This window comes from Eleutherodactylus coqui, chromosome 8 (genome assembly GCF_035609145.1).
Source record: "Eleutherodactylus coqui strain aEleCoq1 chromosome 8, aEleCoq1.hap1, whole genome shotgun sequence".
In the NCBI taxonomy this organism is placed as follows: domain Eukaryota; kingdom Metazoa; phylum Chordata; class Amphibia; order Anura; family Eleutherodactylidae; genus Eleutherodactylus; species Eleutherodactylus coqui.
In genome coordinates, this window is record NC_089844.1 from 22,708,155 (window position 1) to 22,852,333 (window position 144,179).

At 46.2% G+C, this 144,179-nt stretch overlaps 1 protein-coding gene across 1 annotated transcript; it reads left to right on the forward strand.

The window, feature by feature from the left end:
- The first annotated feature begins 23,967 nt into the window (after positions 1-23,967).
- On the forward strand, positions 23,968-114,312 carry LOC136576199 (protein mono-ADP-ribosyltransferase PARP14-like). Its single transcript, XM_066575287.1, has 19 exons — positions 23,968-24,157; positions 33,767-33,888; positions 36,518-36,551; positions 36,954-37,124; positions 40,940-41,176; positions 43,392-45,673; positions 49,117-49,310; positions 49,838-49,839; positions 52,768-52,808; positions 63,589-63,810; positions 65,146-65,257; positions 66,584-66,733; positions 67,249-67,311; positions 87,597-87,773; positions 88,144-88,365; positions 96,461-97,066; positions 105,817-105,953; positions 111,119-111,296; positions 111,500-114,312. Exons 1-19 carry the CDS (start codon positions 23,968-23,970, stop codon positions 111,787-111,789), a joined length of 5,430 nt encoding a protein of 1,809 aa, XP_066431384.1. The 3' UTR covers positions 111,790-114,312.
- The last annotated feature ends 29,867 nt before the right edge of the window (positions 114,313-144,179 follow it).

The window sequence follows — 144,179 nt, forward strand, 5'->3', positions numbered from 1 at the left end:
TTGAGCGGCCAAAACGACAGAGAACCCCCACAAATGACCCCATTTTGAAAACTAGACCCCTTAACGAATTCATCTAGGGGTGTACTGTGTATTTTTACCATACAATTTTTGAATAAATCTAAGCAAAGCAGTAGGAAATAAATTACAATTTTCATTTTTTTGGCAGTTGTATCAATTTAAAAACAGGTTTTTTTTGTACAGCACACATAGGAATGAAGACTTTCACCCCAAAATGGATACCCCTGTTTGTCCCGTGTTCAGAACCATACCCCTTGTGGCCCTAATCTACTTAAAGGACACATGGCTAGGCCTATAATGGAAGGAACACCCGTTGGATTGCAGGGCACAACTGAATAAATTCCAGGCCGCATTGCCCACTAATAGAGCCACTGAGCGTCTAAAACGATAAAGAACCCCCACAAATGACCCCATTTTAAAAACTAGACCCCTTAACGAATTTATCTAGTGGTGTACTGCGTATTTTGACCCCACGGTATTTGAATGAATCTAAGCAGAGCAGAAGGAAAAAATAACGTTTTTCATTTTTTTGGCAATTTTGTCAATTTAAAAACAGTTTTTTTTGTACAGTGTACATAGGAATGCAGACCTTCACCCCAAAATGGATCCCCCCGTTTTTCCCGTGTTCAAAATCATACCCCTTGTGGCCCTAATCTACTTAAAGGACACATGGCAAGGCCTGTAATGCAGGGAACACCCATTGGATTGCAGGGCACAACTGAATAAATCTCAGGCCCTATTGTTCATTTGTACGGAATAAAAATTGACTCCCTAAAAATATCCCCCCCCCCCCTCCGCGCCCTTTTCGGCATTCCCCAAATCTTAGATAAAAGTAATAATGTGAACTGTGTGGTATTTCCGAAGACAGGGGTAATTACGGAGGCTGGTTGGGATGGGTACATGGGGCAATAAAACCGTGTATCCCCCTCCTCTCATGCTTTTTGGGGGTATTTCGTGACCTCAGTAGCGGGTATGGGGTGTAAAAAATGGCGCACTGCGAGTCTCCGTAAGCTTGATGAGGTGCGGCGGTCTCGCACAGAAGATGCTCAACAAGGTGCTCCTGGAACTGCAGGAAGGCGAAAGTTCCCGGGGCTTCTTGTATATTGCGTATTACAGGTAGCGGTCTGAATAACGCCGGGCTCACGCAGCCGTAGGTGGAATCCGCTTGCGGAGGCCCGCAGCGGATCCCAGCTGTGAGCCGGCCGTGACCCTGCGTATGGCAGCGTAATGTACTGCGCATAACTGCCTACTCACACAGGCGGTCATGCGCAGTACTTTTTTTTTTTTTGCATTTTCCTGCACCGTCGCTTAGCGAAGACACGGGTACCCGCAGCCCGTATGCAAGGTAGTTGTGTATGGGCTGCGGGTATATCCGCGACCATGGAGCACAATGGGCTGTATGTTGCGGATATCCGCAGTAAAATAGAACCTGCTGCGTTCTCTTTTCTGCAAATGGATTACGCAATTCTGACCCACTAATGTGAGCGGAATTGTGTAATCCAATGCGATTGATCTGCGCATTACCGAGGATCAGACGCATGCGGAATCCGTAATTCCTATCCGGTCATGTGAGGCCGGCCAAAGGTAGATCGCTACCTTTTTTTCACGTGACCGGGGACCGCTCAACGAGGCCACCCGTCACGGCTCCAGGCTCTTGGCGACCGTTGGTCACTGGGAGCAAGGAGTTTATAAATTTCCTGGCCTCCCTGTCTCCTGCGCATGTGTCCGGTGTTTTGCCGGCGGTCGCATGCGCAGAATCCGGGAAAGTTCACGGAGGAAGATCGCGTTGGGGTGCAAATACGGCCTCCGATAAAAAGTTTCATCTCCTCTCACCGATCGCATTGGTGAGGGGAGATGAACCTTCACCTTTTTTTTACTTTTACGTGATCGCCATTATCAATTGGATAACGGCGAACACGTGATCAGGAACCGCTCACCGCGGCCCCCTGTGAAATCTCCAAGCTCTCGGCTAAGTTTTGCAGCCAGGAGCAGGGAGATTTTAAATTATCCTGGCAACCCACAGCTTTTGCGCATGCGATTGCCATTTTTGTGACGGCCGCGTGCGCAGAAGCTGGGGTAAGGTCCGTGGATAAATCCGCGGGCCTTAGGTACGTCATTTCATCTTTTACACTTTTTTTTTTTTACTTTTTACACTTTTTTTTTACTTATAATCTCTCTGCTCCTCGCTACACATGGCAGCCAGGAGCAGAGGGATTTTAAATTTCCCGGGGCTCGAGCTCAAGCGCAGATGGGGACTTCGGGTCCCGGGACATCGGGGACGACTTAGGTGAGTATTTTCACCTCCCCTCATGGATCCGATCCATGATTGGAGGTGAAACTGACTTTTTTAAAAACTTTTTTTAACTTTTTCGCGATCGCCGCTATCCAATGGATAGCGGTGATCGCTTGCCCGGGGACCGCTCACAGCGGTAACACCTCCTGGTTCCCAGCTACCTTCAGGAGCCGGGAGCCAGTAGATTTCAAATTTGCCGGGGGCTCCCGGGCTCCTGCGCATGCGCCTGACATAATCGTCTGGCGCGCATGCGCAGAAGGCCGGCGGCGGGTTCGGGAGGACCCGATCTTCAGGGGACATCGTGGACTAGCCGGGTGAGTATTTTCAGCTGCCCTGATGGATCCGATCCATCTGGGCAGCTGAATTACTACTTTTTTACACTGTTTTATCTACTTTTTTGCGATCGGCGCTATCCATTGGATAGCGCCGATCGCAATGCCGGGGGGAACTGCCCGCATCCTGGGATGACAGCTCCATGCTGTCGGCTAGCTGCGGGTACTGACAGCATGGAACTGTCCAGTCCTCAGGCAAGTGGGCATTAATCCTAAGAGGACGCATAAAACTACGTCCTCTAGGATTAAAGCCCACTTTTTGAGGACATAGTTTCCCGATGGGGCAGTCGTTAAGGGGTTAATGACTCCCTTTGCTCTTGTTAGATGGTGGGTATTGGTAGGGAAGTTAGAAATTCATTCATTGGGCCTACTCCTCCCCCTTTGTGTTCCCTGTACAGGGAGGTGTAGAAGCTAGCAAATGCATCATATATTTTATTCGGGTTGGTTGTTGTAGTGTTGTGGGGGGTGTATAATTTTTATACTGATAGGGGCCAAGAGGGGCTGAAGGAGTTAATATATTTTGCTTAATAATCTATTTGAATCAATAAGGTTGAATACTGCAAATATTCTATTCTGCTCTGAAGGACTCGTGACTATTGAGTAATAGGCCAAACGTCTGACCGAAATGGAATCAGGAAGTTCACCATAGCAGATGGCTTGACCACAGAGAGTCATCAGTTCTTTAAAAATTAATATGTTGTCTGAAAGTCATGTGAAATCAGCTATTTCTTAAAAGTCATATATCAAGCCTAAATGTCATAAGTTTATTGTCAGATATAGAAGTCATGAGTTTAAGATGTATGGAAATCACGAGGTTATTCCCTGTTTAGCCACACGTCCCGTCCTGCGAGAGGGGCTGGCTATAAAAGCCAAAAGATACAGACAATAAAATAGAGTTCATTACTTCACCATATACCGTGTATGGTCAGTACTTTGACTCTCAAAAGAGCGCTCCTCCTGCTTAGGTCAATTTGGAACCGACAACATAACTGACCAGTCTGTTTGAACAAATTAACCCTCGACAGTTCTTGGCGCCCAACGTGGGGCGGGGCTTACCTTTACGGGACATCGCAACCAGTAGACTGAAACAAACTCCTGGCCCGTTGACGTGGATACTGGATTCGGAGACCCCAGACTAAAACACCGGTGTACAGGTAAGAGCTTATCTTACTATTATACAGTCTGGATTCTTTTGATCTGTGTCTCTAACGGACTAGAGGTATGTTGTTGCCTGTTTCCTATATTTTCTGCCCCGTCCATATTTTAGAGTGAATAAGTTCATTTAACTGTCCTAGACGGAAGAACTCACTCATTGGGACTTAAAGAGTCATGTTGTCTGTATTGGAGATTGAAATAATTGTTATTGTTATAGTCTCATTTCTGGCAGTCATATTCTTACTCTGGATCTGTTATAATATTACTAAAAGTTCCCTAAGAGGCGAAGTCTGGTCTCCCCTGAATCCTAGTGTTTGAAGTTGACCACGTTTTAGTTCTGTAAATCTATTCCGGGACAGGGAACTGTGTGTTCCCAGATAGTCTCAGTGATTATCTTAGTTTACTGTGTGAAATGTACGTCCTGTATACTTAGTGAAGAATAGTCGGAAGTGGTCAAGATGGGGTCTGAACAATCTAAGATATATCAGACTCCTATTGAGATAATTAAAGATAGAGAAGGGGAGGACATTTGCAGACAAGCCTATAAAGTTTACAAACGTATAGGCCTTAAGAAGGCGGGAACATTCAATTATGAATTTTGGTCACAATATGAGGATAAGCATAGAAAGGAAATAAGAAATAAGGGTTTGGAAAAAGGCATGAAGGCTATTCTGGACTGCTCTAAAACAGCAGAAGACGATCACTGGGACTCCGAATCCCGAGGCGAGGGCATTTTAGTTTATTGTCCTATGCCCCGGCCACCAATAGACGTTCCCATGGAAACCCCTACGGTTCCATTAGTCTCTCCTGTCGTCCCGGCCGTTCCACCAATGTCTCCTAATAATCCCTTTAATTCTCTGTATCCCAATTTGCCACCCTTGCCTCCTACGTATCCACAGGCTACTGCCCAGATGGATACACCTCCATACAGCCCTCAATCAGGATCCCCGGGCCCTGAAGTAAATAGAGGTCCGGCTTGGGATTGTCCACGTTGTGGTCAACAGAATGCCTGTTTTAAAGAACTCTGTACAGTATGTGGGACTCCACGTCCCAGGGATCAGTGTAGACAACCGATTCCCTTATTCCCAGTTACAACCTCCACTACCCATTATAGAGAACCAAACAGACCGAGTCCACCATTGGGCACGGTCAGACAAGAGGACACTGACAGACCATCGTCTTCTAATGACAGACCTACGGACGCACATAGACCAACTCCCGGGTCTACAGTCACTACATGGCGACCCTGGAGCGCCACAGACCAGATGGCACTGTGTCAGCAACTGCCCGATCCCCAGACAGAGCCAGCAGCTTTCCATAGAAAGTTGGAAGTCATACAGAAAAACTACTCTGCCACTTGGACAGATATGGAATGTCTTATGAATGTAAAATGTCCTCTGGGCCTTTACAATAGTATTGCTCAATTTTGTGGTCTTGAAGATCGCCCAGATGACCCCCAGACATTACCTAGTGGTACTCAATATGTGGACAAGGTTAAAACCTGGTTTAAGGATAAAGCCCAAGAGAGACGTACAGCCCTAACCCAGTGTAGACAGAACAAGGGCGAGTCTATTGAATGTTACTTTGGCCGTTTAGAGGAAGTTGGCAGAGATCTGGGTTTATATGATTGTCCAAAAGCAATACGTAATGCTGCTTTTTGTGAAGCCTTTATGCAAGGAATAGATAAGCGCCTGTCTGAACGCGTTAAAGCATGTACCCCCGATTGGCGACAGGCCAGACCGCGTGATCTATATAAGAAAGCTGTAGGATTTGTCATGGATACAGAAGACCACGCAAAGTGTGTTATGATTAAACATTACACCATGGAGGGGGACACAGTCCGACTTAACGACCCCAGGCGGGAGACCCGTAAGTGTTATAACTGCGGGAAGACTGGACACTTGGCCCGTAATTGTAGAGCCCCTAAACGCCCTAGACAGAACACGTCAGACGAAAGGGGGCAACAGGGAAGTACGGCCAATACCACATCATCCCGCCCACAGGGAAATAACGGGTATACCAATTACCAATGAAGGTCTGGCACTCCTTCCCCCGTGTCCCTTATAGTTACTGACGCACGTGGGCCACAAATTTTTCAGCCTCTAAAAATCCAGGGGAAGGAGGTGCCCTTTTTAATTGACACAGGGGCTACTAAATCATGTGTCAGTACCTCACAAGTCAATGACCTTAGTATTCCCCTCTCAGACTCCATAGCCATAGCCGTTGGAGTGTCCGGTGAACCAACACCCATGCGTGAGACCGAGCCCATAGAAGTCTCCTTTCAAGGGTCACGAGTCCTCACTCGCTTCCTGGTGTCACCCGCTGGGGATTGCATCATGGGAACCGATGTGATGGGACCCCTGGGGTGCTGTATTCAGCTCCATCCTTCCGGTGAGGCTCATGTCAGTACCTCTGCGGCCGACCACCAAGTATTCTGTCTCATGGCAGCAGACTTGGTCACTCCGCCTCCTTCTTGTACTGTATATGTGTTGACCCCAGAAGATACACAGGTTCTCTCAGCAGTGCCAGAGACCCTATGGGCAAAAGGGAAGACAGACTTGGGCCATCTCCACGTACCCCCAGTCATGGTATATCTCAAAGATGGGGAAAAAGCCCCCATGATCCGCCAATATCCCCTAGCCATGGCACAGGAAGACGCAATAGCCTCCACTATTACAGAGTTATGTGCCTTGAATGCTTTAAAACCTTGCGTCTCACCCGCTAACACGCCACTCTTCCCGGTTAAAAAGAAAGGGAAGAAAGGCGAACCTGATACCTACCGGATGGTTCACGATCTAAGAGAAATCAATAAGGTGACCATCCTAGAAACACCTTTGGTCCCCAACCCTTACACTCTGTTGTCCACCATACCATCCGGAACCTGTTGGTACACTCTGATCGATCTCGCCAATGCATTTATGTCCGTCCCGCTCCACCCCGATTGCCAGTACCTGTTTGCCTTCACATTCCGAGGAAAACAGTACTGTTGGACTGTCCTACCACAAGGGGCACAAAACAGCCCAAATCAATTCACCCGATGTATGAGGCTTGTACTTGATGCATGGACGGTCCCACCAGGTGTGGCCCTGCTTCAGTATGTTGATGATCTCCTACTCTGTGCACCGGACAGACCCACCTGCGTTGCGGCCTCACTCAGCCTCCTTTGTTTTCTTGCAGACAGCGGGTGTAAAGCCAGTAAAGACAAATTACAGTTTTGCAAATCTCATGTTGTGTTTCTTGGTCACTGCCTAGGTCCTGGTACAAAACACCTCACGCCAGAACGTACCAAGGTGGTGGAGGACATGCCACTCCCTACCTCCCATGCTCAGTTGCGGACATTTCTGGGGTTAGTTTCATATTGTCGGCCGTGGATTCGCTCTGCCTCCATGACCATGCAGCCTCTGTACGACTGCCTGAGTTCTAAGCCATTTGCTTTGTCTCCGGAAGCCGAGTCAGCTTTCCATCAGCTGAAAATACAGATTACCAGTGCTCCAGCACTGGGTCTGCCAGACTATGATAAACCCTTCCAGATGTTCGTGACTGAGATGGCGGGACATGCTACTGCCGTCCTCACACAAGAGTATGGTGACAAAAAGCGCCCTGTAGCATACTACAGTGCACATCTTGATGCAGTAGCCAGGGGTTCACCCTCCTGTGTAAGAGCAGTTCTGGCTGTACAAGCACTACTTGAGAAAGCTTCTGAGGTGGTCCTAGACTACCCTCTTGTGGTCCTCACGCCCCATGACGTACATGGAATTCTGACACAGGTGAGCCGTAGACATCTTTCTCTTGCTAGACAGGTCAAAATGGAACTTGCAGTACACTCTTCATCCAATGTCTCATTTCAACGTTGCACAACTTTGAATCCGGCCACCTTACTGCCATTAGGTGACACTGATTCAAAAGGGGGAGTAAGCACAGGGGATCAACTTTTTGTCAATTCCCTAGGCGAAGAGGAAGCTTTTGACACCGAGCACCAGCATGACTGTGCTGCTCTGATGGAGCAGGAGACAGCTGGATTTGCTCATGTCACAGATAAGCCTCTCCTGAACCCCCACCTTGAAATGTTTGTGGATGGATCACGATACCAGAATGAGATGGGCAGATTTGTGACAGGGTTTGCTGTAGTATCAATGAATGAAGTACTGATAGGCCGCGCCATGCCCCCACATATGTCAGCACAGGAAGCGGAGCTGTGCGCTCTGACCGAGGCCTGCAAGTTAGCCCGGGGAGTCACTGCTAATATCTACACGGACTCCAGGTACGCGTTTGGCGTTGCGCATGACTATGGGCCGATTTGGCGCGCACGGAGCTTCCTAACAGCTCAAGGCAGACCGATAAAGAATGGTGAGGCAGTAAGTAGTTTAATGTCAGCTATCATGCTCCCGAAGCAGGTAGCCATAATAAAGGTAAAGGCACACACCCAAGGGGACTCCTTGGAAAGCAGAGGCAACGAGAAGGCAGACGGAGCAGCTAAGGCTGCAGCCCTGCTGGACTGGAGGGCACCCGTGTGCAGAGTTCAGACCAGGTCCTGCCCAGCGGAGGAGGATCCTGATCCCCCTGCCGAGGACCAGACCCTCTCTGTCCCACTACAGAAGGAGGTGGACCTACTCCCCTCAGGGCAAGAGCAGGAGCACTGGGCAAGTGCAGGGGCAGTAAAAGGAAATGAAGGTTGGATGATGGGTTCCCGTATGTGTTTACCTGCGGCTGCCTATCCTAGTATGGCCCTTTTGGCTCATGGAAAGGTGCACGCTTCTCGTAATGCCATGGTAGCCCTGGTGGAGAAAATGTGGTACGCTCCGGGATTTGACAGGATGGCAAAGGCATACGTCAAGGCTTGTGAAATCTGTGCACTACACAACCCCGGTCAAGTAGTAAAGACCCCTCGGAAGTGCACTCCGCGACCTTTGTACCCCTTCCAGAGACTACAGATAGATTACATCCAGCTGCCCAGATCAGGAAGGTATGAGTATGTCCTGGTATGCATTGACCTCTTTTCTGGGTGGGCTGAGGCCTACCCGGTCACGAAGGCCACTGCCCAGGCCACTGCAAAGAAACTTGTGTCAGAGTTAGTGTGCAGATTTGGGGTACCAGAGACCATTGAGAGCGACCGTGGTACTCACTTCACTGGTGAGGTGATGAAGGAAGTCATGTCCGCCTTAGGAGTAGAACAGGCCTTTCACACCCCCTATCATCCGCAGAGCTCCGGAAAAGTAGAAAGGCTCAATGGCACCCTCAAACTTAAGATACAGAAAGCCATGGTTGAAACAGGAAAACCTTGGCCCGAGTGCCTACCTCTGGCCCTCTACTCAGTACGAACCACGCCAAATAGGAAAACAGGACTGTCTCCTTATGAGATTCTCTTTGGCTCCGTGCCCAGGTTAGGACTGTATCACCCCCAAGCTCTATCCCTGGGTCATGATAACGTTACTTCCTTTGTGCAGGACTTATGCCAAAAGCTAAAAATAACGCACGACCTAGTCTTCTCTTCTATTTCAGACCCTGATAGTTTGGAAGGATCCCACTCTCTGAATCCCGGAGATTGGGTGGTGGTAAAGAGACACGTCAGAAAGACTTTGGAACCTCGCTTTGACGGACCATACCAAGTGCTGTTAACCACTCCCACCTCGGTCAAGCTAGAAGGCAAACCCACTTGGATCCATGCCTCACACTGCAAGAAAGTTCCAACGCCTCAGCACCACGAGGGGGGTGGAGAGTAAGCCCAACCCAGGGTGGGGGAGGAGGATGGCAACCTGGACACCAGCATTGATAGTCTGGATAGGTGTATTATTTACCCTTTGTTTTCTTGGACTACTCTCTTTTCGGGACAATTCCTCATCAACTGTCGATGTAAGAAGAAGATGGACTGTTTGGGCGGAAGGACACCCCAACATGTGGGAATACTTTGCAAAGGACGTACTGAACATTTCCCATATGTGCATGCCCAACCTTCGGAGTGGGGAAGATATTTTACGGACTTGCTTACTGATCCCCACCCCAGTAAAGACACTTCGCGATATATATTCAATAGTGCATAATGATAGTGATGTAGAGGAGAGCAATGTTTTCCAGGAGAATACCTTTCTTAATGTATATGAATATTGTTCCATTGTGATGCGGTCAAACATACACTTTATGTTTCACATAAATGATAAGAGATTTGTTTAGATTCATGAAAACAATAATACATTTTAAAAAGTCAGATGTCGGCTGTGATCTTGGGACTTGTTCCGATCGCCATATTTGGGGTCAGGAAGGAATTTTTCCCTTTTTATACAAGGATAATTGGCTTTTTCCTAAAAGGGTTTTCGCCTTCCTCTGGATCAACTCAGCCTCAAAATTCCCCATAATTGTCATTCCTGTGTGTGACTTCCTGATGTCCAAAATGGGGGAATGATAGGGGCCAAGAGGGGCTGAAGGAGTTAATATATTTTGCTTAATAATCTATTTGAATCAATAAGGTTGAATACTGCAAATATTCTATTCTGCTCTGAAGGACTCGTGACTATTGAGTAATAGGCCAAACGTCTGACCGAAATGGAATCAGGAAGTTCACCATAGCAGATGGCTTGACCACAGAGAGTCATCAGTTCTTTAAAAATTAATATGTTGTCTGAAAGTCATGTGAAATCAGCTATTTCTTAAAAGTCATATATCAAGCCTAAATGTCATAAGTTTATTGTCAGATATAGAAGTCATGAGTTTAAGATGTATGGAAATCACGAGGTTATTCCCTGTTTAGCCACACGTCCCGTCCTGCGAGAGGGGCTGGCTATAAAAGCCAAAAGATACAGACAATAAAATAGAGTTCATTACTTCACCATATACCGTGTATGGTCAGTACTTTGACTCTCAAAAGAGCGCTCCTCCTGCTTAGGTCAATTTGGAACCGACAACATAACTGACCAGTCTGTTTGAACAAATTAACCCTCGACAATACCGTATTGAGTCTTTGCGTGTCTCGTAGTTTCGCTGCTAACATTTTATCTGGTTTATTGGCGAATTTGTAGTATTTATATTTGGTCCATTGTATTGCCCGTTCTACTTTCCCTGATAATATAGTGTTAACCGCCGATGCAGTGAGCCACGTTTGCTCTGAGCTCCCGCCGGACCCGCCGATAGAACGGACCAGTGTGCCGCCGCGGATCCGACACTGACCTGGCATGACGAAGAGGAGGCTGGCTGAGACCCCCAAGCACCCGCGGAAGACATCTGGACCCGGAATGGAGCGCTTCCTCCGCTCCCCTGAAGAGAGCCCCGCACCGAGCGGGAGAGGCAAGATGGCGCCCCACAGACCGACCAAAGAAGTAAGAGGGGGGAGGGAGGAGGGAGCGCGGAGCGATGCTGCAGAAAGGTCTCCCACTGAGCACCCCAGGGAACCAGGCAGCCCAGAGGGGGAAGAGACGCCGGCAGCAGCAGTCCCCAGCACTGAACCAGCTCCACAGGGCAGACTCGTGGAAGATGGAGGGGGGAGGGGGAGAGCGCGCCAGGCAGCAGAGAAACAGAGGCTGCACCTCATACTCCTACCCATGCTGCAGGGGCTCACCCCTCCCAGAAGGAGAGCCAAAGCTACAGGGGACATAATGAGCCTCACATAAAGGCCATCCCAGAATACAGTTACCCACAAGGGGACCCTCAGATAACCCCTCAATACCCGAAGAAACAGGGGAGTAAGAAAGGGACCCCGGACCCCTGTACATCCACAGCAGGCACAACAGGGGTGAACAAAGCTGCTAATCCCCTTCCGCAGAGACCCCCCAGGGAATCAGGAGGGCAAACGCCACGCCATACTCCAGTACCACCCGGCGAAACAAGACCCCTCACAGAAAAGGGCCAGGACACTTCCCCCTCCAAACTTAGACAGAAAGAGCCAAGACCGGTGACTCGAAATCCTAACACAAAACAAGTTCCTATTCCCGGGCGACCCAAACCCTGCAGACAACCGATGAAGAATGGGACTGGAGGGCACACCTGAGGTCTATCCCCACAAAAGGGGAAATGAACGATCTGTTGTTGCCGCTGGATGCTGCACATAAACAAGACATCGCCGTATTACAAGAAGACATCAGAAGTATAGGACAGAGAGTAGTTGAAGTGGAAGAAACCCAAGACAAGTTCCAAAACACCCTAACTGAACACACGCATATCATGGAAATGCAAGCGCACCAAATTGTAGAGCTAACAAACCATATCGATGATATCGAAAATAGACATAGACGCAACAACCTCCGCATTAGAGATCTATCAGAAGAGATCGACAACAAACAACTGAAAGACTGGGTCACAGAGCTATTTAATTATCTACTGGACAGACCCCCAGACACACTTCTGGAGTTAGACAGAGTACACCGAGCCCTGGGCCCGAAACAGTTAGACCCTACTAAACCCAGGGACGTGGTATGTCGGGTCCATTTTTATAAAGAGAAAGAGCAAATTCTTCAACGCTCACGTACGATTGAGGACTTACATTTCAAGGGCCGCACGGTAGCCATATACCCGGATTTATCCAAATGCACCCTCCAGCTCTGCAGAGCCCTCAAGCCATTGCTGACGGCCCTGAGAGAGAAAGACATCCCGTTTAGATGGGGATTCCCTTTACAGCTACAAGCCAAAAAAGGAGGGAAACTTGCCACCTTCAGACACCTGGGCGAGCTCCCTAAATTCCTTGGAACTTTGGAACTACCACAAATTGCAATTCCAGACTGGCCCAAGATCAGAGGGATGCCGGTTCCCCCACCCAGAACAGACTGGAAAACTGTAGGCGCCCCAAGAAAAAGGAACAAGAACAGAATACCAAATGATCAAGGCGCCGACTAAGACTTGCAGAGTAACACAAACAACAAGTTGCTTTATCCCGGTTCGCATCTCTACGAAGACCATCCGGGACGGAGACCCTGGCGGGCCATCTCCCTCTTACCCGAACTTGAAATCGTGACTCTGACTCTGACTCCCTCTTACCTCGAAGATATTTAAGGGTCCTGCGGCGGACATGACTGTAGACTGCAGATAAGCAAATTCTCTCTCACCCCCCCTCTTCTTCATCCCCCTCTTCCCTCTCTGCTCTTACTTCTCTCCGCTCTCTCCCCCTTCGTTCTGTCTATCTCTTTCGCCCACTCACTAACTTTTTCCTCCCTCTCTCCGCTCCACCTTACCTCTTTCTCCCCAGGAGAATGTAAAAGATACATTTGCTCGGCAGTGAAGGCGGGGGCAGACCTCTGTTGTCGGTCTCCCCTCTCCTCCACCTAGACTAGGCAGCTCAAAGCTGCATTTACGGACAGCGTATTCCATTTTATTTTATTCCAGTTATTTTAGTAATTTTGACTTGAGAGGCCTAACTAAGGCCAATTAATGTTTTTGGTTTGTACCCTTCCCCACCAGGCCCTCCCCAGACACTATCCAACCCCCCTCTCTCCCACCCCTACCCAATTACGACCTCGCTTACGCCATATAAGAAACCTGCATAACATCTGGGCCTATGGCTAGCCTAACGGTGTGCTCCTATAATGCCAAGAGGTTGAACATTCCCTCTAAAAGGGGGCAAATCCTGTATCATATGCAGAAAAAAGGGAGAAAGGTACTCCTCCTTCAGGAAACACATTTTAAGACTGGGGAAATCCCGTCTTGCTCCACGAGAGTGTACCCCACATGGTTCCATAGTTCTAATCCAAACTGTAAAACAGGAGGAGTATCCATTGCTTTTCACAACTCCCTGCATATTCAACCCCTTGGCACGAAGAGTGATCCTGAGGGCAGATATCTCTTCATCAAAGCTGATGTCGCGGGCAGGATAATCACAATAGCTAACTTATATTTCCCAAACCAGGGACAGATCGCCTTTGGAATAGGTACCATGAGGGAACTATCGGAATTCGCGGACGGAACCGCTATTATTCTAGGAGGCGACTTCAATCTGGCGATGGACCCCGAATTAGACTCGTCTTCTGGTAAGTCCTCGGTCTCCCGCTTGGCAACACGGGCCCTGGTAAAGGAGCTGGGGAACATGCACCTGGTAGATCTGTGGCGCTTGCTTCATCCGGGCGCCAGGGACTACACATTTCACTCAGCAGCTCACAATAGCTATGGCAGGCTTGATTATATTTGGATCTCCCACGCTCTCCTAGACTTTAAACCGGCATGCACAATCGAACCTTTTATTTGGAAACCATGCTCCAGTATATGCAGACCTGGACGGCCCCCTTAGGGACCCCTGGGCACGAGGGTGGAGACTCAACGATAATATCCTAAAAGACCCCACATGTGTGCAAGAGATCAAATCAACCATAAATAACTTTCTAATTGACCACAATAACGACCCCACTTAAATGGGAAGTGCTAAAATGTGTCCTGAGAGGCACCCTAATCTCACAAGGGGCCAGGCTAAAAAAAGAACATGCAAAGGAACTAGGGAACCTACTTACCACAACAAATAGCAACTAAAAGGTCCCCAAGCGATACACTACAGGCAGACTTATCAACACTTAAAAAAATAATACACAAAAAATAATATCAATCCTAGATCAGAAGACATTATCGTTTAGAGATAGAATCCGGAGGGAAGTTTACGAGACCGGGGACAAATGTGGTCGCCGCCTTGCGCGAGTCCTCCACCCTAGAACACCTCAAACACATGTTCCTAAAATCCAGAGGGCCAAGAGCGGGGCGGCGATCTCCACTAAAGACATCCTTGAGGAATTTCGCATATACTATAAGAAACTATACGACATAGATAGGCCCACTCAGGCAGGAGAGGGGGAACAAAGTGAAGAGAGAGACTTTCTAGATAGATACGGACCAGGCCCCCTGGTAGCAGAAGAGTCTGAGGCTATGGAGGCGGACTTCACCTGCGAGGAGATAACCGACATAATCAAAAACCTAAAGATAGGGAAGAGCCCAGGCCTGGATGGCTTCTCAGCCAGGTTTTTCAAGCTCTTCGCGGAAGAACTATCCCCCTTCCTAACTCAAGTCTTCAACGATATTTCCAGGGGAAGTCCCCTACCCCCACTGGCCCTTCAAGCACATATAGTGATAATTCTAAAACCAGGCAAAGACCCCTCCTCATGCCAGCTATAGGCCTATTTCCTTGCTGAATTTGGACATAAAAATGATGGCGAAACTCCTAGCAAACAGGCTCAGCAGACACATCCCCGACTTAATACACAAAGATCAGGTAGGATTTGTCCCGGGCAGGGAAGCGCAAGATAACACCATCAAAGCCATCTCCTTGATCACTCGCGCAAGATCGACGGACAAACCACTATGCCTCTTAGCAGTAGATGCCGAAAAGGCGTTTGACAGGGTCAGGTGGAGCTTTTTGGAGGGGATTGGGATTGGGGCAAAGGATGAGAAAGTGGATTATGGCATTGTATAACGGCCCCTCCGCAAGGATACGAGTAAACGGTGCCTTGTCGGATGTGATAATGATAAAGAATGGGACACGCCAGGGTTGCCCTTTATCGCCCCTGCTATACGCCCTCACTATGGAATCCTTAGCCAATGCTATCAGCGAAAATGGATCGGTTAGAAGTCAGGCAGAGGGCCCCTCTGAACACAAGCTAGCAGTATTTGCGGATGACCTCCTCCTGTTCCTGTCAAACCCTAGAGTAGGGTTACCGGTAGTGATGAAGGAGTTTGAAAGATATGGCCAGGTCAGCAATTTTAAAGTGAATCTCCAGAAATCGGAAATTCTTAATGTAACCCTCTCTCGGGAGGAAGCCGAGGCACTCGCTGCTTCCTTCCCCTTCAAATGGAAAGACTCCTCCATAAAATACTTGGTGGTTCAATTATTGGTGGACCCGGCACGGATATATGAACTAAATTTCCTCCCCTATGCAGATAGGCTGAGGGCAGACCTAAACAGGTGGAGCCCACTGTATGTTTCGTGGACGGGGCGGATTACTCCATAAAGATGGACGCCCTTCCGAAGTTCCTGTATCTGTGTCAGACTATGCCGATACACCTAGGACGACAATACTTTCTCAATATCCGCTCCCTAATAATTAATTTTGTATGGGCAGGGCGTAGATCGAGGCTTAGCTACAGAGTGCTCACCCGAGTCAAGGAGGAGGGAGGGCTGGGGCTCCCAGACTTCGCGCTTTACTTTAAAGCAAGTATAGCCAATTTCGTCCTCACATTACTACAAGGGAGGGCGACAAAACTGTGGGTAGAAATAGAACATGAATCAGACGCTAGGGCGATACAGGGGGCCCCATGGATCCCAAGACAATACCTGGGAGACCTTACCTCCCTGTCACCCCTTGTCAAGGGGATTCTCAAGATCTGGGGGACATTCGCATCAAAGCTAGGTCTTGTAACGGTACGGGGCCCCCTCAAACCATTGCTGGCCAACCCTCAATTCCCAGCAGCTAGAAGCAATATATCGATACTATCCCTCCCTAGTCATCCAATACCGAGAGTCAGAGATGTACTGACCCAAAATGGAAGGAAGTCCCTGACGGAATTCCATCCCACACCCTGGAGCCTGGCTGAGATACCTTCAAGTTAGGGAGTTTGTGGGGTCCCTGGCGCCTGAGGGGTGTGGCAGTAAGCAGTTGATGCCGTTTGAACACCTGTGCATGTCCTCAGCTCCTACCGAGCACGGAATATCAACTATTTACAAGCTGCTGCTGACAAAGGAGATGGAGGATGAACCACCCAGTTACACAGCCCAGTGGGAATCAGAACTAGGCAGAAGCCCAACAAGGGCAGATTGGCAGAGAGCATTCCTTCTATGCCACAAAAGTTCCAGATTTGGTAGACTCCAGGAGCAAAACTATAAGGTCCTATCCAGGTGGTACTGGACACCATCGAGACTGCATCAACTCGATAAACAAATACCCCCAACCTGTTGGAGGTGCCAGAAAGGCTCTGGGACAATGTCGCACATTTGGTGGGACTGCCCCCCAGTTAGAGAACTGTGGTATAATATAGAAACATACAACGAAATGACTAGGTCGGCGGTGTCCTTGACAGCTGAAATGTCCCTGCTCCTGATGCTCCCTGGACCTATAGCCAAGGTCAAGGCGGACTTATTGAGGATGGTGATATTGGCGACAAGGATGTCTGTCCCTGGGTTGTGGAGATCCGCGACCCCTCCTTCTAAAATAGTATGGGCTGAGAAGTTGAACCTCCTTATGAGGTATGAAGAAGAGGGGGCTGAGTGCGAGCAGAAACGATTGTACTCCCACGATTTCTGGAGCCCTTGGATCGCGATGAGAGCCTCAGACCAATTCAAAAAATGGCTGGAAACAGGTTGTTAAGTTTGATAACAACCTTCAGGAACGGGTAAGCGAGGCCGATATTTTTCCCTTAACCCCCGCCTCACCTCTCCCATTATTCCCCCCCCCCCCCCCCCAGTTCTGTTCATGATTTGTTATAGTCTTACATTGCGTAGTTCTCAATTTCTGACACGATACATAAGAGATTAAGCCGTACAACCTAGTTCAGGCCATAAGCAATATGAAACCAAGATATGTTGATTGTTGTACTTATACGGTCACATGCTGATATCAACGATGTTGTGCAATGTCTATATAATACTTTTTTGAAAACCAATAAAAACCGATTGAACCTAATATAGTGTTAAGTTGCATTTTGGTGTCTCTAATTTCTTTAGCGGTTGCTCGCGTGGGGTTACGCTGGTTGAGATTTTCCAGGAGGAATAACCTTCTTTCCAGCGCTTGGCAGGCTTGTGATTTCTCCTTTTTTTTTGAGGAAAGTCGGATTATTTGGCCCCGGATGTATGCTTTGTGGGAAAGCCAGACCCACTGCGGTTTCGCGTCTGGCGCGTTGTTAAGCTCAAAGAATTCCGTGATTTGTCTCGAGATTTCATTCGAGCAGATTGGGTCCTTCACTAGAGCCTCGTTCAGCCTCCATCTAAAAATGTTTTTTATAGCTTTCTCCGCTTCTATCTCGCATAGTACTAAGTCGTGGTCTGACCACGCGCAGGGGTGGTGTCTAGTGGTTGTAAGTTGAGGTAGGAGCGATGTTGAGATCAATACGTAGTCTAGTCTTGAATATGTCTGGCTGGATGCTGAGAAGAATGTATACCCTCTATCTTTTCCTCGGATCTCTCTCCAGCAGTCAGCCAGTCTGTGTAGTGTTAATTTGTTTTCCCATTCTGCTCTCATCTTGGCCGAGAATCTATCTGGGGTGTCATTTGATCTATCGAGTGTCCCATGGAAAGGAAAATTAAAGTCCCCCGCCCACAATATTCTATACTGTGGGAATCGTGATAGTTGATTCGCTACCTTTCTCATCGTGGGCCAGGGGTTTTTCGATGGGGCATACATATTGATTATTAATGTTGCTTGATCGTGCAGTGTTCCCCATATAAGGCAGTATCTTAAGTCTTGGTCACTGACTGTATCTCCTGAAGAGGAAATGAGTTGTGCAATAGTGTCAGCACCCCTCTACGTTTTTTTCTAGCTGTGCAAGTGAAGCTTCTGGTGTAGTTGCGGCTGAAGTATTTGGGGGCGGAATTGTGGGAGAAATGTGTCTCCTGGATGCATATTATGTCTGCTTTGTGCTTATCGTACATCATATAGGCTTTTCTCCTTTTGCTCGGGGAATTAAATCCCCTCACATTGTGTGAGATTAGACATACCATTTGTTGGCCTGGTCTAGGCTTGCTAAAGTGTTTTCTCCAGGAGCCCTCAGTCCATATCCTTGTTGTCCTCCAGTTCGACCTCTTTTGTACATGACGACCTGTGATCTCAATTCAGAAAAATTAACTGACAAACTATCAAACAATGTGGTCATCCCCTCTTTAGTGTAAGGGGGCGACGCACCAACTATAAACCTTAGGTTAACTAAGGTCCTGGGACCATTAGGGTCAGAGAGTGGGTTGGTGTCTCCTATCGGAAACCCTCCCATCTCCGATTAACTCAGCAGCTATTAAGCCACCGATGAACTACGCACTATGTGCTAACCGCTTTAGCATGATCATTTTATCGTTTCCCCCATGAGGGGGCATCCCCCCAGGAATTAACCTCGGGGAGCATCCCCCCACCCCTCCGGTTTTGTAATCCTATCAGAACTTCGAAATTGAGACATTATCCCTCCCCAAATCCCCCCTATTCCTCTCCCGGGCCTCCCCCATGTCTCCTTCCTCCCTCACGCCTAGCCACAGGGGAGGATGGGGAGACGAGCCGAAAGCCTCAATCTAAGTCCATTTATACTCTGTGTTCAGGGTATATTGGGTTTGCTGTGTCTCGTGCTTCGGTCTAGAGGTCCGGATCTGGCCTGTGATGTGTGTGGTGTGAACCAGGAGCGTCTGGGTCGGGGACGAGCTTGTCTGGTCTCCTGTGGTCTCTCCACTTGTTTCTAAGCTCTTTCCAGGGCTTCGTAGGCCTCCTCCAGATTCTTCACAGCATAGGATCTGCCCTGGCTCTGAAAGAGGAGCGCGAAAGGGAATCCCCATTTATACCTGATGTTGGCCGAGATCAGGGCTTGTGTAATTGGTCTGAAGGATCTCCGCTTCGCTAATGTTGATGGGGCTATGTCCGCATATAGTTGAACTGCAGACGTCATGTCCGGTAGTGGGGAGAAGTTTCTAGCTGCTGTCAGGAGCTGGTCTCTCACTTCACTGTAGTGTAATTTGAGCACAATGTCCCTGGGCATTTCTGGATTTGGAGGTTTGACCAGTGCCCTATGGATTCGATCAATTCTCAGAGACGCTTGGTCAATCTGAGGTAGAAGTGCTAAGAAAAGGTTTGTGGCCGTTTCCTTTAGGGCTGTGAATGACTCTGGGAGACCCCGGATCCTGATGTTGGAGCGATGGGATGTGTTTTCCAAGTCTTCATATTTGGCCTCTAGTTGTTCGATTTTGGTCTCCAGTTCTGTTATGTAACTGCGATCTGTTTCTAAGGTGTGAATTATGTCCTCAGTTTTCCACTCTAGTTCTTCGTTCCTCTGCCCCAAATCTCGGATCTGGTCAGAGAAGTCACGCACTGCTGCGGAGAGTTCGGTTTTGAAATTTTTTTTCATCTGTTCTAATAGGCTAGAGTGATCTTTATTGTCACATCTGGAGTATGCCCTTTCTTCTTCTGCTTCAGGTTCTGAGGGGCTTCGGGATGCCGCGGGGGAGGGAGGATCCGTTTGTGACTGGGATGCAAACATATTTAATAAAGTACCTTTGGATTGGGTTTTAGATGTTTTACCTTTGGTCTTAGTCATACTGTTGAAAAGCTGCCTGAAATCGACAAAGGATGCTGATGATTTTCTGGTCAAATTATCTTATAACATAGTGCAAGTGTCCCGGTGGAGCAGGAGCTAGGGCCTCATTTTCCAATGTGTCTAGCTCTGCTTAAGCGCTGAGTGGGGGTTTATGTCCTAGCGGGGGGCCAGGTCCGACGTCGCTCTGTGGGTGAGAGGTTTTGGGGTGCTTGAGGTCCAGAGTGGCTTTAATTTGACTTGGTTGGATTGAGGTCACACATCCAGCCTTGTTTGATTGTGGAGCTGCTTCTTGTATGTTCTAATACAAGAAGCAGCTCCACAATCAAACAAGGCTGGATGTGTGACCTCAATCCAACCAAGTCAAATTAAAGCCACTCTGGACCTCAAGCACCCCAAAACCTCTCACCCACAGAGCGACGTCGGACCTGGCCCCCCGCTAGGACATAAACCCCCACTCAGCGCTTAAGCAGAGCTAGACACATTGGAAAATGAGGCCCTAGCTCCTGCTCCACCGGGACACTTGCACTATGTTATAAGATAATTTGACCAGAAAATCATCAGCATCCTTTGTCGATTTCAGGCAGCTTTTCAACAGTATGACTAAGACCAAAGGTAAAACATCTAGCTTTAGCTGTTGTAGCTCCTGTTCCTTTTTCTAGCTGCCGCTATGGGGGGGGGGGGCTCCTCTGTTGAGGTGTGCCGCTACTATCAATCTCCCCCTATTACCCTCAGTGGTGGTATTTTGGGGTTGCCTGGGTCCGGCTAGTGCGGCTCTGTTTATGCTGGGAGTTTGCAGTCTCTATGTCTCAAGGAGACTATAAGGGTATGTCTCTTGTTTTGAGGATGTTGGTGGTTGTGCTTAATTTGACTTAGGGCGTGCCTGTATGTCCCTGGGCCTATGCCCCCTTCTCCCCACCTCTCACCTCTCCTCTAGCTCTGCCTGCTTTGTAGCTGTGTTGCAGGCTTCCCCTGTAGTGTCGGGTAGGGGGAGGGGGGTCCTCTCACTTCTGTCGGGTGATTGAGAAGCCCCGGACCGACTCCCCTGGGCTTGTTGTGCACTCTGGCCTTGACGAGGGAGGGGGGTCCCCTTCCTGGCACCGCCGCTGTTGCCCTGCTCTCTCTGCTCCCACCACGAGGTTTACTCCTGCTTTCCCGGCCCGCCGGGTGGTATGGCTTAACCCGGTCTTTTCGCGCCTTCAGCTGCCGTTGCCGCTCGGATCTCTTTCTGCTTGGTCTTCTCCTCCCCGCGCGGTGAGAAGAGCCGGCCTTCCTCTGATCGCTGTCTTTGCTGATTGAGTGGAGGCTCCTTGCGACCTTGCCTCCGTACTTCCGGTCGCGGAGTTCCTCCGATTTTAGCCTGCGGCTTCGGGCCCGCCCGCAGGCCGCAATGCTTTTCTGGTCGGATCTGGACCTGGATGGACTCTAAATGTGCCCCTCGCTCCAGGGAGGCAATCCGCCAGGTTTTCGGGCACTTCAAGCTGGGATAGCGCCTCTAAATTGCTGCTTTAGTCGCCAGTTGTGAAGGAGCGCTGGGCCCTGCGTCTGCTCTCCTCTCCTGCCAAGCCACGCCCCCCCCCCGAAAGTGGCCTTTTTGACGGCCAAAACAACTGGTAGAAGAGTTAGTGAACTTCAGGCCCTGTCTTGTAGAGAACCTTATTTAAGAGTCTTGGATGACAGGAAAGAATAAGTCCCCTTTTCACGGGGTCCTGCCACATGCAAACTGAAAGCACAAATCATCCCCTGATTCGGCCTAACGCACTCCAGCACTCTACAATGCTGCTCACATACACACACTGCCACCACCAGCTGTTTAGGGAAGCTGGGACTCAGACTATGAATTATTGGAGTTTATGGTTCATTGTAAAATGGGCAAGGTTTGCAGGTTTATTCTAAAAAGCTATCAGTATGTGTATATGTGAGTGTGTATATATATATATATATATATATATATTACAAAGGATATACAAAAAGGTTGTTGCACAGGAGTATAAGGGTATATGGATATAAACAACAAGCCAGTATTTTAAAATAAAACAAAGAGAAAAATTAACGAAAGATACCAGATTTAGGATTCAAATTTGTGCGGAGCCACTGAAGTAATGGGAAAGTCCTTACGCTGAGCGTATCTCCGAAGGTCTGACAACAGTGGTCTGTGGAGCCCCGAATTATGAAGGACTCTCCAGAACACATCTTCCCCTGCCCCCTCTGATGTCATTCAGGAGAGTGGGGTGGGGGCATGCGTCCTTTGTGGAAAAATCGTAATTCCCCATTTTGGCCATATCTTGGCGGGAGGCTAAGTCGGGCCTATCTCTGGTCATAATTTTATCTATTCAGCAACATCAAGTATGACACGTAAATTATAATTAGGTACACAGATTTGCTGTTCAGGAGTGATACTGAGCATTTTATTCAGCTGGCCCACCCAATTCCAAAATGATAACTCAAATTGGGATAATACCTTCGCACAAGTAATAACCCTTAATAAAAGATTCTCCCATTAATCTGGCTTTTGGTGATAGTGAGTTTTCGGAAACTACTTGCGGTGTTAAGCCTCATTTGCAGAGGGGGTCTATTAACATCTACCTGTCACTTGATAATTTTATTGCCATCATGATCAAAAGAATTCCCAATGAGGCCCAATGCATATCTGAGGTCTCTCAGATGTGAGAAAGGAAAGGGAAATTGAAACATTGAATTCACCTTTCCCGGTATCCTGAGTGGCAAGTTGCTATGGATAGTTGGGGTACACTTTATCAATATCTCAATATAACAATCCCCTTAAAAGCACAGTGTACAATGATTCAACAGTTCATAAAAGTGCATATTAGTCATAATACAGTCCTGTATACAGTGGAACATAACGTAATATAATATGACATCCCATACAGTCCTGTTTTCTGAACAGCATAATATAACAGCACAATGTAACAGCATAATACAATATAGCATCACATACAGTCCTGTATAGAGTGAAACATGTCATAACAGCATAACAACATCACATAACTGAAGCAAACTGAAAGTATTTAGTTATTTTGAAAACCCACTGAAATAAATGGGGAAAAAACGATCAGTTTATTTCAGTTTAAGGCCGGGTTCACATCTGCATGGGAAGGTACAGTTGGAGGTTCCATCACAGAACTAGCACAAAATGCCATAAGAAAAAGCGCCGCTTGCAGTTCTTTTTCTTCCAGTAAGATACTGGGCAGCTGAGTAGAAACACGCTGTTATTGGCTCAACTACACTCAGCGGCTTGGAACGTAGGTGCGCCTGAACAAGGGAAATTTCTGGCAGTTCAAACTCCAAGCCAGAACTCAGGAGTTTGAAAAAAAAAAGCGGGAAAATAGGGCAGTCGTAGTGTTCACAACTGAAAAATTCCAGCTGTGAAAGGGAAGCCACCTAGCTCAGTCGTTTCGTTTTGTCCCCTTATACGGCCGTGATTATCACGGCTCTATAAGGGGTGAAAATGCATCCATGCGTTTTTGCCCTTAAATGGCTATTAAGCCAAAGTAGGAACCAGTGTGCGTGGGTTTGAGTATTGTGCATACTCGCACATATATATGTGTGCATTTACACACCTCCCATAGACTTCTATGGTGCGCACAAAATACAGCAGGTCCTATTTTTTTGCGCGCAAGAACCACTTGCACAAAAAAAATGAATGCAAATGAACTAACTGAAATCAATGGATTCTATTCTCGGCATGTTATGTGGATATACGGTCATGTGAAGAAGCCCTAACAGGTGTGAATCCTCTCTGAACAACATTACATAACTCTCTGCTATCAGTCATCTGCTATTTACAGCTCTGGGTCTCCAGGAGGCTGTGAGCACTGATTGGTCTATGAGCTCCGGCTGCCCACCACACAGGGGGGAGTCCTCAGGCTGAAATGAAAGTGAAACTTTGTAGCAGGATTATTCAGCAGATTCTGAGCTTTCTTGTTTCTGCTCTCGCTGCACCCCACATCCCTAGTGTCCCCCAAGACTGCAATCATCATGGGGGACAGCCCTTACCAGTACCCTGTGGCCATTAAGTGGAACGAAGGTCTCAGCAACCTGAGACAAGTGGAAAACAAACTTCTGCAGCATTTCCAGAGTAAGAGCAAGTCTAATGGAGGAGAATGCGATATCCAAGACCTGGACTGCAGCCGGGGGTATATCCTGGTACACTTCAGAGATGAGAGGGGTAAGTACTGGGGGCATATCCTGGTACACTTAAGAAAAGAGGGGGTTAAGTACTAGGGACACATCCTGGTACACTTCAGAAAAGAGGGGGGTTAAGGCCTGGGGGGTACATAGTAACACTTCAGAGAAGAGGGGTAAGTACTGGGTGAGGGGGTACATCCAATTCCAAAATGATAACTCAAATTGGGATAATACCTTCGCACAAGTAATAACCCTTAATAAAAGATTCTCCCATTAATCTGGCTTTTGGTGATAGGGAGTCTTCGGGAACTACTTGCGGTGTTAAGCCTCATTTGCAGAGGGGGTCTATTAACATCTACCTGTCACTTGATAATTTTATTGTAATCATGATCAAAAGAATTCCCAATGAGGCCCAATGCATATCAGAGGCCTCTCAGATGTGAGAAAGGAAAGGGAAATTGAAACATTGAATTCACCTTTCCCAGTATCCTGAGTGGCAAGTTGCTAAGGATAGTTGGGGGACACTTTATCAATATCGCAATATAACAATCACCTTAAAAGCACAGTGTACGATGATTCAACAGTTCACAAAAGTGCATATTAGTCATACTACAGTCCTGTATACAGTGGAACATAACATAATATAATATGACATCACATACAGTCCTGTTTTCTGAACAGCATAATATAACAGCACAATGTAACAGCATAATACACTATAGCATCACATACAGTCCTGTATGGAGTGCAACATGTCATAACAGCATAACAACATCACATAACTGAAGCAAACTGAAAGTATTTAGTTCTTTTAAAAACCCACTGAAATCAATGGGGAAAAAACGATCAGTTTATTTCAGTTTAAGGCCGGGTTCACATCTGCATGGGAAGGTACAGTTGGAGGTTCCATCACAGAACTGGCACAAAATGCCATAAGAAAAAGCTTCGCTTGCAGTGCTTTTTCTTCCAGTAAGATACTGGGCAGCTGAGTAGAAACACGCTGTTATAGGCTCAACTGCACTCAGCGGCTTGGAACGTAGGTGCGCCTGAACAAGGGAAATTTATTTTTCCTTGCTGGCAGTTCAAACCTCAAGCCAGAACTCAGGAGTTTGAAAAAGAAAGCGGAAAAATAGGGCAGGTACTATCTCTTCTCAGTCGTAGTGTTCACAACTGAAAAATCCCAGCTGTGAAAGGGAAGCCACCTAGCTCAGTCGTTTCGTTTTGTTCCCGTATACGGCCGTGATTATCACGGCTCTGTAAGGCCTCAGTCAGACGGGCGTTTTTTCGCGCGTTTTGCGCATGCGCATGCGTTTCGCGCATATATAGAACCAATAGTTCGCTATGATATCGGTCACATGTCCGCTTTTGCGAAAAATTATAGGACACGACGATTCGCAAATCGCGCCTATCTGCATTCGCCGTTTTATGTGCGCACCAAAATCATTTTTTTCGCCGGTCAGATGAAGTTTCATGCGCATTTTAATGCGCACGGCGATTTTTCTCCGGTCAGACGGGCGTTTTGCAGCGACGATAAACGCGGGTAGGTGCAGATTTTTCCCGCGATTTTTCGCCTCCGGTCACGCGATTTGCGCATGCGCATCCGACATGCGATGCGCAAAACGCGCGAAAAAACGCCCGTCTGACTGAGGCCTAAGGGGAGAAAATGCATCTATGTGTTTTTGCCCTTAAATGGCTATTAAGCCAAAGTAGGAACCAGTGTGCGCGGGTTTGAGTATTGTGCATACTCGCACATATATATGTGTGCATTTACACACCTCCCATAGACTTCTATGGTGCGCACAAAATACAGCAGGTCCTATTTTTTTTCGCGCAAGAACCACTTGCACAAAAAAAATGAATGCAAAAGAACTAACTGAAATCAATTGATTCTATTCTCGGCATGTTATGTGGATGTACGGTCATGTGAAGAAGCCCTAACAGGTGTGAATCCTCCCTGAACAACATGACATAACTCTCTGCTATCAGTCATCTGCTATTTACAGCTCTGGGTCTCCAGGAGGCTGTGAGCGCTGATTGGTCTATGAGCTCCGGCTGCCCACCACACAGGGGGGAGTCCTCAGGCTGAAATGAAAGTGAAACTTTGTAGCAGGATTATTCAGCAGATTCTGAGCTTTCTTGTTTCTGCTCTCGCTGCACCCCACATCCCTAGTGTCCCCCAAGACTGCAATCATCATGGGGGACAGCCCTTACCAGTATCCTGTGGCCATTAAAGGGGTTGTCCCGCGATAGCAAGTGGGGTTATGCACTTCTGTATGGCCATATTAATGCACTTTGTAATATACATCGTGCATTAAATATGAGCCATACAGAAGTTATTCACTTACCTGCTCCGTTGCTGGCGTCCCCGTCGCCATGGTGCTGTCTAGTTTCAGCGTCTAATCGCCGGATTAGACGCGCTTGCACAGATGGTTCTTTTACCTTTGGCTCCCTCCGCCATCATCGGCGTTCTGGCTCCGCCCCCTTGTACGCATCATCGCGTAGCTCCGCCCCGTCACATGTGCCTATTCCAGCCAATCAGGAGGCGGGACAACCCCTTTAAGTGGAACGAGGGTCTCAGCAACCTGAGACAAGTGGAAAACAAACTTCTGCAGCATTTCCAGAGTAAGAACAAGTCTAATGGAGGAGAATGCGAGATCCAAGAGCTGGACTGCAGCCGGGGATATATCCTGGTACACTTCAGAGATGAGAGGGGTAAGTACTGGGGGCATATCCTGGTACACTTCAGAAAAGAGGGGGTTAAGTACTAGGGACACATCCTGGTACACTTCAGAAAAGAGGGGGGTAAAGTCCTGGGGGGGTACATAGTAACACTTCAGAGAAGAGGGGTAAGTACTGGGTGAGGGGGGTACATCCTGGAACACTTCAGACATGATGGGGGTAAGTACTGACGGTGTAGGAGTACATCATGACAGACTTAAGAGAAGAGAGGGGCACATTTCAGAAAAGAGGGGGGTAAAGTCCTGGGGGGGTACATAGTAACACTTCAGAGAAGAGGGGTAAGTACTGGGTGAGGGGGGTACATCCTGGAACACTTCAGACATGATGGGGGTAAGTACTGATGGTGTAGGAGTACATCATGACAGACTTAAGAGAAGAGAGGGGCACATTATTATACACTTCAGAGATGAGGGGGTAAGTACTGGGGCTAAGGGTACATTGTGATACACTTCAGACGTGAGGGGGTAAGTACTAGGGAGGGAGCACATTGAGAAAGCAGGTGTCGAAATGCACGTTGGGGTGCAGGAACGCACTACTGGTATATTTGTAGTCCCTATTTTCTTTGCATATAGTGATTGAATTTTTACATATATAAGGACTGACAACTTTGAAGTGGCCTGTGGGTGCTTTCACATTGGAGAGCAACTATTGGAGGTCTCTATTACTTCTGGGGCTACTATTGTGAGTCACTATTACTGCTAGGGGAAACTAATGGGGGTCACTATTATTGCTGAGGCAACTATTGGGGAGCACTATTTCTGCTAGGGAAACTATTGGGGGTCACCATTTCTGCTGGGGCAACTTTTGGGGGTCACTATTATTGCTGGGGCTACTATTGGAGGTCACCATTACTACTGGAGTAACTATTAGGGGTCACTATTACTGCTAGGGGAAACGAATGGGGGTCACTATTTCTGCTGGGGCAACTATTGGGGGTCAATATTTCAGATGGGGCCATTATTACTAATGGAGCAACTATTGGGGTCACTATTACTACTGGGGAAACTATTGGAGGTCAGTATTACTGCTGGGGCAACAAATTGGGGGGTCACTATTACTGCTGTGGCAACTACTGGGGTCACTATTACTGCTGGGGCAACTATTGGGGGTCACTGTAACTCCTGGGGCAACTTTTGGGGGGGGTCACTGTTACTCCTGGGGCAACTATTGTGGTCACTATTACTAAAGGGGCAACTATTGGAGGTCTTTATTACTGCTTGGCAACTATTGGGGGTCACTATTTCTGCTAAGGCAACTATTGGGGGTTACTATTACTGCTGGGGCAACTATTGGGGGTAACTATTTCTGCTAAGGCAACTATTGGGGGTTACTATTACTGCTGGGGCAATTATTGGGGGTCACTATTTCTGCTGGAGAAACTATTGGTGGTCACTAATACTGCTGGGGGAACTATTGGTGGTCACTATTGATGTTGGGGCAGCTATTGGAGGTCACTATTACTGCTGGGGCTACTATTGGGGGTCACTATTACTCCATGGTAGACCACAATAGTAAATGTCCTGCATAGCAGTCCACAGTAGTAAATAGCCTCCATAGTAGCCCACAGTAGTAAATAGCCTCCATAGTAGCCCAGAGTAGTAAAAAGCCTCCATGATAGCCCACAGTAGTAAATGTCTTGCATAGTAGCCTACAGTAGTAAATAGCTTCCAAAGTAGCCCCCAGCAGTAAATAGCCTCCGTAGTAGCCCACAGTACTGAATTGCCTCCATGGTAGCCTACAGTAGTAAATAGCCTCCATGGTAGCCTACAGTAGTAAATAGCCTCCATGGTAGCCCACAGTAGTAAATAGCTGCCATAGTTGGCCACTGTAGTAAACAGCCTCCAAAGAAGCCCACAGTAGTAATAAGCCTCCAAAGTAGCCCCGGTATTAGGGGTTCCCTATAGTAGCCCTGACTATAAGTTTTGCCCATAGTTGCCCCGATTATAAATGCTACCGATAGTAGCAGGGGTAGTAATAGTTACCGCTAAACAGATGCCGGAACCTAAGGACATGGAGCAGTGCAGGCAGGATAAGTACCCTGGCCCGCTCCTCCTCCACTCGCTGTGCACAGCGTTACAGCGCTGTACAAGTATTCAGTGTAGGGGCTCACAGGCATCGCTTGAAGGACAGCTCCTACAGCATGCAGTCCCATAATGACGTCTGGCCTACAGTCATGTGACCAGCGTTGTCGGGAGCGCGCACACTGAGAAGTGAAGGAGGACAATTGCATCATGGTAACTGGATGGCAGTGCCATCTTTGAATCATTCAGGATGAAAGTTTTACCAGAAGATGATAAGGAAGGTAAAGGTAAGCAGGATAACTTTTTTTTATGTGTCATGCTGTATGTTATAATGCTTTTACTTTACAGGGCATTAGTGGAAAAATAAAATTACTATGGGCGGCCGTGTGGCAGGGATGCTGTAGTTGGCTGTTGACTATGATTACTACAGAACTTTTGGGCCCAATGCTCTAATTTATGACAGATGAAGCATGGCTACCCCAGACCAACAGATTTAGGTATAATTTACGCCAGAAAGTGGCGTAAATTAAACAAAAAATGTACGTCTGGTTAGACCCGGAATTCATTTCTGAAAAGGTGCACAGAGCCGCCAGGATGATGGAATATTGGAGAGGCATGTACCTTCGCTGGACCTTCGCTGGAGAAAATCATACTGGGCGTCCCAAATGTCAGGCTTACTAATTTCCACCACATGCGTTTTTTGGTTTTAATACGTTTATTTAACCGCATAGTTTGAATGAAGTCCGACTGACCAGCAGGCGCTCTAAGCTCCTCAGATTTATAATCTTGTTTCTCCTAAAGAGCTATTTACACAAGACGATTACGGCACAAAATTCTTTCAATCATATCATGTAAGGGAAGTATAAAGCACAATGCTACTGTATTCGCACATGTGACCCTTGACCTCAGCAGCCCACCGCTGCATGGTAGTTTCACTGTCACGGATGGGAGAGGGGGCCGCTGGCCCATCCCGTCTCTATCACTGATTTGTCACAGATCGACTGTACCAAGCACCTCGCCGCTATGTCCACATATCCTGACTGAGCCACGATCGATCATTCTAGTGAGATTGTGAGTGTGGAGTCGCCAGACTACAGGTGGATTTGTAACCAACTTTCATGTGGTTCTGTCACATGCAGACCAAAAGCACAAATCATCCCCTGATCCAGCCTAACGCACTCCAGCACTCTTTAATGCCGCTCACATACACACACCACCACCACCAGCCATTCAGGGAAGCTAGGACCCAGACTATGAATTATCAGAGTTTATGGTTGGTTTAAAAACAGACAAGGCTTGACTAATAAATTGTAGGTGTATTCTCAAAAAGCTAATATATATATATATATATGTATATATATATATATATATATATATATATATATATACATACACACACACAAAGGATACACAACAGGGTAAAGGTCATTGTATGGGAGTATAGGGGTATACAGGTATACGCAACAAGCTAGTATTTTAAATTAAACAAGGAGAAAAATAAACTTCCCCCACCCCCTCTGATGTCATTCAGGAGGTAGGGGTGGGAGCATGCGTCCTTTGTGAAAAAATCATAATTCCCGAATTTGGCCATATCTCGGCGGGAGGCCCTCCATTACGAAATATATGCCCCGCCTATTTCTGGTCACGATTTTATCTATTCAGCGACATCAAGCATGACACATAAATTATAATGAGGTACACGGATACGCCATTCAGGAGTAATACTGAGCTCATATCACAACATGGGTGGATGTGTTTTATTCGGCTAGCCTACTTGATTCCAAAAATATAACTCATATTGGGATAATACCTTCACACGAGTAATAACCCTTATTAAAAGATTCTCCCATTAATTTGGCTTTTGGTGACAGGGAGTCTGCAGGAACTACCTGAGGTGTTAAGCCTCATTTGCAGAGGGAGTTAATTAACATCTACTTGTCACTGGCTAATTTTATTGCCATCATGATCAAAAGACTTCCTGAGGCCCAGTGCATATCAGAGGCCTCTCAGATGTGAGAGCTGCCTGAACGAGGGACATTTTTTCTCCCTTGCCGGAAGTTCAAACTCCAAGCCAAAGCACAGGAGTTTGAAAAAAGGGTGCGGAAGATAGGGCAGGTACCATCTCTTCTCGGTTTTAGTGTTCACAACCGGAAAATCCCAGCAGTGAAAGCGAAGCCACTGCGCTCAGCGGTTTCGTTTTGTTGACTTATACGGCCATGATAAGAAAGACATGTCCATGTGTTTTTGCCCTTAGATCGCTATTAAGCCAAAGTAGGTGCCAGTGTGCGCAGGTTTGCGTATTGTGCATATCCGCACATACATATATGTGCATTTGCTCACCTCCCATAGACCTCTATAGTGCGCTTTTATGTGCAAATGCGCACAAAATAGAGCAGGTCCTATTTTTTTTGCGCAAGAACCAATGAGAAAAATGAATGAAAATTAACTGAAATCAATGGATTCTATTCTCAGCATGCTATGTGCATATACAGTCGTGTGAAGAAATCCTGAAGCAGGTGTGAATCTTCCCTGAACAGCATGACATAAAACCTGTTACACTGCCCAACGATGATTTTGTTTCGGGCTCAAAATTAGTCTATTCTTATGTATTTCCAAAATTCAAAAATCACCATAAAAATGACTTATTAGCTCTTCCTTTGGAGATACAGTGATATGTTGCCTTGACTGAGTTTCATATTGTTTCTGTTTTCCTTTTTTTCTGAATTTCTGGTTTTGAAGCTTTAAATTTGCTATATCAAAATGCTACGAAAATGTTTAAATATAGTGAATAATTTTTGTAACATTTGTGGTGAAATAACATTTTCGTCACAGAAACGCAATCTGACACCTCTTGTGAAGACTGCCTATTAGAGATGAGCGAACGTACTCGTTTAGGGCGATTTCGCAATCGAGCAGCGCTTTTTTCGAGTAACTGACTACTCGGGCGAAAAGATTCGGGGGGCGGCGTGGTGGAGCAGGGGGTAACAGTGGGGAACAGGGGGGAGCTCTCTCTCTCCCCCCCCCCCCCCCCCCCCCCACTCCCCTCTGCAACCCCCCGCTCACCCCCGGCGCCCCCGGAATCTTTTCGCCCGAGTAGTCAGTTACTCGAAAAAAGCGCTGCTCGATTGCGAAATCGCCCTAAACGAGTACGTTCGCTCATCTCTACTGCCTATCGTCATTATTTTGGTATGAAGGCAGGGGACCAGGATAAGTCATGGGCTCCACAAATATGTTGCAACTCTTGTTTAATTAAACTACGAGAATAACTGAAAAATAAAAAAATGATCTATGGCTTTTGCTGTGCCTTTAGTTTGTCGTGAGCCTACAAACCATGCAGATGACTGCTATTTCTGCTTGACTCCGCCTATAAAGGCAGGATTGTCAATGAAGAAAACAGGAACAGTTCACTACCCGACCTTCCGTCTGCTATATGACCTATTCCACATTCAGATAGTTTACTAATTCCTACTCCACCCCAACATTGTGAGCTTTTCCATGATCACCAGCGGGCGCGTTTTGTTTACCACCGCGGTACTTCCACAGCGTAAATCGGCGGGCGTATCCCGTGACGGTCGTGGTCATGAGTCCTTATGCTCCTGTGTCTTGTGTGTTGGACTTAATGGTTTGATGTGAATTAAAGTGACGGAAATACCCAACATGGATCTGACAGTTCAATGGCAGTTTGAAGTGGCCTTGGGGTGCTTTCACATGATCAAGTATGGGCCAATTCCATGTCCCTTAGGCTACCTACACATGGGAGAACGCAATATCGGTTTTGCCAAATTGTGTTTTCCCGCCAATGCAAGACGTTTTTTTCTGGCAAAAACGACTCCCATTACTTCTGTGAAGTAGATCTTATCTGGCGCAGCTTTCAGGCACATTAGAGGATCAGCAAGTGTTTCCCATTGTTCAATGTGCTTTACTGTCCCATTAAAAACATCGCTCATGTGTATGACTCCATTAAAAATAATGAGGTTCATATTCATGCAAGAGAGATTCTCGGCCATGTGAAACCAGCCTTAAATGTTGATTTTGACTTGGATTCTAAGGGCTTCTTTACACGACCATATGTGCAAAAACGCTGGCCGCAGGGCAACATATTTGTGCATGAACTAAGCTGGATAAGGTACATTTGCTTGTGCGTCTGTACATATTACTGTACTTCTTGCTCACACATATGCGACACACCCTTTCCGTGGATTAAAAGGCTCATAGCCTATTGAGGTCCAGATATGTTCTTTTTTTTTCATGGTTTTGAGCGGTGTTTCACATATCCCCTTGCACCTCCCATAGAGATCAATTGGGGCCTTTGCTGCGCAAAATGCAAAATGATCAAGCAGGTCCTACATTTTTCCACACAACCAAAATGTTCACACAAAATGCGCTTGCGAGAAAGAACCCACTGAAACCAATGGGATCTATTCCCTGTTTAGCTTACGTATATTTTACACACACAAATACAGTCAGTCGTGTGGATTGTGAAATGGATTTTAAAAGCTGAGTCATTACTGATTAGCTTTGCTTTTTATGCATTTCTATAGTATTTATATCAATTGGTATAATATATTGTCATTACTGCATTGTTATAGCATTATTAGCATTGGTATGTTATTATGGAATATTACTGTAGTATTATAGTACTATTAGCATTGTCATTACTGGAGTATTATAGTACTATTAGCAGTGGTATTACTGGAGTATTATAGTACTATTAGCATTGTCATTACTGGAGTATTATAGTACTATTAGCAGTGGTATTACTGGAGTATTATAGTACTATTAGCAGTGGTATTACTGTAGTGTTGTAGTACTATTAGCAGTGTCACTACTGGAGTATTATAGTACTATTAGCAGTGGTATATTATTGATGTAGCATTATATTATTTCAGTGCGGGATCAGGTTCTCCAGAAAAAGACTCATGAGCTACAACTACCCGGAGACATGAAGCTGAAGCTGGATGTGAGCTCGGTGGACGTGGTGACGGGCAGCAAGACGCAGGAAGCCTCGGCAGTAAGTGCAGCAGGGAGGGGGCATATCTATGAGATACAATGTTCACCTCTGTGCAGACCAATACTGATAGTAACAAGTAAGAGGGCAAACCGCACAATGGCTGCAGTTGAACCCCCGGACAGACCCCATAATAATGTAGGCTGGGGCTTTCCATGACCTGGGGCAAAGAATCAGTATTTGGCCAACATATGGAACTTACAGTCGGATGTGGTTATTTGCACACAGTATGAATGACAACATCCATATGAGGGGTTTAACATGAAATACTCACAGGGTACACACAACAGAGAGTTGGCTCTCTCAGCAGCATATATTTGTGGGAAACTAGGATTTGGCAGATTGTATGTAACTTTGCTCGATCCTTTGTTCTGTAGTGAGCTAAGCGGCTGACAGAGGGGTCTGGAAGGAAAAGGGAGGGAAAAGAGGGGTCTGGATGGAGAGTGCGGGGTTGGACAGAGGGCTCTGGAGGGAGAGTGGGGGGGTGCAGCGTGGTCTGGAGGGAAGAGGGGCGAACAGGGGTCTGGAGGGAAGGGGAGGCACAGACGGGTCAGGAGGGAGTGGGGGGCAGAGTGATCGGGAGAGGGGCGGCAGTGGGGGGGGGCGCAAAGGGGTCTTTAGGGAGTGGGGGTGCAGATAGGTCTGTAGGAAGAGGGAGAGGCCCCAGAGGTGGAGGGCACAGAAGGTTCTAGAGGGAGAGGGCGCAGAGAGGTCTGGAGGGAAACAGGGAGGGCACAGAAGGGTATAAAGGGAGAGGGCGCAGAGGGGTCTGGAGGGAAAGGTCGCAGAGAAGTCTGGAGAGAGAGGGGGAGGGCGCAGAGGGGTCTGGAGGGAGAGGTGGGGGACAGAGGGGTCTAGAGGGAGAGGGGGGGTGGAGGGGTCTGTAGGGGGAGGGGGAAACAGGGGTCTGCAGGGAGGGGGGCACAGATGGGTCTGAAGAGGGAGGTCAGGGGGCAGAGGGGTCTGGAGAATGAGGGGGGGAGGGGTCTGTAGGGAGAGGGGGGCAGAGGGGTCTGGAGGGATGAGGGGGGCAGAGGGGTCGAGAAGGAAGTGGGACAGAGGGGTGTGGAGGGAGAGGACTGGGACAGAGGGGTCTGGTGGGGTAGAGGGCTTGGACAGAGGGGTCTGGAGGGGGAGAGGGCTGGGATAGAGGGGTCTTAAGGGAGAGGGGGGAGACAGAGGAGTCTAGAAAGAGAGGGGGGCAGAGAGGTCTGGAGGGAGAGGGGGCAGTGGTGTCTGGAGGGAGGGGACAAAGGGCTCTGGAGGGGGAGGGGGAGGACAGAGGGGTCTGGAGGATAAGGGGGGCAGACGAGTGTGGAGGGAGTGCTCAGAGGCGTCTGGAGGGAGAGGGAGAGGGGGAGGGTGCAGAGGGGTCTAGAGAGGGAGAGGGCACAGAGGGGTATGGAGGGAGAGGGCGCAGAGGAGTCTGGAGGGAAAGGGTGCAGATAGGTCTGAAGGGAGAAAGGGAGGGCGCAGAGGGATCTGGAGGGAGAGGTGGGGAACAGAGGGGTCTGGAGGGAGAGGTAGGGGACAGAGGGGTCTGGAGGATGAGGGGGCAGAGGGGTCTAGAGGGAGAGGGGGTAAGAGGGGTCTGTAGGGGGAGGGGGACAGAGTGGTCTGTAGGAGGAGGGGGGGACAAAGGGGTCTGGAGGTATAGGGGGCAGAGGGTTCTGGAGGGGGAGGGGGCAGAGGGGTCTGTATGTAGCGGAGGGCAGAGGGGTCTGAAGGGGAGGTGGCGGACAGTGGGGTCTGGAGAAAGAGGGGGGGGTATCTGGAGGGAGAGGGGGCAGAGGGGTCTGGAGGGAGGGGGGATAGAAGGATGTGAAGGGAGAAGGCTGGGGACAGAGGGTTCTGGAGGGAGAAGGGGGGACAGAGGAGTCTGGAGAAAGAAGTGGTGCAGAGGTGTCTTGAGAAAGAGGGTGAGTGGGACAGAGGGGTCTGAAGGGAGTGGGGGGCAGAGTGGTCAGAAAAGGTGTGGCAGAGGGGTCTGGAGGGTGGATAGAAAGGTTAATAGGGGTGTCTGGGGATAGAGGAGGCTGGAGGAAGGGAGAGGGGGGCAGAGGAGGCTGGGGCAAGGGAGAGGGGGGCATAGGGGGCTGAAGGAAGGGAGAAAGGGGACAGAGGGGTCTGAAGAGAGAAGGGGAGCAGAGGAGGCTGAAGGAAGGTGGGGAACAGGGGAGGCTGGAGGAAGGTGGGGAACAGGGCAGGCTAGAGGAAGGAAGAGGGGGACAGATGGGCTCCATTTTCCACTGTCCAAAATGGCCACAGCAATTTTCTAGCTACCTAATGCACAATGTGCACTGCTCTGTGATTAGCCAATGCTGATCACATGAGTAGCTCAGGCCAATTAGAGAGCAGGCATAGTGCGCTGATAGTCTAACGCTAGTATTGCATTATGGGGATTGGATGGTTAGAAGACTGTGTCGGCCATCTTGGATGGTTGAAAACTGGACCTGGAAGCAAAAGTTCAGAAAGACAACAGAGAAGAACTGCTGTTAATATACCCCTCTGGTCCTGGAACAGAATTTTGCCCCGAAATCAGACAGTTGTTTTAACCCTTTACTGAGTCTAACAGAAAGTAGAACTGACACTGGAAGCAATCTGTTATCATTGCTCTTACTTTTTCTTGCAGAAACCAGTAAAGGATGAGCTGATGCAAAGTTCAGGTAACTCATCACCACTGCTGATAATAGTACGTGACATAGCTGTGGGGCCCTGGGATGGTGCAGCAGTGAAGTAAATCTGGAGTGTGGGAGGAGACTTACAAGTTTGGAGGATAATTTACAAACTCCCAGTAGATTTGGCCCCAGTAAGATTAGACCCAAGGTCTCTCGTGCTGCAGAACACCAGAGCTGACCACTTCAGCATTGCACTGTTGACTTCACAGGTTAAAGCTGACGTGTCATTTCTCTGTTCTCCTTGGGTTGGTTTCCGCCATTATATTCCTTCTTCCCACCATCGATCAAGTGTGTGCATCTCCTGCAGGACAAGGGCGGGAGTGTGGGGTAGATTGTGCATAAAGCTCAGTAACAGATGTCGTTGGTATATAATGTAATGTTTTCCAACAGCTGTAAAGATCTCCAATGTGGTTCTGATTGAGAACGTGCAGGACTCCTGCCCCTCTGAGATGTTGACCCTCCTTATAGAAAATATTAGTGACAACAATGATGACACCGACTTTTACTTGGAGAGAATCCATGAGATCCAATCGGCCGTCATCACCTTCACCAGCAACATTGGTAATATCAAACCTCTACGTATATAATATTCAGTGGTGCCATCATATGGTTAGTGCAGTAGATCCAGGAGGTCATCAACCATATCATATACATGGAGTTTATAGGGATCATCGTTGAGGTGACTATAGGACCGCCTGGTCACATGTAATCCAGTCCTGGTTATTAACACCTGGAATCGTATTATTCATTGCCCTTCGTTTGTCCTCATCGTGGGCTTCTTGAGGTGTTGTAATGAGTGCTGATGAGCAGGAGGTGACGGCAGGTAGATGTGAGCTGCTGTTTTGAATTGTAAAACAATTCCCAGATCTTGCCAATGTTGTCTGGACCTCTGAAAATGTCTAATCTTCTCCTGTATAGTTGAGGAGGACTGAGCACACTAACGGTGGGAAGCGCAGTAGCGCACCTTGGTATTTATAGGCCAGGAAAAGGCCTTCAACTCAGTAGAGTGAAAGTACCTGTGGGCAGTGATGCGGCAGTTTTGATTCGGCTAACCTTTACTAGGAGGATTGGGATCCTGTACGACTACCCAGTGGCCAATATTAAAACCAATATTCATGTTTCTGTCCAATATTCCCTGGGAAGGGGTATGAGGCAGGGCTGCCCTCTGTCCCTTGCCTTGCTTGCCCTTGCTATCCAGGTCTCTTGCGATCCAGGTCTGAACATCGCTGACAATAAAGGCGTTTAAATTGAGCAATTACGAAAAGTGCATTGCTCTTTATACAGATGACACTCTCCTCTTTCTCTAGGACCGGAGTCTTTTGTTGACTCTGCGTCGGCTATATTTGACGCATTTGGCCTGAACTCTGGCATCAAGGTTAATTGGGACAAAACCCACCATAATGGCACCAGGGGGCAGCCGGTACGCCATCACTAACCATATATTCAGCATTTATATCATTGATGCCTATACTGAAAACAAGGAGAAGGTTTTGAAAATATCACCTGTACTCTACAGTGTTCATGGACACATCTGGGACCGCCAAACATCTCCAGGTCTCAACCCAATCACACTTTACAGCCTTAACCCCTTGAGTGGCGGGTTTCCTACCACCCTGACGTGCCCACCAGGGCAGGTTTTTTAAAATGGTCTAATCATTGAATTTCAACTAATTTTGCAGTTGCATCTCAAGAGCCATAACTTCTTCATTTTTCCATTGACATGGCCATATAAGGGCTTGTTTTTTGCGGGACAAGCTGTGATTTTTTAAACAGGGGGGAGGAAAAAAAGAAATGGGGAAAAAAGAAAAAAAGGGGCCATGTCATTAAGGGGTTAAATAATGTATTAACTTCCTTCTCTGGGTGATTACGACGCATGGATACCACATGTGTGATTGTATTTTTGTTTTTTTACAAAGTAAAAAATGTGTTTTAATATTTTTTTTTTATAAGTTTTTTAACTTTTTTTTTAATTTTTTTTTTGTCCCTTTAGGGGACTTCCACAGGGATCCATCAGGACCCCTGATCACATTCCGGGGTCCGATGGTGACAGCCCTTTACATGCTGCAGTGACAGCCCTTTACATGCTGCAGTCACATAGACTGCAGCATGTAAAGGGTTAACACAGCAAAGATCGGAGGTTTTCTCTGATCTCTGCTGTAAGAGCTAGTACCTAGCTGTCCTCTGACAGCCAAGCACTAGCTCTCCCAGCCACAGAGACCATCGGCTTGCTTCTGACAAGCCGATGGTCTCTATGGCAACCTGTAAACAAAGCAGGAGATTGCCGGCAGATCGGCAATATCTTCTGCTGGTTTTTCAAAGCCCTTGCTTTGTTCTCTGTGGGACTGTGCAGGCAGAGCACACTGCCACAGCTTGTGGCATTGTGCTCTGCAGCTCCCATAGTGATACATATGTCGCTATGAGCAGTGGAGCTCGTCCCGGAAAATTTCCGGGCGTGCCACTCAAGGGGTTAATCCCCATCACCTTCCCCGTTATTTCCTAATTTACCTTGAGATAAAAAAAGGAAAAAAAAATTAAAACCCCACATATTTGGTATTGTCGCGTACAATAAGTTGCACATGCTTTTGACTGTGCATGGAAAAAAGTGTTAAAAAAACGCTAAAAAACTGAGGCAAAATGCAAATTTTTAGCATTTTGCCTCACTAAAAACGCAATAAAAGTGATCAAAAAAGCCGAATGTACCCCAATATGGTACCAATAAAAACTACAGCTCATCTTACAAAAAATAAGCCTTCATAGAGCTCCGTACATCAAAAAATAAAAAAGTTACAGGACTTTGAATGCAGCGATTTAGAAAAAAAAAGGGTTTTTATTGCAGAAAATTGGAAAAACCTAAAAAAATTTAAACCTAAAAGAATTTTGGTATCGTTTTAACCATACCGACCCGCAGAAAAAATGGATTGTCTTATTTATGCTGCATGATTAACACTGTAAAAAAAATGTATGGCAGAATTGATGCGTTTTCTCTCCCTGCTATCATAAAAAAAAAAGTTTTACAATATAGTCAATGTACCCAAAAATGACGCTGATAAAAACTACAGTGCGCCATGCAAAAAACAAGCCCTTATACGGCCGCGTCGACGGAAAAATAAAAAAATTATGACTTTTGATAAATGGAGAAGAAAATCTGCCAAAAATCCTTGCGTCCTTAAGCCCAAAATAGGCCGTATCATTAAGGGGTTAAAGCCCTTCCCTGAAATCCAATGACAAGGATGCAGGCAGCAAGATTCTCTACCACAGCTGTCGTGTGACAGCTGCAGTTGAGAATTGAAGAATTCCTCTGCTGCATCTGCCACAGATGTGGCAGATGTAGCAGCAGGGAATTCTTTTCACTAGCGGGGGTAAAGGAAACATCTGCCGCATGCAGCAGATGTGTTCTTCATGCCCGCGGGGCTCACGGCAGCGGTGGAGAGGTAAGTTTTTTTTCTCTTTTTTTTACACTAAAATGTAAGGGCTTTATATATAAGCCTTCCCTGAAAAAGAATGCAGGTGCCGTCAGACAATCGTTTTTAATGGAGCCGCCGGCAGCAGCCGCAGCTCCATTGAAAACAATGCGTGCATTCCCTGTGGTGCACGCATGTCCTATCTTTGCAGGCACGCACCTGCAAAGTACGGACATGTGCACACACCATAGGGAATGCATTGTTGTCAATAGAAGCATGTTTTTGTGCGTGCGTATGCATGCACAAAAGCACGCTCGTGTGACCCCACCCTGAACGTCGTTAAAGCAAACACTCCCCCCTAAAAAAATTGGTGAAAGTCCTTTTTTCTCATTTCTTCAAGCTTAGAAATTGCTTCTGCTACATTGAATGGTACCACAGAAAAATACAAAGCGTCCCGCAAAATACAAGCCCTTGTGTAGCAATGTCAACCAAGAAATAAAAGTTATGATTTTTTGAAAATGGGAGGGAAAAAAATGTCTAAATAAAAAAAAAAAAGGGCTGCAGCAGGAAGGGGCTAAGTCCCACATGGAATAAAATTTACGTTGTATTCAATAGGATGTAAACAGATTCCAATGTGAATTTCTGCTCTGAATCCGCATTGACAATACTCTGGGTGAACAGGGCTTATATATAAGGATGCCACGAGAAACGCTGCACTCGTTTGTCACCTTTCACCCCGCCTGCCTCAGTTCTCATTTGCACATTGCACTACCCATTATAATTTTACCTCGAGATGTGGCACAAAATGTATTATTTTGTTTCATGTAAGTGATGTTAGATCAAGCAGCCTGTAGGTGACTGATAACACAGGGCCTCGTGGTTGTCTTACTTTGCCGGTTTCCTCAGGTCTGCTCCTCGGTCGGTTCCTCCTCAGGATTCCTTTAATTTTTCAGATATTTGTTTTTTTTCAATCAGACGTCTTCAGTTTTATTGAAAAATTCAGCAAACACCGCTGGGCAAATCAGCAGAAGCTGACGGCGAAGTGTCTGGGGGAGACTAGGAGCATCAGGGCTGAAGGGTTACCCCCGAACACAGAAGAGGACCACCTCATGCTCTACTTTGAGAGCTCAAAGATCGGTGGTGGTCCAGTGCAAGAAGCCATAATGATCCCTGAGGAAGAGGCCGTGCTGGTCACCTTCTATGATGCGCAAAGTAAGTGATGTATCCGAGCCACCAATAACAACGTAGAGCATGGGATCTGATGATACATAGAGGTGGAATGGAGATGTTCTGATTGGCCTATATGGGTTTTCCATGGGTCTCCTTGTTGCAGTTGGACTCTATTACATGCATTTTAGTGAAGCTGTGGCTTGGAGTTGATTTCAAGATGTACTGGAAAATTGATTTTATGCCAATTACATTCCAGAAGGACATCAGGGGACAGCCGGTACGCCATCACTAACCATATTTTCAGCATTTATATCATTGATGCCTATACTGAAAACAAGGAGAAGGTTTTGAAAATATCACCTGTACTCTACAGTGTTCATGGACACATCTGGGACCGCCAAACATCTCCAGGTCTCACCCCAATCACACTATACAGCCTTAATCCCCCTCACCTTCCCCGTCATTTCCTAATTCACCTTAAGATTTTGAATTGGTTCCTCCACACTTGTTTTCATGTCCCTCACGATTGATTTAACATTCCTGGACTTAAAATAGGAAGTACAACCCCCATGCTGCCACTCTTTATGATTTCACATGATTATCTTGGGGGTTGGGGGGTCTCACTGTGCAGGTAGATTAAGAGATCTAGCACATCATTGTGGTAAACAATAACCGTCTTTACTTGGCAGATAAATCAGCGGTACAGTCACTTTAACAAAGATTCAGAATGTTGCACTGCAGTTTCAATACTTTGGCGATGCTGGTTTTGCTACTCTGCAACCTTGTTTCGCTGTGTCAGTCCATTCGGAATCAAGTCTCTTTATTTCGTCGCAGTCTCTGATCAGGCCTGGCGTATCCCCGTGGACACACTCAACAGTTCCCAATGTTTTGCACTCAGTCTCTATGTTGGACAACACAGCAGGTCCATGACTGGATCTCCCACCGCTATGACAGCCTGACTGACCAGGCACTCTCAACTACAACTAGGAAGCTCCAGGGATTTCTTAAGCTGAACCCACCATCTTCTACAGCAGGCTACAGAGTTTGTCTTGTAACTGACGACTCAGGTCACCGCCATCCTTGCACCGACCTCTCATACCAGCTACTCACTCACCACTGCACCAACACAACAATATCTTCTGTGCCACACCTCAACTTTTGTATTGCACACTGGCAGCACCCTGAGAGACGAGACATGCATTACGATTCGACCATCTGACCCACATGCCCCGCCTAGCATGGTGCCCAGTTATCCAAACCTTCAAAATGGCTACTTGACAGAGACAGTCACAACATTTCTACTGGGATCACAACTGGGACTATCTCAGTAACCTAACCGAACAATTACACAAAATCGCCATCATTCACGATCACGCTTGCGCTTTAAACGTCAACATTTATAAGATTCTTTGTATTAAACGTTAGCATTTATATCATCGTTAGTCTTAAGACATTTCCCAGTGCTTTCATTGGCCAATGTTGTTCAGTCAGAGAAGCATGTATTGTCTTAGACTACTGATGCATATTAATGCACAGTGGGGTACATTTACAACCTATTTTACCCCAGTTTCTGGCTTAAAAAAGTATTTACGAGTATTTGCACAAAAATTTATGGCTTTTCTCCTTTTTGTGCCAAACTTCACATTTTTGTCAAAAAATGGGTGGGACTTGTTGGAAGTAGATATAGCTACCCCAGACAGATTTATGTATAATTTACAGAAACTGGCGTAAGATATGCCAGTAATGTAGACCGAGTAGGACCTGACGTATATTTCTGTCTAGATACATGGAGCTGCCGGGGATGCGTACAATGAAGAGGAGTGTGTCTCAACATATTTTCAGTGCACAGTGCACCTGGGGAAATTGTACTAAACCTGGCGCAGGAAATACTGGGCTTAGTAAATTTTTCCCAGCATACATCAGGTAGTTAGAAAAGTGGTGTGATAATCTTTATTTGTTCCGGACCGGAGGGTTGCTTTATGTTTTTTTATCTCTTTTTACAGGCTGCTTAGAGAACAGGTGATAGGATATACTTTGGGGTCCGTTTGAACAGGAGGCCACCTCAGTGTATGTTGTGGCGCACCTGATAACTGAAGCAGCCTTGTTGGTTATATACAGATACTACCGAGCCGTTCATCATGCTACAGTTAGATACCATATGTTCCCTCCTTGTAGCACTGTTATAGCCTGCTGCAATTATGAAGATGATCCTGTCTCTGCTTGTCTCTGTAACACAAATGCTATTTCCTTCTTTCAGATGTGAAAGTACTAGTAGAAAAGGAACACATCTTTGCTAAGAAGGCGATCTCCGTATATCGATACTACCCCACCTTGGATGTTACTCTGTATGGGAGGAAAAGACCTTGTGTGGTAAGACCACCGCCGATCCAAATCCCTATCAGTCCATACTTACTAGAGTTCATATGGAAGGATGATAAATTGAAGCAAAGCATGGAGAAGCACATGTCCGATAAAGTGTGTGAGATCACATGGCCTGATCTCAACTGCTCAAAGCCTGTCATCACATTGGGTTTTCCAAACTCCCTATCTTCACATCTCCAGACTATGGCGAAGGTGTCCCAAACATGGACTGAGACGGTCTCCGCCGAGTTCTTACTTATTATTTCAAGGTACAAAGTCATAGACTGTAAAATGACTCCTTCAGCATGGGAGGACATCAAGAATCAAATCACCACTGCTGCCTATGAGGGGGGAGTACTGATCAAACCCAGTGCTGATACTGAGAAGGTCTTCCTGGTGGGGACAATGAAGGATGTTGATAAGATCGAGATGGCGTTCAGGAAACTGGTGGAGGAAATCACCCAGAAAGCTGAGCGGAGAAGTCAGGTGACCACTGTGACAGAACCGATGTCTGCAGCGCTCTACCATGTTATACGTAGTGGTGGTCTGGAGAAGAAGATACTAGCAGATACCCCGGAACTGAGGATGGAATACGACCCGTCTACACACCATGTCAAGCTCACTGGACTGAGGGATGAAATTCTCCAAGCCAAGTATGAAATACTTAGTGCTAAACTGGGTTTGAAATCCAAATCCCTCCAGCTGAACCCGCATGTTCTTCAGTTCTTGATGTCCGCTGACAGAGACGAGGTGTCACGTCTCCTCTTTGTACGGCACAATATCAATGCATTAATGGAGATGGAAGAAAACATGATCAAACTGACTGGTTACACAAAAAAAGAATTGATGGACGCAGAAGAGCAGATAAACCGAGAAGTCATTTATCAGCGAATTCCAGTTGAGGACAAAAATATCCTTAAGAATCCGGAGTGGAGAAGTCTTCAATCAGATCTTCTTGAATCACTCAATTCTGAGACCTGCACATTCATCATCCAAGAATTCCCCCCTGGAGCGGAGAGCGATCTAGTGGTCGCAGGTTTGTCCTCTAATGTAGACAAGACCTACAAAACACTGCATGATTTTGTAGAGAAAAAGACTCCAATGGAGAAGAATATCAAGGTCAAGTCGATGGCAGTCCTGCAATTCATCAACAAGGAGAAGAAGGTATGGGAGGATCTGAAGCAGATTAATGTTGGGGTCCAAATAAGACATAGGAACATCCACTTGACAGGAGCCAAGTGTTACGTGGAGAAAGCGGCGTCCCATGTACAAGCGGTCCTGTCGTCTATCTATGATGAGACATTGCGCATTGATAAACCAGGAGCCAAGAAGTTTTGTTTGTGCAATGAAGAGATTTACGTACCATTAGCAAAGAATAAATACAAATGTGTGATATATCTGCAGAAAGACAAAAAAGATGATGATGATGATGATGATGATGATGCTATACCTAAATCCTTTCCTAATGAATCTCAACTCCAAATACAGCTACCCCAGGGGGTGACTATCTCGGTGTATAGAGGAGACTTGTGCAGACACCATGCAGATGTCATTGTGAATGCAGCCAATGAAGATCTGAAACACGTTGGGGGTCTGGCATTTGCAATACTTCGCGCCGCAGGACAGACACTCCAAGACGACTGTGATCGTATTGTTCGTAAACGGGGCCGCTTGTCCCCCGGAGAATCGGTGATCACTGATGCAGGAAAGCTACCATGTAAGCAGGTCATACATACTGTGGGGCCAAGGTGGGATTCCTCCTCACCTGAGAGATGTAAGGATCGTCTACAGGCAGCGATAAGTAGCAGTTTAGCGTTGGCTGCCCAGCATGGTCACAGGTCCATCGGCATTCCGGCTGTCAGCTCTGGTGTCTTTGATTTTCCTGTACACATATGTGCACAAAATATTGTATCGGCTGTCAATGACTTTGTGGAAGGTAACGGCAAATCCAGCTCTGTGACCAATATTAATCTGGTGGACACTAAAGACGAGACCATAGCAGCCTTCACCAAGACTCTCAAGGAACAGTTTGGGGATCAGAACTCACCAAGAAACTCAGTGAAGAGAGCAAAAGAGTCGACGCCACAAGAAAGACAGCAAGGAGCAACTGCAAGTCCCACCATAGGAAACAAAAATCTGGTTATCCATATCAAAGAAGGACTTCTTCAGGATGCAGCAGTAAGTATTACCCCTTCATGTACAGTGCTTGGCCGTATTGTAAAGTGACTTATGTTTCTTGTCATTTCCTTTCCACGTCTTGTCCTCTAGTTGTGTGTGCGAAATGTTCTTTGGAGGTGGACACCCTGCAAAGATGATGTGTATATAAAAGTATGCATTAAGTATGAGCAAACTTAAATCCCCATCCATATTAATCTATGTACATGTAAAGCACTGAATGGCTACTTTATTAGACCCCCATCTAGTAGTGCGATGGACCTCCTTTAGCATTCATTTTGGTGTAGATTCCACTAGATGATGAAATCCTTCTGCAGGAATATCGTCCCCTGTGGACAGGAAGCTTCTTGTAGTTGTCACAGATTAGATGGAGGTGCTGACATGTTCTGACCAGCTCACAGTAAGGGGTCATCGATTCATTATGCTTGTGACGAATTCTGACCTCCCAGCAGCATTGAGCAACAGAAATCTGGATTCATCCGATCAGGCAATATTCTTCCGCTGCTCAGTAATACAATTTTTCTGCTCTTTTGCTGGAGTCTCTCCTTCCTATTTTTCTAATAAAAAAGCTCAATAAAGTTTAAATTTTAAAGAGGAAAAAAAAGCAATTTAAAATAAGTTTGCTTTTTCCCCTCAAAAACTTTGTTTAAATGGCTAAAATACAATAAAAACCCATAAAAAGTAGCACATAATAATAGGTATTACTGTGTTTGTAACGACCAAGACAATGAAAATATTTATGAGAGAATTAAAAAGGAAAAAAATGGTAAATAGATAGGACTCTCCAAAGAAGGTACTAGAACAGTAGGACGTGATATACAACTTCTTTTAATAAATAAATTTTAAAAACCAGCCTAAGGGCTCCCACCCACTGGCAATATTTTCTTTCTTGCGCTGCGAGAGCACGAGAAAAATCTTGCATCGCAGAGCAAGAAAGAGGCCGGTATAGAACCGGCATATCGCAAGTGCTTTCAATGGGGCTAGCGACAGCAGCGCTAGCCCCATTGAAAGCATAGGGAGAATGCCGCGGACTTCTGCCACAGCTCAATGGTTTCAGCCAAGCCCCGCAGAATGATTATCGGGGAAGGGCTTGAAATATAAGCCCTTCCCCGATAATCATCAAAAAGTGTGAAAAAAAAAATGTAAAAAATCATACTCACCTGTCCTGCGCTCAGCCACGTCCTCCTGCTGGCTCCCCGGTGCTGCTATGAAGCTCTTTCAGCAGTCTGGGATTTAAAAATCCCCGCCTCCTGAAAGAGCTGTGCAGATTGGCTGAGGGCTCAGCCAATAGCAGCTACTGCTTAGCTATTGGCTGAGTGCTCAGCCAATCACACATAGCTCTTAGCTATGCATTCATGTGTGATTGGCTGAGCGCTCAGCCAATAGCTAAGCAGTAGCTGCTATTGGCTGAGCCCTCAGCCAATCTGCACAGCCCTTTCAGGAGGCGGGGATTTTTAAATCCCCTACTGCTGAAAGAGCTTCATAGCAGTGCCGGTGAGCCAGCAGGAGGACGCAGCTGAGCGCAGGAGAGGTGAGTATGATTTTTTAAATTTTTTTTCACACTTTTGGCAGATTATCGGGGAAGGGCTTATATTTCAAGGCCTTCCCCGATATTCATTCCGCATGGCTTGCAGGAAGCAGTGCTTTCAATGGGATCGGCAGCATTACCGATCCCATTGAAAGCAATGGAATAGAATGCCGGGGACTTCTGCTACAGCTGTAACAGCTGTGGCAGAAGTCCCCGGCATTCTCCATCTCTTTTCAATGGGGCTAGCGCTGCTGCCGCTGGCTCCATTGAAAAGACTGGTGATATGTCGGCGTGATGCCGATTTTTTTCTCGCACTGCGATGCAAGACTTTAACTTTAGAATCGCATCGCAGTGGAGAAAATATCGCCAGTGGGTGGGAGCCCTAAGATGCACGTTTCCTCACTCAAGCTGCGTAGAACATCACTCTTGGGACTGAAGGAATATGAATCCAAAAAGTACTAGTGATACCAGTGTCGTAAGAAGTGGGAAAACCAGGAGCAGTGCCTCCTCTTGTCCATGGCTGGGTCTGGTATTCACCTGAATCAGATTGTGCTGCAATACCAGACACAGCCACAGAAAGTGGGGGTGCTAGAAATATTGTCGGTCCTCCTTCTAATCTTAGCCAGGTGCTTTAATCTGACTGTACACGGTGCACACTTGAGGACGATGGAATAGATAGTAGAAAATTATGCCCATGACAGAATATATAACCGGGTAACCTCCATTGTGACAACCACTTGTACAGATGGATGTCAGTGGTTTTCCTGTATGCAGTTTGTGTGATGGGTCAGAGCTGCACCAGCAGGTCTGTTTTTGAGAGATTCAGTTGTAAGTAGAGAGAGGACATAGTATTAGAGACAGTGGACAGACATTCGGTGGCGTTCATTAAAGGGGTTGTCCGACCATAAACATTAGGTCTCATTACTTTTGTTTGCCCATTTCCATGCACTTTGTAATATACATTGTGCATGGAAAATGAAGCAAACAGAAGTTTTGGACTTACCTGAAGGGATGCCCCCCCCTGTGTTGCTCCTCCGTCGTCCCTGGTTACCACAAGAATCTTCTCTTCTTCTTGTCGGGCCGCAGCAGCTCTTGTCGGCGCGGGAACGAGCCCCTTCTCATCCGCGCATGCGCAGTTCTTCTCTTTGCAGCCGGGACCGATATACGATCTCCTTGTGTGCAGGGGGGGGAGGATGGAAGAGCAAGGAGCAGGAACTGAGCTCCCGCCCCCTCTCTGCCTCCTCTCCGCCCCTCTGCACTATTATCAATGAGGAGAGGTGGGACGGGGGCGGGGCTAAGGTCCGAGAATTAGCCCCGCCCCCGTCTCGGCTCTCCCCATTGCAAATAGTGCAGAGGGGCGGAGAGGAGGCAGAGAGGGGGCGGGAGCTCAGTTCCTGCTCCTCGCTCTTCCATTCCTCCCCCCCCCTGCACACAAGGTGATCGTATATCGGTCCCGGCTGCAGAGAGAAGAACTGCGCATGCGCGGATGAGAAGGGGCTCGTTCCCGCGCTGACAAGAGCTGCTGCGGCCCGACAAGAAGAAGAGAAGATTCTTGTGGTAACCAGGGACGACGGAGGAGCAACACAGGGGGGGGCATCCCTTCAGGTAAGTCCAAAACTTCTGTTTGCTTCATTTTCCATGCACAATGTATATTACAAAGTGCATGGAAATGGGCAAACAGAAGTAATGAGACCTAATGTTTATGGTCGGACAACCCCTTTAAGTAGAAGCTGCTTTCCCCTCTAGCTTATTGATGGAGAGCCCGTCTATGGACTCACAATGCTGTAATGGGGTTTTCCATGGCAGATGCCCTTCCAGTAACTTGCTAGAAAATATTGAAAGAACCTTTAATGTGTGACCAGGTCCTCTGGGTAAAGTAGAGACTTGATTGTGCTCCTTTATGTCTCCATGTGATCAGACAGATGTGATTGTGAACAGTGTGGGGAAAGACCTCCGTCTCGACAGCGGTAGAGCATCCAAAGCACTTTTTGGGAAGTCCGGAGCCCAGCTACAAGCATCTCTATTGACAGAAGGATCGGGAGGCCAAGTGGTTGAAGGGTCAACTTTTGTGACTCCAGGTTACAAATTGTCCTGTAAGATTGTAATTCATGTGTTACGGCACTCTGCCCCCCGAGCGCCAGTTGGGGTGCCCTGATCTCCTGCACCCCACTGTCCCTGCCTACTTGCCTCGGCCCTGGCTAACCCCAGGCGGACAACTGGGCGGCAGTCCCTGCACTGGCTAGGGACCTGGCGACTGCCTAGCTGGAACTACTAACAGGGGACAGAGTGCCGACAGAAGAGGCAGGTGTAACAAACCAACAAAACTTACAAGTACAAGCAGGGCTGGAGATGGAGCTCACAGGCAGATGGACAGGACCCGAATAGCAACTAGTGCTGACTGGGACAGACCAGACTAGGGGCTAACAGGACCAACAGAAACAGGCTGAGAAAGGATAGCAGGGCTGACAGACAACTAGGGACTGGCTGAGGTAAACTGCAGACAGACTGACTAGCTGAAAGCAGAACCAATAACTGGCAGTGAGCTCACATCACTGCCAGTCTCTTAACCACAAGGTTCCGCCCCCGGGCGGAGAGTGGGAGGAAGCAACTCCACCCACTGCTGTATAAGACGAACGGAGGAGTGCGGGCGGCACCCTACGGGTGGACACGCCCATGCCGCCGCCCACCGGCCGTCCCAAGCTGCTGGGATAACCTCGACACAGGGCTCCAGGCTGCTGGAGCCGACGCCGGAGCGACGCGCGCCGACCGCGGGATCCCGTGCCGCGCTGTATGGTAACATTACCCCCCCTCTGACGGGGGACCTCCGGGCCCCCGGAAACTCGACCAGGCTTATCCAGGAGGCGGCTGCGAAAACGCTGTACCAACCCGAGAATGTGACCCACCTGGGCGGTCACCATGGGCTGATCCTCAGGTCCATGACTTCGGTAGTCTGTGGCTGCCCCATTTCCTTCAGGGCCAACCGTTGACATATCGTCATGTTTCAGGTCGTCTTCCGAGTCAATGTCCAACCATTCACCACTGTCTTTTGACCCATCCTCGCTACCAATGACGCTGCCTTCAAAATCTGAGGCATCTCCAACTTTAAAATCACTGTCATCTGAGCTATCATACTCCAAAAAACTCTTCCGGGCCCCCAAATATTGTAAGGTTCCTGTAGCCCGGCGAGAATCCAGGATCTCCTGGGCCTCGTATTCAACTTCATCACGGACCGGGGTGGGCGGCGGGGGACCGGAGGTGGGCATCACCGAAGGGACAACAGGTTTCGACACAGACTTATGGAACCCCCTGCGACCCCTCCTTTTGCAATTTCCAGAGGACCGGTACCCCTTCTGTCCCGCCCTGTACGGCTCAACCACCGACAGACTCTCCTCACAACGCAACTGCATACGAGACCCCACCCCTTTCTTCCGTCCCCCCTGCAGGGCATCGGTGGCGACATCAGCAGCAGGGCAGGCGGACGGGGTGTGAAGGTAAGTGGGACCTCGGGGACTGAGTGCGGTCTCGACTGAGCAGGGAGGATGGGAAGCGCGATGGCTATGGCAGAACGGGCCCCACTGGGTTAGCTCCCCAGTGGCCCAATCGAATTGGGGGTTATGCAACGCCAGCCACGGCATCCCTAGTACCATGTCTACCGACATTTTCTCCATTACCAGGAATGATAGACCTTCCGAATGGCGACCCCCCACAGTGAGTTGTAACACTGGGGTCCTCCATCGTACCAAGCCCGAAGCCAGAGGAGTAGCATCAATGCTAGCAAAACGAATTGGCGTCTTCAGCGCCAAAAATTCCGCCCTCAGGGGCTCAACAAGACGCATGCTTACCAGGTTAGCGGCTGCTCCGGAATCAATAAATGCCTGCCCTAGGCGGGAGAAGTTCCGGAATCTAACCTGGCAGGGTATTAGAAGTCTAGGACGTACCTGTGGTCCTAGGCGACCCTCCCTGCAATCGCCTAGGACTGGGAGTCTTTCTGCCGATTCGGACTGTGGGCGCTGAGGCCTCAGGGGGCAGGTTATCACCCGATGTCCAGCTTTCCCGCAGTAGAGGCAGAGATGATGCAATAACCGAACTCGGCGTCGCTCCTTGGGGTCCAGCGGGTCCAGTTCCATAGGTTCGGGAACAGAGACTGGTACGGAAGAGGAAGGAACCGGACAAACGACCTCCCTGACTCTACTGGTCTGCCTGTCCTGCTTCCCAGCCCTGAGCCTCCTATCTGCCTTCACCGCTAGCTCCATGGCCTCCTTTAAGGACCCGGGAATGGGATGGGAGATCAACAGCTCTTTGACCGCGTCCGAGAGACCCTGCAGAAAAACGTCCTTCAGGGCACTCTCGTTCCATGCAGTGTCGCCCGCATAGCGTCTGAAACTGGAGCAATAATCCTCCACACAAAGCGACCCCTGATGCAGCGCCAGCAACCGTGAAACCGCCAACCCCACTCGGTCCGGCTCATCGAAGATGCCCCCGAGTTCCTGAAAAAAGGAGTCCACCGACTGCAGGGAGGGGGAACCCTCGGGAATAGAAAAGGCCCAAGTCTGGGCAGAGCCCCGCAGCAGAGACATTATAAGCCCGACCCTCTGGGCCTCTGAGCCCGAAGAACGGGGACGCATCCGAAAAAACAGGCGACACGCCTGTTGAAAAACGAAAAACTTGTTCCTCTCCCCAGAGAACACCTCGGGGAGAGGGCACTTGGGTTCGGGACTGGTAAAGGCGTTCTGCCCCTGCGACAACGCCCACTGCTCCTGGGCCACCATGCGAGCTGACAAATCCCGGATCACCGGCACCAGGTCTTGCAGCTGGTTTGCAAGGGCGCTGATCGCCGCCATGAAAAAAAAGGTATTTTAAGGGCCAGTTATTATGTTACGGCACTCTGCCCCCCGAGCGCCAGTTGGGGTGCCCTGATCTCCTGCACCCCACTGTCCCTGCCTACTTGCCTCGGCCCTGGCTAACCCCAGGCGGACAACTGGGCGGCAGTCCCTGCACTGGCTAGGGACCTGGCGACTGCCTAGCTGGAACTACTAACAGGGGACAGAGTGCCGACAGAAGAGGCAGGTGTAACAAACCAACAAAACTTACAAGTACAAGCAGGGCTGGAGATGGAGCTCACAGGCAGATGGACAGGACCCGAATAGCAACTAGTGCTGACTGGGACAGACCAGACTAGGGGCTAACAGGACCAACAGAAACAGGCTGAGAAAGGATAGCAGGGCTGACAGACAACTAGGGACTGGCTGAGGTAAACTGCAGACAGACTGACTAGCTGAAAGCAGAACCAATAACTGGCAGTGAGCTCACATCACTGCCAGTCTCTTAACCACAAGGTTCCGCCCCCGGGCGGAGAGTGGGAGGAAGCAACTCCACCCACTGCTGTATAAGACGAACGGAGGAGTGCGGGCGGCACCCTACGGGTGGACACGCCCATGCCGCCGCCCACCGGCCGTCCCAAGCTGCTGGGATAACCTCGACACAGGGCTCCAGGCTGCTGGAGCCGACGCCGGAGCGACGCGCGCCGACCGCGGGATCCCGTGCCGCGCTGTATGGTAACATCATGTAGTCACTCCAACATGGGATAAAGGAAAAGGATCATCAGAAAAGGTAACGCTACCCAGACACAGAGAAATCCCACACTTGTGGATTCTATAATGGCGTCTCCATTAATGACCGAGAAGCACATGGCGATCTAGACCATCTCATTTCAGTGTATAGAGGGCAGAAACTGTGGATTTATACAGACTAGAGATGAGCGAACGCACTCGGATAAGCACTACTCGTCCGAGTAATGTGCCTTATCCGAGTACCGCTGTACTCGTCTTGAAAGATTCGGGGCGCTGCGCTGCGGAGCGGGGAGCTGCAGGGGAGAGCGGGGAGGAACGGAGGGGAGATCTTTCTCTCCTTCTCTCCTGCCCGCTCTGCCCCGCTCCCCGCTGCGACTCACCTGTCAGCAGCGGAGCGCCCCGAATCTTTCAGAACGAGCACAGCGGTACTCGGATAAGGCACATTACTCGGACGAGTAGTGCTTATCCGAGTACGTTCGCTCATCTCTAATACAGACCTCTCTTCATAGATTTACACTCCACCTGATATTCTGAAGTTTTAGAGAACAAAATTTTGCCGATATACCTTCATCAACCGAGCAAGCAGCTTTTCCTCCCGACTTCTCCCCCCTTCCTTCCTCCATAAAAATACGCACTTGGTTCTAGTAATGTTGACTGAACCTGCCAAAGTGTATGGGAGTTTCCAGACTCTTTGGGGAAAAGAAGGATCTGACATGTTGAATTTCATTTCATGATCCTTTTGTTCTTGAGGGGATGAGCCACCATTTTCCCATTGAGAACACATACGCGCTTCAGCGAATATGGGTAAATATGGGACCTTCTGTGAGTTTCTCCCACCTGCACACAGGATCTTTAGAGATCGGCCAGAGTTACCATTGGACTCTTGATAAAAAAGGTGACCAAGGCTCTTCTCCCCTAAAGACTTAGTTTGGTGGGTTGGCAGCTCTAGGAAGAGTCCTGGTAGTTCCAAACTTCTTCTATGTAAGAATTATGAGCGTAACTGTGCTCTTGGGAACTTTCAGTTCAGCAGAAGTGTTTTTGTAGCCCCCAGATTTGTGTATAAACAGAATCCTGTTTTGGCTCTGATATGCATTGTGTGCTGTGAGACAAGGGGGTGTCTTTTTTTAGGCTGGTTTCACACAGGTTATAAAATCGCACGATTTGGTAGCGATGCAACGGTACTACAAAACGCATGCATGTGAATCCCACGCTTTCCAATGGGTTCTTTCACACAAGCAACGTTTTGTAGCCTGCTACATTGGGAGAATACAAAATTGCAGCATCCTCTACACAGCCATGATTTGCTATGTTTTGTAGCTCATGTTTCCCTATTGAGTCTCATTGTTTATCGCATCGCTTAGCACAGACTTGAGATTTTCATGCGATGAGATTTTAGCATTAGAATGTCCTATTAACCTTCCCGCTATAAAATCGAGGGTAGCAGCGATGCTACATTTTCCCCTAAGAAAAAATATTCACTGATGCTACAAAATTGCGTGTACATAGCAGCGATATCGCTATTACCCATGTGAAAAAGGCCTTAAGATGATGTCCAATCAACTGAATTTACCACAGATGGACTCCAATCAAGGTGTAGAAACATTTCTGCAGATATTTCACACATTCATATTTATTCTTTGCTAAACAAAACTTCTTGGCTCCTGGTTCTTCATTGTAAAAATCCTATCCAATAATGGTTTCTTACTTTCATTTAATATTTATAAGACTGATACTCAAGAATACAAAGAGAAAATGAGAGCAATTGGAGGGGTTAGTGTAAGAGGGTGGTAGGGTGGGTTTGGCAGTGTGAGAAAGCTCAGCTAATCATGTCCTAGACCTAATAGGTTTATTTTGTTCATAGCGAAAGGTGAGGAATCTTACCGACTGGGTTGAGCATGTTTTGACATGTTTTCTGGGGGTTAGGAGAGAGTGTACACAAGCCTGCTATTAGATTTGATCATGTTTCAACATGCTAAATTAGTTCAGGATCTTGTTTGCTGTATTAGCCACACTCAGTTTACATCCTGCATTCAAACATGACTGTGCTCTTTTTTTAGGTCTGTATTATGGCTCTAAGAGGCTGTGTTATTTTTCTGGACAACTTTGGTTTTATTTGTGGTGAATACACTATTACAAGTCAGCAAAGAAACACAAGTGATTTCATGAAGAAAGTGTTTTTGCTTACTTCAATATGAAACTTGGGGATCAACACAAACCATGGGCTCCTCATAAGGTGTGCAGAAGATGCAAGAAAGATCTTTGTTTGTGGTTTAAAGGCAAGAAAAACTCTTTTCGTTTTAGCAATCCTATGATGTGTGAACAGCAAAATCACACTACTGACTTCTATTACTGTTGGGTAGATGTGAAAGGCTTTAATACAAAAAATAAAAAGAAAATATCCTACCCAAACCTTAATTCAGCTATTCGTCCAGTGCCTCATAGCTCTGACATTCCAATTCCACACCCACCTTCTAGTTTGGATAGTATCCCGAGTGATTTGAATTATGAAGACACATTACCTCCCCAGGACGAATCTGGCTCAGATTTTTTTTTCGATGGGGACCCCAACCTTTTTCTCAGAGCGAACTCAATGACCTAGTTAGAGATTTAGGCCTTTGCAAACAAGCAGCCAAATTGCTAGAGTCAAGACTAAACAATAACAACCTGCTGTCACCTTGAACATCATTTACTTGGTACAGATACGGGGAGAAGGAATTCACTCAATTTTTCTCCAAAGAGGAAAATCTCGTTTTTTGTAATGATGTTCAAGGGTTCATGAAGTGCTTTGAAATAGAATATGATCCATCTGAGTGGCACCTATTTATTGATTCATCTAAAACAAGCCTCAGGAGGCATGGTCAGCTGATGAGCGAGTGAGATGCTTCTCTACATTGCTCCTGGCTCCAGCGCCATTAATCAGGACCTGGACTGGACCCCACTCACCATCCAGATGGGCAGAAAGAGGATTCAGGAGGGCACCAAGAAGGCATCGACTCACAAGGGTGGAGGACTTGAAGTTTTTCTCCGTTGTGCAGGAGACGCCGGAGAGCGCAGAGCTCCTACCAAGATGGCGCCAACGGCGGAGGAGAGAGTTGCACATGTGGGAGGAAAGCTGGTTGGGAAGATTACACCGGAGGAGGTGCCGGCTGGGACAGGAACTCCAGGGGCACCTGCTGGCGGTCACCAAATAGGGAGAGCAGCACCAGGTGGGGCCACCTTGAGAGCTCCGACCAGCCGCACACCCGCAAGGGGGACAGAGCAGGCGGGGAGCACCGGAGAGACACTGCACATCCTGGCAATCGTACCCAAGCCGCAGAGGCAGTGGGGTCCCGGCACAGCCTGAGATAAGGGGGACAGCCCAGAGAAAGAACCCCCTGCACAAGACCTCGCTGCCGAAAGGTACTCCCAGCACACAGATGCAGGGGAAATGAAATTCCCCCATCCTCCTTCTCCATCAGTAAGGGCCCCAGAGAGAAAGGGAGAATTGAGAAGTCTCAAAGGAACTGGGGACAAAATGGAGACCTGTCTTGCGGTGGATGGCAGTGCGCCAGAGACTGCAGCGTTATCCCAAACACCCTTCACATGTAGCTCCCTATCCACCATTAATGCATGGGGACACACTGAAAGTAGAAGGCTAAGCTTCTCCTCCACTGAGTCCCCCACCATACAAGAGAAATGAGACTGGAAAGAGCATCTGCGGGCTCTTCCTACCAAAAGTGAAATCAATAGCCTCTTCCAAAAAATGGAATCCTCTCACAAGAAGGACATTGCTGCCCTCCAGCAAGATATCCATTATAAGGGCCAGAGAATTGAGGAGATAGAGGACAAGCAGGAGCAAATTACTAATACTATAGACGCCCATACTCATGAGCTACTTCAGCATTCCTAGCAGATCACGGAGTTATATTTTCTGCTGAATGACCTGGAAAACCGTCATTGCAGAAACAACCTGAGAATCAGGGGCCTCACTAAGGAAATTGGCAACTCCCAGCTGGAAAACTGGGCCCGTGAGTTTTTCAACGAGAGGTTGAAATCAACAGAATCCATCGCTCTCTAGGCCCCAAATCCTCTGATCCTAAAAGACGGAGGGACACTGTATGCAAAGTGCATTTCTACAAATTGAAAGAACAGATCCTTCAGCATGCTAGAAAGGCTGGAGAACTGTCCCACAGAGGGTCACTGCTAATGATCCTGTCAGATCTGTCTTGCCGTACCCTCCAGCTACGAAAAGCCCTAAAGCTGCTGCTTTCACTACTCCATGAAAAGAAGATTATATACCGCTGGGGCTTTCTGTTCCAGCTTCATGCCAGCAAAAGGGGTAGATCAGCTACGTTTAGAGGGCTGGGAGACTTGGGCCTAACTTGTTGGGTACCTTTGAGCTCCTGTTCTTGTCTCTCCTGTATTGGCCTAAACCCTCCTCTCTTCCATTGCTCCCACAGAAAAGTGAATGGCAGACAATAGGCCACGGCCTGCGGCGACGAAGAGAACCACGCCAGAGGAATTCAGGGACCCTTGCGCCCCCACCAAGAGATCTAACTTGAGAGAACGGCTCAAGCATTTGATACATGCCCCCTGGTGGAGCTTGAGTTATCTGAGAGGGGTCTTGGACTTGTTCAGGGTTTATATGGTCTGAAGAAAGAGCATTTAAAAAATTGTTTTGGAGTGCAGTGTGGGGTGGCGGGGGTTCACGTGTTTGCCTGTTCTCATTATTCCACATGGAAGCGAAGGAAATGTTAGCCTTCGCAGTCTATCAAAGGTCGATAGTCATTTGTTGCGTTATTGGTTATTTGTCTTTGTCCATGTATTGTCTTCCTGGTGTGTCCTCCCCCCCCCCCCCTTCACCCCCTCCACCGCTGGGAATAGGCGGGGATTCAAACAGTGGGCCTCTTACCTACATAGAGACCATAGGTGATTTATCATGCAGCACGTTTAACGTTAAGGGACTTAACGTTCCACAAAAGATAAGCCAGATACTCTACCACTTTCTCAAAAAGAGGATGAAGGTGGCCATATTTCAGGAGACGCATTTCAGGGCAAACAGTGTCTAGTCATGTAGCTCAAAGTACTATCCCACCTGGTTCCATGGCCCCCACCCCTCCAAGAAAGCAGGAGGTGTGTCGATTGCGCTTCATAGGGAGTTCAGACACATGGTACGGGAATCCAAAATGGATCCAGAGGGTAGATACATTTTCCTTAAAGTGGAGGCAGCTGGTTCTGCTTTAACCCTGTCTAACATTTATCTTCCTAACCAGGAACAGGTTTTTCGCTTGACCAGGATACTGAAGACACTGGCAGAGTTTACAGACAGCTCCAAAATCATTCTGGCTGGAGACCTGAAACTGGTCCTGAATCCAGAACTTGACGCGTCTTCAGGTAGCGCTTCTCTCTCCCGATCAGCACTACACACACCTAAAACTTTAAGCGCTCTACATTTGGTGGACTTATGGAGGATTCTTCATCCAGGGACCAGAGACTACATGTTCCATTCCTCGGTGCATAACTCATACACTAGGATAGAAATATGCTCCTGGTCTCGCAGAGCCTGCTGGACTGCTCCCCAAGGTGCTCCTTTGGCAACTTTATCTGGTCCGATCCTGCGCCGGTATATGGAGAGTTTTCTAGATGGATTGGACGCCCGAGGGGTGTCTCATGGAGACTAAGCGATAACCTACTTAAGGACCCTCTGTGTGTTGTCGACATTAAAACGCGATCACAGAATTTACAGAGGTCCATCAAACTGACCCCTACCCAGTGGAAAGCGTTAAAATGTGTCATCAGGGGTATCCTAATCTCCCATGGGGTTAGATTCAAAAAAGAAAATGCAGTGACTCTGCATAAACTTATTTTAAATCTGCAGGCCAAAAAGGCAGCTAACAAAAGATCCCAAAGTGATGCCCTCAAATCCATAAGACAGCAGATCCTCAAAATCCTTCACCAACGATCCCTGGCCTAAAGAGATAGGCTATGAAGAGGGTCCTTTGAATACGAGGACAAATGTGGAAGCTGGCTAGCGAGAGCCCTACACCCCCGAACATCCCACTCACATGTCCCTAAAATTCAGGCGGGCAGCCGGGGCCTGGTTCACGCTACTGCTGACATTCTGGAAGAATTCAGGAGATATTACTCCAAACTTTACAATATTGAAGAATCAGTACAACCAAACTCCCAGCAGTTGAAGGAAGATACTGAGGCATACCTTGCCCTTAATGCCCACAAAAGAATGACAGATGGGTAATTGAGGGACTTAGAGGAGGGCTTCTCATCCCTAGAGCTCTCGGAGCTAATTAAAAACCTAAAAATGGGTAAGAGCCCAGGACCTGACTGCTTCACAGCCAGGTTCTATAAAGTATTCCCGGAGGACGTCTCACCTCTGCTCCTCAAAGCCTTCAATGCGGTGGGGCAAGGGTGTCCCTTTTTGGCTCAGGCCTTGATGGCCCACATCATGGTCAAACCCAAGCCAGGCAAGGATGCCTCGGTCTGCGGCAACTACACACCAATTTCTCTCCTTAACATGGATATAGAACTATTTGCAAAATTGATCGCCACACGCCTTCAAGATATCATCCCGCGTCTGATTCACAGGGAACAGGTGGGTTTTGTCCCGGGCAGAGAAGCTAGGGACAACACTATTAAATCCCTGTCGTTGATCGCTAGAGCCAAACACGCAAATAGCCCCCCTGTGTCTTCTTGTGATTGACGCAGAGAAGGCGTTCAACAGGGTCAATTGGAACTTCCTTTCCGCCACGTTGGATAAAATAGGTGTTGGCCCGAGAATGAAAGACTGAATCCTGTCTCTATTCCATAACCCCACGTCCAGGATCAGAGTTAATGGGGCTCTGTCGGACGCCTTCCAAATAAGGAACAGAATGAGACAGGTTTGCCCCTTGTCTTCGTTTCTATATATCCTAACAATCGAAGTATTGGCAAACGCAAACCATCAGAACGGATCGATTATGGGTTTTCGAATAGGCAACACTGAACGCAAAATGGCGCTTTTTGAGGACGATCTTCTACTATATTTGTCTAGCCCACAGAATAAGTAACTATAAGTTAAACACACTCAAGTTTCTCTATTTATGTCAGATAGTCCCAGTGAAACTCCCGAGTCACTTTCTAAAACGTGTATGAACCGTTATGACTGTGTTTGTGTAAAGGGGAAGGAAACCACGAATGCGTTTCTCACTACTCACGAGAAGTAAAGAGAGGGGAGGCCTGGGATTGCCCAACTTTGCCCTCTACTACAAAGCCAGTCTTTCCAACTGTATCCTGTACTTACTCAAAGGAGAGAGCCACAAACTGTGGGTAGAGGCAGAACAAACCCTAGTACAGGGAACTTCATGGGGAGTAGCGTGGATCCCACCTAGATATATAAGTTCAAGTCCTAACATCTCACCATTCATAGGTCAATTACTTAGGACTTGGTCAGAATTTGCGCATCCCAACAGCCTGGTCTCGGTGCCGGGTCCCCTGACCCCCCTGGTTTCCAATCCGCAGTTCGAGGCCTCTCTGAGGGGGCTCCCTATTCTAGAGTTGCATTCCTCCCCCTACCAAGTATACAGGATGTAGTGTCGATCTCCGGCCTGAGGACGCTGACGGAGGTCATGGGAGAGGGTGGACCGTGCCCCAGCTCCTGGCTGCAATATTTCCACTTGAGAGGTTTCATGGGGTCTCTGGTCCCTCGGGTGAATCTCACTGGTTCCCTTACACCATTTGAGCAGATATGTATGTCTACGACCATGCAGAGGCGTATGATCTCTATCTTGTACAAGATCGTGCTGCATTAGAAATCGGAGGCCCAGAGGCCGCCATATGTGGAGGCATGGAAGAGAGAAATTGGGCAGAACTTTCCACAAGAGGATTGGGAGAGAGCCTTGGTCCTTTGCCACAAAATATCACCCGCCTGTAAAGCCCAGGGCCTAAATATTAAAATGTTATCTCGGTGGTATAGGACAATGGACCAACTTTACTAAATTTTCCCCCAGACCTCCCCCACTTGTTGGCGCTGTAACAAAGACAGGGAAAACATGTCCCACATCTGGTGGAGTTGCCCTGCTGTGGCAGCCCTTTGGAAAGAAGTGATGGAGGTCTACAATTGTATCTGTATGACACAAATGAAACTAACAATAGAGATGGCTCTGCTCTAAATCCTCCCGGGACCCATTAAGAAAACTAAAAAAGGTATTCTGAGATATTTTATTCTCTCCACTAGCAGAATTATTCCTAGACTTTGGAAGTCCACAACGTCCCCATCAAGAGCGATGTGGGTGAAGGAGCGAGAGAGTGATGGCCAGGAGGAGTTTTACAACACTTGGCAGGTTTGGATCTTCTTCCGGTCCTCGGAGAGATTCAAAAGATGGGTGGACTCTGGTCAACTTTAAGAAATATCTCGGGCAGCCCCGAAGGAATCCCAGACTGGGTGTTACTCTCTCTTTGGGCTCGTTATGATATCCTAGCCTTCGTGTTTACCACCCCGCATCCACATCCTCCCTCACACCCCACTATCCCTATGTCCTCTAGTTCACCAGTATTGTCCTTGTCCCTGTCTCCTTTTTTTATGCTTTGTTACTGAACAGTAAAATGGATAAAGAGCGTATATGAGCTGATAGAGATTGAATGCCTCTTCTTGCACCACAATTGAGTTCATGTTTGAAAATTTGTGAATAAAATGCTTTTGAACAGAAAACAAGCCTCAAAGCAGTCTTGCTGCATAATGGGAATACATTTGCATCACTTCCTATAGGACACTCGGTGCATTTGAAATAAAAATATAACTATTTACCTGTGATTCATCTATCAAGAACATCACTGGATGGTTTGTGGAGACTTCAAAATACTAACCATGTTATTGAGCCAGCAGGTTGGTTATACAAAATATCCCTGCTTCCTATGCTTGTGGGACAGTTGAGCCAGAGACCTCCACGGATCAAAAACTGACTGGCGACTGCGAGGTGCCTTAACCCCGATGAAAAAAATGGCATTAATACTACCTTTGTTCCACCTGAAAAGATTTTATTACCAACTCTTCACATTAAATTAGGGCTTAGGGCGCCCACCCACTGGCGATTTGTTTTCCCTGCGAAATTCGCAGCATTTTTTTCTCTGCAGGGGGTCTATGGGACTTGTAATGTTAAAATCGCGTTCGCGCAAAATCGCGATTTCGCGGTAAATTGCGATTTTGCGCGATCGCGATTTTAACATTACAAGTCCCATAGACCCCTGCAGAGAAAAAAATGCTGCGAATTTCGCAGGGAAAAAAATCGCCAGTGGGTGGGCGCCCTTATGAAGCAGTTTGTTAAATCACTGCCAAAAGATGGGGAATGTTTCATATATCTGTGTTCCAAGCTCCCAAAACTGTCTGAAGCCAAGTTGAAAGAGCGACTTTTTACTGGCCCCGACATACGATAACTATCATCTGATCCCCTCTTTTCAGAAACAATGGATGAAAAAGAAGCATGAGACTCATTCAAGGATGTAGTGCACAAGTTTTGGGGGAATACTAAAGACCCTCTCTACAAAACCATTGTACAGCGAATGTTGGCTGCGTTTAAAGTTCAAGGATGCAAGATGAGCTTAAAAGTTCATTTCTTAAACTCCCATGGGGACTATTTCCCTGAAAACTTGGGAACCTATAGTGAAGAGCAGGGTGAAAGATTTCACTAGGATGTCCGTGATATCGAGAGACGCTACCAAGGACACTACCATGCTCAAGCGGGAAACGAAAAACAAAAAGCGAAAGGGTGATCGAAGAGACATCAAAGAGAAGAAGAAAAGGTTTCACAGGCAAAAAGAGTGAACACTACATGATAAATGTATCAGGAATCTATTTTTTAATAAATAATATGTTTAGTTCATTGTAATAAATTTGTGATTTTTTTTTCCATTGCTCATATACATTACTAATGTAAACGTCTCCTATATTGCAAAAAAACTGCATGTGATGGGGGAAATGGAGTCATTTTTGGATTCGGCACCCTAGAAAACATAACATTTACCTAAAATATACCATGCAGCTGAAAAGAAAATCTTTTTGCAAACCTGTGTAATTTTTCATTTTTTTTAAATTTGAGCGTTCTAATAATCCGTTCTCACATTGTCATCATAGGGTACTGAGTGCAGAATGATGGGGAATAACTTAAAGGGGTTGTCCCGCGGCAGCAAGTGGGTCTATACACGTCTGTATGGCCATATTAATGCACTTTGTAATGTACATTGTGCATTAATTATGAGCCATACAGAAGTTATCAAAAGTTTTATACTTACCTGCTCCGTTGCTGGCGTCCTCGTCTCCATGGTGCCGATTAATTTTCGGCCTCCGATGGCCAAATTAGCCGCGCTTGCGCAGTCCGGGTCTTCTGCTTTCTTCAATGGAGCCTCTCGTGCAGGATGCCGGCTCCGTGTAGCTCCGCCCCGTCACGTGCCGATTCCAGCCAATCAGGAGGCTGGAATCGGCAATGAACCGCACAGAAGAGCTGCGGTCCACGGAGGAAGAAGATCCCGGCGGCCATCTTCACCGGTAAGTATAGAAGTCACCGGAGCGCGGGGATTCAGGTAAGCGCTGTGCTGTTTTTTTTTTAAGTCCCTGCATCGGGGTTGTCTCGCGCCGAACGGGGGGGGGGGGGTTTGAAAAAAAAAAAAAAACGTTTCGGCGCGGGACAACCCCTTTAAAAAATTTTTTTACAAATATAAAAAAAAAAGTGAAAAGGTCTGAAGACTTTCCAGACCTACTGCAGATTAGATATTCACAGGTTTCCATATATCCTTCCACATGGTCCAGCACCTGGTAGTCACTATTAGCTTATTTACACACTGTCTCACCTTAGATTTTCAGACAGATCATACAGACCTGCCTGGACACGTCAGAGAAGAGAAAACTGGCTTCCATCACCTTTCCAGCTATTGGAACAGGAAATCTGTGCTTTCCTAAAGCCTTTGTAGCGGCGATCATGTTTGAGGAAGTCCTGAACTTCAGCGCCACGTCCAGAAATCAATTCCTTCAACATGTGACTTTCATGCTGCATCCAAATGACGCGGACACTATTAAGGTAAGAGTAGTATCGTGATATCGGTCATTCTAGAAGACGCAGAATATGTGATAAGCTCATCTACGTTGGGTGGTTAATTACTCTAGCATCAGTTATGCCTAATAAGGAACAAATAGTCCCATCGCTCCACAGGACCATCTGAGTGCGAGTAGCCAGTTGGGCACTTTGACTACTCATTTAGTGTTATATTCCAATGCTGACATCACCTGTACAGTCTCTACAGAAGGTGATCAGCCTAGTACATTATAGGGGACCCCCAGACTTTATCCGAGGGCTGACATTCAGTGTCCATAGCTTGGAACAGGAAATACACTAACGTGCCAGAAGTCCTGGGATGACAGTATGTAAATTGATGATGAAGTAGCGTTACCTTAGGCGACACTCGAGAACACCCCCACCAGTATAAGCTGTAAGGTATTACATTGTAAGTGAGATAGTATGCTGGTCAGCGTGCTCGTGGCAAGGTGACATGAATTATTGGAGTTCGAACGAGACAAGATGGGAGAGGTCCTTCCATTTCTGAACTTTTGCAGGCATTTAACATTCTTTGATTCACACCTGGGCTCATGAGGTTGATAACTGGGCCTCAGAGGACTGACAACATGTAGCATGGTCTGATGAGTCAATGTACCAATTGTTTCGGGCTGATGATAGGGTTGGTGAATGGGAAAGACCTCATGAAACCATGGACCCCAGATACCAACAAGGCAATGTGCAGGCTGCTGGTGGCTTCATACTGGTGTGGGGTGTTCTCATGGCATGGGTTGTGTCCGCTGTTCCGCCTAAACACGTCATTGATCGGCGCTTGCTATGTTTTACTGCTTAGTGGCCATTTGCAGCCCTTTGAACCGTGCCATCAGGCCCAAATTGTCCAAAATTGCTTAGAGGAGCATTTTGGAGAGTTTCTACAAATATTGCGGTCTGCACGTTCATCGGACAGGAGCCCAATACGTCTTTTATGAGAGGTGGTGGAAAGGTCCACTCGAACGGGTGCTCCTGTACCTATAATTACCACAGAGCTGTGGGAGCTATCCAGACGACTCAACATCCCTCCAGATATCTTCTGTCCACATGTAGAATTGATGCCATGTCAAGTTCCTCTATGTAGCTAGAAGAGCTCCTACATTATATTAGTTACTGTCCCATGACTTTTGTCACATTAGTGTATAGAAACAACCAGGTGACTGCGCTGAGCACCTCCTGAAATTGCCTATTACTAAAATAGAAGGTGGCTGCGTGTTCTCGTAGTTAGCGTGTACCACAATTGGTCCATAGTGTGCTATATCTTCTGTACATGTTGTTTCTGTTTCACCATTATTACAAAATTATATTAAGGAGTTTCACCAAGAAGAAAGTGTAAGAAAGAGCAAAAATCCTCCAGTGAACAGTCAGTTGATCAAACCAGAATCGGGAGTAATGCAGAAAGCCCCGTCGAGATCAGACACAGGTAAGAGACCTTGGAGGCTCCATGATACCATGACTAGCTCATTATACAACCAGAGAGAATCCAAGGGCATATGTACCACAGAGAAAGACCATGCAGAGCCTATAGGGCGCACTCCGGCTCAGTCTTGTCCCGCTTTTATTAGTTGGTTAGAACTTGCACAGAGATGTGGTCTTTACTGCAAAGGAAGTGCACCAGAAAGCAACCATGTTGTTGATATTGGTGTAGAATCCCCAGCTCTCCATCAATCCTCCATATTATTAGCGGATACCGTGTTTCTCTGAAAATAGGACACTGTAATATATTTTTTTTTGCCTCAAAAATTTTTAGGGGGGGTATAATAATACTCACCTCACCTACCGCCGGCGTTCCAGTCCTTGCGCTGGCCTCCGTCGCTGCTGCAGGCTGCCGCGTCCTCCTTCAAGCCGACAGAGCACTTTTTCCTGCAAGTGAAGCTTAAAGGAGATGTCCCGCGCCGAAACGGGTTTTTTTTTTTTTAAACCCCCCCCCCCGTTCGGCGCGAGACAACCCCGATGCAGGGGTTAAAAAAACCACCCGCACAGCGCTTACCTGAATCCCGGCGGTCCGGTGACTTCAATACTTACCGCTGAAGATGGCCGCCGGGATCCTCTATCTTCGTGGACCGCAGCTCTTCTGTGCGGTCCACTGCCGATTCCAGCCTCCTGATTGGCTGGAATCGGCACGTGACGGGGCGGAGCTACACGGAGCTACACGGAGCCCCATAGAGAACAGCAGAAGACCCGGACTGCGCAAGCGCGGCTAATTTGGCCATCGGAGGCCAAAAATTAGTCGGCACCATGGAGACCAGGACGCTAGCAACGGAGCAGGTAAGTAAAAAACTTCTTATAACTTCTGTATGGCTCATAATTAATGCACAATGTATATTACAAAGTGCATTATTATGGCCATACAGAAGTGTATAACCCCACTTGCTGCCTCGGGACATCTCCTTTAAATACGTCGCCTCCAGCATGCTAATGCTCTGATTTGTTAATCAAGTGCCGCGTCAGCCATTGAGAGCCGGCGGTGGATTAACCAATCACAGCCATTCAATGACATCATCGGGGTCGGTCTTATTATCGGGGAAATATAGTAGTAGTAGAAGTTAAATTTTGAGCCCTTCTTCATTGACGTAAAACATAACACTGTGAGATATGTAAGCCGTAGGTGACCTGAGGTCGTGGATACCGGATGTAAGGAGCCACCGGTGACTACCACTCCTTGTTTATGTAGTTCATTTGCCAATAAAAGTCCTGCAGTTCATATATAAATCAGTCATCTTATCCCATGCACTCTTGTTCCTTGCAGCTTTTTATGGCTTAGTTAAAACCCCAAATCTGGGAGTTCATGAAATGCAAGTCGGATCCATCACTTATCAAGTGAAGACAGGAGACATAACCAAGGAGGACACCGATGTTATTGTCAACTCAACTAATCCATCCTTTAATCTCAAATCAGGTACTGACACAATCGAATCTGCAGGATGGAAAATGGGTAATCTGCGCCTAAACCAGAAACAAACTATTTCACTGGAAATTCACACTGCACTGCACTAACCGTGGCACGTTAACCTAATGTGAAAATAGCTGGGGAAATGTAATATAATGGGGGCATGTTACCCCCTATGTTGGAATAACTGGGGCAAGATGGACTAATGGGGGTATGTTACCCCCTATGTGGGAATACCTGGGGGGAATGTAGACTAATGGGGGCATGTTGCCCACAATGCAAAAATAGCTGGCGGAATGTAGACGAACAAGGCCATGTTACACACAACTAGGATGAGGTGGACTAATGAGTGTATGCTACCTACAGTGCGGGATTAGCTGTGGGAATATGAACTGATAGGGGACACTTGACTGCGTGCGGAGGAGGGATGGAGGACACTTGACTGTGTGCGGAGGAGGGACGGGGGTCACAGTTGCTTCCTGCAATATGCAGTGTTCATATAAAATATTTTTTTTGTTTTGCAGGTGTCTCTAAGTCCATCCTTGAGGCGGCGGGGCCGAGTGTAGAGGATGAATGCGCTCTGCTCGGTAAGCTCCATTTTTGGCTCTGGGACATCTGCAGGCGTTTGCTGGTGTATGTTGTGTTATGTGATTTATCTTTGAACTAACGGCACTTATCTGGTTTTAGAATTATTGGTATTGTTATACTGTTTGCCGGTGTTGATATTATATCATATATTGAGGATAAAGTATTATTGTTTTCTTATCGTGCATAAAGCAATATTACCCCTAGGATTTGGTTAGCGTTAGGTAAAATCTGCGGCATAAATTAAATTGCTTACTTGTTAAGACCGCAGAATCGATTAATGTTCCCTTGTTCGTAAATAAATATTGTATTGTTCCTTTATTCCTTCTGTGATATCGTGATACCATCCCTCGCGACAAATCAGTGGCCGCAGTAGTCATGCGCTCTACTTCTGGCATCATGCTGTCCATTACTGAGCCATGATGCCAGTAGTATGAGAACGTGACCGCTGCGGACGCTGATTTGCTGTCGCGGTCATGTGCTGTCTGTATATAAACAAAAACCGTGAGGATCATGTGTGTAAAGGCAGAAAAGTTTGGCCGATTTCATCGGAGTGTAATACAAGTGTATTTTTTTGCAAACTATTATGACCACAAAGCCCATGTCAACTGCAGGTCCAAAGGCGGATTCTCCCGGGTGTATGAGTTTCTGCACACAACTCAGTGCAATGTATTTGGGCCATGAACGGGTCTTTTTGTTTGTGTGTCGGCGCATTTTACTGTATTTTTTTTTCCCACACAGGGAGTGTTCATTCACATGTGGCTGACGAAGACACTCAGATTTAACTGGCTATGAGAAATGAGAACAAATCCATTGACATCAATGGGTTCTATTCTCTGCACATCGTGTGCGCAAATTACGCCCATGCGAAGCCGCCCTAAAGACCAGGACTAACTAAAGGCTCGTTTACACGCGAAGACAATCTTTCGAAGTATTGAAAGATTGACAGCTTTATCGATCATGTTGCATACACTGCTAATGGACACTAATGTCCATTAGCACTTTATCAGCATCATTTTCATGTGAATGAGCCTCCCGGCAGCAGATAGTCTGGACTCTGTAATCACCTCTATTTTTCTCGCACAGGTTGTCCGCTGAATACAATGTAATCAGCTCTCCCATGCAGAAAACAGCATATGGTCTGTGATATCTACTCTCCGGCTGAACGATAGATTATATGCTCCCCTTAAAATCATCATTTAGCTGAAAAGTAAACAATGGTAGCATTTATGCGCAATGATTATCGCTGATGTGTCTTTGTTTGAACAAATTTTGAGCGATAATTGTTTGTTTTTTTTTAAATCATTTAAAAGAAAGATGGGAATGTGCACAAACAAAGTTTTGGGGGTTTTAGTCTTTTTTTTCATTTTAAGATTTTTTTTATGTCCCTGAAGGGGGCTTGAACCTGTGATGCTATTATCATTTTGATAATCATAGAATAGTAGAGGTGGAAGGGACCTCCAGGGTCATCGGTTCCAACCCCCTCATAATGAATCACTAAATCATCCCAGACGAATGTCTGTCCAGCCTCTATTTGAAGACTTGCATTGAAGGAGAACTCGACACTTCCACTGACAACCTGTTCCACTCATTGATCACCCTCACTGTCTAATATCTAATTTCTGTCTCCTCCCTTTTAGTTTCATGCCATTGCCTCTAGTCTTTCCTTGTGCAGATGAGAATAGGGCTGATGCCTCTGCACTGTTGTCAGGGAAATTCTAAGTACAGGCCCACCCCAATGTCCTGCTGTCGACGGTAAAGAAGAAACACCACACACGAAAGTCTGGTATAGCTCCTCACACGGGAAAATAACTGCGCACTTTATTACAGATTGCATGGGATCTTATACTTTTTGGTCACGTCACTAGGAATGGGTAATAGTCTCATTGGCTCAAATCCACCGCATAACCATATATGTAAAGTCCGCAGCTGCGCCCAGGGCACTGGAGGTCATATGCATAGTTGAACGGTCTTCATCTTGATAAGGCATACTTGGTCTCTGGCTTATGTACAGAAAATCACGTATTCAATTAACTCCAGTGCAAAGAATCACGCACTCAATTCTGAGAAAGCAGCTAAGCATGCATTCTTCATATCTCTTTTCTCCTTCACTTTCACCTTCATCCTTCATCTAGTTTCTTTGGACATTCTTTCTCTGTTTGCCTTGCAAAGCATCTTGGCATATCTGATATAAGGCGAAGTATTAAGTTTTTCATAGAGTTAGTACATATAAGAATAAAGTTAGTATACATATAAAAAGAAAGGCACATAATTATATATATAAATATATATATTCCAGTGTTTTCTTTTCTACCTACAAGGATATATATATATATTTCCTTCTCACTGTGACAGCCTTTCAGATATTTGTAGGCAGCTATTAAGTCTCCTCTCAGCCTTCTCTTCTGCAAGCTAAACATTCCCAGATCCTTCAACTGTTCCTCATAGGACATGATTTGCAGACCGCTCACCATCCTGGTAACTCTTCTCTGAACTTGCTCCAGTTTGTCTTTCCTTTTTAAAGTGGGGTGTGACCAAGAAAGAGTAGAGGGTGATAATGACCTCACGTGATCTAGACTATATGCTTCTCTTAATACATCCCAGAATTGTGTTTGCCTTTTTTCTACTGCATCACACAGTTGACTCATGTTCAGTCTATGATCTATTAGTATACACGAATCTTTTTCATATGTGCTGCTTATCTCAATTCCTCCCATTCTGTATGTGCTTTTTTTTTTCATTTTTCTTGCCCAGTTGTAGGACCTTGCATTTCTCCTTGTTAAATACCATTCTGTTAGTCACTGCCCACTAGTCAAGCTTTTTTCGGTCTTTTTGAATCCTCTATCTCTTCTCTAGTGTTAGCTATGCCTCCTAGCTTTGTGTCATCAGCAAATTTGATTAGCTTCCTCTCAATTCCTCCTTCCTTTATAAAAAATATTGAACAACACTGGGCCGAGGACAGAGCCTTGTGGTACCCCACTTGACACATTCTTCCAATTGGATGTGCAGCTATTTATGACCACTCTGAGTATGTTCACTCAGCCAGTTGTGAATCGAACTAACAGTTGCCTTGTCAATCCCATATTTGGTCATTTTTTCAATAACAATGGTATGTGATAATTTGTCAAATACTTTACTAAAGTCAAGATATACTATATCTACCGCATTTCCCTGATCAACCTGCTGTTTAATAATTAGTTTACAGATCTTTCTGGGTATACAAGTCAGGCTCACCGGCCTGTAGTTTCCTGGATCCACCTTCTTCCCTATTTTGAAGATAGGGACAACATTTGCCCTTTTCCAATCTTCTGGGACTTCTCCTGTTCTCCAGGAATTCTCAAAGATTATAGCGAGTGGTTCAGCAATTACCTCCGCTGCTTCCTTTAGTATTCTAGGATGTAATTCATCAGGACCTGGAGACTTGAATTCATTTTAGTTAGCTAAGTGTTCCCTCGCTATCTCTCTGCTTATAAATAGCCTGCATTCTTTTATTCCCCCGATAGCACAAGGCAGATCAGTTTTCTGAGAGAAAACAGATACAATATAGGAATTTAAAAGTTCAGCCTTCTCAACATCATTATTAACCAAGTTACCATTTTCATCCTATAGCATCTTTTGTCTTTTCTTTTGCTTTTGACATAACTCCAAAATCCTTTTTGTATTGTTTTTAGTCTCTGTTGCCTCAATTCATTTTTGGCTTTAGCTTTTCTGACACTTGCCCTACAGTTTCTGCAGACCGCATTATATTCTTATTAGATATCCCCCCCCCCCCCCCCTTTCCATAAGATAAACATATTTTCTTCCTTTTTAACTTGTGCAAGTTCTTTGTTCATCCATCCTGGTCTCTTTAAATGCTTCCCATTCTTCCTTCTTTTAGGGATTGTTAACGATCGTGCCTTGAGAATTTTATTTTGCAATATATCCCAACCTTCTTGGACATTTCTATCCTTATGAACATCCAGCCATTGGATTCTTCCTATCATCTTTCTGAGTTCACTAAAATCTACCTTTCTGAAATCCAACCTTGAGGTCTCAGTCTTCTCAGGTCTTTCTCCCATTATTATCCAAAATTCAAGGATAGCATGATCACTGCCTCCTAAGGTCCCAGCCACCCTTACTTCCTCAAGCATTTTCTCCCTGTTGGTAAGGATTAGGTCCAAGATAGCAGATGCGATGCAATTAGGATATCACAAGAACCAGGGTTTAATATGTAATAACTTTCTTTTCCATTCCTTTGTTTCTGTCAGTAGCGATCATATATCAGTGTACACATACAAAATAACCACTTTCATTAAAAGTGGTTATTTTCTTTACATGTTAGGAGTATCAATAACAGGAATAACGTTATTGTTCTGATCTGACTGACGATCTTCGCACTATTACTACAACACGACTCCTATCCTACCTCTCTCTTTTCACTCTTCAGACCTGCATGATCAACTGCCTCCCAACTGTTACTCCACTGGCCTGCAGCCAATCAGAGTTCCATCTGCCAGCAGCCAATCAAAATTTACTGTCCACCTATCAGATTATTAATTATTAAGCAGATTATTAATATTAAAAAAATCACAGTAGATTTTTTGCTCGTGGGCATGGAAAAGCATTTTGCATAGCATGTCTATGGGCAGTATTTGCTGCAAGATCCAGAGGTGAACACCCGCTCCGGATCCCGCAGTGAAAATACGCCTGTGTGCATTGGGCCTAAAACGCACAATAATCTCAGAAATTAATATTATATAAAAAATGATTTTCTTTTAATCAACAGATCCGATATAAACAGAGATTACATCTGCAACAGATAAAAAGTTAAGAGACTGTCATAGCTCATAGCTTTTAGCGACATGAAACATGAAGATATATTTACCGTGTATTAGGTACACGGTATATACATTTTGAAACAATGTTTTACATGGGACACTTAAAAAAATCTGTGATGTTCAAGTGAACTCTTGTTCTGCCAGTAGTTACCTAAACATTACAGAAGCGAGTTGCCAATTTTTTTTTTCCTTAACAGACTTTACTCTCAGATAGAAAACAACTTGGAATATTTTGACAAACTAGCTTTGTTTCAGTCGACCCCCCAACCGTCCTCCCATCTTCGGCGTATGAATTGCAGTCAATTAACTTAAATACAAGAAAAAATAATCTCTCAATGATTGAATCAGTGGGAAAAGCACTTCAACTCTTAGTAAGGGCTTCTACCCACTAGCGGTTTTTTAAAATGCTGCGATACAGCTGCAATTGTTTTCAATGGGACTTTCTAATGCTAAAATCACATTGCACAAAAATCCCAAGTTTGTGCTTTGCGATTTTTGTGCAATGCGATTTTAACATTAGAAAGTCCCATCGGAAAAAACGCTACAATATCGCAGCGTTAAAAAAAGTGCTAGTGTGTAGAAGCCCTAAGACTCGGATAAAATTCCATGAGAAAAAACTATAAAATCCATGACAATCACAAAATTCCATGACAGTTTCAGGTATTCAATGACTTTCATCAAATTCCAGGTTTTCCGTGACGCATATGAACTATATATACTATATATATTGTAATAGTCCGTCAGGGGGATGGGGTCTGCACAGACACACCGGACCATAAAGTAGGATAAAACTTTCCTCGGTTTTATTTCCCAGCACAGCAAACAGAAATAGTCTTTCAAAAATTACAGAGGCACCACGCAGGGTGCTCAAGTCCGTGCAAGAATCACAAAATGAAAGCTGCACCATGCAAGATGCTCAGAGGCTTCCTCCTCAGGCTGTCAGGCTCTGACTTCCTGGAGCTGCAGTCTTTTATGCTCCAGTGACGGGATCAGTGCCTGCAGCTGCGCTTCCTGAGAGCTAGGGTGAAGTCGTGAACTGCACCGCCACCCTGTCCAGACTAAAAGCCTGGGAGGGAGATACACTCCATCCACAACTTCACCCTTTAACTGCTTACATATCCCCCCCCCCTCTTCTCCAGACCGGAGGGCTGGGTCTCCTTGGTGATCAGACAATGCACCCTAGACAGGGCATCAGCATTACCTTGTGACCTGCCTGGTCTATACTCGAGGGTGAACTTGAAGTTCTGAAGTGAAAAAACCCACCTTGTCACCCTCGCATTCTTTTCCTTATTTTGCGTCATCCAGGTCAAGGCGGCAGGGTCTGACACCAATTTGAACTCTCTCCCCAAGAAATAATACCCTAATGTTTTTAGTGCCCATTTTACTGCTAAACACTCACGTTTAACAATAGCATAATTCTTCTCCGTAGGAGATAGTTTCCGGCTTAAATACAGTACTGGATGTTCTTCCCCATTTATGGACTGGGACAACACTGCACCCAACCCTACATTAGAGGCATCTGTCTGCACAATAAAATCTTTTGAGAAGTCAACCATTATCAACACTGGCTGTTGGCAAAAGGCAGACTTTAAATTTTAAAAAGGCCTGCTCGGCCTCGGCTGTCCACGCCACCATTACCGACTTGCCCCCTTTCGGCAAGTCTGTAAGTGGTGCTGCAACGGAGGCAAAATTAGGCACAAACCTACAGTAGTACCCGGTCATTTTTAAAAAAGCTCTGACCTGTTTTTTTGTCAAAGGTCTAAGCCATGCCTGTATGGCCTCTACCTTGTTGACCTGAGGTTTAATGAGGCCGTGGCCAATAACGTGGCCAAGGTACTTGGCTTCCTCCAGGGCTACTGCACATTTTTCAGGGTTTAAGGTTAAACCTGCCCCTTTTATGGCATCCATGACCACCTGTAACTTCCCAAGGTGACTCTTCCAGTCGGTACTAAAGATTACGACATCGTGTAAGTATGCGGCACAATAGTTACTGTGAGACCTCAAAATCCGATCCATTAACCTTTGGAAGGTAGCAGGCGTGCCATGTAACCCAAACGGCATGTCTTTGTACTGAAATAAGCCCTCTGGGGTTGAGAAGGCCATTTTCTCTTTGGCCTTGTCAGTCAAGGGTATTTGCCAGTACCCTTTGGTAAGGTCAAGGGTGGTGATATATCTGGCATTACCCAATCTCTCAATTAATTCATCAACCCTGGGCATGGGATACACATCAAATTTGGAGATTTAGTTTAATTTCCTGAAATCATTACAAAACCTCCAAGTACCGTCCGGTTTGGGAACTAGCGTAATGGGGCTTGACCATGCGCTTTTTGATTCCTCTATCACCCACAGTTCCAGCATGCGCTTAACTTGGACAGAAACTGCGGTTTTAGGTTTACCTTCATCCCGGGTTCAGTTATGACATCATGTTTTATGATGTGTTACGACCTGGCAGGTCAGAGAACTTGTCTCTGTTTCTTTGCTGGAACTCCTTTGCCTCCTGCCATTGGCACACCGAGAGGGTCTCACCTATTTTAACCTCGGGCAGGGAGGGCTGCGGTCCACCCCTCCTAATGCTTGAGGTTGCCAAAGATTCTCTATCCTTCCAGAGTTTTATTAGATTAACATGGTACACTTGATACAGCTTCCTTTTCCCCAGCTGGTGCACTCTATAGTTTATGTCGCCTACCTTCTCAACGATTTCATAGGGGCCTGCCACCTAGCGAGGAATTTACTCTCTACAGTAGGTACCAAGATGAGAACCCGGTCACCGGGACTAAAAGTTCTCACCCTGGCAGAACGATTGTACACTCTGCTTTGGGCCTCCTGTGCCCTCTGCAAGTGTTCCCGGACAATGGGCATTACCGTGCTAATGCGATCCTGTATCTGAGCCACGTGCTCTATGACGCTCCTATAGGGAGTATATTCACTGGAATGATCCCTTAAAATTTAACTTTTATTTAAATAATTAAAATATAGTGCCCCATACACATAACGAGAAAGACAAGACAACATAAAGAAGGATATGGATTGCTGGTTATGTGCCTCTATGGATGTGCAGGCAACTTGATTTATCAATCAACCAGATCCAAATATCACTGGCAGTTTAGAGAAGCCAGCTTCCAAACTTCTAAGGGTTAAGAAAAGTTAATTTACAAGTTTCGTATTTATAGAGATACAGGTTTACTAGCGAAATACTGGCAGTTTAGAATTGCCAGCTTATAGACTACTAAGGGTAAAACGAGTCTGTTAGTAAGTTTCGTATTCTAGAGATTCAGGTTCAACGCGTTTCTGTCAGTTGTATGACTCATCAGGAACCAATTATTTATGCGGTAAGTACTGGATATTACTATGATCAAAGTAGTGCAATAAGAATATACGTGTTGTTTTTCTCAAAATTATTCGTCGCACTAACCCCAAAGAAAATATAATGAACTAGCAATAGAATGCTGATGTATCCTTCCCTTTGCTTTGGGCCTCCTGTGCCCTCTGCAAGTGTTCCCGGACAATGGGCATTACCGTGCTAATGCGATCCTGTATCTGAGCCACGTGCTCTATGACGCTCCTATAGGGAGTTGACTCAGCCTCCCAGGTTTCTCTGGCTATATCCAGCAACCCTCTGGGGTGTCGACCCCATAGCAACTCAAATGGCAAGAAACCTGTGGTACTTCCCGTATGGAGAACGTGAGATAAGGTAACAGACGATCCCAGTCCTGACCATCTTTCTCTGCTACCCGCTTTAGCATTTGCTTTAGGGCCTTATTGAACCACTCTATTAACCCATCCGTCTGAGGGTGGTATACTGAGGTTCGTATGTGATTAATTTTAAAGAGGTGACACAATTCTTTCGTTACTTTGGACATGAACAGGGTCCCTTGGTCTGTGAGGATTTCCTTGGGAAGACCTATTCTGAAGAACGTAAGGGACAATTCTCGTGCAATGTTTTTGGCAGTAGGACTTCAGGAATTGCCTTAGGGTATCGAGTGACATAATTTAACACGACCAAAGTGTATTGATGTCCTCTAGCCGACTTGACCCGGGGACCCACTAAATCCATTCCAATTCTCTCAAAGGGAACCTCTATAATCGGGAGAGGTACTCTGACAGGTGGGGCACGACTCACAGTACTCTTTTATGTCCTTGTATACCCCTGGCCAGAAGAACCTTTGAAGAATTCTATCCTGTGTTTTATCAGTTCCTAAATGTCCCCCTAATACATGATTATGTGCCAAGTCTAGCACCTTGCGCCTGTATACGGCTTTGGCACGACCAATTGTTCCACCACTTTCTCGCCTATTTTTGTTACTCTATACAACAGGTTATTATTCGTGGCAAAATGGGGGAACCGTTGGTCAGAACCTGGATCCTGTAACATACCATTTATTATCACGACATTTTCTTTTGCATTAACAAGAGTGGGGTCTCTTAATTGGGCTGTCCCAAAGCCCTCAGGTGCATCCTCCAGATCGGACACATCCTGAACCGAGGGGTGAACTTCCTCTTCAATATCATCACCAGCCAAGACCTGTAAAGGAAAGGTTACATCTCTTGGTTCAATGTCCACATTTACCCCGCTATCCTGCGGAGGGGTAAGGTCAGCTGGGTTTGCGCCAGTCTCTTTAGTAGGGGTTATCATCTTCCCCCAAAAGTCCCAGAACACAGGAAAATCACGTCCCAAAATTACACTGTGCATTAACCCTTTGACCACACCTACATCGTAGGTCACAGTTCCGACATGGGTCTCAAAGTTACAACGTGCCATAGGATATACCCTTGTGTCACTGTGTATACACACCACACTGATGTGCTTACCTGGTAGGAAGCCCTCTGCTACCAGACTAGCATGCACTAAGGTGACCAGGCTCCCCAATTCCAATAGCGCCTCCACTGAATGGTGGCTTACACTTAACCGACACAGTTGCGGCTCAGTTTCTAGTCTCTGGGAGGCACCGCAACTAGGCCTTGCAAACAAGGACCGGCTCCAAGCACCGTCACCCTCCATAGGCTCATTGGTTACGGGACACTAAGCCAACACATGTCCGAACCCCTGGCACCTTCAGCACCTCAAAGGCCCAGGTTTCCTCAGCTTAGGAAACTGGTTGGGCTATCCGAGCCTTTCAACTCCAGTGGTGCTCTCTCTGGAGGCCCGACCTTTTTCCCGCCAGGCCACTGCTTCCCTCTCGCATCCGGTGGTCTCTTACCCCTTGCAGGTCTCGAACTCGTAATGGGGGTCTGTACGGAATGGATGTCCTGGAGATAGTTTTCCGTCGCAGTGTAGCAGTCGACCAGTTCTACCAGCTGGTTAGCATCCTTAGGCCCCCCATGACCGACCCAGCGCTGCAGGTCTGCCGGCAGGGCAATGGTCCACCACGACCTTGTAAACCATCTGGGTGGGTGTGCAAATGTCCGGCTCCAGCCATTTTTAACCAGATGATACAGGTCAAAAATCTGCGACCTGGCTGATTGGTCAGATGTGTATCTCCAATTATGCACTCTTAACGCCCGGACCGCCGCTGTAACCCCCAGATGAGCCAGGATCTCTGCCTTTAATCTGGCATAGTAGCTTACCTCGTGGACACTGATATCATGGTACGCCTTCTGTGGTTCTGCTGTGAGGAACGGTGCTAGAACCTTGACCCACTCAGCCTTGGGGAGGTTATCTCGTTCGGCGGTTCTTTCAAACACGGTCAGAAAGGCCTCAACATCATCATTTGGAGTCATCTTTTGCAGGAACTTCTGCACAGTCTCCCTGGGCCTGGCTGTAGTTGGGGCCCCGTCCTTCCTTAAGGCTGGATGTTTGAGCAGGACATCTGTCAGAAGGTCCATCCGCGCTAGCAGCTCCTCTATAGCCGGGGTTGGCGCTTGCATCGCAGGCGCAGACTTTACCCAGGACATTCACCGTGTGTCTTGCCATTGCCCTCAGCGGTCGGGATTGCTACCCGCATCCGAGCACCAAATGTAATAGTCCGTCAGGGTGATGGAGTCTGCACAGACACACCGGACCATAAAGTAGGATAAAACTTTCCTCGGTTTTATTTCCCAGCACAGCAAACAGAAATAGACTTTGAAAAATTACAGAGGCACCACGCAGGGTGCTCAAGTCCATGCAAGAATCACAAAATGAAAGCTGCACCATGCAAGATGCTCAGAGGCTTCCTCCTCAAGCTGTCAGGCCCTGTCTTCCTAGAGCTGCAGTCTTTTATGCTCCAGTGACAGGATCAGTGCCTGCAGTTGCGCTTCCTGAGAGCTAGGGTGAAGTTTTGGACTGGACCGCCACCCCGTCCAAACTAAAAGCCTGGGAGGGAGATTCACTCCATCCACAACTTCACCCTTTAACTGCCTACAAATATATATATATATATATATATATATATATATATATATATATATATATATATATATATATATATGTAGAATCTGTACTAGAGTGCATTCTTCTAGGGTACCTTGTATCTAACTTGAGGATCCAACATACCTTTCTCTTTGGGAGTTTTTTTTCTTTATAAAGAAAGAGCAACAAAGTTAAAAAATGGTTATATTGTTAGGCTAGATTTTAATTCTTAGTATCACAATTGATGAAAGAATTTATTTTATTTTCTGTTTTATTGTCTGTTCCTAAAAAGCATTTAGTTTTATTAGCAAACTTACATGCTCCACCCCTGCCCCCCCCCCCCCCTACATCTAAAAAAGCCATTTTGTGACAGCCGTCATTGAGAGTTACTGGTTCTTTCTGATTGACTGTGTGACAGTTTATTTGCTAGATTTCTTATACACCGGGGTACGCACTGTACACCCCCTTCCAAAATAGATTTTAATGTTTTATCTTGTTTCAAGATAGGAAGATATGAAAAAAAAATATTTTTTTAATCTTGCTAAATTCTCTGGTATATGTCGTAGAAGAAACCAATTTATTCTGCAATTTTTTAAAGACCTGTGTATCCCTTTACACATCTATTCTATCTACAGATTGAACCCTTCTCCTTGCTCTTTCCAGCATCCATTTGTTATACTTTCTTCTCTCCAATCTATCGCAAATTTCTCTTTCTGAGACTGCATAATCTTCCTCCTTAGTGCAGGAACGTTTGGCTCTTACCAGCTCCCCAACAGGTATTGCTTAATTGTTTGTATAGGATGGCAACTATTGGCATGTAAGATAGTGTTACCTGAATTGGGTTTTCTATGCAAGGATACTGTTATATTTTCAGTGTCTTCCTCTCCTCTCAATTTCAGATCTAGAAAAAGTATCTCGATGTCACTTGTGCTGCTCAAAAAATGTAAATTATATTGGTTGTCATTCAAATATTCAACAAATTTAGTTCCATCATCTACCTCTGCATTCCAGATAATGATAACATCAGCAATATAACATACATACCACACCATCTGATCCACATATGGGTTATCATTAGAAAAAAAATATTTTTCTTCCCACCATGCCATGAATAGATTGGTCAGGGTAGGTGAGAATTTGGACCCCATAAGGGCTACAGTGATCCACAAATAAAAGTTTCCGTCAAAAAAAAAAAAAAAATCTGTTTTAACAAAAAATCTATACTCATGACAATGAATTCTCTCAAATCCCTATTGTAATTGCTATATATTATTTTAAATGGTATACAACAGCCTGGGTAGCCAAGTTAGATACCAGGTACCCCAGAGGAATGAATTATAAAACAGTATATATATGTTGTGAGACACTGAAGGGGATAATAATGGATAGTCGGTATGTTTTACCTCGAGTCAGATGTTTCGTCCAGTGGGCATGAAGGGAGTTCATGTCATATGGGAAAAAACAGCGGTGCCGTGATCTCCAGCAAAGTTAGTTGCTGGAGATGTTTGTGTAAATGAGGGAAGACAGGGAAGAGGCCGGGCGCAGCTAGATGCTGGAAGCTGCTGGTCTCATGAGACGCCTTATCCCTTACCAAAGGACAAACTGGACTTTTGTACAAGCGTGTAGTTTTCGTGCGGCTACAGCGAGCCGTCCGTATAGTCAGGGACGAACTCTGTATAGTAAGTGCTGGATAAGCAGGATTTTGTTTTATGCCTGACGTCAAGGCTGTACTTTGTTTATTTTTGCGCTTTCTAATAGGTATGTTGGATCTTCAAGTTAGATACAAAGTACCCTAGTAGAATGCATTCTAAAACAGATTCACTAATATATATATATATATATATATATATATATATATATATATATATATATTAAAATCTAGCCTAACAATATAAAATGTTTGGCTTTTTTTGCTATGTTTATGTTGAGGCCTTATGATCTTATCTTTTCCTCACAGAGTGATGCTGTTGTGAACTAGCCTATTACACAAACAAGGCTTTATGTTATAATGTAACAAATGTTAAAGATAACCTTTCTATATGCATGTAAGAATCTTTGTATATGTATGTAAGAACATCTCAAATTGCAGATTATTTTAAACAAATGCTTAGGTAAAGGAGGTGTGGTATTCGTGTGGTAGTGGAGAGGAGTGACAAGGTTGGTCATCATCAAGAACCTAAGACATTCAGCTGTTTTTATTCTTTTAAAACCATTGTATTTTCTTTTTAGTCAGCTTTGACAAAGGCAGAAGTTGCTGCCGAAACATGTCGCTGCGGACAAGGTGTTTTTATCTATTTGTCTCGTGTTCTGAATATATATATATATATTCAATAAAGAAAAGTTGTGTGAAGAAGCTGGCAACTTTTTCCTTGAAGTATATTCTTTGCTGCTAGACTTGCAGCTAGCCAAGGCTCCACATATGTTTTCAGCAGACTGATGGAAGGATTGCCCTGTAGCATTCAGGTGAGCTGCTTGTCTTTGTATTTGGAAGTAACTGTAACTTATCTTTTGGTTCGGGAATTTCTGTCGGGATCTGGTCTAAATAACATGGCTTAAGTCTGTTTCTGTGGACTAGTTTTGTTCCTCCATTTTCTTGGGCTATGCAGTATAAGTCCTTGTCATGGACTAGTAAGTCCAGAATAGTATAAGGTTGATCTTCCCAATGGGTGTCGAATTTGCCGATTCTTTGTACCTTTTTTATCCAAACTTTGGATCCTTTATTCAGTGGCTCTGTTTTGGCATGACTGTTAAAGTCTGTTTCCTGTTTTTGTTGTACATCTTCCATGCGAAGGTCAATTTCTGCAAGCATTTTTGGTGGTCATGCACCCAGTGTGTGGTTGGTAACGGGTTGATATCATCTGTTATTTGTATTCCCAAAGATAAGTCTGCTGGTAATTTGCCTTGTCTCCTAAACATGAGGCAATAGGGAGTATATCCAGTTGAGCAATGTACTGTGGTGTTATAGGCATATATTAGCGCCGGCAGGATAATAGGCCAATCTGCTTTCTTGTGCATTGGTATGGTCCTGAGAAGGTTTAATATGGTCTGATTCATCTTCTCACACAGTCCATTTTCTTGTGGGTGGTAAGCAGTTATTCTTAATTTTGTAGACTGATATAGATTGCATAGTTCATGAAAGAGTTGAGATTCAAAGGCAGGTCCTTGATTTGTTAAGATCTTCTTTGGGCATCTATATGGTAGTAAGACATTTTTTCCCAGTATATAATCAGTGGTTTAAGCTTTTGGATCTCCCATTGGGACTGTCACAATTAATTTTGTATAATTATCAATTATGTTCAAAAGGTTGGTACAATCGGTCCTACTCGGCTCAATCATAAAGTGATCTAGAACTAGAAGTTCTAGAGGTTTCTTAGTCACTATTGGATGTAGTGGAGCTTTTTGGTCAGGCTTGTTCAATCTTTTTGTGCACATTTCACATTCTAGGCACCATGTTGCTATATCCTGTCCCATTTATATCCAGTAGAACCTTCTGCGGATAGTACATTCAGTTTTCTGCACTCCAAAATGTCCGAACGAATCATGATAAGCTGTTAGAATAAAGTGTGCATCTCCTCCAGCGATTAGGATCTGGTGCACTCTGTTTCCTGTCATAGGGTCAATTGTTGTCTCCAATCTATGGAATTCAGGATCAGTCTTTCCTCTTTTGATCCTTCAGGGAAGGGTGCCATATACCAGAAATTCATGGATCTCTCCTATTGTTCTGCTATCTGTTTGAAAGTCGATCCATTGTTTCTCTTCAACGGGTCGCTGTTAGTGGTGTTGGTGACTCGGATGGCATTTTGTTGGACATTAGTGGTGCAGAAATTGAGCATTTCAATCTCTTCCTATTTATCTTCTTCTGGAAAAGAATCTGTAGCGTGGGTAATCTGGATAAGGCATCAGCATTTCTATTTTTCTTGCCTGATCTATATTTAATGGTGAAATTGAAATTGGATAGCTTTGACGCCCACCTCTGTTCAAGCGCTCCCAACTTAGCAGAATTCAAGTGAGCCAAGCGGTTATCTGTGTAAGTCACAAAAAAAAAAGCAGCTAGATGGTCCCTAAATTTTTCAGTGATGGCCCACAGGAGTGCTAGGAATTCCAGCTTGACGTAGCTGTAGTTTTGATCAGTTCTCTCTGCTCCTTTGAGTGAGTGACTTGCAAAGGAAATTACTCTCTCTTTGTCATCTTGTACTTGGCTTAAGACTGCTCCTAATCCCTTTAGACTTGCATCTGCGTACAGCCGAAAAGGTTTACTATAATCTGGATATCCCAGTATTGGAGTGGAAATGAGTTTACTTTTTAGTAGCTGAAATAAATCTTCCTATTCTTGTTCCCAATTAACATAAATGGCTCTTTTTATCTTTTCTTTAGAGCAGCCCCTAATCAATTCCTGTAGGGGCACTGCTATTCTTGCAAAATTCGGGATAAACCGTTTGTAGTAACCCGTGAATCCGAGGAAGCTTCTCACGTCCTTTATAGTTTTAGGTGTTGGCCAATTCTGTATAATGTCTATCTTTTCAGGGTCAGGTCCAATCCCTTTAGAGCTCTCTATGTGGCCTAAATAGCGCACTTGGGTTTTTAATACGTGGCACTTGGAAGGTTTAATTTTCAATCCGTGTTTGATTAGGATTTCAAACACTTCCACCAGGTGTTGCAAATGTTCCTCGAATGTTTTGGAGTAAATTATGACATCATCCAAATAAAGAACTGTTTTTAATTTTTTTATGCCCAAAGCATCTTTCTATGAAGCGTTGAAATGTGCCAGGAGCATTACAAAGTCTGAAGGCATGTTATTGAACGCGAAAAGTCCCATAGGGGTAGTGAAGGCTATTTTCTCTCGGCCCTTTTGAGCCATTGGCATTTGCCAGTAACCACTTGTTAAGTCCAGGGTGGAGAAATATGCATCAGAGCCTTAGGACTGCCAACAAATCTTTGATTCTAGGCAGAGGATAATCATTCTTGTGTGTAATATTATTAAGCTTTTGGTAGTCTACACAGAATCTGATGCTTCCGTCTTTCTTTTTAACTAACACAATGGGTGCTGACCATGGGCTATGACTCTCTTGTATCACTTTAGTCTCTTTCCTTTCCTTTTTAAATTTTTTTAACTGGTTGATCCATGGCTGGTGGAATTGATGGTATTCTTCTTTTATCGGGGGATAAAGCTCAGCTGGTATAGTATGGCATACATTCTTGGCTCTCCCAAAGTCTGATGGATACTTACTGGAGGCCGAATGACATTTTTGAGCTAATTAAACTACTACTTCAACCTTTTGAGTTAGGAGTGTCCTCATCACCAACCTGTAAATCTGATCACTGGTGGGTATGGAGTTCAGAACGTGATCTCTGGTGATATTGTGTGGCTTGTTGCACTTCCACACTAGATGGAGTAAGAACATCTTATGCATGTAGAAGCAAAGTTTGCGCCACTGGATAATGCTTTTTAAGTTGAACTGGGGATTCTCCCATATTTAGTATGTGAATAGGTATTCTTTCAGCTGAGACAGTCGCTACACTTCTAGTCGCCATGATGACAGGATGTTCTTCTAGCTGAATCTGTTCTACAAGGGCTTGATAATCTTTTCCTTGAAGGCCTGGTCTGGTTTGGCACCAGATTAAAGTTTCGGTTCCCGGTTGCAAGGTAACGGGTCTTACATTGCTTATGCGTGCACGCCTGACTTGTCCTTTCATGTTAGTAAACTGCTGTTGAGCGGATAGGGCTTTTATGGCTCTTTGCAGGACTCTGCTGAGCTTGGGAAGCAGGTGGTATTGATTTCTGGAGAGCCTCCAGCATTTCATCGTAACAATTTTGCAATATGTTCATGCCAAGAATCACAGCAGAGGTGTTTCTTTCTTCTACATTGATAACTAGAATCCCCTGCTGTGGCAATTCAGCTCTTCCTGCCAGTACAGTTGCCTCCCAATACTCTACCAAGGGTACAACTTGTCCATTGGTGGCAATAACATCTAAAACTCGTTTTGGCTGTTTTATCAGGGTTTCAGTATTCCAGCACTGCTCAAATGTGTCTCTTCTTATCATGATAACCTATAACCTGGTATCTATCAAGGCTGAAAGTGGTATGCCATTAAAATAGACTGTCACTTCAGGACAGGGTCCCACATATTTAGAGAGCCATCTCGAATGTTCAGGACCTAACCCTCTTCCACCTGAGGAGTGGTCCTCGGCCTCAGGAGTTGTCCGTTTAACTGCGAGTTTCTTTCAACATGTCCTATGACCGTGTTTGCAGATGACAGATCCCAGTCTATTTCGTCAGGGTTCGGTCCGTCTTTCAGCTGGTAGGGTGTGTGATTTCAGAGGACTATTATGTGCCACTTTTCATGGCCTTGTGTTGGATCTTGCTTCCTACTTTTTGATCCTTTGACAGAGTGTGGACACACTATGGGCCATTTCTGCCATGCTCTTTTGCATTTCGCTGAGCAGGTCAGCTGTACCAGTCTGAGACTGTATGTAAAAAGACATGCTTTACGGGCTTGATCCATGGATTATCTACTTTGGGAAGGAAGGTGGTTTCATAGGTCTCTTCAGAATTACTCCGAGTTTCTTGACCTAGTACTTGAATGGCCTTAAAGTCAAGGAAGGGGGTATGTGTCCTGAACAGATAGCATCTTTAGCTGTCTTCTCAAATCCTCTGTCACTGCCCCTTCAATAAACTGCTTGCCAAGCACTTGGTCTGCTCCAGCCGCTTCTCTGGGATCTGCTTGGATCACTGGCTTCATGCTTTCTTGAAATGACAGGGCATACTCTCTCAGGGACTTCTCTTTCTTGTTGAAGAATTGCTTCTTCACTCCAGAGATCGTTCTGATCTCAGAAATGTTCTGCAATCTCTCAGAGATCTGATCCACTGTTTTCTTCTGGTCTTTAGGCCACGGTTTAACTTCTCGAGCCGCAGCTCCCTCCAATTGACACATGAGCATTTCCAACTTATGTCTGTCGGTAATGGGACACAGGCGATGCATAGCTTTCATTTGGTGTTTAAACTCATGGAGCTTCTGCATTTCACCGCTATACCAAGGCAGCCATGGTGCTCCCAAATAGTAAGGCATAGTGAAGGGCATTGTGGGAGGTAGGGTGGTAGTAGATGTCACTGGAGTCATAGATTTTGTTAAGCACTCACAGACGGACAAATTCAATTTGCACAGAAAATGGCAGTTGCAGATTTTTTTGTTTAAGCTGAAGTGGCAATTACAAGGTCACAGAGGCTCTATATCCTGTTCATGATGCCACTTGTAAGAGGCAGCTGCTTAGTTGCTCTGCAACTCCCTGTCATGTGCAACAAAGCCACAATGGCCTCTTCATGGCGTTATTGCAATTTTATTTATTTTATGTTCAATGTGATGCAATTAAGAAATCACGAGAACCAGGATTTAATACGTAATAACTTTCTTTTCCTTTTCTTTGTTGCTGTCAGTAGCGATCATATATCAGTGTACACATACAAATCTTTCATTAAAAGTGGTTATCTTCTTTGCATGTTAGGAGTACCAATAACAGGAATAATGTACCTGGGGTTCCTCAGGTTAAAGACAGAGATGATGCTCAGGGTAACATATGGCAGTGCTGTTAGTTTTACTTGGGCCAGTTTAATGGCTCTTCCATGGTGTGAACTGTGAACAGTATACACCTTCGTTTTGGCACAGGTTATGAGGGTATTCTGTGGCTCTGGTATCCGCAATTAAAACTCTGCTCTGTATTTGCGGCCCTCTCCTCACGGTAAAATGAATACTTCTAAATTTTACCTCTCGTGTCTTTGCCACCTTGCAAGGATTCTCCTGTGATGGGCCGCAACTCGTCTCTGGATCCAACAACTTTTCCGGTAGCTTTCGGAGCTGCCTAACTGCAATGCTGTCTACACACACTAACACTCTCTCTCTGATGAACGCCTAAAGATTTTTACTATCCAATTCTCTCACTTGTCTTACTAACTCCTCTCAACTACCCACATAATCACACTAACTATACAGTTCAATTGTTTAATAGCCGACTTACTGTTAAGCTCTCTGTGCACTTTACTGTTCTGATCTTACTGAAATCTCACTGACTGACTATCTTCTCACTATTCCTATGACACGACTCCTCTCCTACCTCTCACTCTCTTCACCCCCAGACCTGAACAGTCTACGGCCTCCCAACTATCACTCCACTGGCTTGCAGCCAATCAGAGTTCAATCTACCGGAAACTGATCAAAATTAACTATCCACCTGGCAGACTATTAATAGCTGTCGTAGGGCAAATTAAGTAGTGTTTTACCCCTGCTGGTAATACATGAACTGAGCTCTGCCATTTAAAGGCAAGGCGCTTTTGTAGGAACTATTTGGGCCACTACATTTGTTCTTCTGTCTTTCCACTACTATTAGCAAGGTTCTCAAATATATTAATTAGCTGTATATTTTTACGTGGCCTTTCAAATTACTGTATTGCACTGTATTATCACTTATCATGCCATGGCAGCCCCAGGTGCCATTGACAGGTGTCTGGTTGCTACGGCTCTCCCTCTGTGAACCTTTTACATGTCGCGATCAATATTGAGTGCGGCATATAAGGGGTCAACAGTGGCGATTGTTGTTCTCACCGATCCCCGCTGTTGCAGCAGTAGGTCGGCTGTCAGTTGCAGCCACTATGAGCCTATATGGGCTCTTGGATTTGGCTCTTGGTACCATGAAAGTGCCAAGTGAGTGAATCCCACTGCTTACTGTCAATGAGTGATGTTAGACTTCATTGACTGTAAGTAATGTAAGCAGCCCACTTGACATTCACAGTGACAGGAGTTGAATCTAAGAAGAACCAGTATGGAAGTGAGTGTAAACAAGGGAAACGCATCGTTGGTGTCAGCAGCCCCACAGAGGTGAAGACATGACAGGTCCTCTTTAAAGCCAGCTCCATCCAAAACACTCCTGTAGATGAAGCTACCAGATGTAGTGAGAAATCCCTCAGCACAGAGGATCCGGGAGCAGAAGCCTCCAGCTGTACGCACTAGATTACAGGAGGATCTGCAGACGGTCTAGTACTGGAAGCAAGATTTCCTGCTTTTTACATTATCTCTGTCTCCGCAGGCCATCATTAATGCTTCAACAATCTAATGATGTCATCACTCATGTCATCAATGTTTGTATCCACAGCACCCCAAAACAAGAGCAACCATATCACTACCAAGAGTGGAAATCTCCTTTGCCAACATATTCTCCATGTTATCGGCATAAATTCAGCACAAGGCATCAATAACTTTATAACGGAGTCTCTCATGGAGTGCGAGAACCTCCACGCCTCATCAGTCGCATTCCCAGCCATAGGGACAGGTTTGGCTTCCATTAAAATAATGTTCTCTTTGTTGTGATAATTGTAAGATGAAGCGAAGAAAGGCTTGTTTCATTGGGGGAGATTTAGCAGGTTCTGCCAGAAACACAAATTGTATGCGCCAAAGTAATCACGAGGTCTTGACAATTTTTTTATGGCTGAAAAGAGCCGTAACCTGCACCAGATGTAGGCTATGACCTAGTGTGAATGCATACGAGCCATGAGATGGCACATAGAGGAGAAATGTCTGTTATATAGGGGGTTGTGACATTTTAAAAAATTTGATTCAATTTGCAAAACATCCCTACATGTAACTTTGTTATTGATAACTTTCTACAATTAATCACGTTAATATTGCTTTTGGTGTCACAGGTGCGGGTAATGTGTCCTCGACTGTGGTGGCTGATATCATGTTAGAAGCTGTAACCGAATTTGCCAAAGGCAAAGTCAAGTCCAAATCTGCTCGGTGCCTTCAGACAGTGAAAGTAGTCATCTTCCAGCAGAATATGATAAATGACTTCTACACCAGTATGAAGACGAAAGAAGGGACCAACCTGCCCCAGGAGAGGTCGTTTCTCTCCCGAATAACAAACTGTGAGTCTTTTGCTTAAAGGGGTAGTCCCATCTCAATACGTTCTAAATTGTAAAACAATGCACTCATCCATACAATGTTTATTTCCAAAATGCTCCGTTTTGCAGATATTGATTTCTCTGCCTTCTTAATGTTTACTGCTTCTTGCCAGGGTAAGCAACCACCTCCACCATTGAGCCCTTCTTACGTCTTTCTTTCGCCTAACTCTGGTGTCTGGGATATCAGGAGCGCATGCGCACTAGCTCACGGCTCGGCCACCAGCTACTGTTGTGCGCTATTTCTTTCCATAGAAGGGCTTCTGGGTAGTGTGAAGAAGTCCTCATTGTTCACACTGCCCAGAAGCCCTCCAGTGGAAACCCTGCAACAGTGATGAGACTGAATGGAGCGATGGCCATGCATGCACACTTCTCCTCCATTCACTTTCAATGGGACCACCAGAGATAACCGAGTACAAGCGCTCTGCTATTACAATCAGTCCCACTGAAAAGAATGGAGTGTCAGCTGCGTATGCTTGGCCATGATTTAAAATCCCTGCCTGCTGAAATGGCTGTATCTGACTGGCGATGCTGCATGCACCTGCATAAACCCATGTTTGTTCACGTACGTGGGTGTGCGGTTTTGTGCGCACCTTTGTACGCACACTCACGCTCGTGTGAACGCACCTTAATAGAGCTCCATCAATGGAAGAATAAAAACATTATGGCTCTTGGAGAAACGGCGACACAAAAACAAATCTTTAAAAGAAGCAAGTGTCTTAGTGCACAAAAATAGCCATAGAGCAAAAAATTGTATAAAGTTGGTATCGCCAGAATCATTCAGACCCATCGTTCAGAGAATCTGAAAATGGTATCACATTATTTATTGTCTGCTGAATGACGTATAAATTAAATAATAAAAAAAAATGGCAATTTGTTTTATCTACAATTCTCCACCTCCCCTCATAAAAAAATAGTAAAAGCTGTGCAATAGTTTATATGTACCCATAAATTATGCCTTTAAAAATACAATTTGTCCCACAAAAAACAAGCCCTCATAAGGCTATGTTGAAGGAAATATTACATTTTGGCTCTAGGAATGCGATTATACCCCCACCCCTTCCCCCCAAAAATTTTTTTAAAAAGAATTGGGGCATAAAATGGGCCTGCCACTAAGGGGTTCTAGAGGGCCTGTCCGCTCTCCTGACATGTTTGTCTGGAGCATCATTTCCTATAACTCTGTATTGTCTAGTTTCTCTATTACTCCTTCTAGAACTTTATGAATACATTGACAGCCAGGCATTTCCAGTCGGTGGGGTGTCCATACATGGTCTGGAAATGTCAGCCCTGATTGGACACTGTTAGACTGGATAAGAGCACATCCCTTTAATAAGGGGAATAGTAACTGCTAGCTGTCAATCTATTCATAAATTTCATCCCACCTCTTTGACATCACTTCCTGCTCTGCAGCTATTGGCTGAAGTTGCACATCACAGACTTCCTGTCTGCTTGCCCTCTGCACATAATACATGTAGTAGTAAATGCTATCTGTTCCTGCTCCTATGTTTGGACCATAAAGTATTTTTGACAACTTTAAAGATCTGTATCATTATAATATTACCTGCGGTGTTACAAGGGTTATCCCCTATCTACAGGATGGTGTGCATTGCCTTTAGAGGCTGAGGCTGGCTGTTAGTCAAAGCCGGCTGCTTTTGCGAATGGCAGAGGCTCAGCTTCTAAGCCCATGCCATCCATAAGATGTAAATATACGTCACTTTGTGGGAACCCCTTCTCACTCACCTATGGGAAGGAATTAAAGGGTTTGCCAGAACTTCAATATTGATGACCTATCCTAAGAATAAGCTATCAATAACAGATTGGTATGGTCCACTGCTTGTGACGTCTGCCTATCAGCTGATTGAAGAGGCCACAGTGCCCAGACTCTCTTCTCAGACCTGTGATGTCTCTTTCATTGTTCACATGGTCTAAGTGATGCTTGGTCCAATTCAATTGAATGCAATTGAGCTACAATACCAGGCACTACCACTATGAAGTGATAGCACTTTGTCTGATATGCAGTGAAGTGACTGTGGTGCTCAACCAAGCGCCTTAGGCACTTCAAGCCGCGGGCCCGCATCAATCTACATTGATCCTGAGAATAAGTCATAAAAATAGAAGTTCTGGGAAACTCCTTTGGAGCCCTTTTTAGCTACTTAAAGACACAGCCCTTTTTTTTTTAAATTAATTTTCTGTTTTTCTCCCCCTCCCCCTCTTTTAAAAGATCATGACTCTTATTTGTCGATCAACGTAGATGTGTGAGGGCTTGTTTCTTGCGGTACGAGTTGTATTTTTCAATGGTACTGTTGAATATACCATATAATGTACTAAAGTTTTTTAAAAATTCTACGTGGAGTGAAATGGAAAGAAAAAACAAAATCCCGCCATCTTGGGGTGGGGATAAAAAACTTCAAAAGCGATTTATGAAACACCCCATGCACCCTCCAAGAACCGATAAATCCAACTCAAACTAGAGGATTAATGACTCGCGTTATGGCAAAGGGACCGATAAAGCGCGGCGCAAGCTTTACCAAGGGAAGCTTCAATTTTAAATTCTTCATGGACAGATAGACCTTCTGACCGACCTTAAATGGCTCCAACACAGTGGACAACTTTATAGTTGCATACGACCACTTGCTTACTCCAGGTTCTTGTGTACACCATTCCAGACCTCCTGCAACTCACTAGTAACAACATCAACAGCGGGACAAACTGTAGATACTGGAATGGAAGTCAGAAACCGGGGATGCCGACCGAACACACAGAAGAAAGGTGACATCCCTGTCGCAGAACTGATACGATTATTTATGGCAAATTCGGCCAAAGGTAAAAACTCTACCCACCGACTGACCCTCTCGCCCACAAAAAAACGCAAGTATTGTACTACGTCTTGATTTTTATGTTCCATTTGCCCATTAGTCTGCGGATGAAACGTTGATAAGAAAGACAGAGATGTTCCCAAGTTTTCACAGAAGGCCCTCCAAAATTGGGCCACGAATTGCACCCCCCGATCGGAAACTATATTGACCGGTATTCCGTGCAATCTTATAATCTCTCTAATGAAAATCTTCACTAATTCAGCGGCAGACGGTAATTTTTCCAAAGCGACAAAATGGGCCGTTTTCGAGAACCTGTCAACAACTACCAAAAGGGTGTAACAACCTTATGACAGAGGCAGGTCAGTGACAAAATCCATACACCTGCGACCATAGCCTACCAGGTACTGACAACGGCATTAACAGTCCCTTAGGGTTTTTACGGCGACTCTTACCATGTGCACAAGCTGAACACAGATTTACAAACTCCCGGACCTCCCGTGCCATGCCGGGCCACCAGTAGAATCGGGAACATAGCTCAAGAGTCCCCTGGACCCCCGGATGTCCCGCAAAAATGGAAGAATGAGACTCTTCCAGAACCAACAACCGCAGAGACATTGGTACAAATATCTTCCCTGCCAGAACCCCCTCTGGAGCTTCTTGTTGATATTCCTGAAGCTGAGCCGGAAGGTTCCGTGCCAGGGCTGCCACCACGACACCGGGCGGGAGGATGCCTTCCGGAGGAGAATCCTTAACCTCCGGAGTCCCGAAACTGCAGGAGAGGGCGTCAGCTTTCACATTTTTATCTCCCGGCAGGTACGTGACTGTAAAATTGAATCTCGAGAAGAAGTGTCCACCTGACTTGCCGCGCATTGAGACACTTATCATTCTCAAGATACACTAAGTTCTTCTGATCGGTGAAGACTGTCACCTGGTGTCGAGCCCCTCCAGAAGATGACGCCATTCCTCAAATGCCCATTTTATTGCCAACAATTCCCTGTTCCCAACATCGTAAATGCATCGGCGCTACTGAATTTACCGGAAAAGAAGGCATACAGACTATACCCTGAACGGCCCACCAATTCCTGGGAGAGGACTGCACCCACCCTAAACTAAGAAGCGTCTACCTCCACAAAAAAGGGCTTCTGAGGGTCCGGCTGAGCAAGCATCGGCGCGGTGGAAAAAGCCCTCTTAAGTTGCTCAAACGCCTCTGAAGCTTCCGGAGACCCCAACGTCACATCCGCTCCTTTTTTAGTGAGGTCAGTCAGCGGTTGTGCAATCACTGAAAAATTTCTGATAAATTTTCTGTAGAAGTTGGCAAACCCAAGAAAGCGCTGAAGAGCCTTCAAATTATCTGGTTTAGCCCATTGTGTGATTGCCACAAAGTTGTCTGACTCCATTCACACATCAGTTGGAGCAATGATATACCCAAGGAATGACACGCGTTTGACCCCAAATAAGCACTTCTCCAATTTAACATACAATTGGTACTCCCGTAGCCGCTCTAACACTAAATGGAGATGTCTGACATGCGTGTCCCACTCCGACAAGTACACCAAAATGTCGTCCAAATAGACAACCATAAAAACCCCTAGATAATTGGGAAGACCGCGTTCAAAAAACCCTGAAAAAGTGCAGGGGCGTTGCATAACCCGAAGGGCATAACCAGACACTCGAAGTGCCCCAACAGGGTGTTCAACGCGGTCTTCCATTCGTCACCAGACTTAATATGTATGAGATTATAAGCCCCCCAAAGGTCAAGCTTAGAGAACCAGTGTGCTCCCACCCCCTGATTCAACAGATCAGGGATCATAGGGAGCGAGCACTGAATCTTTACGGTGATCTTGTCTAAAGCCCGATAGTCAACACAAGGCCGCAAAGACCCATCTATCTTTTACAAAAAATAGGCCTGCTCCAGCTGGTGACTTTGGTGGTCTGATATGTTCCTTGGCTAAAGCCTCTGAAATATAGGATTTAAGAACCTCATGCTCCCGACCCGACAGATTAAATATGGCCCCCTTAGGGATGGCACTATCCGGGACAAGATCAATCCTACAATCCCATTCGCAGTGTGGGGGTAATGTCTCAGAAAGCTTTTTAGAGAACATATCTTGAAAATCCCGTAAATAGTCCGGAATACTAATAGTATCGGTGGAGCACAATGTAACAGGCACTAGATGATCCTGACATAACTTTCCCCACCGAACCAGCTCCAGAGTAGTCCAATTGAACTGAGGATTGTGTGTCCTTAGCCACTGCAATCCCAGAACGATACCCATGGACATCTTTTCCATGACCAGAAATGAAATAACCTCCGAATGTAATGCGGCCACCATGAACTGGGCACTACCCCAGAGGACATAGGGGCTGCATCGATACTGGTAAAGTGGATCGGAAAACCTAACGCGGTAAAACTTGATAACATTGGTCTTACGAACTGCTAATGGATAAGGTCTGCGGCCGTTCCAGAATCAATAAATGCCTGTCCCACCCTGTGAAAAGCCTAGTAAGACATACTACAAGGCACTAGTAATTTAGGGAGTACCTGACCTCCTAGATGACCCTCCTGACAGTCACCTAGGAGCTGAAGTTTTCCTGCTGATTGCGTAGCTGCCTTTCCTGGCAGGACGCGATGCGATAACCAATCTTGCTGCAGTAGAAACAGTTGGTTTGAAACCCGGAACCGCTTCCGTTCTTCAGGACTCAACCGGTCCACTTCCATACCATCGGTTCCAGGGGTTGACAATGGGGTACAGGCTGTAGATGTCGCCAGAGACTTAGCACCACGTTCTTGACGGTACTCTAGCTTAGCTTCCCTTCTAGACCTCAGTCTACGATCAGCTTTGACTGCCAATTCCATAGCCTGATTCAAAGTAGAGGGTGACAGATGGGACAGCAATAGATCTTTTAGTGCGTCAGACAGGCCTACCAAAAACAAATCTTTTAGCGCACCGTCGTTCCATGCAGATTCACCTGAATACTGCCTGAAACTAGAGCAATATTATTCTGCCAACTGGTGCCCCTGGCGTAAGGGCCAACAACTTACTGCATAACCTGCACGATCGGGCTCATCAAAAATATTTCCGAGCTCAATGAAAAAGAAAAAAGTCTAGCGACTGCAGACAAGCGGAATCAGCCGGTAAAGAATAGGCCCTGAGGCCCTTCTCGGAGCAGAGATATAACAATCCCCACCCGTTGGGGCGCAGACCCAGAGGAACAAGGCCGCAAGCGAAAAAACAACTTACAAGCCTCCCGGAAGACAAATAAATTTTTCCGGTCCCCCAAGAACAGCTCGGGTAATGGGCATTTAGGTTCAGGTACTGGATCAGCAGGCACAACCAACCACTGCTCATGATGGCTGAGACGCCCCGACAGATCCTGAACCATCCCGGCCAGGTCACGAATCTGACTGGTAATTGTATTGTAGGACTCCATTCACACCGTGAATCCCACCTCAAAAAACCGCAGGAAAATATTTTTTGGGCCAGTTATGTTACAGTACTAGTAGTGTGCACAGGTACGCACGGCGCGGGACTCCCTGACCCTCATCCATGCCAATGTCCCTTCCTTGAGGTAGCCTCAAAGCTGGACAGGTCCAGGCCGCCAACACTGACCCTACGCTGCCCGGTAGCAGGACAGGAAGGAACCGTCGTACTTATGCAGATGACAACTTACTAGTACTGACAGGCTAGGCAGATGGAATAAACCAACATGACAGGAAAACCACAGAACACAGGCAGAGCTGGATCGAGACAAGGTAACTTCCACTGGAGCAGGAGAGAAGTCAGACACACAGAGGACGGAACCAATAACTGGCAACTGCTATCAGCAGCTGCCAGACTACATTCAGGAGTCTCCGCCCCTTGTGTGGAGACCAATCAAGCCGGCTGACTGGAGCTCCCAGCCAGCCACTAGAACTTACAGAGATAGAGCACACGCTTCTTATAGCAGGCATGTGCGCCACATGCTGCGCCCGCACACCGGAGCACAGCACCGCCCTTCGCTGAACCGAATGTGGGCGCAACACCATCCCAGAACGCTGTGGCGATCCGCGCCACCGCCACCTGGGTCCCTGACCGGGCTCATGGTAACAGATATATTTAATTTTTTAAAATTTATTTTCTGTCACCATCTTCTCACAGCCATAACTTTTTTATTTTGCCATCAACATAGTTGTGCAAGGGTACATTTTTTTCAGGATGTCCTGTAGTTTCTATTGATACCATTTTGGAGTACATATGATTTTTTGATCGCTTTTGTATTACATATTTTTCTTGGAGACAGGGTGATCGAAAAAAGTGCAATTCTGATGTTTATTTATTTATTTTTTTGCCTTTCATAGATCGGTCTTTTATGGATACAACAATACCAAATATGTTTTGGAGTTTTATTATTTAGATTTAGAGATGAGCGAGCATATTCGCTAAGGACAATTGTCCTTAGCGAGTATCTCCCCGCTTGGGAGCAAAGGTTCGGGTGCCGGCACGGGTGACAGGTGAGTTGCGGCTGTGAGCAGGGGGGAGGCGGGGGGGGGGGGGGAGAGGGAGAGAGAGATCTCCCATCCATTCCTCCCCGCTCTACCCCGCTGCTCCCTGCCCGCCGCCGGCAGCCGAATCTTTGCTCCCGAGCAGGCAGGTACTCGCTAAAGGCAATGCTCGATCGCTCATCTCTATTTAGATTCTTTTATTATAAATACGATAAAAGGTTGTTTTTTTACATTTTAAACTTTTATTACCTTTTTTATTTTTTTTAACAATTATTAAATCTTTTTAAAACTTAATTTTTTTTAAATTTTAAATTAAAACTAAGTCCCCATAGGGTACACGAACTTGCGATGGTGTGATTGCTCCTGCAGTATGATGCCATACCATAGCATTACATCATACGGTGATATGACAGGCAATCCATCAAGCCATGCCACAGGCATGGCTTGTAGGCAATCTGCAATGGCACCTGGCGATCTAATTGTGTACCCCTGAAAATCGATCATATTTAAATGCCACTGTTAGAATTGACGGAGGCATTTAAAATGTTAATCAGCGCTGCTGATCGCAGCTGTGAGCGAGTGTCTGCTGTAAGAAACAGCCCCTTTTCCCGTTGTATGGAGCGGGATCAACAACCAATCCACCTCCATACAAACTCTAAACCTTCAGGATGTAAATGTACATTCTGTAGCATTAAAGGGTTAAAAATACCTATAGTTTGCTATGCTGATGTCATATGGTAACTTTGTCTTTTTTGTATTGCAGCTGTGGTCAGTTATTTCACATCGAAACCCGGTAAGGAGGAGGAGACAAAAGTGTTTGAGCTACGAGAGAACATTGAGCCGGCTATATTCCACCTGTGTGCGGAGACCAAGAAAGCTGTGGCGGACACGTCGGCCTGGCTCCGGACGCTTATACTGAAGGAGCAGCACGAGAACCTCATCACCGATGACTGGATCCTGGAGTTTGATGACTGGGACCATCATACCTTATCCCAGGATCAAAGGAGGCTCCAAGTCTTTGTTTCTTTTGAAGCTCCCGGCTCTACTGTTAAAATAAGTGGTCTCACCAGAGACGTCCTGGAAATGACCAACAGAATCCAAGACCTGATCAAGAAGGTGCGGGAGAAGAAGACCAGAGAGCGGGAGGCAGAGCTCTGCAGTAACCTGGTGGAGTGGAGATATAATAACGGCACCGGCTCTGTGCCATTTAATCCAATGACAAACCTGGAGCTGGAAAAGGCCAAGACTTCCCAGATGCAAAGTCTGCACATTGACCTGGCTGGAGTCACCTACACCGTATTCATGGAGCTGAACTCTATGCATGACTCCACAGGACAAGAAATGAAGCTTGAACGCATTTCTAAACACGGTAATCACTTGTATCTCCTATTAAGCTCACACACATGGTCACATTGTACGGAGTTGTAGTAATGCCCCCATATACATGTGACTGATTTATATACAGGGACAGATTTACTTAGTTCAGTGGTTTTTACGCCAATCCAAAATGCGGTGCTGGTGTGAAGTGTGGTATAAGCCTCTTAATGCATTTAGCAATTTTTAGGTGTAAATTATAATAAATCTGGCAGGCCACAAGTAAGACTGCCCCTTAATGGCAAGCGCTGTCCATTTCTTAAAAAAAAGTAGTGGGTGAAGTGTGAAAAGTTCAAAATTCACACATTTTAGAGGACAAGACAGCAGGGTGACTTTTCTACACCAGGAACCTGACATAAAGCTTTTTTCCCCTTAAGGCCCTTCCACTATAAATATATGGCTGCTGGTATATGGAGCAGACTCAGGAGCTGTGCCCGCTCAATACCCGGTGAGTGCTGGCTGGTTTTGACAGTTAAAGGGGTTGTCCCGAGGCAAAACATCAAAATTTTAAATTAGCCCATTCCCCCTGTCACCCCCCGGCATAAAATAGCACTTTAAAGCGGTTTTTAAACCGCTTGCTACTCACCAATGTGATGAAATATGAACTTATAAAAATCTTCTCCCTAAGATGGCCGCCGGTCCTTTCCCAGGGATGCACCGCGGTTTTCTCCCATGGTGCACCGCGGGTCTTCTCCCATGGTGCACCATGGGCTCTGTGCGGTCCATTGCCGATTCCAGCCTCCTGATTGGCTGGAATTGGCACACGTGACGGGGCGGAGCTACGTGATGACGCGTAGAAGGGGGCGGAGCCAGAACACCGCTCGTGCCCGGACTGACCAGAAGGGAGAAGACCCTTCTGCGCAAGCGCGTCTAATCGGGCGGGTAGACGCTGAAATTAGACGGAGCCATGGAGACGGGGACGCTAGCAACGGAGCAGGTAAGTGAATAACTTCTGTATGGCTCATATTTAATGCACGATGTACATTACAAAGTGCATTAATATGGCCATACAGAAGTGTATAACCCCACTTGCTGCCGCGAGACAACCCCTTTAACACCCACATGTAATTGCAGGTACTGGAGCTGGCACCAATCGCTGCCGTTAACTAAGTTGACAGCGCATCTAAGCAGCCAGCCAGCACCCCATCAGACCCTATTCCCTCCCGCAACACAATTACACTGTGCTGATGGGTTCACATGGCAGCACAGAGCCATGTAAGACTCTCGGGGCTGCCATATATTGCAGTCTATTAAGTGTTGCCAAAACTGTACATCACCTAAACTTGTGTGGATTAGGGGTATGTTCAGTGGATATAAAAATTGTACACACCAGTTAAAATGCCATTTTTTGACATGTTAAAAAATCCGACAAAAGATGAATCCTTTCAGATTTATTTCCACCGTCGATGGGACCCGTTTTCTGTACAATTCCTTTGGAAAACAAACTGACATCTTTATGGTGGAAAAAAATAAGAAAACTAAAATAACATGGTTACATAAGTGGAAAAACCCTCTTATATTGGGGATGTGGTTGTGTAAAGAGCCTACCGCACATCAAAGGATCTGATTGTTGGAAGGTATTAGTCAGAAGAAGGAATCAAAAACATCCCCAAGGCATTTCATGTGCCAAATGTGAACCATTTGAAACCAGTGAAATGACCAAGAACTGGATGTTCCTTAAAAATTGATGAAAAGACCAAAAGAAAATTGATCTGGGAGACCAAGAGGTTCACAGCAACGTTAAAGAAGCTGCAGGAGTTTCTGGCAAGTACTGGTTGTGTAGTGCATGTTACAACCATCTCCTGTATCCTTCATATGCCTGGGCTGTGGGGTAGGGGGACAAGATGGAAGCCTTTTCTAATAGAGAATATCATCCAAGCCCAGCTATGGTCTGCCAGAGGATGTGGTGATGGCAAAACCCATAGAGGAGTTTAAAAGGGGACTTGATGTCTTTCTAGAGCGGAAGGATATTACAGGTTATAAATCTTAGTTTAATTGTTAATCCGGGTTTACAGGCAGGTAGGAACTATTAGGGGTTGATCCAGGGATTAGTCCGATTGCCATTAGGGAGTCGGGAAGGAATTTTCCCCCAAATGGGCTAATTGGCTCCTGCCTCTTGGGGTTTTTGCCTTCCTCTGGATCAACAACATAGGAGGATAAACAGGCTGAACTAGATGGACATCGTCTTCATTCGGCCTTACATACTATGTTACAACGTTAGATGTCTATGGGGGAACGTGTTATGTCCAATGAGACCAAGGGGGAACCTGTTGGCTATAATTCAAAACTATACGCTTGGTATAAAGCCAACACTGCCAGACACGCAGTGAAGATGGAGGGGGCAGCATTATGTTTGGGGCTGTACTGCTGCTGGAACTGGGGCTTTAGTCAAGGGGGAGGGAATTATGAACCATTGCAAATATGGTTCCATATTTGAACCATTTTGGCACAAAATCTTCAAGCCTTGGCTAGAAAGAGGAAGCTGAAAATGAATTTCACCTTTTAGCAGGACAACAACCCAAAGCAGTCCTCCAAGTTACCAAGAGAATGGCTTCCCCAGAAGAAGATCAATGTTTTGGAATGGTCCAGCCAGAGCCGAGATCTGAATCCCATTGAAGATCTGTGGGATGACCTGAAGAGGGCGCTACACACGAGATGCTCTGGCAATCTGACAGATGTGGGGCACTTTTGTGAGGAAGAATGAGCAAAGATTGCCAAGTCAAGATGTGCCATGCTGATAGACACCGGCCCAAAAAGACTGTTGATGTACCTTTGAATGACAGCATTCAAAGTATTAGTTCTAGGATTTGTATATTTATGCAACCACGTTATTTTAGTTTTAATTTTCCACCATAAAAGATTTCAGTTTCCTTTTCAATGGAATTGTCCAGATAACGGGTCACACTGAAGGGGGAAATAAATCTGAAATGATTCATCTTTGTTGGATTTTTTAACATGAGAAATACCTGCCATTTTAACAGGGGAGTGTAGACTTTTTATATCCACAGCAGAACAATTTCCATCATCCCCACCGGTGAGCGGTCCCTGGGCTCGTGATCGCCATTATACAACGTATAACGGCGATCACAGAAAAGTGAGAAAAAAGTTAGTTTCACCTACCCTCATGGATCGGATCCATGAGGGGAGGTGAAAATACACATCTCCATCCTCCATGATGTTCCACGGCGATCGGGACCTTTCGCGGGCTTCTGCACATGTGCCAATGTGGCGAGCATGCGCAGAAGGCCGGAGAGCTCGGCAAATTCAAAATTTCCGTTCACCCGGCTGTCAAAGATAGCCGAATGCAGGGAGATGTCACCTGGGATCGCTGTATGCAGTTCACGGTCACATGATCATGGAAAATTAAAACGTTTCAAAAAATAAAAGTTAAAGTTTCATCTCCCCTTGCGGATTGTATCTGTGAGGGGAGATGAAATTACATACCTTAGGTCCCCGGATTTGTACCCTGATGGGATCTTGATCCACGGACCTTGCCCCGGCACATGCGCCTGTCAGCATAATGGCGGACGCGTGTGCAAAAGTCAAGTATTGCCTGGGAAATTTAAAATCTCCCTGTTCCTGAGCCTGGAGATGTCATACCAGGAGCCGCGGTTACTGGTCACGTGATTGCCGTTATCCAATGGACAATAGCAATCACATAAACGCTTTTTAAAAACTTGAAGTTTCATCTCCCCCCACTGATGCGATTGTTAAGGGAAGATAAAACATCTTCCCGGAGGCCTCCAAATTGGAACCCCAATGTGATCGTCCTCCATGGACCTTTCCGGCTTCTGCGCATGCGCCTGCTGGTAAAATGACTGACACATGCACAGGAGCCAGGTCCCCGAGGGCCTGGAGCAGTGACCAGTGGCCTCGTTGAGCGGTCCTCGGTCACGTGATAAAAAAGTAGCGATCTGCCATTAGGCCGGTCTCCCAAGACCGAATAGAAATTGTGGATCAATCAAATACACTGGATTGCACAATTCTGCTCAAATTAGCGTGTCAGAATTACGTAATCCACTCACAGAAAACAGAGCGCAGCAGGTTCTACTTTACCCCAGATTTCCGCAACATAGAGGCCATTGTGCTCCATGGTCGCAGATATACCCACAGCCCATACGTAACTACATTGTTTACGGCCTGCGGGTACCAATGTTATTACTAAGTGACAGCACGGGAAATGCAAACACAAAACTGTGTACTGCGCATGACTGCCATGAACGCTCGCCTTTCTGCAGTTCCAAAAGCAGCTTGTTGAGCGCCTTCTGTGTGAGACCGCCACACCTCAGCAAGATTACAAAGCCTCACAGAGCGCCACTTTTTACACTACATCCCTGCCGCTGGGGTCAAGAAATACTTCACAAAAAAACAGAGAAGGAGGGATACCTGGTTTTATTGTCCCATGTGCCCATCTGAACCAGCCTCCGTAACTACCCCTGTCCTCAGACATACCACGCAGTTTACATTACCACTTTTATCTAAGATTTAGGGAATGGCAAAAATGAGGATGGGGGGTATTATTTTTAGGCAGTCAATTTTTTTTCTGCACAAGTGGGCAATGGGGCTATCCATTTTGGGGTGAAAGTCTTCATTCATGTGTGAGCTGTATAAAAAAACTGTTTGTAAATTGACACAATTGCTGAAAAAATGAAAATAGTAATTATTCCCTTCTGCTTTGCTTAGATTTATTCAAAAACTGGAATAAAAATGTGCAGTACACCTCTAGATAAATTTGTTAGGTTTAGTTTTCAAAATGGGGTCATTTGTGGGGATTCTTAATCGTTTTGGCCGCTCACGAGTGCTCTACAAGTGGGTAATGGGGCCTGGAATTTATTCAGTTGTGCTTTGAAGTCCAATGGGTGTTCCCGCCATTACAGGCCTAGCCATGTGTCCCGTAAGTAGATGAGGGCCACAATGGGTATATTTCTGAACATAGGACAAACAGGGGTATCCATTTTAGGGTGCAAGCCTTCATTCATATGTGTGCTGTACAAAAAAAATTTGTTTTTAATTGACACAATTGCCAAAAAAATCGTAATTATTTCCTTCTGCTTTGCTTAGATTCATTCAAAAACTGTTGGGTCAAAATCCGCAGTACACTCCTAGATGAATTCGTTAAGGGGTCTAGTTTTCAAAATGGGGTCATTTGTGGGGGTTTTATATCGTTTTGGCCGCTCAAGGGCTCTACAAGTGCGCAATGGGGCCTAAAAGGCCTTCAAGCAAAATGTCGTTTCTGAAAGCCACCGGCTGCTCCTTTCGGTTTGGGCCCCGTTGTGCATACAGACATAATATTAGGGCCACAACTGGTATGTTTCTGAACACGGGACAAACAGGGGTATCCATTTTGGGGTGTAAATTCTTATTTTCATGTGCACTCAAAATGTTGATAATTAGAGATGAGCGAACGTGCTCTTTTAGAGGAATTACTCGATCGAGCATCGCTTTTTTTCGAGTAACTGCCTACTCGGGCGAAAAGATTTGGGGGGTGGTGGGGTGGAGCGGGGGGTAGCAGGGGGGTTCTCTCTCTCTTTCCCCCCTCACTCCCCACCGCAACCCCCAGCGCCCCCCGATCTTTTCGCCCGATTAGGCATTTACTTGAAAAAAACGATGTTCGATCGAGTTATTGCTCTAAACGAGCACGTTCTCTCATCTCTATTGATAATCACTGTTAAATTTGTACGTCTACTAAATGGTTAAAAAAAACGAAAGCTTTTCAAATGTGCTTCCAAAATAAAGTAAACAGATGGAAATATATATCTTATCAAAAATTTGTACATATTTGATATATTACAATTGAAATTGTGAAAAAATGACATTAAAAAAAAAATTCCCAATTTTGGCGCTTTTAATAAATCTACAGAAATTCTATCGGACTATTTTCACCACCTAAATAAAGTACAGCATGTGGCAAAAAACAATGTCAAAATCACTGCGATATGCAAAACCTTTAATGAGTTATTCTATGAGTAACACATCAGATTTCAAAAATTTGGCCCGGTCATTAAGGCGTAAACAGGCTTGGTCACTAAGGGGTTAAGTACACCCTAAAAAAGATTGCTAGGCAAGAAGTGCAGAAGACAGATGGACGACTCTGGAGCACCTCAACAGCCTACCCCCGATAAGCCATTTACTTATCCCTCAGACCTCCCAACGTCATCTCTGCTTTTATTTGCTTTGACCCTTTTCCCATCGGCATTATCATCAGCTCCACCAGTATGGTTTACCAAAGGAGCTAAAATGAGTTCCATTTATAGAGATAAGATGTGTAAAATGTCCCCTTCACCAGGCACTATGAAGCCGGAGGGTCAAGAGTCATTCAAACATCTTGGTGTAGACCTAGTATGGCAGAGTAGCTATGTAAGGGGGGTGAGGTAACCCCTCTTATACTGTATGTTTAAAATACATTGTACCGTTTTCTTTATGTTCGGTGGCCTGTGCCTTTAAGCTGGGGGATGTGTGGGGATATGCACGCTTGGCTCAAGTCAGATGGTTAAAGAGTGGCCCAAGGCCTACCAGGCAGTGTGTGTGTGAGACAGAGTGCTGAAGAGAGATTTGTGAAGTGAACCCTTACAGCGGGAAGCTCTGGTGAAATGCTGTAGCTCAGAGATTTGTGCCTCAATGGGGTTACGTAAAACACTACACTAAGGTCCTATGGACAGCCAAGTTATCATGAACCTACACTACCGTTCAAAAGTTTGGGGTCACATTGAAATGTCCTTATTTTTGAAGGAAAAGCACTGTACTTTTCAATGAAGATAACTTTAAACTAGTCCTAACTTTAAACAAATGCACTCTATACATTGCTAATGTGGTAAATGACTATTCTAGCTGCAAATGTCTGTTTTTTTGTGCAATATCTACAAAGGTGTATAGAGGCCCATTTCCAGCAACTATCACTCCAGTGTTCTAATGGTACAATGTGTTTGCTCATTGGCTCAGAAGGCTAATTGATGATTAGAAAACCCTTGTGCAATCATGTTCACACATCTCAAAACAGTCTAGCTCGTTACAGAAGCTACAAAACTGACCTTCCTGTGAGCAGATTGAGTTTCTGGAGCATCACATTTGTGGGGTCAATTAAACGCTCAAAATGGCCAGAAAAAGAGAACTTTCATCTGAAACTCGACAGTCTATTCTTGTTCTTAGAAATGAAGGCTATTCCATGCGAGAAATTGCTAAGAAATTGAAGATTTCCTACAACGGTGTGTACTACTCCCTTCAGAGGACAGCACAAACAGGCTCTAACCAGAGTAGAAAAAGAAGTGGGAGGCCACGTTGCACAACTAAGCAAGAAGATAAGCACATTAGATTCTCTAGTTTGAGAAACAGACACCTCACAGGTACCCAACTGGCATCTTCATTAAATAGTACCCGCAAAACACCAGTGTCAACATCTACAGTGAAGAGGCGGCTGCGGGAATTTGGCCTTCAGGGCAGAGTGGCAAAGAAAAAGCCATATCTGAGACTGGCCAATAAAAGAAAAAGATTAAGATGGGCAAAAGAACACAGACATTGGACAGAGGAAGACTGGAAAAAAGTGTTGTGGACGGATGAATCCAAGTTTGAGGTGTTTGGATCACAAAGAAGAACGTTTGTGAGATGCAGAACAAATGAAAAGATGCTGGAAGAATGCCTGACGCCATCTGTTAAGCATGGTGGAGGTAATGTGATGGTCTGGGGTTGCTTTGGTGCTGGTAAGGTGGGAGATTTGTACAAGGTAAAAGGGATTCTGAATAAGGAAGGCTATCACTCCATTTTACAACGCCATGCCATACCCAGTGGACAGCGCTTGATTGGAACCAATTTCATCCTACAACAGGACAATGACCCTAAACACACCTCCAAATTGTGCAAGAACTATTTACAGCAGAAGCAGGCAGCTGGTATTCTATCGGTAATGGAGTGGCCAGCGCAGTCACCAGATCTGAACCCCATTGAGCTGTTGTGGGAGCAGCTTGACCGTATGGTACGCCAGAAGTGCCCATCCAACCAATCCAACTTGTGGGAGATGCTTCTAGAAGCGTGGGGTGCAATTTCTCAAGCCTACCTCAACAAATTAACAGATAGTATGTCAAAGGTGTGCAATGCTGGAATTGCTGCAAAAGGAGGATTCTTTGACGAAAGCAAGGTTTGATGTAAAAACAATGTTATTTCAAATACAAATCATTATTTCTAACCTTGTCAATGTCTTGACTCTATTTTCTATTCATTTCACAACGCATGGTGGTGAATAAGTGTGACTTTTCAGGGAAAACACAAAATTGTTTGGGTGACCCCAAACTTTTGAACGGTAGTGTACCTCCAGTAAGTTACTATGATGTTGAGTACTGAGTCAAGATGTGTGTCGTCCTCTGCTAACCCCAACAAAAAGGACTTAACTCTAGCAGGTACTGTTGTTTGTACTAAACAAATTTGGTCTTTCAGTAATAGTAGCAGTTCATAAGCATCAGGGCTTGTGGTCATCTACTCCGCTTACAGTGTGTTCGAGGCCACCTGTCATATTGCCCAGTAAACGCTTCCCACCCTATGGAGTGTTAAGTGCAGGTGGTTCCTACTCGCGGATCTAGTGAGTCCTCTCCTGAGGAGATAGTGATAGTCAAGCCATCTTTGGTTGAGGAAGATCTGCGCCCCGACAGGGGACCGACCTGCCAAACCTACTGACAGTTTTACATATGCACTTCTTGCCTCATCCTTACAGAAAATATAATAAGATGAGCAAGTAACTAATAATCATTTCTCTTCTAGGACAATTCGAGATGCCTCGAAGCTGGACATCGATGAGCGGCAGTGATGTGACAGTGGTACAATTAAAACCTGGAAGTCAAGAATACAATGATGTTGAAGCGAAATTCAGAAAGACGTGTCAGATGAGAATAGTCAATGTAATTGCCTCTACACTATAACCTTCTACACCGGGGAAGCACAGACGTTATGGTCTAATGGGCCACACAAGCAGATCGCATTATATGGTGGATATGGTTACATTGTGGCATGGTTCACTTCTTCCTTTTTACAGAGTTATGTTGACTGAAGTTCTGAGTAAGGATCGAGGCACACAAGACAAAGAATATGTTCAGATAATGTCATATCCATCTGCAAATGTAGCTTGGTGCCCATGAGACATTGTAGCCCTTCTTTCCCAAAAAGTTCAGACACTATGTAAAATGTAAAGGAAAAAAAAGATTGTAATGATTTGGAAATATCATCTAAGCATATTCCATTCACAGTAGAACATAGAACCCAAATCACATGGGGAATCGGAGGCATATATTGTAATTCCGCTACACTTAAGCAGCATAGAGGATTACAGCAACCTCATTGGTTGTTGGGCAGCACGTGGATACACATTGTGCACGCGGATACAGTTACACAGCTGTGCATGAGAATCACCTGACTTTGTTGAGATAGCATATCCATGGTGGCAACCCGGAAGCAGTAACCGTGAACCGGAAGTCCTTCAGGTAACCTTCCGTGTACCGGAAGCCAGGACCCGGCGCTTCAGGAGGCCATGCCGAGGATATGCAGAGATGATTGGGTGGGTAAGGTTTAACATATGTATATAAGGAGAAGGTATATGTGTATATGTCACTTGAAAAAGTCGCTTTTAGGCGACGAAACGCGTCGGACATATCTGTTAATAAAAGTTAGTGCTTGTTTTGGAAATATCCAAGAGACCTATCATTTATATAGTACAATAGGCATTCCTCTGGAGCGCTGGATCTTTTTTGTTTTTTTGTGCTTATCCCATTTATATTCAGTCGCACCCTGTCACAGGGGTGTGACAGATCCTTGCTTGCTTCAGTGGTATTGACTTCCTGAATCTCCGATTGGTGACTGCAGCAATTGTACAACGTGTACCAGGACGTGGAGGTGTTAGGTGGAGGGTCTCTTTACAGTGGCCCATCCACCTGCACCGGGTAAGTCCCAAAAAGATTTTCTGTTTTTCTACATCTTGGAAATTACATTCTAGTGGGTGGAGCGCCGTCACTTATTGTTTTTTACTTTTGATCAGAGATGTGGGCATGTTTAACTCGTGCTGAGAGGAACGTAGCTGAGAAGCACGTGCTGAGAGATGTTGGCATATTTTACTCGGCCAAGTTGTACGGATATTTCCAAGATGCAGCAGCTACGTTCCTCTCAGCACGAGTAAAACATGGCCACATCTCTGATAACATGAAAATACCACCATTTCATAGTAAAAATGTACATAGGCTTCAGCAGCAGTGTTGATGTACTAATAACATGCAGATAAATACAAGAGCCAGAAGCATAAGTGACATATGAGAGCCCATAGAGTGCTACAAGAGAGGCCTTAGAGTGCTACAAGAGAGGCCGTAGAGTGCTACAAGAGAGGCCTTGGAGTGCTACAAGAGAGGCCTTGGAGTGCTACAAGAGAGGCCGTAGAGTGCTACAGGAGAGGCTGTAGAGCGCTACAGGAGAGGCCGTAGAGAGCTACAGGAGAGGTCGTAGAGCGCTACAGGAGAGGCCGTAGAGCTCGCTACAGGAGAGGCCGTAGAGCGCGCTACAAGAGAGGGCGTAGAGCGCGCTACAAGAGAGGGCGTAGAGCGCGCTACAAGAGAGGGCGTAGAGCGCGCTACAAGAGAGGCCGTAGAGCGCGCTACAAGAGAGTCCGTAGAGCGCGTTACAGGAGAGGCCGTAAAGCGCGCTACAAGAGAGGCCGTAGAGCGCGCTACAAGAGAGGCCGTAGAGCGCGCTACAAGAGAGGCCATAGAGCGCGCTACAAGAGAGCCCGTAGAGCGCGCTACAAGAGAGCCCGTAGAGCGTGCTACAAGAGAGCCCGTAGAGCGCGCTACAAGAGAGTCCGTAGAGCGCGCTACAAGAGAGCCCGTACAGCGCGCTACAAGAGAGCCCATAGAGCACACTACAAGAGAGGCCACTTAGCGCTACAAGAGAGGCCATACAGCGGTACAAGAGAGCCCATAGAGCGTTACAACATTGCCCATAGTCGTGCAGAGAGGAACGTAGCTGAGAAGCACGTGCTGAGAGATGTGGGCATGTTTTGCGTGTGCTGAGAGCAACGTAGCCGCTGCATGTAGGAAATATATGCTTACTCGTGCTGAGAGGAACGTATATTTCCTACATCCAGCAGGTCCATTCCTCTTAGCACCAGTAAAACATGCCCACATTTATGATCACGTCATTCTCGTGCACAGCTCCTCGTGCACAGCTCTGTAACTGTATCCTCGTGCACAATGTGTATCCACGTGGTGCCCAACAACCAATGAGGTTGCTGTAATCGGCTATGCTGCATAAGTTTTGCAGAATTACAATATATGCCAATGTGAGATATTTTTACATTTCAACTAAAAAATTCAACTTCTTTTAGACATTAATGGCAGCAACACATCTCAAAGCTGGGGCAGGGCCATGATTACCTTTGTGTAGCATTCCTTCTTTTTACAACAGTCTGTAAATGTCCAGGAAGTGAGAAGACCAAATGCTGCATTTTTGGAGAGGAATGTTGTACCATTCTTGTCTGATGTAGGATTCTAGCTGCTCCACAGTCTTGAGTCATCTTTGCTGGATTTCCGTTTCATAATGCACCAAATGTCTTCTATTGGTGAAAGGTTGGACCTGCAGGTGGCAATTCATGCTGTTGTGATGGATGCAGTATGTAGTTTAGCATTGTGTTGCTGAAACATGCAAGGCCTTCCCTGAAAGAGATGTTGTCTGGATGGGGCAGATGTTGTTCTATAACCTTTATATACTGCTCTGCATGAACAGTGCCTTTCAAGATGCCATAGGCACTAATGCAACCCAATACTATCAGAGATGTAGATCTCTGCGCTGAAAACAAGCTGGATGGTCCCTCTTCTCTTGAGTCCGCAGGATACAGCGTCCGTGATTTCCAAAAAAAAAATTTCAAATTTTTCTTCATCTGACCACAAAACAGTTTTCCATTTTAAATTAGCTTTGGCCCAGAGAAGACGCCGATGTTCATGAATTGTATTATATGTGGTTTCTTCTTTGCACAATACAGCTTTAACTTGTATTTGTGGATTGTACGGCAAACTGTGTTCACAGACGATGATTCCTGGAAGTATTCCTGAGTCCATGCAGTGATTTGCTTTACAGAATCATGTCTGTCTTTAATGCAGTGACATCGGAGGGCCCGTAGATCTCAAACATCCAATACTGACCATCGGCCTTGTCCCTTGTACAAATGAATTTCTACAGACTCTCTGAATCTTTTGATGATATTATGTTCTGTAGATGATGGCATATTCAAAGTCTTTGCAATTTTACGTTGCGGAACACTTCTCTGAAATTGTTCCACAATTTTTAGACACGTTTTTTTCACAGATTGACGCTCTTTTCTTTTGATACAAACAATATTGTATCCAGCAGCACAGCAAAGGAAGTCCCAAAATTTTGAGGAGCCATGTGAGAAACTCCCAAAAACATTCTAACTTCTCGGATGCTTCAAAAAAGGACAAAACCGCATACGAAGCAGCATACAGGAATTTTCATTAAAGAATGTTTAGCATCCAATGATGCCTCCTTTATTTCTTCTCCATAAACATAGCGACATTTCTGCCATGGCACGGCCTTTTTCATGTTTGAGTCATAGCCAAAACATCGCTATGTTTATGGGGAAGAAATAAAGGAGGCATCATTGGATGCTAAACATTCTTTTATGAAAATTCCTGTGTGCTGCTTCGTACGCGGTTTTGTATCTTTGCTACTGTTATGTGACGGTACTTGTGAGTTATCTGTCACTACTTTTTTTTTAAATTAATTTCACAAATGTTTCACCAATACATATGCATAAAAAAACAGTATTTATTTCTTAAACTCCATTTGTTTATTTCTCCAAAGCATAAATATTTATAATATTATTCAGGTGGTATAAACGTGGTAATAGCCTGCAAGATAGTGTTATCGCGTTTCCTCGAAAAAAGGACTGTCTTATATTAATTTTTGCCTCAAAAGAGGCACAGTGTCTTATTATTGGCGGTGTGTGGGGTGTGTCTTATAATACTCACCTACTGCCGGTGTTACGGTCCTTGTACTGCCCTTTGTCGCTGCTGCAGGCTGCCGTGTCCTCCAAACTGATAGAGCAGTTCTTCCTGGAAGCGGAGCTTGAATACCCTGCCTCCAACAAGCTAGTGCTCTGATTGGTTAATTGAGCGCCGCGTCAGCCAATGAGAGCCGGCGCTGAATTGACCAATCACAGCTATTCAATTATGTCATTGAATGGCTGTGATTGGTTAATCCATCACCATCTTTCATTGGCTAGCGCGGCGCTTTATTAATCAGAGCATTAGCTTGCTGGAGGCGGAGTATTCAAGCCCCGCTTCCAGGAAGAACTCCTCTGTCAGTCTGCTGCAGCGATGGAGGCCAGCACAAGAATCAGAATGCCCGCGGTAGATGAGTAGTGTTTTTTGTTTTTTTTACATATAGCCTAGCTAGGGCTTATTTTCAGGGGAGGGCTTAAATTTCAAGCCCCCCTTCACACACACCCTCCTCCCCTGAAAATCGCGGTATCTCTTATCGGGGGAGGCCTTATTGTCAGGCAATAATGGTAATAGAACCTTAAATAAGTTGTGACAGATAATCCACGAGTAGAAAGTTGACCCTCCAAGTGTTTTTCATTAGTACTACTAACTCTTACAACCCTTTTGTTGCCCCTGTCCCAACTTCTGTTAGATGTGTGGCTGTCATTAATTTCTAAATGAGTTAAATTTTTTTTAATTAAATGGAAAAAACGCCCATTTTGTGTTGATCTACATTTTACACAGCATCCCAACTTTTTTGAAATTGGGTTTCTAACACAGCCCTGGTACATTACCTCCAGATGGACAATGGCTGGTTGTAATCGCAGCTGGTGAAATGCAACTACCCTACACTGGTACATTACTATCAGAGGGATGATGTCTGTATTGTAGTATCACCTGCTGGGATGTAGCAGCATAGAGCTGGTACATTATTGCCAGAGAGATGTTACCACCAGAAGGATGGGTGCTGGTTGTAATGTCACCTGGTAAGATGTGGCCGCACTGACCTCCCATTCCTGTCTCTGCAGATACAGAGGGTTCAGAACAAGAATCTGTGGATGAATTACCAGATAAAGAAACAGGCAATTGACACCAAGAAAAAGACAACAACAAGCAGCGAGAAGCAGCTCTTCCACGGGACAAACTTCAACACAACCCAAACTGTGAACCACAATGGATTCAACCGAAGCTATGCGGGAATGAATGGTAAGACACATGGCCTGACTGTTGTGTCAAGGGCCCAGGAAGGGATACATAGTATATATGGCAGTCAGGGGCTCAGGGATGGATATACAGGATACATAATAGTCAGGGGCCCGGCTGGAGTAACCAGGGATACATAACAGTCAAGGGTACATGTTGTGTACAGTCCTAATAATGACTCTTGTTTCTCATTATGTATTATACAGCAGCTTATTATGGAAATGGCACGTATTTTGCAGTGGATTCCAATTATTCTGCACATGACCAGTACTCCAAACCAGATGCAAATGGCCTTAAATACATGTACCTGGCCCGGGTCATTGTTGGAGAGTTCTGTGCTGGACAGCAGGGAATGGTGGCTCCACCGGCCAAGAATCCATCTAACTCCACTGACCTGTACAACAGCGTCACCGACAACCCAGCCAGGCCAACCATGTTTGTGATATTCCATGACATCCAGGCATATCCCGAGTATCTCATCACTTTCCGTAAATGATTGTTCTCCCTGTTTTTACAGTAATGGTGGAATGGCCTGTGGGGGAATATTTTTTTTCTTTTACTATAATCCAAACCCATCTACTAGCTTTCTGTTTGTTAAAGCTAGACATTGTTCACAGGATCACACATTGTGCCAAAATGGGCAGCAAGACTGCAGGTTGAGATTGCTGCCCGTGGATACCGTGTAGGGTTCTTTTCCTTGGCATTGCTGGTTTGGGCTCCGTGTTTAGTCGTTGAACACTACTGTCAGCTGGCACCATATGGTGAAGGCCACCAACTCTGGAACATTTTACTATACTACTAAGCCACCCAGAGACGTAACTTGAAGCTTCTGGGCCCCAATGCAAAACCTGTAACCGGGCCCCCAACTATAATGCTTTGTTCATAGTATTGGTCTCTCTATATGGAGAAGAGAGGCCTTATGGGCCCCCAAAGGCTCCTGGGCCCGGGTGCAACCACATCCCTTGCATCCTCTATAGTTACGCCCCTGAAGCCACCATCTGACCTGCATTGCATCTTGTTCCCATGTATAACAGAGGGCCTGACCTTTCATCCTAAGTCTGTCATTTGGGGTGGTCCTCCTGCACTTCTGTTTAGCACTACTGCCGGCTGTGATTTAACTTCCCTGCACCCCAAATCCCACCCCCACCCTTCCCATATCTCCCCTTGCACTGCTTCTGTATATTGATTTATACTGTAGACCCAACACCACAGCACCTTATGGCTACCGCCACGCTTGTCACTCTCAAGCCACAGAGTGGACTTTAGTGTAGCATGCGCCTTATTTCTGCTCGTACTGATTAAAAATTAGGCAAAGTGATAGGGCGCATTAGTATAACAGGTTTCTACCACATATAAAAAGAAGCCATTCTAATTTCCCTCTAGACATGAAGTGCTTAAAATAAGGCTCGCCAGCATCTACAATTTAATTATTTTTATTGGCACCGGTACCAAGATAGTGTGGGGGGAATTTATCATTGAAAAACTGGTGAGAAAAAGTTGCAAAATTTGGCAAAACTTAAATCTGCACAAAAATTTTGTGACTTTTAAAAACTTACAAGCTTACATCACTTAAGCCAATTTTCCAAAAAGTGGAGTGAAGAATGGAGTGAGAAGAGGAACATCTGTTTTTTGTGCAGACAAAACATAAAATTCTCAAAATTGATTTGGGCCACAAGAAAAAGGTGCGACTTATGCCAGAACTCTGGCACAACAGCAGTAATAAATGTGCCCCCATGTATCGAGCCGCACAGGCCTTACATTGGAGAAAGACTCCTGTGTGGGGTGATACATGGGGGGACGTTTATAAAGGCTTATTTTGCCAGAATTTATGTAGAAAAGTCGCTAAATGCACAAAACTTAGTTTTGTTTTTTTGTGCCACTCTCGCCACTATAGTAAAAAGTGGGCAGATCTCGCTGGAAGGTGGCATAGCAGACCCAGATTAACAAATTTATGTATAATTTACGCCAGAAACTGCCGTGAATTATACCACAGATGAACACAAGGTGGGAGCTGGTGTACATTTCTGTGTAGGTGCACCGAAGTGGCAAGAAGCACCTAAGAAATAAAGAGCCTCTGCTGCTTCACAGATTAGGTGCATTGTGCGCTAGGGAAATCTTATTAAGACCAGTGTTTGACATGCCGGTCTTAATAAATTTCCCCCATGGTGTTTGTGTTCTGGTGCCAATGCAAATTGGTTAGTTTTGGATGCTGGCGACCCTTCGTTTTATCCTGATAGAGGAATACAGTGCGTTACCAAGCTGCCCTGGGTTGTACCTGACAACTCAACGCTACCTTTCTGCATAGCAAAAGAGTCTTTAGTGTGTGTATTGCGGGCGATGCCCTGTTTTGCTGAGACTTGTGCCACGAAATGTGCTTGACCTCCTGATAAATAGGATGATTGGTCAAAAAAGTCCTTGATGTGCGCCAATAAAAGGTGAAGCAGATCAACGTGTGGATGGCTGCGAAAGATGCCCCTGAATTACTCCATAAGCTGGATCCCCTGCATCCGGCTGGCAGTTGTCGCACACTTTTAGGGTCACTACTTCCTGCTATGGCACTTACCACCATTATAAGGACCATGTCCGTTCGGTACTTATGAGAAGATTTCTGGGATGAAGGTAACACCAGATCTTCTTATGTGTCTTAATGTACTGAGAAGGACGCATGCAGACCAGATGCCAATCACATCATCACTGCCACAAAGTGCCTTACTACTCAGGGTTAGAAGAACTCGGCCAATCCTTCTCCTTTGGAAATCTACCATCCGGACACAGGACAATGGAACGACTGTCTGCTCTGTGGTCCTTATGGGACCAGATTTCAGTCTGACTACATCTATAATTTATTTGACTTTATCATTTCATGGACAGACGTTACATTTCCTTAATACAACCTCGTTCTCTTTGCTTCTCACATATGGATGTTTTCTTGTTGAGTTTCATTTTGGAGTTTATGTTGGGCTTCATGCACTTATACCGATTTGTCTTATTCTTTGCGTGAATAAAACCTTTACTAATAGAGTCAACAAAAAAAAAGGATTGTTTTCTTTTTTTCAGACCATTTTTAGAAAATGTTGATGAAACGTAGTAGAAAGAATAATGGATCAACGCGATGGGTTGGGCCAACTACAATTAAATGACTGACCACAAAGTCTGTTGGGTTTTCTAAATAAACGTAAGCAAATAAAACTCAACAAGACACCGAAGACAATGTGGCGACTTTATTACTGGTGTTGTGCCAGAGTTCTAGCACAACTTGCGCCTTTTTTGTGAAAATCAATTTAGATAGTTACTATTTGTGCCAAAAAAGAACAGATGTTACACCTGTTACAGGCGGTGGTGTAGGAAACATATCTAGACTAGAGATGAGCGAGCACACTCGTCTGAGCTTGATGCTCGTTCGAGCATTAGGGTACTCAAAATGCTCGTTACTCGAAACGAACACCACGCTGTACTCGAGTTATCTGCATTTCCTTCCCGCATGTTTAGCGCCATTTTCTAGCCAATAGACATGCAGGGAAGGCATTACCACTTCCTGCTGTGACGTGCCAGCCCTATCCCACCCCCCCACAGTAGTGAGTGGCTGGCGAGATCAAGTGACCGCCGAGTACTTAAAGTGGTCCCGCCCGCGGCTCGTCTCAGACACATGCTGGCAGAGGTTAGGGAAAGTGCTTCTGCTGATATAGGGAAAGTGTTAGCGTAGGTCCTGTCTTCAAGAACCCCAACGGTCCTTCTTAGGGCTACATCTGACTGTGTGCATCACTGTTGTGGCTGGCTGGGAGCAGTAGTGCACCATTATTATTTTTCCATCTCGGGCTGTGCAGGCCATTTCATCTATAGCGTTCTCAGTCTGCAGGGTATTATACAGAGTTTAGGGACAAAGCTGCTGCTGATATAGGGAAAGTGTTAGAGTATGATCCTGTCTTCAAAAACCCCATAGCTCCTTTGTTAGGCTACATCTGACCGTGTGCATTATACTTGTGGCTGGCTGGGAGTTGTAGTGCATCCATTTTTGTCTTACGCATCTAGGCCTGTTCCCAGCCTTTCAGTAATAGTTTTTCAGGTTGCAGTGCCATACAATCCCGCTCTCACCGTGAAACTGCACTCAAATATTTCCTAGCCTGCTGCGAACAACTTCATTTATACTGTTCTCTGTCTGCAGTGCATAACAGAATGATGAGGCAACAGCCACTTCTATAGGGAAAGTTATATACACAATACAGTCCGTATCCTCCGTGCAAAAACCCCAAAGCTCCTTCGTTGGGCTACATCTGACCGTGTGCATTTTAGTTGTGGCCTGCTGGGAGTAGTAGTGCATCCATTTTTGTATTACGCATCTAGGCCTGTTTGCAGCCTTTCAGTAATAGCGTTCTCAGGCTGCAGTGCCGTACAACCAGCTCTCACCGTGAAACTGCACTCAAATATTTCTTAGACTAGCCTACTGCGAACGACTTCAGTTATACCGTTCTGTGTCTGCAGTGAATTAGACAGAGGTCTCACCGCTAACCAGTACTGTAATATTTCCTGGGCCACTGCAAAGTATTTCAGCTCTGTCGCTGTGCAGAGCATCTCACAATACCCTTTCCTTGGTGGGGTTGAGATAGCCGCAGTTACCAGCACTATCCACTGGCTTTGGAGTCTTCTCCCCCTCCACACACCCTCTATAATCTACAAGTCTCTGCGAGCAGTAAATTACCCCTAGGTATCAGCGCAAGACAGCGGGTTAATTTTTTCAAGTCACAGCATAGAGCCTCCTCTATCTACAAGTCTCTGTGTGCGGTGAATTAAGGCCCGGTTGTCAGTGCTGTACAGTGGGGTAATTTATTTGGGCCCTGCTCTATTCTTAATCCGCCATGATGAGGAGTAGGGGTAAGGGTCGAAGACGAGGACGTCTAAGTGAGGGTGTGGGCACGGGCTGAGTTCCTGGGCGGGGTGAATCACAGCCGGCTGCTGCGGGATTAGGAGAGAGGCAAGTTTCTCTGGTCCCCAGCTTCATATGACAATTTACGTGTTCGTGTGGTAGACCTTTATTGCAAATGGAACAGTGTGAGCAGGTCCTGTCGTGGATGGCAGAAAATGCGTCCTGCAATGTATCGACCACCCAGTCTTCTACGCAGACCACTACTCCCGGCCTAGGGACTGCAACTCTGAATCCTCTGGCTGCTGCTCCTCCTTCCTCCTAGCCTCCTCACTCCATGAAAATGACATATTCTGATGAGCAGGCAGACTCCCAGGAACTGTTCTTGGGTCCCTGCCATGAGTGGGAAAAACTGGTTCCTCTCTCACCTGAGGAGTTTGTCGTGACCGATGCCCAATCTTTGGAAAGTTCCCAGAGCCCAGGTGATGAGGCTGGGGACTTCCGGCAACTGTCTCAAGAGGTTTTTGTGAGTGAGGATGATGATGAGACACAGTTGTCTGTCAGTGAGGTAGTAGTAATGGCAGTAAGTCCGAGGGAGGAGCGCACAGAGGATTCGGAGGAAGAGCCGCTGGACGATGGGGTGACTGACCCCACCTGGTTTGCTAAGCCAACTGAGGACAGGTCTTCAGAGGGGGAGGCAAGTGCAGCAGCAGGACAGGTTGGAAGAGGCAGTGGGGTGGCTAGGGGTAGAGGCAGGGCCAGAGCGAAGAATCCCCCAACTGTTTCCCAAAGCACCCCCTCGCGCCAAGCCACCGTGCAGAAGCCTAGGTGTTCAAAGGTGTGGATGTTTTTCAGTGAGAGCGCGGAAGATCAACGAACAGTAGTGTGCAACCTGTGTCGCACCAAGATCAGCCGGGGAGCCACCACTACCAGCCTCACTACCACCAGCATGTGCCGGCATATGATGGCCAAGCACCCCACAAGGTGGGACGAAGGCCGATCACCGCCTCCGGGTCGCACCACTGCCTCTCGCCCTGTGCTCCAACCTGCCACTGAGATCCAACCCCCCTCTCAAGACACAGGCACGAGCGCCTTCTGGCCTGCACAAAACACCCTCAACTCTGCTGTCCTCGACCCTATTCAGCAATGTCTCTCAGCACAGCGTCCAGCTGTCGCTAACACAAGCGTTGGAGCGAAAGCGAATACGCCGCTACGCACCCGCACGCACAAGCTTCAAACGTGCACATTGCCAATTGATCAGCCTGGAGATGCTGCCGTACAGACTTGTGGAAATGGAGGCTTTCAAAAACATGATGGCGGCAGCAGTCCCACGCTACTCGGTCCCCAGTCGCCACTATTTTTCCCGGTGTGCCATCCCAGCCCTACACCAGCAAGTCTCCCGCTACATAAATCGTGCCCTCACCAACGCGGTTACTGGGAAGGTCCACTTAACCAAGGACACGTGGACAAGTACTGGCGGGCAGGGCCACTATATCTCCCTGATGGCATATTGGGTGAATTTGGTGGAGGCTGGGACCGAGTCAGAGCCTGGGACCGCACACGTCCTACCCACACCCAGAATAGCGTGTCCTTCCTCGGTTCTGGTATCTGTGGCGTTCTATGCCACCTCCTCTGAACCCTCCTCCTCCGCAACCTCTACCTCTCAATTAAGAAATGTGAGCAGCACGTCGCCAGCAGTCGGTGTGGGGCGGCGCAGCAGCACAGCGGTGGGCAAGCGTCAGCAGGCCGTGCTGAGACTACTCAGCCTAGGTGACAAGAGGCACACGTCCCCCGAACTGTTGCAGGGTCTGACAGAGCAGACCTACCTCTGGCTTTCGCCGCTGAGCCTCCAACCGTAACCTGGTGGCGGCTCTGCAGTTCGGCAGCCTCACACACGTGCCATGCCTGGCCCACGTCTTCAATCTGGTGGTTCAGCGGTTTCTGAAAAACTACCAGCACTTATCTGACCTGCTCGGCAAGGTGCACCGCGTCTGCGCACATTTCCGCAAGTCCACCACGGACGCTGCCACCCTAAGGACCCTGAAACATCAGTTTAATCTGCCAGAGCACCGACTGCTGTGCGACGTGTCCACACAGTGGAATTCTACGCTGCACATGTTGGCTAGGCTCTATGAGCAGCGTAGAGCAATAGTGGAATACCAACTCCAACATGGGCGGCATAGTGGTAGTCAGCCTCCCCAATTCTTTACCGAGGAGTGGGCCTGGATGGCAGACATCTGCCAGGTCCTCGGAAACTTTGAGGAGTCTACCCAGATGGTGAGCGGCGATGCTGCAATCATTAGCGTTACCATCCCGCTGCTATGCCTGCTAAGACGTTCGCTGCAAGGCATAAAGGCCGACGCTTTGCGGTTGGAACAGGAGACAGGGGATGACAGTATGTCGCTTGATAGCCAGACCACCCTCACATCTATATCAAAGCGCGTTTTGGAGGAGGAGGAGGGAGAGGAGCAGGGGGAGGGGGAAGAGACAGCTGGGCATACTGCAGAGGGTACCCATGCTGCTTGCCTCTCATCTGTTCAGCGTGTATGGGCTGTAAAGGAGGAGGAGGATCCTGAAAGTCATCTTGCTAGCGAGGACAGCCATGTCTTGCGTACTGGCACCCTGGCACACATGGCTGACTTCATGTTAGGCTGCCTTTCTCGTGACCCTCGCATTAGACGCATTCTGGCCAACACGGATTACTGGGTGTACACCCTTCTCGACCCACGTTACAAGGAGAACCTTTCCACTCTCATTCCAGAAGAGAAGGGAAATGTGTCCGTACTAAAACCGGTTCCTCCAAAAAAGATTTTCCTCCAGGGAAACTGATGTATAATAGTGCCCACAGCACAATTAATAAAAAGTAACAAACTTCTGCTGCTCACCGGACTCCACAAGATTCCAAGCATTTTCTACAGGTGAACCAGGATCTCCGGTGCAGGTGGGTAGCCCATCCCACCCATAGGGCCCCCGCCGAGCACCCAGTGAGTTCATTTGACTCCATTGTCTATTCTTCACTATATCTTTCAATGTTGGGTGGCGCGGATCATCCTGCCCCTTTCATTCCAGAAGAGGAAAGGGGTATGAGAGTGATGCAATACCACAGGGCCCTGGTGGACAAAGTGATGCTAAACTTTCCATCTGACAGCGCTAGCGACAGAAGGCGCAGTTCCGAGGGTCAAGTAGCAGGGGAGGCGCGGAGATCAGGCAGCATGTTCAGCGCAGGCAGTGGAACACTCTCCAAGGCCTTTGCCAGCTTTATGGCTCCCCAGCAAGACTGCGTCACCACTCCTCAGTCATGGCTAAGTCGGAGGGAGCACTGTAAAAAGATGGTGAGGGAGTACGTAGCCGATCGTACCACCGTCCTCCGTGATGCCTCTGCTCCATACAACTATTGGGTGTCAAAGCTGGACACATGGCACGAACTTGAGCTGTATGCCCTGAAGGTGCTGGCTTGCCCTGCCGCTAGCGTCTTGTCAGAGAGGGTGTTTAGTGCCGCTGGGGGAATCATCACGGACAAGTGTACCTGCCTGTCAACTGCCAGTGCCGACATGCTTACACTCATAAAGATGAACAAAGCCTGGATTTCCCCAGACTTCTCTTCTCCTCCGGCAGAGAGCAGTGGAACCTAAAGATTCTTTTCACTGCAACCACAGATAAAAGCACTCTTCTCAATCACCGGGAAAACGGGGCATTTAGCTTTGTCAATCTGTCTCTAATATTAGTCCTCCTCCTGCTACTCCTCCTCCAGAAACAACATGTCATCGCGCTGAACTGCCAATTTTTCTGTGGCCCAAAAGGCTCATCTAGCAATGTTTTTACAATTTCTAAAAGTTCCAAAAGTATTGATATTTTAACATGAACCAATTTTTTCAACAGGGCTGTCTCCACGCTCTGTTACAAATTAAGCAACAGCGAGCTGTATCTTTCAAAAAGTATTTATGGGTTTCACCTGCCCTCTCAGTTGATAAATTTTTCAGAGGTACACGTACTCTTGGTATACTAATTTTTCGGGCCCACGCCTATACTCTGATCGAACTAATTTTTACGGCCTTTGCCTACACTCATGGTACCCCAATGTTTCAGAGGTTGGCCTATACTATTACTACAGAAGTTTTACTGGAGTCTGCCTGCCTATACTTCTGCTACAAGATTGTTACTGGGGTCTGCCTATATTTCTGCCATATAAATGTTACAGGGGTCTGCCTATACTGCTGCTACAAAAATTTTACAGGGGTCTGCCTATACTGCTGCCACGTAAATATTACTGGGGTTCTGCCTATACTGCTGCCACTTAAAAGTTACAGGGGTCTGCCTATACTTCTGCCACGTAAATGTTACAGGGGCCTGCCTATACTTCTACTACAGAAATGGTGCTGGGGTCTGCCTATACTGCTGCTACAGAACTGATACTGGGGTCTGCCTATACTGCTGCTACATAAATGTTACTGGGGTCTGTCAATACTTCTGCCACGTAAATGTTACAGGGGTCTGCCTACACTTCTGCTACAAGAATATTACTGGGGTCTGCCTATACTGCTGCCACGTAAATGTTACAGGGGTCTGCCTATACTGCTACTCCATAAATGTTCCAGGGGTCTGCCTATACTGCTGCTCCATAAATGTTACAGGGGTCTGCCTATACTGCTGCCACTTAAATGTTACAGGGGTCTGCATATACTTCTGCTACAAGAATGTTACTAGGGGCTGCCTATACTGCTGCCACGTAAATGTTACAGGGGTCTGCCTATACTTCTGCTACAAGAATGTTATTGGGGTCTGCCTATACTGCTGCCACTTAAATGTTACAGGGGTCTGCCTATACTTCTGCTACAAGAATGTTACAGGGCTCTGCCTATACTGCTGCCACTTAAATGTTACAGGGGTCTGCCTATACTTCTGTTACAAGAATGTTACTGGGGTCTGCCTATACTGCTGCCACATAAATGTTACAGAGGTCTGCCTATACTTCTGCCACGTAAATGTTACAGGGGTCTGCCTATACTTCTACTACAGAAATGGTGCTGGGGTCTGCCTATACTGCTGCTACAGAACTGATACTGGGGTCTGCCTATACTGCTGCTACATAAATGTTACTGGGGTCTGCCAATACTTTTGCCACGTAAATGTTACAGGGGTCTGCCTATACTGCTGCTACAAGAATGTTACAGGGGTCTGCCTATACTGCTGTCACGTAAATGTTACAGGGGTCTGCCTATACTGCTGCTCCATAAATGTTACAGGGGTCTGCCTATACTGCTGCCACTTAAATGTTACAGGGGTCTGCCTATACTTCTGCTACAAGAATGTTACATGGGTCTGCCTATACTGCTGCTACAGAACTGATACTGGGGTCTGCCTATACTGCTGCTACATAAATGTTACACGGGTCTGCCTACACTTCTGCTACAAGAATGTTACTGGGGTCTGCCTATACTGCTGCCACGTAAATGTTACAGGGGTCTGCCTATACTGCTGCTCCATAAATGTTACAGGGGTCTGCCTATACTGCTGCCACTTAAATGTTACAGGGGTCTACCTATACTTCTGCTACAAGAATGTTACTGCGGTCTGCGTATACTGCTGCCACTTAAATGTTACAGGGGTCTGCCTATACTTCTGCTACAAGAATGTTACTGGGGTCTGCCTATACTGCTGCCACGTAAATGTTACCGGGGTCTGCCTATACTTCTACTACAGAAATGTTGCTGGGGTCTGCCAGTACTGCTGCTACAGAACTGACACTGGGGTCTGCCTATACTGCTGCTACATAAATGTTATTGGGGTCTGCCAATACTTCTGCCACGTAAATGTTACAGGGGTCTGCCTATACTGCTGCTACAAGAATGTTACTGGGGTCTGCCTATACTTCTGCCACGTAAATGTTACACGGGTCTGCCTACACTTCTGCTCCATAAATGTTACAGGGTTCTGCCTATACTGCTGCCACGTAAATGTTACAGGGGTCTGCCTATACTGCTGCTCCATAAATGTTACAGGGGTCTGCCTATACTGATGCCACTTAAATGTTACAGGGGTCTGCCTATACTTCTGCTACAAGAACTGATACTGGGGTCTGCCTATACTGCTGCCACATAAATGTTACAGGGGTCTGCCTATACTTCTACTACAGAAATGGTGTTGCGGTCTGCCTATACTGCTGCTACAGAACTGATACTGGGGTCTGCCTATACTGCTGCTACATAAATGTTACTAGGGTCTGCCAATACTTCTGCCACGTAAATGTTACAGGGGTCTGCCTATACTTCTGTTACAAGAATGTTACTGGGGTCTGCCTATACTGCTGCCACATAAATGTTACAGAGGTCTGCCTATACTTCTGCCACGTAAATGTTACAGGGGTCTGCCTATACTTCTACTACAGAAATGGTGCTGGGGTCTGCCTATACTGCTGCTACAGAACTGATACTGGGGTCTGCCTATACTGCTGCTACATAAATGTTACTGGGGTCTGCCAATACTTTTGCCACGTAAATGTTACAGGGGTCTGCCTATACTGCTGCTACAAGAATGTTACAGGGGTCTGCCTATACTGCTGTCACGTAAATGTTACAGGGGTCTGCCTATACTGCTGCTCCATAAATGTTACAGGGGTCTGCCTATACTGCTGCCACTTAAATGTTACAGGGGTCTGCCTATACTTCTGCTACAAGAATGTTACATGGGTCTGCCTATACTGCTGCTACAGAACTGATACTGGGGTCTGCCTATACTGCTGCTCCATAAATGTTACTGGGGTCTGCCAATACTTCTGCCACATAAATGTTACACGGGTCTGCCTACACTTCTGCTACAAGAATGTTACTGGGGTCTGCCTATACTGCTGCCACGTAAATGTTACAGGGGTCTGCCTATACTGCTGCTCCATAAATGTTACAGGGGTCTGCCTATACTGCTGCCACTTAAATGTTACAGGGGTCTACCTATACTTCTGCTACAAGAATGTTACTGCGGTCTGCGTATACTGCTGCCACTTAAATGTTCCAGGGGTCTGCCTATACTTCTGCTACAAGAATGTTACTGGGGTCTGCCTATACTGCTGCCACGTAAATGTTACCGGGGTCTGCCTATACTTCTACTACAGAAATGTTGCTGGGGTCTGCCAATACTGCTGCTACAGAACTGACACTGGGGTCTGCCTATACTGCTGCTACATAAATGTTATTGGGGTCTGCCAATACTTCTGCCACGTAAATGTTACAGGGGTCTGCCTATACTGCTGCTACAAGAATGTTACTGGGGTCTGCCTATACTTCTGCCACGTAAATGTTACACGGGTCTGCCTACACTTCTGCTCCATAAATGTTACAGGGTTCTGCCTATACTGCTGCCACGTAAATGTTACAGGGGTCTGCCTATACTGCTGCTCCATAAATGTTACAGGGGTCTGCCTATACTGATGCCACTTAAATGTTACAGGGGTCTGCCTATACTTCTGCTACAAGAACTGATACTGGGGTCTGCCTATACTGCTGCCACATAAATGTTACAGGGGTCTGCCTATACTTCTACTACAGAAATGGTGTTGCGGTCTGCCTATACTGCTGCTACAGAACTGATACTGGGGTCTGCCTATACTGCTGCTACATAAATGTTACTAGGGTCTGCCAATACTTCTGCCACGTAAATGTTATAGGGGTCTGCCTATACTTCTACTACAGAAATGGTGCTGGGGTCTGCCTATACTGCTGCTACAGAACTGATACTGGGGTCTGCCTATACTGCTGCTACATAAATGTTACTGGGGTCTGCCAATACTTCTGCCACGTAAATGTATACAGCGGTCCCCGGTGACATCTCTCTGCTACTAGCTACACATGGTAGCCAGGAGCAGAGGGATTTTAAATTTGCCGGGGCGAGAGCCCCTCTGACGTCAGGCGTGCATGCGCAGAAGGGGACTTCAGGTCCTGGAAGACCAGGTCATCGCGGAGGACCAGGGTGAGTATTTTCACCTCCCCTCATGAATCAGATCCATGAGGGGAGGTAAAACTTTAACTTTATTTGCCTTTTTTTAAACTTTCCAATGGATAGCGGCAATCACAGGCACAGGGAACACTCACTGTGGTCCCGGTGATGTCTCCTGCTTCCCGGCTATCTTCAGTTGCCAGGAACCAGGCTATTTGAAATGTCCTGTGGCGATCACCTCTTCTGCACATGCGCCACCATCCTCCCTTGGCACGCATGCGCAGAAGGCGGGGTAGGGTCCTTTCTGGACCAGATCATCACGGGACATCACAGAGGAGGGAGATGAGTAGTTTCAACGCCCCTCATGAATGCGATGCGTAAGGGGAGCTGACTTTCTTTCACTTTTTTTTAACTTTAATGCGATCAGAGAGCGCCGATCGCATTACTGGGGGGGGGGAGAGGCTCCCAGCGGCCCCACATGACAGCTTTATGTTGTCGACTACGTCTGGGAACTGACAGTGTGGGCTGTCACATCCCCAGCCCACGTGGCTTTAATCCTCAGAGGATGCACATTTTTAAGTCCTCTAGGATTAAAGCCCACTTAGCTAGGACGTAAAAACATCTCTGAATAGATTTTATATAATGACACTTTTTGTTGCTCTCACTACTACAGTAACACCCAAAGCCTCTGACTTCCTATCATGAGACTTCCACTATTATGAATGTTTTCTTTTAAAGGCCTATTCCCATAATAAAAAATAACAATAAATCTTGTTATTTGTATAGCGCCAACTTATTCTGTAGCGCTTTCAAGTAATTTATTTAGTACCCCCCACTAAAGTGGGTACTCATTTTACTAACCTTGGAAGGATGGAAGACTGAGTAAACCTTGAGCCGGCTACCTAAACCATTCAGGGATTGAAGTCGTAACCTTCAGGTCATGAGCAAGAGCTTAGGACTGCTTAGCACTCTGCACCACACGGGGGCACATCATAGCAATTTATGATGTCTGGGACTTGCACCGTTCTCTAGAAGAAAGTTTCAACTAGTCTAGTGAAGAGGCAAGCGCATCCAGGAGGAATGAAAGGAATGATGGACGAACATTTGCACATTAAATCAATGACTGCATATAAATCCTCCGAGCTCAGGACAAAATTTGTTACAAACTGGAAAGGGGGAGTAATATTAGCTCCCGCTCTCCTTTCTAGCAGTTTTCTCACAGATCTGGTGGTTCTAAGAATTCTTTTTTGGTCTTTTAAGATGGCACAGCACTTAAGACACGATATGATACTCAGACTGGCCTGATTGGCCAGTACTGCTCACATGAACAGTGCTGGCCAATCCAAAAGCAAGATGAAGTGTCTAAGTACTGATGCACACTGTGTACAAAATAGTGAGCGAAGCCCCCTACTGTTGTCCAGAGACAAATTTTGCCCCTAAGACCGGAAGGTTAATAGAGAGCCAGGGTATTTTGCCATTCATTCTTCGCCTGGATGTAGCAGCCAGAGGCAGGGATTCTGGAGATTTATACCGGACCTGAACCTACCAGACACTTGCGGCATATCCCATGTCTATGATGGGAATACCCCTTCAGGAGATACTGAACCTCAGCAGCTGCTCTTCTGTATGTAATCAGCATCACATGTTTTATAACAGATTTTAAGGAAGATTATAAATGATTGCTTGCAAGCCGCAGAGGAGAATCACATGCCATCAATATCATTCCCCGCTATGGGAACTGGAATTCTAAGATTTCCCCAAAACACTGTTGCCGCTATAATGTATGAAGAGTGCCTCAACTTCAGCAGCAAAGGAAACCATGGGCATCTTAAAGAAGTGACTTTCATGCTGCACCCGAGTGACACGGAAACTATTAAGGTGAGATACCACTGCATTATATAGCGCCACTAGTAATTATTAGGAAATTATAGAACCTGTGTTTCTGGTGGCGCAATGCGGGTAGATTCTTCTCAGTTTATACACATAGAGGTAATACAATGTATAGTAAGGACAGCGCCTGGTGGACTTGATGGATGTACGAAAAATCTCTGGTCCTCTTATAATCCACAGTACATGGAGAGCAGCATATGCAAATGAAACAAACAACCCCCCAAAATGAACGATAATGGGGATGAAAAATATAACTAGAAAATCTTGCTGTGCGCTCAAATAAGAGAACTGTAGCAGTAATTTGGGTACTCACTCTGAAGGGGGAGGTTCCCCAGTGGCCGAAACGCGTTGCATCTGTCGTTAGACCTCCTGAGGGAGGGATGACACTTGTTGATTTACAAACCTGAGTTTTATGGAATAAAGAAGATGTTACCACTCCTGGGTGAGAATCCATCATCTCGACGGAGGACCATTTTGACACATTGACAGGCCATCTTGGGACCCTAAGGGAGGAGAAACACCACAATCCACTGGGGAACCTCCCCCTTCAGAATGAGTACCCAAATTACTGCTACAGTTCTCTTATTTGAGCGCACAGCAAGATTTTCTAATTACACATAAAGGTGAGGTAGATTCTCCTCAGTATACATATAATTTTCCTCGACTTTATGGTTTCTGAGAAAAGAACTACACTACCGTTCAAAAGTTTGGGGTCACCCAAACAATTTTGTGTTTTCCATGAAAAGTCACACTTATTCACCACCATGCGTTGTGAAATGAATAGAAAATAGAGTCAAGACATTGACAAGGTTAGAAATAATGATTTGTATTTGAAATAACATTGTTTTTACATCAAACTTTGCTTTCGTCAAAGAATCCTCCTTTTGCAGCAATTACAGCATTGCACACCTTTGACATTCTAGCTGTTAATTTGTTGAGGTAAGCTTGTGAAATTGCACCCCACGCTTCTAGAAGCATCTCCCACAAGTTGGATTGGTTGGATGGGCACTTCTGGCGTACCATACGGTCAAGCTGCTCCCACAACAGCTCAATGGGGTTCAGATCTGGTGACTGCGCTGGCCACTCCATTACCGATAGAATACCAGCTGCCTGCTTCTGCTGTAAATAGTTCTTGCACAATTTGGAGGTGTGTTTAGGGTCATTGTCCTGTTGTAGGATGAAATTGGTTCCAATCAAGCGCTGTCCACTGGGTATGGCATGGCGTTGCAAAATGGAGTGATAGCCTTCCTTATTCAGAATCCCTTTTACCCTGTACAAATCTCCCACCTTACCAGCACCAAAGCAACCCCAGACCATCACATTACCTCCACCATGCTTAACAGATGGCGTCAGGCATTCTTCCAGCATCTTTTCATTTGTTCTGCGTCTCACAAACGTTCTTCTTTGTGATCCAAACACCTCAAACTTGGATTCATCCGTCCACAACACTTTTTTCCAGTCTTCCTCTGTCCAATGTCTGTGTTCTTTTGCCCATCTTAATCTTTTTCTTTTATTGGCCAGTCTCAGATATGGCTTTTTCTTTGCCACTCTGCCCTGAAGCCCAAAATCGCGCAGCCGCCTCTTCACTGTAGATGTTGACACTGGTGTTTTGCGGGTACTATTTAATGAAGATGCCAGTTGGGTACCTGTGAGGCGTCTGTTTCTCAAACTAGAGACTCTAATGTGCTTATCTTCTTGCTTAGTTGTGCAACGCGGCCTTCCACTTCTTTTTCTACTCTGGTTAGAGCCTGTTTGTGCTGTCCTCTGAAGGGAGTAGTACACACCGTTGTAGGAAATCTTCAATTTCTTAGCAATTTCTCGCATGGAATAGCCTTCATTTCTAAGAACAAGAATAGACTGTCGAGTTTCAGATGAAAGTTCTCTTTTTCTGGCCATTTTGAGCGTTTAATTGACCCCACAAATGTGATGCTCCAGAAACTCAATCTGCTCACAGGAAGGTCAGTTTTGTAGCTTCTGCAACGAGCTAGACTGTTTTCAGATGTGTGAACATGATTGCACAAGGGTTTTCTAATCATCAATTAGCCTTCTGAGCCAATGAGCAAACACATTGTACCATTAGAACACTGGAGTGATAGTTGCTGGAAATGGGCCTCTATTCACCTTTGTAGATATTGCACAAAAAACCAGACATTTGCAGCTAGAATAGTCATTTACCACATTAGCAATGTATAAAGTGCATTTGTTTAAAGTTAGGACTAGTTTAAAGTTATCTTCATTGAAAAGTACAGTGCTTTTCCTTCAAAAATAAGGACATTTCAATGTGACCCCAAACTTTTGAACGGTAGTGTATATCTCATGTATCGCGGATTCTCACAGTTTTTTACACTTAAAATTGAATATTGAAGTTGCAACCCCTTTATTTTTCCTATTTACAAGCTAAAGAATGGTTGTGCCAGTATAATCAATGTCACATCCACCCAGGACATGCTGGATCCGTAACCTGCAGATCTCGCACAAATGTGCGCAACCTGTTTGACATCAAAAACAAACCAAAATATGGGAACTCTTTCCCTATCAAAATAACCTCAGGGACTGGGACCTGCCTAAATGCAGGCAATTCGCCCTGACAAGGGCGTACCTGATCTTGTACCTCGGCCCTTAGTTATCCCTATGTGGGACAGGGGAAACAAACACAAATAGAAAATAAACACAAACTTAGCTTGGAAGCATCAGGCAAATAAACAATCCAGAAGAGAGCTTTGACTGAGACCAGCTAGACTGAAGATTTAACGGCAATTCTGTCCAGCCTCAGCCAGACTAAATAGCCTGACAATTAGCCTCAGGTGCGGTTAAGCATGTCTCACCTAATACCACACCCACCAGGACCAGAAGATGGAGAACCACCTGCAAAACCTGCACCAGACTATCGGCATGGCAGCAATCCCAGAACCACCGCAACAATCAAGTTGCAACCCTCTTGATTTTGCTATTTAGAACCTAAAGAATGTTTTTGCCAAATTTCAAGTTTGTACGACACCGGAAAGTTAGAGAATTAGGTTAGCTACATTACATAGGGGTACATTTACTTTTGCACTTAGCATCAAATAAAAATACTGCCTCCTGAAAGGGCTGCGCTGATTGGCTGAGAATTAGATTAGGTACATCACATAGGGGTACACTTACTTTTGCACTTAGCATTAAATAAAAATACCGTCTCCTGAAAGGGCTATCCTGATTGGCTGAGTGCTCAGCCAATCACAGGCAACGCTCAGCCATTCATGATGCGCCTAATCGGCGGAGAGGTGAGTGTATAATTTTTTTCACCAGCTAGGGATGATTTTCAGGGAAGGGCTTAAATTTCAAGCCCCTCCCCGAAAATCATTACTGCGGGGATTGCCTGCAACCCACTGCTTTCAATGGGGCTGCAACAGCTCCGACCCCATTCAAAGCAATGGGATAGCATCCTGGACTTCTGCCACAACTCTCACAGCTGTGGCAGAAGTCCGCGATATACTCCCTATGTTTTCAATGGGGCTGACACTGCTGCTGCCGACCCCATTGAAAGCATTTAGTGATATAGCAGAGTTTTCTTTGTGCTGTGAGGCGTGTGTTTTCACTGGCTCTCATAGCCCAAGAAAAAAAAAAAACGATAGTGGGTAGGCACCGTAACACAGACAACACATTGATATGAATGGGCACTGTGTAATGCTTCATTTTACCTGTGGGGGCACTGCAGGGAAACTGAACACTTACTGGTAGGTTCCCCACAAACTATAGCTGATCGCTAGGGGTTATAATCAGTTTATTGTCAAAGTACTATCCTAATAAGTAGGGATTGTCCAAACAGGAGGACACCTTTTGACTCAGAAATGCACGCTCACCTGCTGATTGCATGATTATGGAGAAACATCACTGTTAGCCGAATGAGCCGTCAGCATGCAGACTTATAATGCTTCTTTGCATAAGGCTCTAGTCAGACTTTGTCTGTGGCTTTAGTTTATAAGGGAAGCCACAATACCCTGCTGGATCTGTTATATGTTAGATACGACTGGTTCTCACTGGACCTCACTGGCTTATAATGCCAGTGCTATGCTTTCAGTCAACTCTGCCAAGAGTGTCGCCGGTGCCTCTGACAGCAGTGTGGACAATCCTGCATTATAAAGCGATATAGGTGACTCCCATGAAGGACTTTCTTTCACTCTGTAATCTTGTTGCTTTTAGGCATTTTCTACTGAACTTGAAAAAAAGACCAAAGATCCCGCCAGTAAGAAGAAGTCAGACAAATCTCAGAGTAACACTGCCTGGTACTGTGGGGAAAAAGGGACTGGCACTTTGGTCTTTTGTCATCAGCAACCCTTGATTTGCACCCTCTGCTGATTCTGCTGATGACCAGCGGTTATCTCTAAGGGAACAATAAATGCTGGAATTCCATACGGTGAAGTATCATACAGCGACCACCGAAGATAATTAGTGGATTTTGTTAACTATAGTGGAAGAAATCTGTGCAATATATGGCAGTATAGCTAAGAAGACTTTCTGCAGGGAAAGTAAGAATAAACTTTGCTAGCTGCCAGAGGGGCAAGGAGACCAATTCTACCCAGAGCCAAACTCCAACAGCACCAAGGGAGACTAACGAAAATGATAGTAACGGTATTTTTATGCCAGAGACACTGCAATAGTCTTTAAAACCTCTATACACAGCTTTCCTGGACTTTTGGTATGAGACTGATTCATGGGAATAACCTCTTTAAATGAGTCTGTCTGCAGGTTTATTTGGGACCGTTAGCTCCCCATCAGCAAGCATTCATGAACTGAAGATAGGATCCATCACTTATCAGGTGAAGATGGGAGACATAACCAAGGAAGACACCGACGTCATTGTTAACTCAACCAATGAGACATTTAATCTGAAAACAGGTATTTATAGAGCTGTTGTCAGTGCTATGTGTAGTGATTGAGCAGCATCGGCCCCATTGAAAACAGCGGAGAACATCGCAATCTCCTGCCACGTCTGTGACAGCCGAGGCAGGAATGTATGGAACCCCCGCAGGGATGCGAGGCTGTCGCACCCAGGGGCTTCCATATGTTTTCAATGGGGCCGGCGGCAGTAGCGCCGGCCCCAATGAAAACAATGGGAGAACATTGTGACAGCCGTGGCGGGGAAAAAGTGAACTCCAACACTGATGCGAGGCAGTTCCCTTGTGAAAATGCCTCACATCCAAAAGGTTTCAGAAAGAATGCCAGGGCGATATCAGGCCATGAATCAACTTAGGCAAAGCACACATATTAACAACCTACAGCTAGTGAACACTTAATACATTAGCAAGCTGCACAGACCTGCATCACCGGCGGCAGGGTTCTCGGTCGCATCGCTGCTGCAACCCAGCTGTTGCAGCACGGCAGTGACTGCCATGTGGGGCTGTACCTTCAGGCTTGGGTCTGCAAATTTAAGCATAGATAAAAAGTGTTTGAAAACAGCTGTGCCGTGGAAGTCAATGAAATCAGTTACAGCAAATCTCTACAAAGTTATCGCCATCCTTTACAAGTGTCTCCAAGAAGATCCTGGAAGAAGCTGGGAAGAGTATTGAGGATGAATGTGCTCAGCTTGGTAAGAAAATTCCTGGATAAGGATTGTATACCACTTATTACTGTCCTATACAAAAATCCAGAAGGAATGGGTAATGTAATGAGCTGAAACAGCCGTCAGCACCATCTGTGGGTGCAGCGGGCTACTGAGGGTAAAGATCCTGTTGCACTCACAGATGGATCACAGTTTCAGACACTCATCCCTGATTAATGCCCTGTGCCCAGCCGAAAAACGAGAAAAGACTTGTTTGCTATTGATTGTATCCTTTATGAGGGCATTAAAATGAAAAATAATAATTGGTTGTCATAGACTTGTCATAGAGTTGGAAGGGACCTCCAGGGTCATCGGGTCCAACCCCCTGCACAGTGCAAGATTCACTAAATCATCCCAGGCAGATATTTGTCCAACCTTTGTTTGAACACTTCCATTGAAGGAGAACTCCCCACCTCCCGTGGTAACCTGTTCCACTCATTGATCCCCCTCACTGTCTAATGTCTAATCTGTGTCTCCTCCCTTTCAGTTTCATCCCATTGCTTCTAGTCTTTCCTTGTGCAAATGAGAATAGGGCTGATCCCTCTGCACTGTGACAGCCCTTCAGATATTTGTAGACAGCTATTAAGTCTCCTCTCAGCTTCCTGTTCTGCAAGCTAAACATTCCCAGATCCTTTAACCGTTCTTCATAGGACATGATTTGCAGACCGCTCACCATCCTGGTAACTCTTCTCTGAACTTCCTCCAGTTTGTCTATGTCTTTTTTAAAGGTAGAGCAAGTTACTCCTTGCTCTACCTGCCCCTCTCCATTCACTTAACATAGCGGCTGTTCAATACTGAACAGCTGCTATTTACATTGAATGCTCATTGTCCATCATTTATGCTGCATAAACAATGGACAATGAGCTGAACAATGAGCGTTCAGTGTAAATAGCAGCCGTTCAGTACTGAACAGCCACTATGTTTAGTGAATGGAGAGGGGCGGAGGAGACAAATCTCCTCCAGCCTCCCCGCTGCGAGCCAGCGATACTAGCTCCCGTGCAACAGCATTGTTTGCCCGGCATTCATCCCGTCTAAATGGGCCTTAAAGGGGTTGTCCCGCGAAACAAAGTTGGGGTATACACTTCTGTATGGCCATATTAATGCACTTTGTAATGTACATTGTGCATTAATTATGAGCCATACAGAAGTTATTCACTTACCTGTTCCGTTGCTAGCGTCCTCGTCTCCATGGTGCCGTCTAATTTTCAGCGTCTAATCGCCCGATTAGACGCGCTTGCGCAGTCCGGTCTTCTCCCTTCTGAATGGGGCCGCTCGTGCCAGAGAGCTGCTCCTCGTAGCTCCGCCCCATCACGTGTGCCGATTCCAGCCAATCAGGAGGCTGGAATCGGCAATGGACCGCACAGAAGACCTGCGGTCCACCGAGGGTGAAGATCCCGGCGGCCATCTTCGCAAGGTAAGTAAGAAGTCACCGGAGCGCGGGGATTCGGGTAAGTACTATCCGTTTTTTTTTTTTTAAACCCCTGCATCGGGTTTGTCTCGCGCCGAACGGGGGGGCTATTGAAAAAAAACAAAAAACGTTTTGGCGCGGGACAACCCCTTTAAGTGTATGTTAGCTAAGCAAGCTGAAAGGGTATGATACAAAAGTGTGAGTTAATACAGGTACTACGCAAGCAGCCTGATTCCTAGGTAAGCTGAAAGGGCAGTTATTAATAGCCACTATCATATTCACACAGCATGCTGTCCTCAGAGAAATTACACAACTGCAGACAGCCAATACTGGGACGCGTATCAACGCCTCAAAAGGGGAGCATTTTGACACAGATTATTTCCACCTAGTCAGTTATGTCGTGTGAACATACCCTAACCTGTGATTTCACTGAGACCACAATACAATTAAAGGTCACCGTAAACACTCTATATCCCGATATTTTATACCAACATAGGCTTTCCTTTTCAGGACATCCCATAAACTAGTTGATGTTGCATATAGCTTTATATATGGAAAACTCGTTACTTACCTTCTCTCTTTCACCAACAGGTACAGTATGTTTCAATCATCCATTGCTTCACTTCATCTGAATTTGATTGCTCCGCCTTCCTTCTACTGAATCTGCTGTGAAACCTTTAAATTTGTCATAGTCTGTGCGCAATGGTATGTCCCATTGCTTTATATAAATTGAATTGACACTATTTGTACTATATGTATTTTCCACATCACCTCCCCCAAATACCTTTCTTCCCGTCTCATCTTAGTGTTGCTGGACACAGTTTGTTTTTGTAAGAGGGTAATAAACCCCCCCCCATCTTGTTCATTAGCCATCTAAAGGTGGGTCAGCTGGTAGACTAGTGAAATGTAACAAGCCACTCCCAGCGGAAGTCCTGTAGCCAGAACTTTAAAGCCAGTTCTATCCTCCATCTCCATGCCTCACCAGAGGCTGCCTCACCTGATGTCTCCAGCACTAAGTGTCCAGCAACAAGTGTCTTATGCTGTCGAATGATGCAGTTATACAGCGCAGTGAGACAGAGCAGGAGCCAGGTAACATCCACAACTGTCCAAAGTCTGGAGGAAAATACTCTCCTCTTTGCACTAATCTCCTTCACTATCCTCTTTTCAAGCCTTAACACTTTCTTCCAACGCCCAGGCCCAACACACTCCATCCACATCAGCCCCTCCCTCCTCTCCTCACCTATGTATGGCTCCCAGGCACTGTTCAACTTCCTAAGACACCTTCAACCCCCCAATACTGCAAAGAAACACCTCAGCCACCCACACAAATCCCCTAACCATGCGCTCACCCTTGCTACCCTGCTACTCCTAGCCACAGGGAACATATCCCCCAAGCCAGGCCCACTCTGTACTGTTCTCTACCAAAATGCCCCCCCTGCCCCATTCAAATGCGCCCTATGGAACTCCCAGTCTGCATGTAATAAACTCCAAACTATCCATGACTTTTTCACCAGTAAACGCTTGAACTTGCTTGCCCTCATGGAAACTTGGATACAGCAGTCCAATTCTACCTCCCCCGCTGCATTGTCCTATGATGGCCTGCAGTTCTCCCACACCCCCAGATCGGATGACAGACGCGGCAGAGGAGTAGGCATCATCCTCTCCCCAAACTGTACCTTCCAGGTCATTCCCTCAGCTCCCTCGCTTACCTTCCACTCCTTCGAAGTCCACACCCTGCGACTCTTCCACCCACTGCCTCTGCGTGTTGCAGTTATTTACCCCCCCCCCCATGTCCCGCCCACTTGTTCCTAGACCACTTTGCTGCCTGGCTCCCCCACTTCCTATCCTGTGAAATCCCAACCCTCATCCTTGGTGATTTTAACATCCCTACTAACGACTCTAGCTCCTCATCTGCCTCCCGGCTTTTAACACTTACCTCTTCCCTTGGCTTATCACTAATCTCTGACTCCCCCACTCATAGAGATGGTAACACTCTCGATTTAGTTTTCCTCCGTCTCTGCTTTGCTTCTCACTTTACTAACTCCCCCCTTCCACTCTCAGATCACAACCTTCTCTCTTTCTCCATCAGGCACCCTAGCATCTCTCCTGACCCTCCTATCTATCGCACCTCTAGGAACCTCCAGTCCGTCCGCACTAAACAGTTTCCCGAAACTATTCAGTCCTCCCTATCCCCTATCTCTCTCCTCCCCTGCCCTAACCTGGCAGCCGAATACTACCACACCACCCTCAGCCGTGCCCTGGATGAAGCGGCACCACCCATGACTCGAGCCATCAAACGCAGACCACGGCAACCCTGGCTCACGTCCCAAACACGCTTCATCCGGCGGTGCTCTAGGTGCGCCGAGCGGCTGTGGAGAAAGTCAAAGTTGCCGGCAGACTTCCTCCACTTCAAATTCATGCTTAAAACTTATAACCTAGCCCTTCACTATGCCAAACAAGTTTATTTCACCTCCCTTGTCTCCTCACTATCCCACAACCCCAAACAACTCTTTGAAACCTTTCACTCCCTCCTCAGCCCCAAAGAACAGGCTCCTGCGACAGACCTGACTGCTGGAGAACTAGCTGCCTATTTCAAAGAAAAAATCGACAACATTCAAAAAGAAATCTCTGAAAGCTGCATGGTTAGCCATGATCCCAGTTTCATCAGCACTGCATCCAGCACCTACTCACTATCTACGTTAGAACCAACGACAGAGGAAGAAGGCTCCTTTCCGCTGCCCGCCCCACCACCTGCGCTAGCGACCCTCTCCCTTCTCACCTCCTCCAGTCCCTTTTCCCAGCTCTCATTACTCACCTCACTACAATCTGCAACCTCTCCCTAACCTCTCGCACTTTTCCCTCCTCATTCAAACACTCCATTATATCCCCTCCGCTTAAAAAAACCAACCCTGGACCCAACTGATGCTGCCAACTACCGACCCGCCTCAAACCTCGCCTTCATCTCCAAATTACTGGAACGCCTGGTCTACTCCCGCCTTACTCGCTTTCTCTCTGACAACTCACTCCTCGACCCCCTCCAGTCTGGTTTCCGCTCTCTACACTCGACCGAAACTGCCCTTACAAAAGTAACAAATGACCTGATGGCTGCAAAGTCGAGAGGTGATTACTCCCTACTAATCCTCCTTGACCTGTCTGCTGCATTTGACACTGTCGACCATAATCTCCTTCTCACTATGCTCCACTCTATTGGTCTAAAGGATACTGCTCTCTCCTGGTTTTCTTCCTACTTCACTGACCGCTCTTTCAGTGTTTCCTTTGCTGGTTCTATCTCTGCTCCACATCCTCTCGCTGTTGGGGTACCCCAGGGCTCGGTCCTTGGTCCCCTTCTCTTCTCTATCTATACTTCCCCAATTGGACAAACCGAATAATCAAGAGAGGTGGAGAGCAGCACAACCTTTAGCCAAAGGAAATGTGGAAAAACACCTGGTGCACGGTCCCTCAATGGATCTGGACTTGTAGATCCCCACCACGACAGAAGAGCTTCAATTGAAAAATAGAACGAGCACTCTGGAATTTTTATACAAAAAGAATCCTCCTCTTTATTCCCCGGTCCAATTCATAAAAAAGCTGCAACGTTTTGACCTGGTGCAACAGGTCTTTGTCTGGCACCATCATAATCCCCAGACGGCATGCCTGATGCCTTGGGCTCACACTGGACTCTGACCTCTCCTTTACCCCCCATATCCAATCTCTGGCCCAAACATGCCACATGCTCCTCAGAAATATTGCTAAAATACGTCCGTTGCTAACCACGGACACGCTAAAGACACTCGTGGTTGCCCTCATCCACTCCCGGCTTGACAATTGCAACTCGCTACTCATCAGCCTCCCCCGCACTAGACTCGCTCCACTCCAATCCATACTAAATGCAGCAGCTAGACTCATTTTTCTATCCAGTCGTTATTCAGACGCCTCTGCATTATGCCAGTCGCTGCATTGGCTCCCCATCCACTGCAGAACTAAATTTAAACTCCTCTACCTCACTGACAAAGCTCTGCATAGCGCTGCACCACCATACATCGCCTCCCTCCTGTCAGTACACCACCCAGCTCGCTCACTCCGATCGGCTAACACACTCAGACTAAACACTCCTGTAATACGAACCTCACATGCTCGCCTACAGGACTTCACCAGAGCAGCACCCATCCTCTAGAATGCTCTACCCCAAGGCATCCGGACAATTACTGATGCACGAAATTTCAGACGTGCCTTAAAAATGCACCTCTTCAGGGAAGCATACCAAATCTCCTGACCTAGTCCCTCACCCCTCCCTATGGTGCCCAGCCCTGTTTGCCTTCTAATAAATGATCTGTACATGAAATTTTCTATTGCCTGTGTTCCCCACCCCCTGCACCACCTGTACCTCCCTCAACCCATTTGTGTCTAACCCAATGTACCTCACATTGTAATTGTTGCAATTGTTGTATTGTTTTGCATTTATCCATGCCTGAAAGCGCTACGGAATAAGTTGGCGCTATACAAATAAAGATTATTATTATTATTATACTTATATAGTGAAAGTTTTATAAACAAGATTTTTTCTGTTGTTACTATGTGTAAGATATACATATGTCCAAACTGTTCTTATTGATTGATTGTATGACCAAATAAAATGCGTTTAAACCATAAAGGTCACTGTAAAGTCTTAGGCTAAAAGTACAGATCCAGATGTGTTACAATAACAAAAGCAACAGTACTTTCCCGTCCTCTTCCTCAGCAATCCTCCCAGTCTTTGTTTAGGAACAGATACCACCAATAGCGGTCAAGTGCTGTTTGCTTTGCATGACAACTCAGATCCTGGAAGCCATGATGTCAGGAGAACAACACCTGACTGCTGCGTCTTCCGATTGGCTAAAGCCAATGAACGACCAGAAAGATCACAGGGCTGCAGCGCTGGATTGACAGGGAAGATAACAGATTAATTTAACATATTTAGATGTATATTTAAAAAAATAGTCTGGCAACTGGACAACTACTTTAATAGCATAAAATCATAGAATGGGTCATCAGGACCAACCCCCTGCTCAATGCAGGATTACTAAATCATACAAGACAGATATCTATCCAGCCTTTGTTTCAAGACTTCCATTGAAGGAGAACTCACCACCTCCCGTGGTAACCGGTTCCACTCATTCATCACCCTCACCATCTAATATCACATTTTTAGTTTCATCCCATTGCTTCTAGTCTCTCCTTGTACAAATAAGAATAGGGCCGATTCCTCTGTACTGTGACAGCCGTTCAGATACTTGCAGACACCTATTAGGTCTCCCTGCCAGCCATTCCTGATGCCAGCCTAATCTTTAGTGAATTAAGTCCTTCCACATGAATCTAGCCATGAGGCATTATAGTGCAAGAAACAACCATCCTAGATGGATTCTACAGGCTAACTACTTGCTAGAGACCTGCCACAAGTGTCTCCTACTCTGATAAGAGTCTTACTCCAGCTGGGACAACCACAAATCCTACATCAGCTCTTCCACAGAACTCCAACTTTAAATCCAGCTGTGCCATAGCATACCTGCAGCCTCCCTTGTGCTGCCTATGAGATAAGCCCACCAATGGTTCCTCCAGGGCCTACATTACTGATGGACACTATAACCAGCTGCTGTTCACTGGGTTTATAAGAGCTATATAAGTGTGTACAATAAATAAATTATACTAACATTTCCCTCGTGTTTGGCACACAGATGTCTGGATAGGCTCCATTTCAGCATTGTGTCGCTGACCGTTCACACGAACTCTCACAGTTTGGTATGTGTGACCCGCTGGAAGCTGCGTTTGCCATTGACTAGGAATACAACAAAATCTAATATGTTGTATAGCTGGAATCCTTTATAACTGACCTGCTGAAAGTCTAAGGGCCCATTCACACAGGCATATATTCCATCTGTGCGTTGACCCATTATACCTTATCAGGCCATTCAGACCGGAAATTGAAGGTGATTTTTTGTGCTTGATCATATGGTTGCTGCCCAGCCAGATGTTCAAGGGTGGGGAGGGCATTTATATTGAATACTACTACTATTGGCTGCTGAGAGAGGACATCATTACTACAGTTGCCACAGAAAGGGGATACTATAACTACATGAGTAACTGAAGAGGCACTATTACTGCAGGGGCCACTGAAAGAGCACACTATTACAAAACTATTGCCACAGAGGCCACTGAGAGGGAACTCTATTGCCACCAGGGCCACTAAGATGGCACAATATTACTACCGGCGCCACCGAGAGGGCACATTATTACTAAAAGAGCCACTGAGAGAGCATACTATTACTATTGGGGCCACTGAGAGGGAACACTATGACTAGTTGGGGCCACTGAGAGTAGACACTATTACTACAGGGGGCACTATTACTACTGAGGCAACTGAAAGGAGCTACTATTACTGCAAGAGCCACTAAAGAGGCACTAATACTGCAGAAGCCACCGAGAGGGCACACAATTTACTACCGGGGCCACAGAGAGGGCACACTATTACTACCAGGGCCAGCGAGAGGGCACACTATTACTACCGGGGCCACCGAGAGGGCACACTATTACTACCGGGGCCACCAAGAGGGCACACTATTACTATTGGGGCCACTAAGAGGGAACACTATGACTAGTTGGGGCCACTGAGAGTAGACACTATTACTACAGGGGGCACTATTACTACTGAGGCACCTGAAAGGAGGTACTATTACTACAAAAGCCACTAAAGAGGCACAATCACTGCAGGAGCCACTGAGAGAACACACTATTACTACCGGAGTCACTGAGAGGGCACACTATTACTACCGGAGCAACTGAAAGAGAATACTATTACTACAGGGGCCTTTAAAGACGCACTACTACCGCAGAAGCCACTGAGAGAGCACACTATTACCAGTGAAGCCACTGAGAGGGCGCCCTATTGCCACCGGGGCCTACGGAGAGGGTGCCCTATTGCCACTGGGGCCTACGGAGAGGGCACACTACTGCCACCAGGGCCCAGAGAGAGGACACCCTATTGCCACAAGGGCCCACGGAGAGGGCACCCTGTTGCCACCAGGGCCCACGGAGAGGGCACCCTGTTGCCACCAGGGCCCACGGAGAGGGCACCCTGTTGCCACCAGGGCCCACGGAGAGGGCACCCTGTTGCCACCAGGGCCCACGGAGAGGGCACCCTGTTGCCACCAGGGCCCACAGAGAGGGCACCCTGTTGCCACCAGGGCCCACAGAGAGGGCACCCTATAGCCACCGGGGACACGGAGAGGGCACATTATTACTACCAGAACCACTGAGAGGGCACACTATTGCCACTGGGGCCACTGAGAGAGCACATTATTACTATTGGGGCCACTGAGAGGGAACACTATTACTAGTTGGGGCCACTGAGAGAGCACATTATTACTACCGGGGCCACTAAAACTGTACACTATTACTACTGCGGCCACTGAGAGAGCACACTATTACTATTGGGGCCACTAAGAGGGAACACTATTACTGCCGAAGCTACGGAGAGGGCACACTACTGCCACCAGGGCCCACGGAGAGGGCACCCTATTGCCACCAGGGCCCAAGGAGAGGGCACCCTGTTGCCACCAGGGCCCACGGAGAGGGCACCCTGTTGCCACCAGGGCCCACAGAGAGGGCACCCTATAGCCACCGGGGACATGGAGAGGGCACATTATTACTACCAGAACCACTGAGAGGGCACACTATTGCCACTGGGGCCACTGAGAGAGCACACTATTACTATTGGGGCCACTAAGAGGGAACACTATTACTGCCGAAGCCACTGAGAGGGCACACTATTATTACTGGAGCCACTGAGAGGGCACACTTACAATTGGGGCCACTGAGAGGGAACACTATTACTAGTTGGGGCCACTGAGAGAGCACATTATTACTACCGGGGCCACTAAAACTGTACACTATTACTACTGCGGCCACTGAGAGAGCACACTATTACTATTGGGGCCACTAAGAGGGAACACTATTACTGCCGAAGCCACTGAGAGGGCACACTATTATTACTGGAGCCACTGAGAGGGCACACTTACTATTGGGGCCACTGAGAGGGAACACTATTACTACTGGGGCCACTGAGAAAGCACACTACTACTACCAGAGCCACTGAGAGAGCACACTATTGCTATTGGAGCCACTGAGAGAAGACATTATTACTATAGGGGGCACTATTACTACTGAGGCACCTGAAAGGGAGTATTATTACTAAAAGGGCCAACCTTTGAGCACATACTATTACTACCGGAGCCACTGAGAGGGCGCACTATTACCACCTGAGCCACTGAGAGGACACACAACTACCACCCGAGGCACTAAGGCCTCATGTCCACTAGGAAATTTGGGCTCGCGCGGATTCTCCATGCAGAATCTCGCAGCGGGTCCCTCCTTTCCCGGGGACATGAGGCCTGAAAATAGATTTTTCTTACTTGTCCGGATGCTGCGGGTTCCTGTCCGTCGCGGCCGGATCTTCTTTCTCTCTGCCCGGCGGATGCGCTTGGCACGCCGGCAGCGTGCCGCGCGCATGCGCCATGCACTCTTTTTTTTTCTTTTTGAACTCCTGCTCTCCCGCGCCGGAGAGCAGAAATTCAGCTGCGGGTGTACCACGGGACCGGACGGCTTCCATAGGCTTCTATGGAAGCCTGCGGGAGTTGTCCGCACGTGAGACCCGCAGAAAATGGAGCATGCTGCATTTTCTCTCACGTGCGGGAGAAAACGCAAATCCATTAAAATGCCATCCGCGGGTGCAAATTACAATTTAATTGCCCGCAGAGGATCATTACGGGCAACATTGAATGCGGATTCCGCAGCGGAAATCCACAGTTTCGATTTTGCCAGTGGACATGAGGCCTAAGAGGACATACAACTACCACTAGGCCCATTAAGAGGGCACACAACTACCACTAGGCCCACTGAGAGGGCACATTATGGCTACCACGGCCACTGAGAGAGCACATTATTACAACAGGGGCCACTAAGAGGGCACACTTCTACCCCCTGAGTCACTGAGACAGGCACACTATTACCACCGGAGCCACGGAGAGAGCACACTATTACCACCGGGCCACTGAGAGGGAACACTCTTGCCCCTGGAGACACTAAGAGGGCACACTATTACCCCCCGAGCCACTGAGACAGGCACAGTATTACCACCAGAGCCACTGAGACAGGCACAGTATTACCACCAGAGCCACTGAGACAGCACACTATTATCTCCCGAGCCACTGAGAGGGCACATTATTACCACCGGAGCCACTGAGAGGGCACTTTTAGGGCGGCCACTAGTTGCGGCCACTGAGAAAAGACCCTATTATTACAGGGGGCACTATTACTACTGAGGCACCTGTAAGGGGGTACTATTACTACAGGGGCCACTAAAGAGGTACTATTACTGCAGAAGCCACTGAGAGGACACACTATTACTACCGGTGCCACTGAGAGAGCACACTATTACCACCGGAGCCACTGAGAGAGCACACTGTTACCATCCAAGCCACTAAAAGGGCACACTGTTACCACCCAAGCCACTGAGAGGGCACACTATTACCACCCGAGCCACTGAGAGAATGGACCTTATTACCATCTAGATTCCTAAAAGCGCTGCTGAGTATGCATAAAGATCTGGGTATTACACGGTCACCATCAATATCCCCTTATTTTGAGGGTGATTTAGAATGGGAGACATTTCAAGAGACACAACCTCATTTAAGTGGGACTTTAAAGTGTGATCTAACAGACAGTGTCAATAGTTTGTAGCGACACTCCATAGACTGGATGTTTTTGAATATTTAGGGGTCTTGAGAGTCAACATTAGGTCGGCTTTTCCCGGGGACGATAGGTTTTTTGGAGAGTGGCTACTTATGTTAGACAATTTCTCAAGCCTCATCCTTGATACAATTATTGAAAAGAGAAGGGAGTTAATGCTGTTGGCACTGTAAAGAGTCGTTTTTATAGTGGACCTATGTAAAAAAAAGTGGATTTTGATTATGCTTTGATCTGCACTAATATGCTTGAAATTAACATCTTTTCTCGCAAATTTGGAAAATTGAAAAGAGATCTTGTGAACTATAAACAAAAAACTTTTTTTTCCTTGGGAATACAAGAGAACAAGAAATATACCCCAGAAAAACACGAGAGTATAACATCGACCTGATATACAACTGTGGTCTGAGAAAACTAGAGTTTATACAAACAATTCTCTAAATTACCACCAGCCGGGGGCCACATATCATGATAGACCTAACGTAGATCCAGTGTGGAGTACTAATACTGCTAAACATGTGGAACAAACCTTTGATAAGGGGAAACATGGTAAAAAAAAAGTGAAATAAGGATTGTTAGCAAGAAGAAAGACAAAGCACATTTGAAATGTGATTCCACATCAGATAGATTGAAGGACCCTGAAAAATGCAATACAACACCTTTTGCTATGAGTTCCTCTAAAGCTTCTTTAAATAATAACAATAGTTTGGTACCAGTCACTCCGATAGAGATTAAATCTCCTTTGTTAATAGATTTTACCCCAATAGACCCACCAATAGATAACCATCAACATAAGCCTTCTAACCAGGGCCTTTCACAGACTGGTAATCCCCAAAGGAAAGTTATTGAAAAACCCAATAAAATAAAAATAAACGGGTTATGATTCTATCCCCAATGAAAGTAGGTAAGAATACTCATCATTTAGGAACTATCCTCCTTCGTTCGCCCATGGCAGATTCTCCCCCGAGTTTTTCAGAATTCAGCCCAACGGTTCTTTGTCCTCCAAATCTCAGTATAGATACAAACCCTAATTTCCCTCAAAAGGAACCCAGTACTCCTCGTTCATCATTAACACTTCAAAACGATAGACACTCTCCTCCCTTTAATGGTGCCCAATCCCTCATTGCAAATTCCAATCTACCCATAGGATCTCGATCCAAAATTTTCCAGTTCTACCAACCACTCTCCCCTGCATCCACCTCCAAGAAGCGAAGCCTCCAAGAAGGGGAAAAAGGGGTGGTAAATGCTTCCACAAAAACAACAAAGAAATCCAAAATAATTTGCAACACATACTAATAGATGGCCTTGAAGCTCGTACTATGGGCATCTTTAACATATCGAATCATATGCTTTTACATAAAGAGGCTGCGATGCTAGCTAAGGGACTTTCCTTTTGCCCCTCTAACAAAGCAAATTTATATGACTTATTTGTGGACTTAAATAGTT

Bases quoted from the DNA above. Each gene is read 5' to 3' on its own strand.
- LOC136576199 (XM_066575287.1), top strand. From the start codon at position 23,968: ATGGGGGACAGCCCTTACCAGTACCCTGTGGCCATTAAGTGGAACGAA. The intron at 63,811-65,145 runs GTAAGAGTAGTA...AATTATATTAAG, and splicing joins ATGACGCGGACACTATTAAG to GAGTTTCACCAAGAAGAAAG. The intron at 66,734-67,248 runs GTACTGACACAA...TTTGTTTTGCAG, and splicing joins ATCCTTTAATCTCAAATCAG to GTGTCTCTAAGTCCATCCTT.